The sequence below is a fragment of the Scyliorhinus canicula genome, chromosome 7, assembly GCF_902713615.1.
Source record: "Scyliorhinus canicula chromosome 7, sScyCan1.1, whole genome shotgun sequence".
Lineage (NCBI taxonomy): Eukaryota > Metazoa > Chordata > Chondrichthyes > Carcharhiniformes > Scyliorhinidae > Scyliorhinus > Scyliorhinus canicula.
Window position 1 is genome coordinate 66,239,526 of NC_052152.1, and position 144,179 is coordinate 66,383,704.

Below are 144,179 nucleotides of genomic sequence, written 5' to 3' on the forward strand. Positions count from 1 at the left end.
GGTGGACATCGCCAAAGCCGCAATGCGCGCGGTGGACGAGTCCATCCCTTTCCAGGTGGAGAGCGACGTGTTAGAGGTCGCCCTCGCCGCTACCCTCAATCAGGCAGGCAGGCCAGTAGCATTTTTTTCACGCACCCTCACCGCCTCTGATATCTGACACTCCTCGGTCGAAAAAGAAGCCCAAGCCATCGTGGAAGCCATGCTGCACTGGAGGCACTACCTCACTGGTAGGAGGTTTACCCTCGTCATCGACCAAAGATCGGTAGCCTTCATGTTCGATAATATGCAGCGGGGCAAAATCAAGAACGATAAGATCTTGAGGTGGAGGATCAAACTCTCCACCTATAATTACGATATCGTATATCACCCTGGGAAGCTCAACGAGCCCCCACATGCCCTGTCCCGCGGCACATGCGCCAGCGCACAAGAGCACCAACTCCGGGCTATCCACGCTGATCTCTGCCACCCAGGGGTCACCCGGCTTCTCTACTACATAAAGGCCCACAACCTGCCCTACTCCACTGAGGAGGTCAGAGCCATGACCAGGGACTGCCAGATTTGCGCAGAGTGCAAGCCGCACTTATATCACCCACCTGGTAAAGGCATCCCGGCCCTTTGAATGCCTTAGTACCGATTTCAAAGGGCCCCTCCCCTCCACCAACCACAACACATATTTCCTCAACATCATGATGGATTCTTCCGCTTCCCCTTTGCAATCCCCTGCCCCTGACATGACCGCCGCAACCGTCATTAAAGCCCTACATAGTGTATTCACCCTGTTTGGTTTCCCCACGTATGTTCACAGTTATCGGGGCTTGTCATTCATGAGCGACGATCTACATCAGTACCTCCTCAGTAAGGGCATTGCCTCGAGCAGGACTACCAGTTATAACCCCCGGGGAAACGGGCAGGTGGAGAGGGAGAACGCGACGGTCTGGAAGGCTGTCCCCCTGGCCCTGTGGTCTAGGAATCTCCCAGTTTCCCACTGGCAGGAAGTGGTCCCCGACGCACTCCACTCCATTAGGTCCCTCCTTTGCATGGCCACAAACGAGACCCCTCAAGACTGCCTGTTTGTTTTCCCCAGGAAATCCATCTCCAGGGCCTCGCTTCCGTCCTGGCTGAAGACACCGGGGCCCGTCCTACTCCGCACACCTGTCAGGAGCCATAAGTCTGAGCCCCTGGTTAAGAAGGTCCAGCTCCTACAAACCACCCCCCAGTACGCATACATAGAACACCCCGACGGCCGACAGGATACGGTTTTTCTCCTGGGCCTAGCACCAGCAGGCTCCACTACCACCGCCACCCCAACTTACCCCACCCAACCTACACTGACCAGAGCCCCCACCCCTACATGGCCCCCGCACCCCCTCCCGCCCCCCATTCCCTCTTCACCAACCCACAGGAACGAAGCTCCGTAAGACACGATCCCGGAGTCCACGTCTGTACCCGCACCGGCAACGTTATTACTCATGCCCGCATGGATGAGTTCAACACCCGGGCCAGCTGCGATACCAGAGCTCCGGCGATCACAGCGCATGATACGGGTGCCGGACAGGCTGAACTTGTGAACCCTTCACCCCCGCCAGACTTCATTTTTTTAACAGGGGGTGAATGTGGTGAATGTATTGCATTAACCATTCACCATGTATGTAACTGTATCACGCTGTTGCCCATGAGGGCTCCACCTATGGACCATTGTAAGGTATTACCTGTGATGTATCATGTTGGTGCCTTTGTGGACTCCGCCCCTGGCTCCTCCCCTTGAGGCGAGGTATAAAGAGCAGTAGCCCTGTAGGCGGCTCTCAGTAGCAGAGTAGTCACAGACAGGCACTGTTCTAGTCGATTAAAGCCACAGTTTACTTCTACTCCTTGTTTTGTGTGAATTGATGGTGGCATCACCGGGGTGATTATTCGTTTTCCAGGGGGCTAGCAGAGTCCTGGTATGCGTCCCACAGCTCTGGCTGCCGGTGGGGCTCTGCTAGCCAGACCTCCCAGATCGCAATGGCCCCCCTGATCGCAGGCCTGGCCACCGCTGAGCCCCCCCATCACTGCAGTCAGATACCCCCTGCCCCCCCCCCACCAGGACCACCACCATAGCCGCTGGTCCCAGTTCCTGCTGAGTGGTACCACATGTAAACCGCGCCTGTGGGAGGTCGGCCGGTTGACCGTGGAGAATCGCCGTGGGGGCCTGTTCCAAGGGCTCCCGACTGGCGCCACGTCGAACATGCGCGCGAGACTGGCTGGTCCATGAAGAATCGCGGAAGTGCCGTTGCGCCGTATTTCTGGCATGAACGGTTATTCTCTGCCCCCGGGCCAGGTGCAATTTCAACGCAGAGGGTCGGAGTATCCCGCCCTTGGACTTTCACGACAGCAAAACTGGCGCTGCACCTGGACCGATTCAGTGACTGTTAAGGGGCTAGCACCTGCGCCACATTCCAATGAGAAACGTTGTGCAGGAGGCTGACAAGCTGCAGCTGTAAGCACACACGCAACATCCAAGCAAACAAGATGGCAACGAGGAGAGCAGACCTGAGATTCACGGACGCCGAGCTTGAGTCCCTCCTGGACGCAAAGGAGGAGAGGTGGATGACCATGTTGCCCAGCCCATGAAGGAGGCTGCCAGCCGTTGCCATTCACTGTGCTTTGCACAAGTGGAAGAGGCGGTCAGTGCCGTCAGCAACATCATCCGGGCCCGTCTGCAGTGCAGGAAGAAACTGCACAACCTCCTCAGGACGGCTAGAGTGAGTAGGCAGCACTGTACCCCTGGCACCAATCCCCATCCCACGCACCTGTAATATCACCGCCTCCGAATCCCCCACATTGCACCACATGCCGGCATCCTTACCGGCTGCCATAGCCACTGAAGTCAACAGCTACCCACCTCCTGGGCTGCATGCGTTGGACTATAAACGCTGTGTTTTCTGTTTCCCCCTTCCCCCCAGGAGAAGGCCACCATAGCCCTTGGGAACAGGAGAAAATTGGGGGTGGGCCTGGTGGAACTGCGGCCCCTCACCGCGGCTGAGAAAGGTGCCCAGGACGTGGTTGGCAGCCCAGAGGAAAGGAAAGTTGCTAGGGTGGAAATCGGACGGGGGGTGAGGAAGTGAGACACGGCTGAATTGCAGTTCCCCATGCCATGTGTGTCAATGCCCCTCTCCCCCAGCAACACCCCTCCACCCTCACACTCACCCCCACACCACCCTCACCCCCACCACCCCCATTCCCCACCAGCCAGCGGTCTAATCATGCGTCTTGTCTCGCGTCTTGCAGGACCTGCTGGTGATGAGGCGGGTCCATCTCATGTCCCCAGCCAATGCCACAGCCTGAGCCTCCCCGTGTTCCGAACAGTGACAAGGACTGCAATCCAGGTGGCAGCCCTTGACGCAAGACACAAGACACGCTGGAACTCGAGTCCGGGGATGACACAGATTGCCGGTCGCAGCTGTCTCCAACACCCTCCACCATCTCTGAGCCACTTAACTCTTTAATGAAGAGGCTCATGGGACACCCTCTGGTGTGAACCACACCGCTGCTCAAGTTTTTCAGGTAAAGGTAGGAACACATGTGGTGAACAGACAGTCCCATCGATTGTGGAGATGCAGTCGCAGAGTCAGGAACAACATAAGGGGTTTACGGCGAGCATCCAACACCTGCAGGTGCAATTGGAGGAGTCCATGAGTGCCACTCAAACCAAAATGGCATGAGTGGCATCTACGGTGGAACCAGTGGGGGCGAGGGTTTTGGCTGTGGATCAGAATGTCTATGGCCTGGGGTATTCTGTGCAGGTGCTGGCCGAGGCTCAGGACAGGGCTGACCCCAGGTCACGCCATCGGGACTTCGGCCCATCCGGGCCGGAGAATACGGGGGCCTGTGTGAAGCGCCTTGATTGCCCTCTCGGCGGATTCTCCGACGTGCGAGGCGCAGATCCCGATGAAGCCGTTCCCGCCAGTTGGGAGAATGGCGGGACGGTGTCGGACCGGCGTCGCGCGGAAAAATGGCGTAAACATCGATTCTCCGATACGGCACGGCATGGGAGAATCGCACCCTTGATTCTTGCACAGCGGCGTTAGCACCGTCATCCCTTCCATCCTAAAATGCCTCTTCAACTGATTCCATATCTAGACCGTGGACTGCACCACTGGGCTCCCTGAATACCTATGGCAATGCTGCTGTCACCATAGCCCTCAAACTAGACCCTTTACAAGATTCCTCCTCCCTCCTAACCCACTCTACCACTTCTCCTTCCCATCATCGCCGCACCTTGTCCACATTCGCTGCCCAATAATAATGAAGCAAGTCTGGCAATGCCACCCCCCCCCCCCCCCCCCCCCCCCCCTCCCGCTGATCGAGGCCATTCTTTAAGTCATTTCCAGCTCTGACAAGCTCAACTTGCCAGTGCAGGAAGACTGCTGACGGGCCTGGGCGCCATTTTTAAAGGCAGCCTCAATCTTTTGAAGTCCCTCAGCGCAGCCTCAGGACAATCCTCCTTCATCCAAAGTACCTTTTCCAAGGTCTTCAAGCCCCCCCACCACACCCCACCATTGTTGGGTAAGGCCATTCCAGGCCTGGCCACTGGAATGGGTGACCTGGCACCTGGGCACAACGGCACTGCCAGTCGGCATCCTGGTACTGCCACCTGAGCACCTTGGCAGTGTCGAGATGGCACTTCCAGAGTGCCGGCATGGCAGTGCCAAGTTGCCAAGGTGCCAGCGGGAGTGCCAAGGTACAACCCTGCCCTGTCCCTGACCACCCAGGGGCCTCAATCCCTCACAAGAGACACCGTGCCTACCCCCCCCCCCCCCCCCAACAGGTGCCGTTATGACTTTGTGAACTAGTATCAAACAGCACCCAGGTTAGGTGTCCCTGGCAAGACCAGTAAATCCAGGGCTCCAGGTGAATTGGGAAAACGTATATTTAAAATAGAATCTTGGCTTTTTAAATTATGTTTGCCTGGAATTTGCCCAGCGAGAGCCAGATACAGATCGTGACGTCTTTGGAGATTCCATCAAATCTCGTTGCAAATCCCGATGGAGTGCTGAGGCAAAACGGGCGCAACGAGGCCACTGAATCACGCCCTAAGTGTTGATATGCGGCGCCTCTGACTGAATGTGTGAGATCTGTGAAGAGAGTAGCCATTTGAGTACACAATGACATTCTGAGGGTTTGATAGTGGAGAGAGCTGAGAGAGCTAGCAGAGAGGATGAGATCATTCATCCACTTCCTGCACTGGATGGCGCTCCGCGGGGGTGACAGCCATGCTGACCTCCTGGACAGCGGCCTCCCAGGCTGGAGAGGAGAGGTTGGTGTACCGCCGCTGGGGTAGAAGACATGCTGTTGGGCCCACATAAGGGGCAGCAGGGTAGCATGGTGGTTAGCATAAATGCTTCACAGCTCCAGGGTCCCAGGTTCGATTCCCGGCTGGGTCACTGTCTGTGTGGAGTCTGCACGTCCTCCCCCTGTGTGCGTGGGTTTCCTCCGGGTGCTCCGGTTTCCTCCCACAGTCCAAAGATGTGCGGGTTAGGTGGATTGGCCATGCTAAATTGCCCGTAGTGTCCTAATAAAAGTAAGGTTAAGGGGGGGGTTGTTGGGTTACGGGTATAGGGTGGATACGTGGGTTTGAGTAGGGTGATCATGGCTCGGCACAACATTGAGGGCCGAAGGGCCTGTTCTGTGCTGTACTGTTCTATGTTCTATGTTCTATAACTGAATAAGTGCTGAAAGTTAGTGTTGCCTTCTTCTTGAGGCTGCTAACCATTTTCCTCTGGTTAGCTGACATCCTGCACGGTCTGGTGAAGACAGGTGGGCTGGAGAGAGTGATATGAATGTGCTGGACTGGTGTTTAAATATAGCACTGGGGCCTTCATACTCACCAGCTGAGGGAAGGAAGACGAATCATCCAACGGCCTGCCAGGAGAGTCGGACGGGAACTCCCCAGTGCCGAATTAATGAGGTTCCAAGCACTAAATCTGGTGCGGGATCCCGCCATTCTGGTTAGCGGGACAGGCACCGCCAGCGCCGCCCGCTGCTGCACTTCGTCTCAAAATGGGAGTTTCACCCAATGGGCAGAATTCTCTGTTATTTTTTCAAAGTGTCGGTTTCAGTGAGAAAACCAGAGAGAATCCCACGGGCACTCTCAGAGAGAAAAGTGAACAAATCTTCAGCCACATCGAAAAAAATGTTTTGCTCGAATTTATCTCTCATGGTGGCCTGCCCCTGATTCAACTCACCTGGATTTACTTCATCTCAGCATTCAGTGAGGGAGCTCCTTTTAAGTGCCTGCCCAGCACTTGTTGCAAGTTCAGTTGACCATGACGGATTGTGACCATTGTGATCAATATTGAAGGCGTGTTTATTCTGTTGCCCTCTTTGTAAGTTGGACATTCAGCATGCACGAGAGGAAATGTGAATTCAAAAACAGTAATTTTCTGTTTTAAGAGAAAGATTAAAGTTTCTGGATCCTGGCTATATTAAAATGGAGTATATTAAACAAAGTCCCATAAAGGGTCAACTGCAATGGTCTGTAACCATTGAGGAAGTGACTAAACTCATGTGATCTGAGATTCCAGGGGAAAGCAACATGCAAAGAAGGTGGTGCAGGGGAATGTTCTCATAACTGTAAATATGTTACAATAAAGTTAGTGTTTGCAGCTGATAGTCTTAAGGAGTGTCTACCCAGCCCAACACCACAATAAAGATGGTGATGGCAAAAGATGTAAAAAGATGGTAATAGAAAAATTTCTACCTCTACAGGAGAGGTTTGAAAAAGTTGTAGGCCTTGATTCGGCTGAAGCGTGACCAAACTTATACAAGAGATTTGCTTGATTTTGTACCACACCAGGTGTCAAAGGGAAGCCAGACTGTGAGCAGGTCAGTACACTTCTGTACGCAATGGGCAACTGTGTGGACAACATTTTAGTTACTCTGATGATCATAGAATCATCGAATTTACAGTGCAGAAGGAGGTCATTCGGGCAATTGAGTCTGCACCGGCCCTTGGGAAAAGCACCCGACTTAGGCCCATGCCTCCACCCCAATTTCCGCAATCCAGTAACTCCACCTAACTTATTTTTGGACACCATGTGTTACAACCCAAAACCTTCATAAAGTAGTCTACAGGCAAGCACAAGCAATTCCAAAGTTATTAACCCCTGTGAACATAACAAAAGAGATTTTTTGAAGAAAGTTAGTCATTCATAGAACATAGAACATACAGTGCAGAAGGAGGTCATTTGGCCCATCGAGTCTGCACCGACCCACTTAAGCTCTCACTTCCACCCTATCCCTCTAACCCAATAACTCCTCCTAACCTTTTTGGACACTAATCGTAAATTAGCATGGCCAATCGACCTAAACCGCATGTCTTTGGACTGTGGGAGGAAATCGAAGCACCCGGAGGAAGCCCACGCAGTCACGGGGAGAAAGTGCAAACTCCACACGGTCACCCGAGGTCGGAATTGAACCCGGATCCCTGGAGCTTTGAGGCAGCAGTGCTAACCACTGTGACACTGTGCCACCCAATGAGAGTAAAGTCACACATGCATGAGACACGCAGAGTTCCACAAACATACCCAGAGACAAGGGGAAAGTGTCAACATGTTTATTTATGATTGTATTGATTTTGTATTGATTAGGAGAAGTCTGAGTATGGTAAGCAGAACAACTGACTAATTTACGACAGAATAGTTGTTGGACTAATGGGAAATATATGTGTTATATAGACAGATTTTTAATCAGTAAGGGTATTAGGTTACGGGCATCAGGCAGAAAAGTGGAGTTGAGGATTATATAAGATCAGCCATGGCCGAGCAGATTTGCTGGGCCAAATGGCCTTTTCCCGAAGCAGACTCGCTGGGCCGAATGGCCTTTTTCTGTTGCTATGTCTTATGATGATATTAGGGGGATGGCTGTCAGGAAGACAGCAGCATGTTTCTCTCAGGGAGCCCTCACCAAACTTCTAAATTAATCCAGAAGAGACGTGACATCCTCGCCCCCAAACAGCCAGCCGGCAGGGTGAGCAACCCTGCCTGGGAGACTTTAGCCCTGATAGTGAGCCTATGGGGATGGGGCTACAGGTCCAAAATAAGATGAAGATGAAAGACCTTCATCGTGCAGCCAGGGTTAGTCTGCCTCCTCATTTTACACCCCATAAACCACCCATCACACCTCCACTGTGATCTCACTCTCAGCCACCTCACCGGGTCTCAACACTCGTCTTGCTGCCCTCCTCCCCTCCCCATAATCCCCCCAGTAGCTCCTCTCCTCCACACATCCCCAATCCCACTCACCACGCATGCCAGACTTCACTACCACCCGACCTGGCAGGACTCCCACCTATACTCTCTCCATCCGTCTCATTGCAGGGCAAACTCAAGCACAACTGATGTGAGTGGGAACAGCCATACAGTGTGATGCCTGAGCTGAAGACCATCATCCTGTTTGAGGAGAGGAGCCCTGAAGCTGGTCAGGAAAGATCAGGACGTACCTGTGCAGAGGGCAAAGTGAGGGCAAGAGATGCTTATGAGAACCCTGAACACATCCAGCCATGGAACAAGCCTCACGTGAGTTAACTTTCTTCTATCAGTCTGCCTTATCATGCACTAATTCCATCTCACTCCCATTGTAGGTCAATTAGTCAGCCAGCACGGACCATCCTCGTGCCCTGTGGAGACCACAGACCAGAGAAACTTTGAGGGAGACCTTTCAGAAGACAAGACCAGCATCGAGGAGGCATCACAGTTGTCACCCGCACCCCCTACCAGTACAGATATTCACACCTCGGTGGGAATAAGTAGTAGGCAGACCTCTGGGCCACTCACTGGTGAGCACCTCACAGCTGAAGATCCACAGCAGCTGGAGGTAGGGGAGCCCCAGGGACCCATCACTTGGAGGGATTGCAGTGTCCAGGGCTCTGCTGAACCCCTGGCTGATGACATGCCCCTGGGTCCGGTCATCCTAGAGTTGCTGGACCGACAAAGATAGAACTATGAATATCAGGAAGGGATGTCAGCATCCCTCCTCGGACTGCAAGGTCGACCGAAGGAGTCCCATCGCGTTCTGTCCTAGGAGATGGTGCCATCACTCCAATGTAATGAGGCCAACACTGCGAGGGTGGCATCCACAGTGGAGACCTTGTGCAGGATGGTTCAGGTCATGACCTCCATGGCTGAGGGTGTTAGCTGCATGGTTCAGGGTGTGACAAAAATTTGTTTTTAATTTGCTCAACTATTTAGTGAGTCTTTTGATAAACACGTGACCAGAAATGAGGTCAGTGTAAATCTGCCGAGAGAGTCGGAAGAAAGAAAAGGTGGGAGGAGTGTGGGAAGATGCAGCAATGATTCTGCTTTGAGCGTTTGCCACTGACTACCATTAGAGTGTCTCTTCTTTCAACCTGTTTGCTGCATCCACTCATTTATGTTTAATTCTCTGTTATTGGAGGCAGGAGTGCATGTTTTCAGGTTTTTGATTTAGTTGCTGATCGGTCAGGTGTATTTAAATCCAACGGCACCATAGAGGTAGGTTGAATACATCTGAGTTTTTGTTTGTTGTTTTGCACCCTGCTTCTGTTTTGTTTGTTTGATCTCTGGTTCCTATCTTATCTTTTCTTAAAAAGATCTTTCTTAATGTGAAAAACTGTTACCGAGTGACTAACTTTCTTCAAAAATTCTCATTTGTTATGTCCACAGGTGTTAATAACTTTGGAATTGCTTGTGCCTGCCTGTAGACAACTTTATGAAGGTTTTGGGTTGTAACACATGTAACACAGCACTAGTGGGAATCCACGGTTATCAGTGCCGGAGGAGAGCGAGGCTTCTGCCCTTACACCAGTTGCCCTCGATCCCACGGAGGAGTCTATGGGCCTCTGGTACCCACAGGGAAGAGGATCATCAGGTGAACTTCCCAAGGCCTTCCACCAAGGAGACCCTGGGATGTCCAGCCCGTCTGATTTTCCCCACCCCCCTCTCTGTGACCGACACACTTTCAGCCCCGCACACGGAAAGGGGTAGCATGGCAACTGCCATGTTGTCTGAAGGCAGGCCTGTACCTCAAGGTCCCGGCCCTCCAGGGGGCACTCGCCAACGTCATTTCAGACAACAGGGCATAGAAGTCAACAGGTCACCTCATCCCTGGTTGTAGATCCTGGGAATGTACCAATACATAGCGGGACAGTGAGGAAGACAGTCACAAAGACGGCACGGATAAACTTAGGCACATGGAGATTAATCATCAGTGTTAGCACCATTAATTTTAATAAATATTACATTGATTGCCCATAAAGTGCCACCCCACTCTTATTTCATCGTGGCATGCTCTGCCAACCCCTGCACAACATTGCTTATTCTCCATTAACTCTGAAAGGATGACAGCTCAATGATCCACCCTATGCCCACAGTGATGGTGCAGTCATGGTGCTGTGATCCTGGTAATGCGATGAACAAGATGACTTCCCGTTGGCAGGGCACAAATAAAACGGTCTCACACCCCACCTGGCTGCTCTGGCCTCGGTCCGCCCCAAAGCGAGAAGCATACAGGGGTCCCTAGCCCTGCGCACCATTCTGGCCATTGCCCAAGTCGTTCCTCTGCTTACTCCAGGGGTTTTCCCTCGCCTTCCTCCTCAACTTCCTCCTCATCTGAGGAGGTATGGAGGTCCTCCATCTCCTTTTCATCCAACTCTATGTCCCTTTGCAGTGCTAGGTTATACAGAGTGCATCACACAACGATGAGGAAGGGGGATTAAACAGTTTAGATCTATACTCTTGAGAGTTTCGAAGAATGAGGAGAGCTCAAATTGAGGTATACAAGATGATAAAGGGTATGGATAAAGTAGAGGTGGAGCGGATGCTTCCTCTTATGGGGCATCCTCGAATGAGAGGTCATAGTCTTAAGAAAATAGGGAGCAAATTTGAAACAGAGTTGAGGAGAAACTACTTCTCCCAAAGGGTTGTGAATCTGTGGAATTCGCTACCGCAGAGGGCAGTGGATGCTGGGACAGTGAATAAATTTAAGGAGGTGTTAGACAGATTTTTAATTGGTAATGAGTTGAAGGGTTATGGAGAATGCGCAGGACAGTAGAGTTAACGCCAGGATGTGATCAGCCACGATCGAATGGGGGAGCAGACTCAATGGGCCAAATGGCCTAATTCTGCTCCTGTATCTTATGAATGTATGTGTGACAGCCACAGGGGGCTGTACGGGAGGGCTTCCCCCGATCGGTCCAAGCACCAGAACCAATTGCTTGCTCAACCAGTGCACATGTAGATGTATGAGCCTTGTTTATGTTTGGGACCTTTGCACTGGCGTCATCAGCTACCTCCTGAGTGGATTCCCTTAATCCCTGAGGTGCCATCCCTCCAGGCGTTGGTCTCCCCTGAGTATGGCTGGAATCCTCTGAGAATGTGGCTGTTGTGGACAGTCTCTGGGGAATGGGCACACGCCTGCTTTATGAATATGACATTGCCGCACATGATATGCACATTAAGGGAGCGAAATCCCTTGTGGTTCATAAGTGTTGCCCCATGCTGCCATGGGGAAGGCAGAGGCTCGTGTGTGCAGTCTATGAAACCTATGAACGGAGCAGACTCAATGGGCCGAATTACCGACTTCTGCTCCGACGTCTTATGGTCTTACGGTCCACACTTAGGGCAGGCCAGCCATGCTGGTGAAGCCCTTGGCCTTGGCGTCCTGGCTTGCCTGGTCCAGGTCAAAGTTGATGTACTAGAGAAGTACAAGTAGCGCATCTGTCACCTCCCATATATACTTATGTGCAGCAGACTAGGAGATGCCACACAGGTCACTGGTGCAGCCCTGAAATGAGCTACTGGTATATATGTTCAGCAGGGCGGTAACTTCCAGGGCCACAGGCAATGGGTGACCTCCCAGCCTATGTGACACCAACAGTAGGTCAGGGCAGCATGATGGCACAATGGTTAGCACTGCTGCCTCACAGTGCCAGGCACACGGGTAACTGTGTGAAGTTTGCAACTCTCCCCGTGTCTGCTTGGGTTTCCTCTGGATTCTCCAGTTTCCTCCCACAGTCCAAAGACTGGTGGATTGACCATGTTAAATTGCCCCTTAGTGTCCGAAGATGTGCAGGTTAGATGGGGTTACATGTATAGGGCGGGGTGTGGGCCTAGGTAGGGTGCTCTTTCGGAGAGTCGGTGCAGATGCTATAGGCCAAGTGGCCTCCTTATGCACTGTAGGGATTGTATGACCTGCATCACCTGGCACAGGTGGTCCATGGTCCCTTGGGACAGATGCATCTATGGCACTGGATCTCTGACATCTGGAGGTATGATACTCTCCTCCTGTAGCCTCATGGCTGATCGTGTCTCCTCCAATCCACCTCCATGTGTGACCCTGCACCCAGTAAATCAGTGGGGCCTGCCACTCCCTCCTCTGTAGGGCGCTGGTCTTGTACATGTGCAGCTACACATCAATGCTGTTTGTCCACTGCAATCAATGGCAGTTCCAGCTTGGCTGGCCCCATGATTGTCTCAATCCTTAAATTGAAAGGAAACAAACTAAAATGTGAGCATCAAGTAGTCCTGACAAGGCCCTGACCCATAGCCTTCTCAAGACACGGGACATCTACCTGTCCACATTCCCCTATGTGAGTACTTTCCAATGTGCTTCACTCCCTCCTGTCTCACACAATGGCCATGTCCCCACATAGGCTTCACCCAATCCACCTGATAGATGAGCATCTATCTTGGATAGCAGCAATGGCCTGTTTAACTGCAGCACCCCCCCCCCCCCCACCCCGCTCCCTGCCCAAGGGTGAGTGGTGAGGACTCAGAGCATATGAGTGCATTGAGTTATCCTGCATGCTGACTTCCCTGTGTTTTGAAGCCCTGCCACCAAACTTGTCGTGTAAGGATTGACTGATGAGCACAGTCACTTTTGCCCTCACCTTGGGGGCTAAATCTATGTCACCTCTCTCTATGGAGAGGTGAGCGTAAGCCATGGAGTTCAATGCATTGGTGCTCAGCTCACAAAGAGTTACCTAGTGGGCATCAATGCATTACAATACTGACTAAATAAGCAGAATTGAGTCATCAAGGAAGGGTCAGGGATGTGATTAGGGAAGTGGTTCCCCTCTGTAGCAGGCGATTCATCTCAAGATTCCAATTTGCACTCAGTTTCATTGGTACATTCCATCTTCATTTCCCAAGTTCTCATTGGTTTCGGGTCAAACAAGCCTCCCAACTTGAGCAGCCAGCCACCCATGATTACCTCACTGAGAGCCTGGACTCCCTGACCAATGGCATTGCACATCCCACAGCTCATGCCTTGAAGCTGCACTTTGCAGCCTGAGGGTGGGGGATCAATGTGACTGCAATCTCCTGTTCCCCTCATGGAGCTAATCACTGCCCTATATCAGAATACCCCACACTGTCCTTTGCAGCCTGGCGTTTCACTGGAATCCATCCTGGGAACTCACAGTCACCTCCTGTGCTGACTCATTGACTTTATCCACTCCTGCCCACTTGCAGCAGCCACTCCAGAAAGGCAATTCCTCAGACCCCTTGGAGGCCTAGTAGTCCACAAAAATGAAGGCCCGCTAAGGCCAAAAGGATATCCCTTTCAGAGTTGAGGTTGCTATGTTCACTATTTTCTACAGCTGTTGTAAATCATGCCAGTGTGACATCTTGCCGGTGGGTAATGAATATACAGAGAGGGTGGAAGTCACAGAATCACAGAATAATACAGTGCAGAAGCGGTCTTTCAGTCCATTGAGTCTGCACCGACACATAAAAATACCTGACCTGCCTACCTAATCCCATTTGCCAGTACTTGACCCATTGCCTCAATTATTGTCAAATCTAATCCCTGGAACTTTAAATTCATTTTTTCCAAAAGTGTCCTCGTCCTTATTTCAATAATCTGCACCACTGAAACCCCACTCTTAATTCCCCCAGTGAAGACCCAGGGCGGGATTCTCTGATCATGAGGCTAAGTTTTGATGCCGCCATAAACATCGTTGCGTTTCACGACGGCGTCAACATGCTCCCAGGAGCAGCGAGTATGACCCCTACAGGGGCCAGCACAGCACTGGAGCAACCCATGCCACCTCAGCTGCCAATGCGGGTCTGTGCATGTGCGCTGCGACCAGTGACAATGTGCGCATGTGCGGTGGCTCCCTTCTCCGTGCCGGCCCCGACGCAACATGGCATAGGGCTACAGGGGCTGTGCGGAGCAAAAGAGGCCCCCAGCCCGAGAGGCCGGCCCGCCGATCGGTAGGCCCCGATCGTGGGCCAGGCCACAGCGAGCCCCCCCACCCGCTGGGGTCAAACCTCCCCTTTCCCCCCCCCAACCAGGCCGCCCCCAGTTGGATGCACGCTGAGGTCCCGCCGGGTAAGACCACACGTGGATGGGGCCGGCGGGACTCTGATTTTTTTTTGCGGCCCCTCGCCCCATCCCGGACGGAGAATCGCAGGGGGGGGGGCTGCGTAGAGCCCACTCTGCTCTCTGGAGAATCAGCGGACAGGCATTGGGGGCGGCATCGTGCGATTCACGCCCCGCCCGGCAATTTTCCGGCCCGGTGTGGGCTGAGAGAATCCCACCCCCAATATTGTTAACTGAAAGCTTGGTGTTTACTTAATTAGTGTTACTCATGTGTAACAGTTCTTTTGATTTACTAATACCAAAGCTAGAAATTAAAAGCTGCACCTCAATTGTTGCCAATTTTTGACAGGGTGAAAATGGGTGACTAACGGAAACTTGTTTCCACTGGTTATATTAAGTAGCAATTATCCCCACATCATTATTTAGTTAATTTTGTCAACTTTCTGCACAATTTATTGTATTCATTCATCTCCATTACCGATTTTATTTGCTTTATATGGTGCTGTTTCTCCCATTCTGTTTTAATTGTTTTAAATTTATAACTCATCCATCTTCATTCAATTCATTTTTCTCAGTGCCTTGTTTACATTTCTGAATAACTCATCTTTCTCTTCTTGGCACCTATTCCCTCCCTCTCTCTTCCAACCTTATTCCCTTTCTTCTGACATCTCCTTTTCTTCATCATCTTCTTCCTTCAGTCTTTTTTTCCTTCTAATCAAAACAGCCTGGCCCCAAACTCTCATCGTCCTCCCCATACCTACCCCATCCATGCTCCCCACCTTTCATATCCCCTTCTTCATTTTCTCCTTTCAGTTCTCCCTTATCCAGGTATTTAGGCCGCTGATGGAAACAAGTCTGCTGTATCCTTTAGCCTTAATCCTGCTCTGACAGCCTCTGCCATTCTTCCATCCTCTAGATCCTCCTACATTTCCTAACCCTGCTCTGTCTTTCTCTTTCTTCAGGCCATGCGCCTCTACCATGCTCCAAAACTGTAGTGATGATTTTCCCTTTGATTCCTGGGCTCTGCACAAAGTATTAAGACATTAATTTGTATGTATTCAAGAATCACATCAATAACACAGAAATATTTTGGTAAGAAGGTGTCAAGAGATATAGGGAGAGGACAGGAAAGTAGAGTTCAGACAAAAGATCGGCGCCAAGGGCTTGAGAGTCATTTGGCCTACTCTTGTTTCAATTTTTTATGTTCTTTGGTTAAAGGAGTGAAGGGCCAACCTATTAGAGATGATCTGAGGTACTGATTCTGGAAAACATTCAAGCCCAAAAATGTAACAATCACCATCTACATATTGGCCATCATAGTGTTAATATGTCTCCCTGGCTGCATATGGACTGACATGATAGGCTTGCAAAGAAGCTGTGTGAAGTGCTATTGGACTCCTGTAGGTCAGTTTGCCAGTAAATGATATACATTTTTTTCAGTAAATTGACATATCTCAACATGTTACCAGAAACTCTCATCACAAGCAACAGACTTAATATCATTAAGGCAATGAAGGATGGAGGCTGTAACCAGATTATTTTTTTTTTGTAGACACTCAATCTGATAGTATTTAACTGTATTAGTAGGCATTGCATCCCTTGCCATAAGCACCTGCTACTACTTTTCGTGTAATGTAAAAGTCACAGCTTAGAACTGCTAACAGCAATGTATATCTGACTCCGGATTAAAACGCATGTGAAATTGCCTTCCACATTTCTCGGAAAATATCTTCACGAAAAATTGACATTTTCCATCGAGTTTGAAAAGTAATTGTCAAGCGATTGTTATCCAGATAAATGTCGATAATGCTTCCATAATAAGCCAAGTTTTCCTCACGATATGTTTCTTCCATTTATACAAAGGCACAAATAGTCCTTCCAGGACCACTTTCACTCCATCTACAATGTCTTCCAGCTCTGAATCAGAAATTGATCCTCCATTTTTCTGAGTCATGACAATTCTTGGGGGCGATTGTCCGGGTGGGTTGCACCCGATGCAAATCCCCCTATGTCGGGGGAATTCCGGGAGATGCCCAAAACTGGACTCGCCAAGCAGTTTCAGATGCTCCCAGCCCGCTCCAGCTGACATGATGGGTGTGAATAAAATTGGCATATTTAAATTTAAATTAAATATGCATGATCTGTTTTAAGCCGGATTCTCCAGGCTCCTGCAATTCCATAGTGGGATGTCTAGGTGGGGACCGCTGGTAACAGTGACTGGAGGGGCCCTGATGTTGGTGATTGGGGAGAAGTGGGGGGTGGGGGGTGGGGCTGCTGGTGTGTTAGCCTAAGATTGGGGCACCTGCTGGCGTCTTCAGGTCCCTATATGCTTCATTCACGGCACAGTTCACCCCAACCTCCAACGGATTTTCTATGTCTGGGTACAGTGTGAGCTGGATGCTCCGAATGACCCAACAGGAATCACACCTCGTTTCCCATCGGAGACCACAGTTGGAAATTTTTGGGGAGAATTGCGCTCCTTGTCTTCTGTCCATTTGTTCCAATATCATCAATTAAACTTTAGCCATAACATCCCTGCTTCTAGAAATCTCTTGTAGTATAGACCTACCATGCATCATCTGTGTGGACCTTCAAATGTGTACTGAAACTTATTTCATCAACTTCATCTACGCCATCTATGCTTATTTTGTCCTCTCACAAAATACTTTGGAATGTTTGGTTACATGAAAATGCTTGTCATGTTTCAATTTTTTTTCCTAATTGAAATGAAATGAAATGAAAATTGCTTATTGTCACGAGTAGGCTTCAATGAAGTTACTCTGAAAAGCCCCTAGTCGCCACATTCTGGCGCCTGTCCGGGGAGGCTGGTACGGGAATTGACTTAGAAGGGACTTTTACGTTAATTTATAATAGGTCAGATTTTGCAATCGGAATAACATTGAAGGCAACATTGCTCACCCATTATTTACATAGAAGTCAGGTAAAAATATGTGCATTTAAATGTGTGTTGAATCCACACTAAGTAGAATGCATGGACGATCCAGGCTTATTTCAATACAATCCTAATGCATCTCCACTCCCCAAAGGGTCTCCTTCCCCGATCTGCACCTAGGCCAGGGTTTTTATACAGCTGGGGCTCCCTTTGTAGAGGGAAAGTCCACCCCCTTAAAGAGGAAGTCCTGCCCCCTTTAAAGGGGAAGTTCATATTCCAGGGAGGTCATGGGAAATCGTATTGCCCTGATTGTTGCAACCCATTGAGGTGACAATAATGTGGAACTGAAGAAGTTGCTGTCTAAAGTGCCCTGCTCTTCCAAACGTTTCCTGAAAACGCTATCTCACTAAGAGGCATGAACAGTATGGAGTTTCTGTACGTATCTGATACATACGCTAAACCAATGAGAAAAAATTAAGGCGTGTCAATTTTGGTGTATCATTTTAATGGCATGATACGTGACACTGAGAATTAACTTTTACAAGTGCAGACGATAATTCCATCAATTTGTAATTATTGCTGGAGATTTAAAGAAGGTAAAATGCTTACTTTTTTTTGAACTGTTCTTTCTGTGTCTTAATACAATCTTTTAATATTTCTCTTTTGCTTTCTGACGTGGTTTGCCATTTAATTGAATGACCCAGATCTTCCAGCCAGCAGCAGAGAGGATGTGCCACTGCTGACTGTGATTGAAACTACCCATTAACCATTTAATCTGGCGCCCATGTACCTTTAGGTTCTGGCTCCAGTTTGAATCCAGTGACAGAGTTGGGGGAGGGGGCAAGTGTCAAGTGTAAATTCCAGCAAAGTCATAGCCCCTTTTCCATCATGAACTGAAAACATGTCTCTCAAAGGTCTGTTTTCGGTTCATTGATTTGCACTGTACTTAGATAGACCCAAAAAAACCTCCGAAACCGCACAGCTTGATTCCCAAAATGTTCACCACTTTCACAACCCGTGCAAAGTTCACCTCATCACCAGTCAACAACGCTTATCCTTCACTTGCCCCAAAACTGTTCACCCCCTCCTTCACCCCATTATGAACCCCGTAGAGATCGATAACATTGAAAAAGAAATTCAAACTTCCCTGCAACAACTAAAAAGTAGATACAACAAGATTTCACATTTCTTTTTTCCAATTCAGGGGCAATTTAGCGTGGCCACCTACCCTGCACATCTTTGGGTTGTGAGGGTGAGACCTACACAGACATGGGGAGAATGTGCAAACTCCACATAGACAGTGACCCGGGGCTGGGATCGAACCCGGGTTCTCGGTGCCGTGAGGCAGTGGTGCTAACCACTGCGCCACCGTGCCGCCCAAAGATTTCACATTTTTGATTTTTACCGTAACAAAAGACTAAAAGCACTAATTGATGAAACATTGTCTTTGAAGGTAACCTATGCTTCAAGCCATAAAACATAACATTCCCTTTTTTCTTTTGGTACAATTGAAAACATGCTTCACAGATATATTATGCACTGTCCTTTAAGGGGACATTTCATTCTCCTTGAATCAGTCCAAGGTGATTCTTACCTCCTAATGGTTTAATTCTAACCATTTTCTTTCTCAGTCTGGGAAATATTATTCTCAGAACCATTTTTCATGATGAAGTTTCAGGTGCAGAAACTGCATATTTCATTATTTTAATGATCTCTTATCACAAGAGGAAGTTATATATGTAAAATGTAAATTTTGCTGACTCCAAAGGTTTTGTATCTTGTTTGAAGGAAATCAACTGCATAAATGTGAAGTAATGGAAACTGTCTGCAGAGAAGTTGGCGAGCAGGATATGCTGTTTATGCGGAAATGAATGACTTCAAGGATACCAGTATGAAAGCTGCTATCATTGCGACTTTCTTCATAACTGCCTGTTGGTTTGGTACAGTATCTCTTTACCTTTTGCAAACTGCCGCCTTTGAAATACCAGTATACTGATTATTTGCACCTTTCAAAGCTAACTAACTTACAACCCATTTTCAGAGTCTTGATTTCAAAGACCTTCTGATATGACAGAAAAACTATTATCAAACCCTTGTTTTTTGTAAACTGCTACTTAAGATGCTGAATTCAGACTCATATAATCCTGCATTCACACATTTCATCCCTTTTTAACTTTTATGCTTAAAAAAGTCCTATTTTCTATGCTTTAGTGCATCATTTTTTAAAATCATACTTACCCACTTAATGGGTTGCGGATTAAATTTGATTAGTTTTGTAAGTGACGTTCCATATTAGGGCACCATGGTAGCACAGTGATTAGCACTATTGCTTCACAGCACCAGGGACCTGGGTTCGATTCCCGGCTTGAGTCACTGTCTGTGCGGAGTCTTCATGTTCTCCCCGTGTCTGAATGTGTTTCCTTCGGGTGCTCCCGTTTCCCTCCACAAGTCCCGAAAGACATGCTGTTAGGTGAATTGGACATTCTGAATTCTCCCTCTGTATACCCGAACAGGCGATGGAGTGTGGCAACTGGGGGATTTTCACAGTAGCTTCATTGCAGTGTTAATGTAAGCCTACTTGTAACACTATTAAAGATTATTATTACTTAACCATTGAGTTCTTGTGGGATGCGTACCTGCTTTTCTTAAATGGAATATATCTTTATAAATAAAACAAGGTTGATACTTCCTATTTATTGTTCCTGGCTAATTATCTGAAGAGAAAACATTACAAATGTAAACAGTGGGGGAATAGCAAGGGAGCACGGCTAGGTGAGTTACTCTTGCAGAGAGCTGGCACAACAAAACTGGCCCTATGGCCTCTTCTGTGCTGTAACCATTTTATGGTTCTGTGATTCTATGAATAGTGGAGTTCTAAAACTTTCCTATTAATTTTGTGTTTCGAGTTTTTGAATTGAATCTGTGATAAAAAAGAACAACATACACTTATTATTGCAGATTAGACTCCTACTAAAATGATAATGGTGGAGATGAATAAAGTTGTGTAGGTAGATGTTTAATTCATCGTTAACATGCAACCTGTGTAATCTGGCGTTCTGACAAAAACAGGAAATATTCTAAAATTGAAAATGATTTAATTTGAACCAGAGTGTTATATTTCTCTGAAACATGAATCTGACTTGTTTTTCTTGAAATAATTCCACAGAGCTGCGTGTGTGTGTGTGTGATATTTTGGCCTTCAATAACTTTGGGATACACGGAAAAGGGATTATTGATGTACTAAATTAGACCTTGTCTTCATTTTCAAAAAAATAAGCAAAATCTTGGCAAAAGGACACAATTTGTAGTGTAGATTGGTTAATTTAGCATCTTGCAATTGATATGGAAATTATTGTGAGAGAAAAAAAGATGTCATCGCACTCCAGTGTGGTGCAACATTTCAAACCTCATGTTAATACTGCACCTGGGACCATTTTCTGCTTCCAAAGGCAAAGAGGAAGTATAGCACAAGCCTGCTGCAGGTTACACCATTTTCAAAGCTTATCACCAATTCCACCTCACACAAAAAGCCTCCAACTATTCGCAGGATGTTTTACTCGGTATGTACCATGTTTCTTTTCAGGCCAACAGACATTTTGACAACTTTTCAAGTTGCTTCCAATGACGCATCACAAAAGAAGAAATTTATCAAAGAGCCAACAAAAATCTTAATATAGACATAAAATAAATCAGTATTTCATTGGATACGTTATTTATACAACAAATAGACCCAGCATAATATTATCCCAAATATGTACATTATTTGGTTGAGCCTATTTGCTGGATTAAAAAGTGTACCCAACAGAGTGCTGATATGTCTTCTGTAGTGTGAATACATTCCATTTTAAATCAACATTATTGAAACAATCTATGATGTCCAATATATCCACTTTTTATATTTAGTTATATTGGTACTATTGTCGCACTTTATCAATTGAGTTTGAACATTTCACTTCCATTATCTAAAGTGATAGCTTCATATCTTAGAAATGAGAGCGTCCATTTAAACTGCCAGACTGCTGATGAAGGCAAATGTGATATATTTATATATACGTATTTGAATGATGCATACATTTCTTTGAAACTGTCTGCTCACTTATTTCTATTAAAGCAACTTTTCCCCTGCTATTTATAATTTGTTATGTGGTGAAAAGTCCCAAAACAATGTAAGAAATCTCCGAAAGCCAGTTTCTTTGCACAAACGGTTCACAATTTGTATTGAATTGTCACTACCTGTGCTCTGAGCAGTGATTAGAATAGGTTACTAATTTTTATGTACCCATTAAATAAATCTCATTTGTGATATTATGGTATTTGTGAATAAGAACAATAATAAATGAAATGTGTATTTTAAAAAAACCCGAGCTGGAATTCTCCTGCCGTTGCGATTCACTTTTCCCGCCGCCATCACACTTGGAGGTTTCCTGGCAGCGTGGGGTGGCTTCATTGGCAAGCAATGGGAATAATGAATCCTGCCGCCAGAGAACAGCCCGGTGCCGTGAAAAGCGTGGCTGGGAATCGGAGAATCCAACCCCTTAACTTTGGCTCTTGACAATTATTTTGTCCCAGTCTAAGGTTAAAACTAATTTGCCTCTGATGCAAATTATTTGAATATTTACCAAGTATTGCTACTTTTTCATGTGCAGCCTCTTCTTTGCCTTTGCAGAACATGAAGTACATGCTGTCCATCTAACCACCGTCCTGGGCAACAAGATTAATTTAAACTGCTCGACTAATCAGTCCTTGAAAGAAATTATACTGATCAAATGGAGTCGATCAATAACGGCAGGGTACCAAGACATTGCATCCTACAATGCTGATTATGGCTTGTTTAAATTCTTCAAAGACGACAGACTAACAATTTCATCTTGTAATGGAACTTGTCTTCAGATACACCCTGTAAACCTGACTGATGAAGGAAATTATACATGTGAAATTACAGCTTTCCAGGGAATTTTTCGAAACCGCTTTTCTTTGTTCGTCATAGGTAAGATTAACATCAAGCTCACCGCAGAACTCGTGATTTTATCACTAAAAATTACTGGAGCATTGTGTGTCAATTTAAATATATATTAAAAGTACTCGTTCATAAGAAGAATATTATGAAATAATTTAAGGCATTCATGTGATTTAAGATTGAGACTAAAGGCTCTTTAATACACAAAAACAGAAGAATTAGGCGCAAGATTAGGCCATTCCGCCCCACCAGCTTGCTCTGACTTTTGATAAGGGCATGGCTGCTATCTTGTCTTAACTCTACTCTCTCCCCCTGATAACTTTTGATTCCCTTGTTAGTCAAGGATTATCTAACTCAGCCTTAGAAATATTCTATGACCCTGCCTCCACTGCTCTCTGGGGCAAAGAATTCCACAGACTGACAACCATCTGAGAGAGAGAAAGAATCTCCTCATCACTGTCTTAAATGGAAGAGTCCTTAATTTAACCTGTGTCTCCTAGTTCCCACAGGCTGAAACATCCTTTCAGCATCTGTCAAGTCCCCTCATGATCTTATATGTTTCAATAAGATAAACTCTCATTCATCTAAACTCCAATGAGCACAGACCTAAACTGCCCAACTTCTCCTTAAAAGATAATCCCTTCTTCCCAGGAATCAGTCAAGTGGGTCTTCTCTGAACTGCTTCTAATGGGATAATATCCTTTCTTAAGTAAGGAGACCAAAATTGTACAAGGTCCGCCAGATGAGAGTCTGAATTTTCATCTTTGAGGAGGGTAGCAGGAGTTGGTAAAATTCACGACTTGGCCTGCCCCTGACAGGAGAAAGTGTCCACAAACGCAGGCTCTTCAGTGCTGGAGTGCCGGGTGCAGGCTGAAGGCAGGTCAGCCGACCTGGGTGACATTCAGAAGCAGCCACTGGCAATGCTGGGTGTGGAAGCAAGCTGTTTAAAAGGTCCACCTCAGCGCAATGGGACAAACACCCGCCACCCCTCACCCTTCACACTGTTAACAACCCCACATATTCCCCACCCTCAATCCATGCCAGCTCATGCCCCCACCCAACCCTCTGGCCCCTCATACCCCCAATGCTAAGGTCTACCCTTTCACATGGTCCACACACTCCGAATGGTAAGCTATGCCCTTTCACCCAGCCCATAGTCCCTCACACTCCGAATATCAAGCTGTGACCCTTCACACAATCCCCATGTCCCCTCATTAAGTATACTTGGCTGAAAGCCCAGACAACTATTAATCGTGCTGAAACAGCTGTTCCCCAGAGAACACATTACTTGATTGACAGCTTAGGGTCTCTGATATCTCTGGTCAATTTTATAATGTTGAAATGCACATGATTAAGTGGCTTCAAGGGCTGACAATTTTTGTTGTTGACATTTTAAAGTTGTATTGCCTTACAGTGAAATGCCTTTTTTTTTAAGTAGAAAGATTTAAATTAATTACTTTTTTTTTTACAAAGCGGACTGTCAATATGGGGTTAATTGATTCTATACAATGCACTGGGCATGGAAGTGCCAGAGATTGGGAATTATTTTTTTATTCATTCATGGGATGTGGGTATCACTGGATAGGCCAACATTTATTACCCACCCCTAATTGCCCTTGAGAAGGTGGTGGTGAGATGTCTTCTTGAACAATTGTCGTCCATGTGTTGTTTGGGAGATAGTTTCAGGATGTTGTGATAGTGACAGTGAAGTAACAGTGATTTATTTCCAAGTCAGAATGGTGAGTGGCTTGGATGGGAACTTCCACGTGATTTTGTTCCCATGTGTCTGCTCTTGTCCTTCTAGATAATAGCACAGTAAAAAGTCTTACAACACCAGGTTAAAGTCCAATATGTTTGTTTCAAACACTAGCTTTCGGAGCATTGCCTGAGGAAGGAGCAGTGCTCTGAAAGCTAGTGTTTGAAACAAACATGTTGGACTTTAACCTGGTGTTGTAAGACTTCTTTCTGTGCTCACCCCAGTCCAACGCTGGCCATCTCCACATCCTAGATAATAGTGGTCGAGAGTTTGGAAGGTGCTGTCTAAGATGTGATGATAAGTTCCTGCAGTGCGTCTTGTAGATTGTACACACTGCTGCCGCTGTGCAACCTGTGCTAGGGAGAGTGAATGTTTGTGGAAGGGGTAGCAATTATGTGGGCTGCTTTTTCCTGGATGGTGTCGAATTTCTTGAGTGTTGTTGGAGCTGCACTCATCCAGGTGGAGTATTCCATTACACTCCTGACTTGTGCCTTGTATATGGTGGATAGGCTTTGGGGCATCAGGATGTCAGTTACCCACAGCCGTATTCCTATCTTCTGACCTCCTTTTGTGGCTATAGCATTTATATGGCTGGTCCAGTTCAGTTTCTGGTCAATGGTAAGCACCAGGATGTTGATAATGGGTGATTTGACAATGATAATGCCTTTGAATGTCATGGGACGATGGTTAAATTGGGGGTGTGAGAGGCCTTAAGGAGAGGCTTGGTGGAGTGGGTGGTCTATGATTTGGCACAGGGTGCATGAGAAGGACCATTTGAACTCACTTTTTAAAAGGTCTCTCATGCAGTCGAAGGTTCATGACTCCTCTGAGAGATAATGAACCACATCTCTTTAAAAACCTGGCTCAACTCCATGAAAACTCCCTTGGTATAGGGCATGCCGCTCTTTGCAATGGAGCCAGCAAGTCAGGAGTGTCAGGTGTGGGCTTTTGACAGGAATCAGCCAGCACTCTTTAAAGACGCTCCTGAAAATCACACAACTCACAAATCCAGGAATTGGGACCTGCCACCACTTTTAAAGGGCTCCCGAGTCACCCGGACTCAGTAACCATCTCATCAAGGCCTTATACAACTGTAGCAAAACACCGCTCCTTTTATACTCGCCTCCCCTTGTAATAAATGACAACATTTCATTTGCCTTTCTGATCACTTGCTGTTCCTGCATACTAACGTTTGTGATTCAAGACGTTCTTCTGTAGTTTACAAGTGCTGTAGTGTCTCTCCATTTAAACAATATACTGCTTTTACATTATTATTACCAAAATCAACAAATTCACATTTTCCCAAATAGTACTACATCTACAAAATGTTTGCCCACTCAGTTAACATATCTAAATCCCTCTGTAGACTCTTCAGGTTTGATTTTCATCTTCAAGGTGGGTAATATCCTAGCTCAGTGTGCCTGCCTCGGGGGAAAGTACCTGCAAAGGTGAGATTACTTTTCCTGGGAGGGTGCTAATTGGGATTGGGCTCTCTGCCCCAGAACGTATTAGGATGCAGCTACTGATATTACCAAATATTGAGGCAGGCTGTTTGACAGACTTTGTCCCATTTACAATAAAAGCAATTAAAAAGCCCTCTAGCTCTCATCCCTTACAGACTCCCAAAACCCCATACATGCCAAACTCTGCCAACTCATTCCTCCCACCAACCCCAAGGCTCCTCATATCCTCCATTCCAAATTGTGACACTCCAGACCCATTCACCCAGTATACATTCTGTATAGAGCCACTGCTCCCTATCATAGTTGATGCCATAGTCCCTACTAACAACTTGTCAACCCAAGGCGATCCATTTCTCCCTACTCTATGCTTCCTGTTAGCTAACCAAACCTCTATACGTGTCAACATGTTACCCCCTACACAATGAGCACTTATTTTATGAAGTAACCTTTCATATGGCACTTTATCAAATGCCTTTTCCAACTCCAGGTGCACCACATCCACAGGTTCCCCTTCATCTGTGTTACTTGTTACATTCACAAAGAACTCTAATAACTTAGTCAAACACCGTTTCCCTTTCACAAAACTATGTTGACTCTGCCTGAGTGCATTAAAATTTTCAAAACACCCCGCTATAACCTCCTTAATAATAGATTCCCTAAAACAGATGTTAGGCTAAATTACCTGTAGTTTTCTTCTTTCTATTTCCCTCCTTTCTTGAATAGAGGGGTTACATTCACAATTTTCCAATTTACCCTTTCCAAAACCTCTGAAAGTTTGGAAAATTACAACCAATGCATCTACAATCGCAGCAACCATTTATTTTGAGACCCGAGGATGCAGGCCATCAGTCCTGGGGACCGGCGTTTGGTTTGAATAGTTTTCTCAGGAGATTTTCCCTGGTGATTGTACTTTTTTAGGGTTCCTCCTCTTTCATGTCTTGATTTCTGAGTGTTTCTTGAATGTTAGTTGTGTCTTCTTCAAAGTTTTCATTATTTACTTATTTCTCATGAATTACCAAGATTTACTCTCCATAGGACCAGTACTCAATTTAGTTATTATGTTCCTTTTCAAATACTCACAGAAATTTTAACTGTTTTTATATTTCTAGATATCTACTGCCTGTTTTTATATTTCTAGATATCTTTTGATTATTTCTATCTGTTTATTATTTTTTAATCATTCTTTTTCTATCAATTTGATACTATCCTTTCTTATTTAGCAACAGATGGTACGTCCTTCCCCTAGAGTCTTTCCTTCTCACTGAAATGTATCTTTGTTGAATACTGTGAAATATATCCTTAATTGGTTGCCACTGCACTTCTGCTATCCTGCACTATAACCTAGTTTACCTGTTCAATTGAGCCAGCTCTGTCTTTATACCTTTTTAGTTGCCTTTATTTAAGTTTAAAACACTAGTCCTAGACCCACACTTCCCACCTTACACTGAATGCAAAATTCAATCATGTTACAATCACTGCTACCGAGAGGCTCTTTCACTATGAGTTCATTAATTAATCCTGTCTCATTGCACAATATTATATCTATAATAGCTGCTCTCTAGTTGGCCATAGAACATGCTGCTGTAAGAAATTAATCCTAATACACTCTATGAACATATCGCCTAGACTACTTTAGTACATGCTACTGTAAGAAATTGGCCTTAATACACTCTATGAACATATCTTCTAGACCACTTTTGCCAATTTGATTTGTCCAATATATATATACATCACCCATGATTATTTCAGTACATTTCTTACAAACTCCATTATTTCTTTCTTTATACTCTGCCGTATGATGTAGCTATTTTTAGAGGGCCTATGAACTATTCACACAAGTGACTTCTTACCATGGGTGAATTTCTCCGTTTGGGAGACTAAGTCATGACGTCAGAACTAAATTGCATTTGGTTCATATTGCCGTTTGGGGCTTCATTTCCAGGGCAATTCAGGGCATGTTAATGGGCCAGACTGCCCATGTGAATCTAGAGCAATTCTCATTACCACTGGCGTCGGATTCGCTGGGGCAAGAATTGGTGCTGGAGAGCTTGACAAGCTGGAGTTACTTATAAGCACTCCACTCCCCACACACTTTTTTTTCCAGCCAAGTAGATGGCCCAGAGAAGAGCTGCCTACCTTCTCAATTTCCAGATGCAGAGCTGGACCGAATGTTGGATGTGGTGGAGGAGAGATGGGACACTTCCTTTCGCAGGGTGGGTAGGAGGCTCCAACCCGCTATCCTGAACCAGGCTTGGGCGGAGGTGGTGAGTGCTGCGAACCACACCAAGTGGGCTGGCACGCAGTGCTGCAAGATGATGAACGATCTCCCTCGGGCAGCTTAAGGTGAGTCACCACCTCTGTTCCCCTGGCATCACCCCTGTCCCTCACTCCTCCCAACGCCCCTGGACGCAATTAAAACTGATCTTCCAGCATCTCCATTATATCCTATCCTGCACCAAACCTAAACAACTATGTTGTCCTCTTTGATCAGGTGCCATGCACACACATGCCACCAGCTATGGAACCCCCCCCCCGTGTGTACACGCCTCCATGTGTCTCACCATGTCCTTTATATGTCTCCAAGGAAAATACGGCCATTAACTGAAGGGAGCCGGAGAAGACTGGAGAGGGGGGTCCTGAACCTTTGGGCTCTCACCATCGCCGAGCAGAAGATGAAGGATTTAGCCGGCGAGGTACAGGAAGGGGCAGTCTCTATGGCAGAGGTTGCCATTCAACAACCAAATGAGCCGCTAGTGCAAAATGATATCACTCTAGCAAGTGAGTCACCCCTCTCCCACAGACCACTTCTTCCCAAGATCCTACCATGTCTTTTGTCTTACTAGATCACCATCAGACCAGGATGGCCTAACTAGGGTGACTCTCCCCCAGCCACAACCCCAGCACACCCTGGAGGGCCACTCCAGGAATGAAACCAAATGCTGGGCACTGCATTCACCTGCACCCTCCACCACCGCAGAGACTATCACCTCGGTGGGCATTTTAGTGAAGAGGCTCCTGGGTCAGTTTCTAGTGCGCACATCATACATGCGGCAGTATATTGGTGGATTTGGACACTCCTGAGGGAGCGGGCAATTGGTAGGCTGTCCGATCTCAGGAACCAGCTGTCATCCAGACGGGTATCGTTCACTGATGGTGATACAGATGCAGATCCAGGATCTACAGGAAGGGGTGTTAGCAACTTTCCAGCACATGTAGGTGCAGCTGGATGAGTCCAAATATTCTTCAGGCGCAGGATACGGTGCCGACAATGCATGTATCCTGGCCAACACTGAACGGGTGGCGTCCATGTTGGAAAACTTGGGTCAAAAAATCACAGCTGTGGGTCAAGATGCCCAAGGCCTGGGGCAATTTGTGCAGTCGATGGCTGTCGCTCAGGATAGGGGAGCTCAGTCGCAGGCAGACGTGTACTGGACCCACATGAGCATTGCTGCAGCACTCCAGAGCTTGGCCCATTCACAAAGGGTCATCGCATTGATAGAATTGCGCTGACTGTCCTGGGCAAGTCATAGAGGGACATGACCCAGTCTCTGCTGTGCTCCATGGCTGAGGGCATGGAGACCCTGGCTGATATGAGAGGGCTGGCAGCACCAGGTGATGGTGGCGCCTTCGGAGCTGACTCCGGCCTCATCTCAGCCATGAAGTAGCCAAGGAGCTATTGAGTATCCTGAGGGAATGATGGGGCTCATGCCAGTGCCTCCCACAAGGGTGGTGCTGGAACATCTCAGCACGTCTGAATTCCCCCTACCTGACATTGGCATATCTCATGGGCAACAGGCAGAGCAGGGTGACAACTCGTCACCTGTGACACTGGAAAGTCAGCATGGCCCATCCAGGTCCGTACCCTCCAGAGGACAGCCTCCAAATGCACCTCAAATCAGAGGGCGTGATAGCAGTAGGCTGCCACCACATCTGATGTGCTGTCTGGAGTCACACCAAGAAGGAGCAGTAGGCCATGTAAAATAAAGAAGGGTGCAGATATATTCAGGGTGTGGAAGCTCTTCCTATTGATGAAGGGCATCCCCTGATGTGCTTGTGCTCGCAGGGGGACATGTGTCCCATTGATCGCCCCCTGGACCTGGGGCATGCCAGTGATGAAGGCTCCTGTTACATGGGCATACTGGTGGGCTTAGTCTAGATTGAGGTTGATATAGTCTGCTACCTGAGCATATAGGGGATCTGTCACAGCGTGGATGCGCCTGTGTACGGATGTCTGGAATATCCCAAACAGGTCCCTGCTCGGCCCCCAGAAAGACCCAAAGGCATGAAAGTGCAGGGCGACTGTTATCTTGACAGCCACCGGGAGCAGGTATTCTCCTCCAATCTCTTGCGGTGCCAGCTTTGATAATCTTTTATTGTCACAAGTAGGCTTACATTAACAATGCAATGAAGTTACTGTGAAAATCCCCTTGTCGCCACACTCTGGCGCCTTTCACGTACACGGGGGGAGAATTTAGTATGTCCAAATTACCTAACACCACATCTTTCAGGACTTGTGGGAAGACACCGGAGCAGCTGGAGGACACACACGCAGACAGAGGGAGAACACGCTGTCTCTGCACAGAGACCAAGCCGGGAATGGAACCTGGGACCCTGTCAATGTGAAGCAATGGTGCTACCCACTGTGCTACCGTGCAGCTGCGCCATCATCTGGCACAGATGGTGAACTGTCTCTCCAGTTAGCCTGAGTCTTTTTCAGTACACACGGTCCAGCAGGTCCTGAAAGGATAGGCGACAATGGTATAAACGTGCTCTGATGTGGCGCCTCCTTCGCACCTCCTCCTCCGCCTGTTGGATGGCCAGCTCTCCAGCCTCACCGGCTGTCTCGAGTTCATCTAGGGCAGGCTCTTCTTGTGCAAGGTCCTCCCCAAGCAGGCCCTGTGCCTCCAGCCTCCATATGTTCGCAATGGCAGCTGTGGCCAGGTAGATAGCAAGCATTAATGGCTATATGCTGACATTCACCTCTGCAGTTGGGGAATAGAGAAGCCATGTTAGCAAGGTAAGTATTCTCTTGCACAAGAAGTCCAACAGGCAACATGGTGGCTGCGCAACCTGTGCCAGCGATAAGCTCTGCAGCCTCTGTCCTACCTGGAGCAGAGGTAGGGTGATCCTTCTGAGGGTCAGTGCAGACTCGATGGGCTGAATAGCCTCCTTCCGCACTGTAGGAATTCAATGATTATGCACAAAAACATATATCAATAGTACAGCTCCCACTTTCTCAGTACTGGCCTAATTCTGCCCACACCAATCCTTATTTAATTTTATAGATATATTAATTTTACATTACTATTAAACTCACAGTAAACATTACTTTATGTTACTTTTTGGTGCATATGCAAAACAATGATTTATGGTGTGCCAGTGCTAGAAGCACACAACAGTTCCATTAATGTGATGGCAGATGCCTGAAGTGCATTGACATTTCAGCAGGCAGTAATTTAATTCTTTCCATCATGTGATGAGGAGGTAGGAATAGCACCTGCATAGTTGTGCATCTTTATAAAACTGACACTTTTAAGAAGCCATGTCCCAAAAGAACTGCTTTATGTGTGGTGTTGTAACATAGGACCATTCTATAGTCCCGATAGATCCCTGCAGGACCAATGGGGGAGTGGGACTAATTGAGTTATTCTTGCAGATAGCTGGCACAAAGACAATGGGCTGACTGGCCTATTTCTGTCCTGTCGCCATTCTATGATTCTATAATTGAATACAGATAGGATCTTGGTGCTGAGGAACATTGCTGTTGCTACCTTTTTCCTTGACAAGATCTTTTCTGCACAATTTTGGTCTTGGTGGACAAAAGTAGAGGAAGTATGTCAGACAAGTGAGATGGTGCCTAAGATGCTTAATTCAGTTACATTTTTACACATGGATGTACAAGGTTCAGATTTCTTATATGGTTCTGTCTGAAAAACCCAGCTACTGTTGACTAAGATTCTTTATTTTAATATTCTTTATGCTCTCAAGTTGGCTTACATTAACACTGCATTGAAGTTATTGTGAAAAGCCCCTATTTGCCATCTTCCGGCGCCATTTCGGGTACACGGAGGGAGAATTCAGACTGTCCAAATTACCAAACAGCCCAGCCGGGATTCTCCGACCCCACGCTGGGTTCGGAGAATCGCCGGGGGGGGGGGGCACGCAAAAATCGTGTGACGCTGTTCTGACACGGGCCCGCCGATTCTCCGCCGCTGATTCTTGGGCGCCCGCGGGATTGCCGCCGTACCGTTCGGGGGCCGTTGAAAGCGCCCCCTGGCGATTCTCTGAGCCTCAACGGGCCGAGTGTCCTCCCAGTTCGACCGAGTCCAGCCGCGTAGATTACATATGGTCCTACCCGGTGGGATCTCGGAGTTCTGCCTCCGGGGTCCGTCCTGGCGAGGGGGGGAGGGGGGGGGGGGGGAGATCGGACCCCAGGAGGGGGCCTTACGGTGGCCTGGCCCGCGATCGGGGCCTATGGTCCTCCATGCCGGGTCACTGTAAGGCTGCGCCGTATTGTCCAGGGGCTGGCACGGAGACGGGAACCCATGCGCATGCACGGAATCACGCCGGCCGTGGCACACATGTGCGAACTCACGCCGGCTGTGGCGCACATCCGCAAACTCACGCTGGCCATGGGTCGCCGGCTTTCGGGCGGCGCAGCTGCGGACACCACTCCGGCACCATACAAGCCCCCGAGGAAGGGGTGAATACCTGGAAGTGGAGGCCCGTTGACGCCGGAGTGGCTCGCGTAGCTTTTCACGCCAGCGTCAGAACTGGGCCGCGGGATTGGAGAATCCCGGCCCACATCTTTTGAGACTTGTGGGAGGAAACTGAAGCTCTCGATGGAAACACATGCAGACACGGGGAGAACATGCAGACTTCGCACAGACAGTGACCCTAGCCGGGAATAGAACCTGGGACCCTGGCGCTGTGAAGCAACAGTGCTAACCACTGTTCTATCGTGCCGCTCTTTCGCACTGCTCACTCTTTTTCCTTTTTAAATAATTTTTATTCAAATTTTCACAAAATATCAATAACAGAAAATACTAAGAACAGAAAGAACAAACCCCCCCCCCCCCCCCAATGTATACAAAAAAGAAGAAATAAATTAACGCCCGTCATTAGCAAAGAACAAATATATGCACTGCGCACTCTTGCAGGCAGACCAATTCCAGTGCAGGCATAGATCCATCAATGATCATTCCAATTACTGCTACTTTGAATTTTTACACAGCAAGCTGCTTCCACTCAATCTCTGAATCCTCAATGTATTATTGTCGAACGTGTACCTTGTGATGAATTTGGAATTTTAGATATATTGTATTGTAACATTTGATGAAGTAGGGGTGAACAGCCTGGGTTAGCGTTTCTGAATTTTTCTTTGAAATACAAAAAAAGCTTTTGGGAGCTAGATGTAAAAAGTTTTCTCTAATGAACCATTGTTTGAATAAGCCTAGGGAGTTAATTAGTTTTCAGGTTGGTGAGATGGTGTCATTGCTGGGTGGAGCTAAGGCATCAAGCTTTTTTGAGAATGTATTTTCAGTTCAGTTTGTTGTCGATGAAGCTGGGACCGCAAGTCAGGTTTTTCTCTCTGCAGTTATTAAAAAGGGATTAACAGTCTTTAAAGCACTGCAGACTTGTCTTGAGGACAAGGAAACAATCCAGCTGCACTAGCTTTTGAAGACATACAACCAGAGTTCCTGCATGGATCTGATGGGAGTTAGATCATTTTCTGTAAAGCTCTTTCTCAAAGAACAACTCTGTAAAGCGAGTATTCTTCTGTGACTTTGGTATTTAGGGTAGTTTGAGAGCTGAGATGGTTTTTTTTCTTGTTTGTGAATAAAGATAACAATTAAGGGAATCGTATTGTTTGGTGGGTAATTGTAAACGATTTTCAGGTGTGGTGTTGAAGATTTTCATACTGTGTTAGTAATAACATTTGTTTTAATGTACCATGAGCGGAATTCTCCGACTTCCTGCCGGATTGGAGAACTGGTGCACGCCGAGCGAATCACACATGTCGCCCCGACGCCAGGATGCAATTCTCCACAGAGCGGAGAATTGGCGCCATCGGCTCCGGTGTGGTCGGCGCGGTGCCAGTCGGGGTATGCGGCGATTCTCCAGCCCAAATGGGCCGTCACAAAAAATCCGAGTCCCGCCTGCGCCGTTCTAACATCTTCTGAGCCGGCGGGATGTCGGCGTTGAAGGGTCCGGGGGTGGCCTGTGCGGGGGGGGGGGGGGGGGGGGTCCGATCCGGGGGGGGTCCTCCATCATGGCCTGGCCCGTGAACGGGGCCCACCGATCGGCGGGCCAGCCTCTCTGGCTGAGGGCCTCCTTTCCTCCGCGCCGGCTCCTGTAGCCCTGCGCCATTTGGCACGGGGCTGGCGCGGGAAAGAAGGCTACTGCGCATGCACAAGTTGGCGCCGGCCCAACTGCGCATTCGTGGACCCTGCGGCACCGGGTTCATGCTGGGATCGGCAGCTGGAACGGCGTGGGCTGCTCCGGCGCCGTGCTAGACCCCTGTGGGTCAGATAGGTAATGTGGTCCCGGAACATGCGCCGACGCCCGAATAAAACACTCCCTTTTTTACGCCGGCATCGACACAGCCACCCGATGGGAGAATCCCACCCCATATCACACTCATGGGGCATTTCCCCACATGTCTGACAAAATTAAAATAAAATACTGGGGTTTTGGTCCAGTATCTTAGCCACTGTTGGGGTCTGGTCTGGGATCGTAACAACATACTGGATGGGTTATACCTCTACAGGGCTGGAAAAAAAATCTTCACTGGACAGTTTGCCAGGGCTATTGGAGAGGGTGTAAAGTAACACAGCAGTGAGATGGGAACCAGGATGTGACATCAGGAAGGAGAACCAACGTACACAAAAGGATTGGGAGAGACAGATAGCTCGAGAGTAAGAAATAGTAAAATTTTAAGTGTGTCCAGATAAAGAAGAATACAGAATGTCAAATTCATGTTTACAGTGCATACATGCAAATGTTCAAGGCATGTAGGCACAAATAATCATATGGGAGTATGATGCTGTGGCGATAACAGAGACCTATCTCAAAAAGGGTCAGCACTGGGTACTACATGTTCATGGATACAAGGGGTGGGATTCTCCCGTACCCAGTGGGGTGGGGGGTCCCGGCGGGACAGAGTGGCGTGAACCACTCCGCCGTCGGCCTGCCCCAAAGGTGCGGAATCCTCCACACCTTCAGGGGCTAGGCTGGCGCCGGAGTGCTTTGCGCCTGCTGGCTGGCATGGAAGGCTTTTAGCGCCACACCAGCAGGGGCTGAAGGGACACTGCCAGCCGGTGCAAGTCCACGCATGCGCAGGAGCGTCAGTGGCTGCTGACGTCATCCCCACGCATGCGCGGGGGGGGGGGGGGTGGGCTTCACCTACGCATAGGCCATCGCGGAGGCTGACACGGCCGCCGCGTAGGAAAAGAGTGCCCCCGTGGCACAGGCCCGCTCGTGGATCGATGGGCCCCGATCGCGGGCCAGGCCACCGTGGGGGCACCACACCCCCCGGGGCCAGATCGCCCCGCTGGCCCCCCCCAGGACCCCGCAGCCCGCCCGCGCCACCAGGTCCCGCCGGTAAGGGACCTAATAGAATCTATGCCGGCGGACTGGCAAAAATCCAGCGGGTCTTCGGCCCATCATGGGTCGGAGAATCGCCGAGGGGGCCACTCGGGTGCTGGAGAATTCGGCGTACAGCGGGGGCGGGATTCACGCCGCCCCCCCCCGGCGATTCTCCGACCCGGTGGGGGGTCAGAGAATCCCATCCAAGGTTTTCAGGAAAGATATGAAAGGCAGGAAAGAAGGAAGGGTTGTTGCAACGATTAAGGAAAGCTTTACAGTGTTGGAGAAAGAGGCGTCCTGCAGCAGTGAACGTATGAATCTATCTATTAGATCTAAGAGGTACTATTACAGCACTAATTGAATTATATAGGCCAGCAATTAATGGAAAAGATATGGCATGAAATTCTTCACCTTGAGCCGTTGGTAGCGGAGTTCCCAGTAAGGTGGAGCATCCAGCATTGGGGAGAAAAACGGGATTGGTGCTGGGCCTTTCCGATGCTCCGGTCCCCGCTCATGGCGGAATAGATGTTTGCACCTGCGTGCCAGCATCTTAATGTCCTTAATGTCTCAATTGAGCTTAATGACTCATTTGCGCCCACTTAGCCGGCCAAGTACCGTATTCCCTGGACCTGCGTGACTCTCCAGTCATCTCGGCTAGGAATCACATAGGCAAGAATTACTACAGGTATGGGCAAATGTGGCCCTGATATGCTGGACATCGCGGTGGGCGAAGCGGGTAACTCCTTAAGGGAGTTGTCCCCAAAGTCAATCCAAGAGTCAGGCCCCCCCCCCCATGTGATGTTCTTTGCTTTCTGAATGAGGATGGCTAAGAAGTGCAGTGTCTCACAAAGAACATCAAACTAAGTTTTGGACAAAGTTAATTTATTTACGCAACTAAATTGATTCAACTTGCCTGCTCAGATATTAAAGATTACAGATTCACTAAAACTATGATTCTAATTACAGAGTTCCTAATGACACGACTATTCTCTATCTCGCCTAACAAACTTCTCACCGAATCAAAAGTATCACGTGATCCACGTGTATGCGATTGATCGCCATCTAGTGGTTGGATGCAGTTACAGTAAATTATTAACCCTTCATTATTGTTACAATATACCTATTGTCACATCCCGCTTTCTTTGTAGTTGTTTGGATATGAATTCAAACATATATACAGTACATGATTCTTGTTAAGGCTAGTAGTTAACAATTTTTTCAGTCTTTTCACAAATTTAGTCTGTTATTTTACTGAGATGTGTAGATCTTCTCAGTGCAATATTTTCTTGCAGTTGTGTTTGTTCCAATTCCACTGGTTACGTTCGCTGCTGGAACAATATTTTCCTGACATACTGTTGGAGTTGCTTTGAGTAGCTCTGTATCAATTGTGATGTTTGTAAATGTGGATTGAGTCGCTTTCACATTAGGAAGTGCACTGTGGTTTCTCCTTAAGATCGAACCCTCTTCCTTAACTATTACATAGGAAAGTGTAGCTGTCTGGCGCATTACATGCTCAACAATCCATTTGAAAGTTGCATTCTGACAGTATCACCTTGTTCTACCGGTGATAGATTTTTTGCTGTTCTATCATAGTATTGTTGTTTCCGATTGTTCTGTTTGATTTTTTGGATTACATCTTCGTTCTCAGAATTTGTTGTAGTAAGACACGGTAACGTGGTATGTATCTTTCGATTCATCAGCAACTGTGCTGGTGAGTATCCTGTCGCAAGTGGTGTCACACTGTAGCTTAACAAAGCGAAGTTTGGGTTGCATTTGGAATCCCAAGCTTTCTTAAGTGACTTCTTGGCAATACGCACTCCCTTCTCATCCTTTCCATTGAACTGTGGATGAAGTAGGCTGGAGGTTACATGCTGGAAGTCATACTGTTTGTAAAACTCAGTCCATTTCCTGCTATCAAAATATGGTCCATTGTCACTCATGATGGTGAATGGGATGCCAAATTGGCATTTGGCTCTGTTCAGTTTGAGACTAAACTTTTCAATTCACTTCATAACTTGCAGAAGTCATGCATTATGTTCCTCTTCATTTGATGATGAAACGATGATGTCATCCACGTACACTTGTACACCTGTGATACCTTTGGCCATCTGTTCCATAGCCCGATGAAAAGTTTCGGAAGCTGAAATAATCCCAAAAGGCATTCTGTTGAAGCAGTGTCCCCCGTATGGTGTGTTAAACATGCAGAGTTTTTTACAAGTAATTTCCTCCCTTTTAGGAATTGGGTAGTGTTCCTGCTTAATATTCTGATTCAGATCCTTGGGATTGATACAGATTCTCAGGTGACCGTTGGCTTTTTTCATACAAACCGTAGAATTGACCCAGTCAGTTGTTTCTTCCACTTTGGTGATTATTCCCAACTGCTGGATATGCTCAAGTTCCACTTTTAAACGTTCCCTACAAGTAGCTGGTACCCTCTTAGGTGGATGAATTAGTGATGGAAAGGGATAAGTATACCCCGCAGGGCAAGAGTTATAGCTGGGGGAAGGGCAATTATGATGCCATTAGACATGACTTAGGATGTGTAGGTTGGAGAAGTAGGCTGCAAGGGTTGGGCACACTGGATATGTGGAGCTTGTTCAAGGAACAGCTATTGCATGTTCTTGATAAGTACGTACCAGTCAGGCAGGGAGGAAAGGGTCGAGGGAGGGAACCGTGGTTTACCAAAAAAGTGGAATCTCTTGTTAAGAGGAAGAAAGAGGCCTATGTGAAGATGAGGCGTGAAGTTTCAGTTGGGGCACTTGATAGTTACAAGGAAGCGAGGAAGGATCTAAAGAGAGAGCTAAGACGAGCAAGGAGGGGACATGAGAAGTCTTTGGCAGGTAGGATCAAGGAAAACCCAAAAGCTTTCTATAGGTATGTCAGGAATAAAAGAATGCCTAGGGTAAGAGTAGGGCCAGTCAAGGACAGTGGTGGGAAGTTGTGTGTGGAGGCTGAGGAGATAAGCGAGATACTAAATGAATACTTTTCGTCAGTATTCACTCAGGAAAAAGATAATGTTGTGGAGGAGAATGCTGAGACCCAGGCTATTAGAATAGATGGCATTGAGGTGCGTAGGGAAGAAGTGTTGGCAATTCTGGACAAGGTGAAAATAGATAAGTCCCCGGGGCCTGATAGGATTTATCCTAGGATTCTCTGGGAAGCCAGGGAAGAGATTGCTGAGCCTTTGGCTTTGATTTTTGTGTCATCATTGGCTACAGGAATAGTGCCAGAGGACTGGAGGATAGCAAATGTGGTCCCTTTGTTCAAGAAGGGGAGTAGAGATAACCCCGGTAACTATAGGCCGGTGAGCCTCACGTCTGTTGTGGGTAAAGTCTTGGAGAGGATTATAAGAGATACGATTTATAATCATCTAGATAGGAATAATATGATTAGGGATAGTCAGCATGGTTTTGTGAAGGGTAGGTCATGCCTCACAAACCTTATCGAGTTCTTTGAGAAGGTCACTGAACAGGTAGACGAGGGTAGAGCAGTTGATGTGGTGTATATGGATTTCAGTAAAGCGTTTGATAAGGTTCCCCACGGTCGTCTATTGCAGAAAATACGGAGGCTGGGGATTGAGGGTGATTTAGAGATGTGGATCAGAAATTGGCTAGTTGAAAGAAGACAGAGGGTGGTGGTTGATGGCAAATGTTCAGAATGGAGTTCAGTTACGAGTGGCGTACCACAAGGATCTGTTCTGGGGCCGTTGCTGTTTGTTATTTTTATAAATGACCTAGAGGAGGGCACAGAAGGTTGGGTGAGTAAATTTGCAGACGACACTAAAGTCGGTGGAGTTGTAGACAGTGTGGAAGGATGTTCCAGGTTACAGAGGGACATTGATAAGCTGCAGAGCTGGGCTGAGAGGTGGCAAATGGAGTTTAATGTAGAGAAGTGTGAGGTAATTCACTTTGGAAAGAATAACAGGAATGCGGAATATTTGGCTAATGGTAAAATTCTTAGCAGTGTGGATGAGCAGAGGGATCTCGGTGTCCATGTACATAGATCCCTGAAAGTTGCCACCCAGGTTGATAGGGTTGTGAAGAAGGCCTATGGTGTGTTGGCCTTTATTGGTAGAGGGATTGAGTTCCGGAGCCATGAGGTCATGTTGCAGCTGTACAAAACTCTGGTACGGCCGCATTTCGAGTATTGCGTACAGTTCTGGTCGCCTCATTATAGGAAGGACGTGGAAGCTTTGGAACGGGTGCAGAGGAGATTTACCAGGATGTTGCCTGGTATGGAGGGAAAATCTTATGAGGAAAGGCTGATGGACTTGAGGTTGTTTTCGTTAGAGAGAAGAAGGTTAAGAGGTGACTTAATAGAGGCATACAAGATGATCAGAGGGTTAGATAGGGTGGACAGTGAGAGCCTTCTCCCGCGGATGGAGATGGCTAGCACGAGGGGACATAGCCTTAAATTGAGGGGTAATAGATATAGGACAGACGTCAGAGGTAGGTTTTTTACGCAAAGAGTGGTGAGGCCGTGGAATGCCCTACCTGCAACAGTAGTGAACTTGCCAACATTGAGGGCATTTAAAAGTTTATTAGATAAGCATATGGATGATAATGGCATAGTGTAGGTTAGATGGCCTTTAGTTTTTGACTTCCCATGTCGGTGCAACATCGTGGGCCGAAGGGCCTGTACTGCGCTGTATCGTTCTATGTTCTATGTTCTATGTTCTAATTACTGGTTTGGCATTCACTTTTAACTGAATTTTGTATTCAAAGGGTAGCATTCCCATTCCAATGAAAGGGGTGAGGAAATTTCTGAATAATCGCCCCAACCTGGTCATTGCAATTGGATGAAATCCTGTCCGAGTTATAAATGCATTTCACGAGCTGCAAAATCTCACATGCCTGAACACCAAGTAATGTTGATTTCATTAGTTCAACAGTCCCGAATTTAACCGGAATCTTTTTCTCTTTAACCTCAACAGTTAAGTAGCAGGTACCCATTGTGGTTAGCAAGTTGCCATTATAATCTCACAGTTGACAATTATTCTCGTCAATCACTGGTTTTACCTTTAATCTGGCTATGCCTGTCTGATTAATGAGATTAGCTCTTGCTCCGGTATCCAATTTCATCGTTATTTTGGTTCCATGTATTATTAAAGGAATCATCCAATCATCAGTATTTTGAATGATAGTAATCTGTTTTAAAGTTTCCAAATTGATAGTATTTTGATGTGCGTTTTCTAGGCTTTCCGCTGTTTTTAAATAAAGAAGGAATCCTCTAAGTCAAATACATCTTCCTCTGAGTCAGGTTTGATCGCTTGTTTAACATTTTCTTTAATGCTTATTTCTTGCACAGCTCTTCCTCTGTTTACTGCACTTAGCATTTAAACTGCTGCAAATTTGTTCTCGATCTACATCGAGATGCATAGGGCATGATTCTCTGCACCCGTGGAAAATCGCGAAGTTGGCCGTGAAAACGGTCGGGTTTTGCGACGGCCCGACACGACCCATTTCCCGAGGTATTCACGTCCGGGAAATGGGCTAGGAACGGGGCCGCGTCAATCACATGCACGATGACGCCGGAACGCCGCGACGCTACGAACACGCCCACGTGACGCCGCCCGACGCCGTAAAAAGGCGCGGGCGAGCACAGAAACTGTAGGCCAAGATGTCGGAGCTGAGGAGAGCAGCCCCGCGATTTGTGGAGGCTGACATAGAGATGCTGCTCGATTCCATCGAGCAGAGGAGGGGCATCATCTGCCCGCGTGGAGGGCATCGCCACCCTACCAGCACGGTGCACCAGGCCTGGCGTGAGGTTGCTGCTGCCGTCAGTGCTGTGGGGCAGACCCCTCGCTCTGCTGACCAGTGTCGGAAGAAGATGCACAACCTCACCAGGGCTGCCAGGGTAAGTGCCAAGAGGGTGCCCCGGGTCACAGCCATCACTCCCCCCCCCCCCCTTTACTTAATCAGCCACCTCCCCCCCTGGCACGGGGGGTGGAGGGGGATTGGAGCAGAGTGAGTTGAGGGTGGTTCACAAAGTTGTCACAGACCCAGCGCTCTGGCCCCCTTGCAGAGATGCAATCGTCTTATTACAACTTGACCCCCAAACTGTGCCAGTATCTGAACGGACTGCTGATACCTGCCGTATTCTAATGATCTACCTTTGCCCCCTCCCCCAACAGGACAAGACGGCTCACAACACCCGTGAGCGGAACAAGACGGGAGGGGGTTCGCCCATCCTGCGGCCCCTCACCACTTTTGAGCAGAGGGCTCTGGACCTTGTTGGCGGATCTGCCACCCGGGAGATTGCGCAATGCGAGGTTGGCGGAGCTGCAACAAGTGAGACAACCCTGCATGACAAACACATCCTCTGTCCCATCCTCTGTCCCTTCACACACCCTGCCCACTGGGACACCTCCCCCATCCTCTGTCCCTTCACACACCCTGCCCACTGGGACACCTCCCCCATCCTCTGTCCCTTCACACACCTTCACATTATTTTCCCTAGGACGTGATGCCAAAAGACCAGGGCCGTCTGGCTCCAGACAGACACAGGCATCTGCCCCCACCTCACCCGGGGCCGCACGACAGAGGGTGCCCGATCAGCGGGGAGTCCCATCCTCCCCAACAGAATCTGTGGAGCAGGACGCCCAGAGGGCGGCGACACCCCTAGATGAAGAAATGGCCTGCGAACGCCCTGCGGCCTCTCAGCGGGCCGATGACATTGAGGAGGCGTCAACCCAAGAAGACCTCGAGATAGCGGCACAGATTTCTCCCGCACCATCCACCATCCCAGAGACACTCACCCCGGCTGGCCTATTTAGTGATGAGGATCCTGGGTCACAGTCTGGGTCGCACATCACAGCTGAGCAGGTACAGCAGGTGGAGGTCGGAGCAGCCGAGGGCCCGGACTGGCGGAGGCCAGGCCAGGCCCAGCATGCAGCTGGCTCCCAGACATTTTCAGAGTTCCTGGACTTTCTCAACCCACCCGCATAGCCGATGCATCAAGAAACCCAGGGACTCAATGACGGGATGAGGGCTGTCTTCCAGACTCTGCAGACGCTGTTAGAGGAGTCGAACCGCGTCCACGAGCAGGGAGTGGTGCCGCTGATGGCAGAAACCCAGGCCGACACCACACGGGTGGCATCCGCGGTGGAGGCAATGGGTGAAACGGTTTCGGCCATGGGTCAGGTTAAGCAAGACGTTGGGCTTAATGTGCACGCGTCATCCTCGGCCCTGGTCAGGGTTGCCCTCTCACAGGCAGCAATGTGCCAGAGCCAAAATGACATTGCCGGCGCGCTGCGGGACTTGGCCGAGTCTCAGCAGGTCATGGCCCAGTCGCAGCAGTCAGTCGCGGAGAGCATCAACCGCCTGACACACATGCTGGATGGCATCGTGCACTCACAGGTTGAGGTCGCACTGTCCATGGCTGGAATGTCTAACTCCCTGGACTCCGTCTCTGCAAACCTTCGGATACTGGTGGATACCGTTGCAGGCCTCCAGGACTGGCAGCGCTAGGTGTCGGTGGTACGACGGGGCACCTCCCCGCTCGCGCCTCTGTCCCAAAGTGAGGCCCGGGGGCCACGGGGAGGAGGTTTCGGGGCCCGTCCCATTAACTCCATCACAGGACGTCCTGGAATTCTCGGTTTCCCGCCGTCCCATCCCTGGTTCATCGGGTGGGCAGCAGGCAGAGCAGGGTGGCACAACGTCACCCGAGACGCCCGCAGAACAGCCTGGCCCATCAAGGCTGGGTCGCCCCAGGAAACGCTTGCCGAAGGAGAATCTAGTCGAAGGGGGCGATTCGCAGCAGTCCTCCTCCATTCCTGCTGTATCATCTGGGGAATCACTTAGACGTAGTGGTAGGGCCCGTAAGGCAACAAAGATAGACACTGAGTAAGTTGGCACGGGTGAAGGGCACAGTTTAGCTGTAGGGGCTAGGACACCTGTAAATGTTTGTTCACATTAAACGCACTGTTCCACCTTACTTGTAATACCGTGTGATTGTTCCACAGCCACAGGAATCGTGATGGTGACCGTGTGTCGCTGGGGTTGATGAGCGGTGAAACTTCGGTGCCGGGTGTGCAGTCCCTCTCCCCCCCCCCCCCCCCCCCCCCCCACCCCCCTCCGACAGCTAGCCAACGCGGGCACGTGATAGAGTGTCCGTGACGATCTCAGCGGCCACCAAGGTAGATGGTTCAGCTGTTGCCATGGGTCAGACTCTCTCTAACGTTTCTGAGCTCACAGCTCTTCACAGAGCGGGCTGTCATCATTCCACATGGCACTGATCACACCCGCTGACACAGCCATTGATGTTGTACCATACCGTCTGGACCCAGTGGTAAGGGTGATGTCTAAGTGGAGCAGTGTACACTGAGAGGGGGTGGGGTGTGGGGGGGCTGTGGTGGTGGCAGTTGTGAGTTGACCCTCTGCACGACTAGCGATGCAGGTGGTGGTTTGGTGTTCAGCGGGGACGTCACATGCGACGCGTGAACCGTGCTGCCACCAAGGCGTCGCGTGCCCGCCGTCCTCGCCGGGTCCGTCGTGCCGCCTCCTGGACATCACCAGCGCCTGGGTCGTGTCTGCATGCTGTGCACGCCACTCCGCCAGCCTCCTCCTCCTCCCTCTCCTCCTCCTGTGTGCTGGCACCACTGCCACTGGCTTCTCCCTCCGCCTCCTGCAGCAGATCATCTCCCCTCTGCATCGCGATGTTGTGCAGCGCACAGCAGACCACAACAATGCGAGCGACCCTGTCGGGTTGGTACTGCAGGGCCCCTCCGGAGCGGGTCCAGGCACCTGAATTTCATCTTCAGGAAGCCAACGCAGTGCTCCACCACACCCCTGGTTGCTGCATGGTCATCGTTGTATCGGGTTTCCGCATTGGTCTGAGGCCTCCGTATAGGCGTCATCAGCCAAGACCTCAGCGGATAGCCCCTGTCGCCTAGCAACCAGCCCCTCAGCCGGGGGGGGGACATCCCTCAAACATCGCAGGGATGTACGACTGCACCAGTATGTAGGAGTCATGCACACTCCCTGGGAACCTTGCACAGATGTTCATGATCCTCATGTGGGGGTCGCATACCACCTGGATATTCATGGAGTATGTCCCCCTCCTGTTTGTGAACACCTCCCTGTCCCCTGCAGGTGGGCGCATGGGGACGTGAACACAATCGATTGCCCCCTGCACCACCGGTATCCCGGCCACCCTGGTAAATCCACGGGCTCGTGAGTCTTGACTTGCTCGGTCCTCGGGAAAGGTGATGTAGCGGTCCGCGATGGCATAGAGGGCGTCGGTCACATCCCGGATGCACCTGTGGACCGATGACTGGGAGATCCCGGAGAGGACCCCGCTCAGAGACTGGAAGCAGCCGGTCGCATAGAGGTTAAGAGCGACCGTCACCTTAATGGCAACCGGGATCGCGTGTCCTCCTCCCCTTCCACGTGGGGCCAGGTGCGCCACGAGGTGACAGATATGTATCACTGTCCGCCTACGCAGCCGGAGTCTCCCCCTGCTGGTGATGTCCATCATTGTTAGGAAAGAGATCCGGGCACGGTACACCTTCGGCCTTGGTCGTCGCCTCTGGCGCCGTGGCTGCACCCTCACTCTCTCCTCCTCCCCCTCCTCCTCCTCCGCCCCCCCATGCTGCTCGACGACTGGCAACTCCTCGGCCCTTCCCTCTGCTGCTGCAGCTGGCCCTGCATCCACTGCGAGTTGTGGCTGTGGATGCTGCTGCATCTCCACATGCAGTAGAGCGGCCCCAACTACTGCGCAGAACATAACCGTTCTGTTCACCGACATTGTGCTAACCTACAGAAGGGTGGTGGGGGGCAGAGAAACGGTAAATGTTAGACGGAGGTGAGTCGACACCTCGGCAGCCGCCTGCCACGGGATACCTGTGTGTCCCGGTGGCCTGGTCGCGCTGCTGACACGCGGGCAGCCTAACCCCTGATCACTTTCTGCATCCAACGGGCAGTTAACTACGTCCTCTTCACCGGTGCGTCAGTGGCCTGTGGCCGTAAGCCACAGGGCAACCAGCGGCCGTGTCCTCGTGACCGGCACGCCATGGCATGGTGGCAGACATTTTGTAACAGGGGTTGGACGGGTCACTCGCTCACTCTCTACCTTACCCCCCCCCCACTCCCACCTCCCCCTCAGTCTCCCCCACGCCCCCCTCCATCTCCCCCACTCCCGCCTCCATCTCCCCCACTCCCCCCCTCCGTCTCCCCCACTCCCCGTCCGTCTCCCCCACTACCCCCTCCATCTCCCCCACTCACCCCTCCATCTCCCCCACTCACCCCTTCATCTCCCCCACTCCCCCCTTCATCTCCCCCACTACCCCCTTCATTTCCCCCACTCCCCCTCTCTGTCTCCCCCACTCCCCCCTCCATCTCCCCCACTCCCCCCATTCATCTCCCCCACTCCCCCCTTCATCTCCCCCACTCCCCCCCTCCGTCTCCCCACTCCCCCCCCCTTCATCTCCCCCACTTCCCCCTCCGTCTCCCCCACTCCCCCTCCATCTCCCCCACTCCCCCCTCCATCTCCCCCACTCCCCCCCTTCAGATCCCCCACTCCCCCCTTCATCTTCCCCCTCCGTCTCCCCCACTCCCCCCTCTGTCTCCCCCACTCCCCCCTCCATCTCCCCCACTCCCCCTTCATCTCCCCCACTTCCCCCTCCATCTCCCACACTCCCCCCTCCATCCCCCACTCCCCCCTCCATCTCCCCCACTCCCCCCTCCATCTCCTCCACTCCCCCCCTCCGTCCCCCACTCCCCCCTTCATCTCCCCCACTCCCCCCTCCATCTCCCCCACTCCCCCCCTCCGTCCCCCACTCCCCCCTCCATCTCCCCCACTCCCCCCCTCCATCTCCCCCACTCCCCCCTCCGTCTCCCCCACTCCCCCCTCCGTCTCCCCCACTCCCCCCTTCATCTCCCCCACTCCCCCCTCCGCCTCCCCCACTCCCCCCTCCATCTCCCCCACTCCCCCCTCCATCTCCCCCACTCCCCCTTCAGATCCCCCACTCCCCCTTCATCTCCCCCACTCCCCCCCTCCGTCTCCCCCACTCCCCCCTCCATCTCCCCCACTCCCCCCTTCATCTCCCCCACTCCCCCCTCCGTCTCCCCCACTCTCCCCTTCTTCTCCCCCACTCCCCCCCTCCGTCTCCCCCACTCCCCCCTCCGTCTCCCCCACTCCCACCCTCAGTCTCCCCCACTCCCCCCCGGTCTGGGCCCCCCTCCCGTTCTCGGGGATGCCTTCCCCGTTGTGGCCAGACTCCAGCAGTGCGCTGAGTGGTGCGCTGAGCGGTGCGCTCACCTACTCGAAGCTTTCGTCAGTCAGCACGACTGGTTGACGAACTTGAAAAGCAGGTGTGTTGGCCGGCGTGAAAACAGTGTGTGATGACGTCGGGACTTCGGCCAATCCGGGCCGGAGAATTGCGGGGGGCCAATAAGTAGCGATTCTGGTCGTGTCGGGGGCGCGTTCGAGGCGTTTGCCGGGAATGCTGACGTGTAGTTTGTGCGGGGTTCGGAGAATAGCGAGAGGGCGTCGGACCAGCGTCGCCGTGAAAATTTGCGCCGCCCGCTATTCTCCGAACCGTCGTGAGTGCGGAGAATCGCGCCCATAGTGTTTTAGCTTGTGACATTTCACATAGATTTTTCCATATGTAGGGCATTTTTTGATCTGATGTGCGTTGCCACATCGTTTACACGTCATGACGCTTGTGATGTCATGCGTAAGATGGTTGCGTTTTGGAGCATGTTTCTTCTTTAGGTGCGCCACTGCATTAATGGCATCACCCACATTGTTGGTTTTTGCGCCAAGTTCTCTGACCGACATTTCTGAGAATTGATTTTTGGCAAGTTCGCTTACGCTACCCATACTGATTGTGCCTTCGAACATCAAATCAGACTGAGCAATAACCTTTCCCGCAGTTTGTCACTTTTTACTCCGCAGACTATCTGACCTTGCAAAAGTGAGTTTAGGAGAATCAAAAAATTACATGTTTGCACTTTTAGTCTCTGATCCGTTGTGAAGCAGTGAAGCGTTTCACCTGCTCTTTGTACTCTTTGTCTGAACACATACCGTTCAAAAGTTTCATTTTGTTGCAACTGGCAGTGCTTGTCAAACTTTTCAATAACTGACTTACTTTTTTTATCTGCCTCATCCCCAAACTGAAACGAGTTAAAGATTTTGAGGGCTTGTGAGTCTAGTCAACACTAGAAACAGTGTTATTTTGCGGGGCAGCACGGTGGCTCAGTGGGTTAGCCCTGCAGCCTTACGGCGCCGAGGTCCCAGGTTCGATCCCTGCTCTGGGTCACTGTCCGTGTGGAGTTTGCACATTCTCCCCATGTTTGTGTGGGTTTCGCCCCCATAACCCAAAGATGTGCAGGGTAGGTGGATTGGCCACGCTGAATTGCCCCTTAATTGGAAAACATGAATTGGGTACACTAAAATTTTTTTAAAACATTGTTATTTTGCACTGGTCGCTGGCCGCTTCTTGGTCTAGGGTAGAGATATACAATTCAAACTGCTGCTTGAAATTGCGCCAGTTAACGTCCACTTTCGCCAAAGTATGAAATTGCTGTGGAGTTTGCAGACCTTTCATCTCGTTTCGACTGAGATTTGCTTCAACGTCATTGTTGAAGGCAGACTCTAGTTAGAAATTTTTTGCAAGTTTTGTTTCACAGAAAATTTTTGAAAATTCTCTTCTCTTGCTGAACCTTTCTACTTATCTTAGCATGCACACGTGGTACCTTCTCATTTCCACTGCTGGTATCATGTGATGCCGGTTGGAGAATCGGCAGGGGCGGCATGAATCCCACCCCTGCCGGCTGTCGAATTCTCCGGCGCCGGAGATTTGGCGGGGCCGGGAATCGCGCCGTGCCGGTCAGCGGGCTCCCCCCAGCGATTCTCCGGCCCACGATGGGCCGAAGCGCCGCCCGTTCTATGCCAGTGTTAATTGGAGTAGTCCCTTACCGGCGGGACTTGGAGGCATGGGCAGGCTCCGGGGTCCTCTGGGGGGGGGGGGGGGTGTTACGGGGCAATCTGGCCCCAGGGGTATCCCCATGGTGGCCTGGCCCGCGATCAGAGACCTCAACAATCCATGGGCGGGCCTGTGCCATGGGGGCACTCTATTCCTACAGGCCGGCCGTGTAAGCCTCCGCGATGGCTGGTGCGTAGGTGAACCCCCCCACGCATGCACGGACCTGCGCCAGCCGGCGGAGTCCCTTCGGCCCCGACTGGCGCGGCGCCAAAGGCCTTCCACGCCGGCCGGCGGGGTGCAAACCACTCTGGTGCCTGCCTAGCCCCTGAAGGTGCGGAGTGGTACCCGCTACTCCACTGCGCCGTTTCTGCCTGCCCCGCCGATTCCCGGAGAATCCCACCCATAGCGTCTCACAAAGAACATCAAGCTAAGTTTTGAACAAAGCTAATTTATTTACATGACAACGAAATAAATTCGAAGCAACGACTATTCTCTATCTCGCTTCACAACCTTCTCCCCGAATCAAGAGTATCACGTGATCCACGTGCATGCGCTTGATCAGCATCTAGATGTTGGGTGCAGTTACACTAAATTGTTAACCCTTCATTATCCTTACAATATGCATATTGTCACACCCCCCCAAAATGCAAGACCTGCCCACCCCACCCCACCAGACACCCCACCGCCCCCTTGAGACTCCCTAAATAAAGTGATCCCCAGAGACCCCTAAATATGGAGGCCCCCTCAGAAACACCCCAAATAAAGACACCCCCACTTAAAAGAAACTCCAGTCAGTAAACCCAACAGAAAAGAGGTGCCTGTCTGGAAGCTAGAGAGCAGTCCAGGTAGAGTCAATGAAAAAATTATTGTTGTAACACTCACTTGGGCAACACATCTGCTGGTATAGACACAGGGAGCATCATGTGTCAATTCCTCAAAAGAGAAGACCAGTCAGCTGTGTTTAAACCCCCTCAGATCCTTGAACTGCAAGCCATTCATTTGTTTCCCTTCATAGGCTCTGATTGACAGCTTACACACACACACACAGCTGTCATCTTTACTCCATTCAAGTTCTTTCATGGGCGAGTAGCTCTAAAGTGCAATGAACTGCAATGTTTGTAAACAGCAACCACATCAAAAAGAGCTGAATGCAGTCAATTTCCAGCTGACCACATCAAAATCACTCAAGCGTGAAGGGAGGTGATCGGACAGTACTTAATTCTGTTTGACCTGCCAATCAAAGATGACATTTCATGCACTCCACATGATATCAAGAAATGGCTGAAGGCACTGGGTACTGCAAAGGCTATGGACCCTGAAAACATTCCAGCAATTGGATTGAAGACTTGTACTGCACAATTAGCCATGCCCCCAGCTAAGCTGTCACAGTACAGCTATAACACTGGCAACTATGCAGCAATGTGGAACATTGCCCAGGTATGCCCTCTTGACCTGTCCACAAAAATCAGGACAAATCCAACCCAGCTAATTATCAACCTATCAGTCTACTCTCTAGTATCAGAAAAGTGATGGAAATGTCATTGATAATGCTAGCAAGTGACACATTACTCAACAATAACCTGCTCAAAGAAGTTCAGTTTGGGTTTCCCCAGGATCACTTGGCCCTTGACCTCATTTCAGTTTTGGTCTGAACATGGACAAAGGAGATAACTCAAGAAGTGAGGTCAGAGTGATTGTCCTTGACATCAGCATTTGACCGAGTGTGGCATCAAGGATCCCAAGAAAAACTGGAGTCAATGGGAATCATGGGTAAAACTCTCCACTGGTACTTATACCTAGCACAAAGTAAGATGGTTGTGGTTATTGGAGGTCAATTATCTCAGTCCTGTGACATCACTTCAGAAGGTGTCCAGGGAGTGTCATAGGCCAAACCATCTTCAGTTGCTTCATCAATGACATTCGGTCCATACTATGGTCAGAAATGGGAATGTTTCCTGATGATTACACAATATTTAGCTTGATTTGTGACTCCTCAGATACTTAAGCATTCTGTGTTCATATGCAGCAAGATCTGGGCAACATTTAGGTTTGGACTGATAAGAGGCAAGTAATATTCACGCCAGACTATTCTGCACCCAGTCTGAAACAAATATCTACCCTATTGAATCAATCCTGAGCATATTGTAGAAACCTGGCAAGTCTATCCTTGGAAAATTGATATCACAAAGTATTAAGCCTTCTTGTTCCTGCATTTTCTCTCATTTATCTACTTATCATCAGAATGACAAGGAGTGGGATAGCTTGATCTTGATTTTGGACAATGCTCGGCACAACATCGAGGGCCGAAGGGCCTGTTCTGTGCTGTACTGTTCTATGTTCTATCACTACTTCTATTTCCTTCCCATACTAGTCTATTATATACTCCCAGGAGTAACAGTATATTTCAGTTTTTTAACTCTAAACTGATCTGCCAATCTTTGGAGCTGACATTTCCAACATTGTATCAAACAGTATGCTCCTTCTGCTGTTCATAACCCACACTCAACCAGCGTTTTCTTGCAAAACTCAAAACACAGTATAAACATTCGATGTATTTCTGTAATGGGATAACATTTGCTGAATAATCCTCTGTGCTGAGAAATACGCTGACACTATTGTCCATCAGGCTCACAATCTGGTGCATTTGCATGTACTGGAAGCTACATATATCAATACAAAGAACCCTGCTCTTTGCAGATTGGATGAAGATGTACACACATTGTGCCTTTTTCAGCTAAATAAAATAAGTGACAGCCATTCATTGGTTCATTCCTCAGGGCAATGCTTTGATCAATCAGAGTCAAGCAGCCTTGGTATCAATTTTTTTTAAAAATGACTGGAAGTTAACTGCCAGTCACCATAAACTGGTGCATTCTTCATGGCAATGTCTCTACCAATCATAGCCTACTTGTTTATAAATCAGCACTCTGTTCTCAGATGGTATAAATTTGTTGTTTCTTCTGGCATTGATATTCTTGCAAATTGTCCTGATGTGTTCAAGACGAAAAACTTTTACCGCAAGAAATCTCTTTTTTAATCAGTTATCAAGTTCTAGTAATTAAATTGAATATTTGATTAACACTGCTTTACATTTACTGCTCCTTCCTTGTCTCCTACTGTGTGTCTCATGAATATTTTTCTAACCAGCAATGCTCACATTACAGTCCTACCCGAGCCATGGTTGTGTTGATGTTTTAGATCATTTCCCCGTTAGAAATGTATGCCTCTCGCCCAAAACCTTTATTGACAGCACTGAGTGCATTGGCTTACATACAATAGTCTCTATTTGTAATCTCATTTTGTTCCCTGAATCCTTCTGGATTTGTTTAGTTCTTTCATCTTTCCGACAGTCAATGCCAATTTTGCTCTCCTTTCTCCTTCTGCACATCTGCTTCCATTAAGTGACCAACAAATGTATTTGAAATAATGAAAAGACATGGGACGATATTTCAGATTTACTATCAGGGTGTTCAACATTAACTTGGGTAGATTGCAGAAAGGCTGATCTTCCATGAAGACTAATTTCCCTCTTACAGAGCCTGATGCTTGTCCTTTAATGTCAATGCAAAACAATTCAGTTTGTTGCATTACTGCTGTGTAATCTTGCCCGTTGGAATTTCCCTCCTTTCCTTTGCCAAATGATTATGGCCAGGTGATAAAAGTGAAAATTTACTCCATTAATGTCATGAAAATAGCTAAATAAAGTGACTGCAATGTATGGGAACTATGTACAAATAAAAAGCAAATGTTGGCAATGAATGTAAAATGCAGATAGAGTCTGCAAGCTTGCCAGCATCTGATAAGTAAAGTCTTGGCCCACATCCTGAACAGAATTGTGATGTAAGCATTTCAGGTATAGACCGCTCTTTAGAGTGCAATGTCAGTAGGTTTGTTTCTCATGTTGCACAGCATGATTCTGACCTGGAGGCTTTCATCTCCAAGTACTTTCCCTCCAGAATATAGAACTGGAAAAAAATATAAAAAGAGATAAAGTATTCTCTGTGGAACGCCAGAGATTTTGCAAAGTTATTCCATGTCCAAAAAGATTTTAAAAATATTCCACAATGATTTGCCTGATCCCTGAAGTTTATCATGGAGTAAATCAATCTAATATTGCAACCTCCTACACATGGTGTGAAGGAGCAAAATAAACTCCAGAAATTAACCAGAAATGCCTCAGCAGTCTTAGCATTTGAAATAGGGGTCACAGTTTATTTGCTCCCTGCATCATCTTTTCAGACTGCTCGCGTATTAACTGTCATTTTCTCTGGCCCCTATTTGTCTGGAAAGACAAACCATTGGATAATGTCTTCAGATAACATACAGGAGGCATTTGCAAAATTGGCTATACAGGCTTTAATTAGCCGCATGCCTTGCAAATGACTTTGTATGCTCGTCTGATTGTACTTCTATGTGAGCAATGATATTTCTCTCCTCGTGGTATCTTTGTTATTATAATGAGATTGAAAGTTCAATACACCTAAAAAAAAAATCCACTGGAAAGAATAGATGTTAAAGTTGATCATAATTCTTTCAACAGTATAATTTTTAAAAGATGGCGATAAGACGAAACCACTTTGAGAAATATAGAAACAAATTGCTGGTTATTAATTCTACAGCCAGTAAAATGTAGAAAAAGCTGTGCTGCCATCTTCAATATTGCTTCATTAGAATCCCAATTAACACCTAAAATGGACTGCATCCTTCTGGCACTTTTCAGAATTGTCAGGGGAAAATAAATGTCATTTCATATCTAAATTTAACAGCTATGCAATTTGCAGATAAGAATGTCTCCATTTTATAGATAACACAAGTTGATTACTAATAAACCAAGAGGTACGTAACCTTTACAAAGAAATTGTAGGAGAGTGCATACATCAAAGGACATTGAGTTTAGGGATTATATTTCAGAAAACTGTCCTTAATCAATCTAACTGACCTATCTGCACCTTTATTATTTGTGTCTTGAAGGAAGGCACTGATATAAAACCAGCTGCGATTTTAATTCTGTGGATCAAAAAACCAAGATTGAAGAAGTCGCAATTTAAAAAGGGGGCAATTCTCTGGCTGCGTTGCACCTAGCGCACATCCCGGTATTCCAGGAGAATAGTAGAATAGCAGGAGAGCCCCTATATGGCGGGGAGGGAGGATGGGTGGGCCTGTACTGTCACTGAGATCAGGCCACCCTTTACAAACGGTTCCCCGATCTCTGTGAAGACAGACTTGCAGACGTGTTTAGGTCCCACCACTCTTAGTGCTAGTGGAAACCATTTCCCCTTCGAAAACAATGACTAGGTGTGGGAAGATCACGTTGGGAATTTCACCAGTACAGCCGATGCAATTCGCGCCAATTTTCTTGCCCAAACTGATGCTATATTTTGGGAGAATTCCGCCCAATATTTGTAAGCAAACCCTATAATAAAGTAAATGTCGCCTACAAATCAAATCACAAGAACAAAGTTGGCCATTCATTCCCTCAAAGTTCTTCTACCACTCCGTTAGATCATGGCTGATCTGTATACTGACTCCATTTATCCACCTTGGCTCCAGCAATGAAGATAATGAATGGAGAACATAGAACATAGAACATACAGTGCAGAAGGAGGCCATTTGGCCCACCGAGTCTGCAACTGACCCACTTAAGCCCTCACTTTCAACCTCTCCCCGTAACCCAATAACCCCTCCTAACCTTTTTGGTCACTAAGGGCAATTTTATCATGGCCAATTAGGGCAGCACGGTAGCATTGTGGTTAAGCACCATTGCTTCACAGCTCCAGGGTCCCAGGTTCGATTCCCGGCTTGGGTCACTGTCTGTGCGGAGTCTGCACATTCTCCCCGTGTGTGCATGGGTTTCCTCCGGGTGCTCCGGTTTCCTCCCACAGTCCAAAGATGTGCAGGTTAGGTGGATTGGCCATGCTAAATTGCCCTTAGTGTCCAAAATTGCCCTTAGTGTTGGGTGGGGTTACTGGGTTATGGGGATAGGGTGGAGATGTTGACCTTGGGTAGGGTGCAGACTTGATGGGCCGAATAGCCTTCTTCTGCACTGTAAATTCTATGATTCTATGATTCAATCCACCTAACCTGCATGTCTTTGGACTGTGGTAGGAATCCCATGCAGACACGGGAAGAACGTGCAGACTCCGCACAGACAGTGACCCAGCAGGGAATCGAACCTGGGACCCTGGCACTGTGAAGCCACAGTGCTATCCACTTGTGCTACCATGCTGCCCGCATGAGAATGAGGACAATTGCTGACACTGAGGTTAAAATCCATGGGTTGGATTCTCCAATTTGGAGATTGTGTCCTGACCGAACACTGTCGCAAAACAACCACCGATCTGCCACCTGGTGTGGGGCTAGAAGGCATGCAGCGCAGAGCACCCGACATGTGCATAGCGGCGGCCGGCGGCGGTCGCGCCATGCAACATGGCGCCAGTCATGCACGGATTCGGCATGCCAAATACTGCCCCCCCTTTGGCCAGGCTTGCCATCCCTGGACCACCCCCCACCAGTGCTTCCAGCCTATGCCACCCCCCGCCCGCGGATCGGCTCTCCCCCGACTGTGGCAGTGCTGGACCCAGTCCGCAGCCGCCACACCGAATTCCCAAAAGAAATAGCATGGGCGACCCAAGCCAATGGGAACTCGGCACATCGAGGTTTGAGCATCGGGGGAGGACCTTCGGTAACGTCCTGAGGCCATCCATACGGCATGCGGAGTACACCGTTTGGAGGGAAGGGCGCATCGCAAAAGCTGCTTCTCCCCCGATTTTACCGGCAACGAGGACTCTCCGGCTGATCGCCGAACGCGATTTTGGCTTCGGAGACCGAAGAATCCCGCCCCTTATATATGCTAGATATATAAAAGCTGATGAAACTGCACTACATTCCAAGATGAATCTTCTGAGTTCTCACAAACAAATGAGAATGAGAAAACCAAAAATGCAAAATTTCAAAACTATACCAATTTTGTAGTTCAAGCTTGTCATTTGGAAGGACTTAAAAATGGAATCTTCCAAATCAATCCAAAAAATCCACAATGGAAAGTCAGGGGTGAAACTTTACCGAGCACCACTTCTGCTCACTGCGTTCTGTAGATAATGTTGTCAGTTGGATCTGTGGTCATAATATTACAGAGTGTTTAATGCAGAGAGAACTATCATTCGCTGAACTTGTGTTATCGGATGTGGTGAATTAATCTGTGGGACCCCTCTTGCTTTTTGATATCCAGTTCGGCAAACAGCCTAGTGGCATGATGGCACAGTGGTTAGCACTGCTGCCTCCGAGCACCAGGGACTTGGGTTTAATTCCAGTCTTGTTGACTGTCTGTGTTGAGTTTGCACCTTCTCTCCGTGGGTTTCCTCCGGATGCTCTGGTTGCCTTCCACTGTGCACGTTAGGTGGATTGGCCATGCTAAGTTGCCCCTTAGTGTCCAAATGGTTAGGTGGGGAACCGAAGTAGCTTCAGGGGATAGCTCCACTTGCACCCCATCCCATGGAGTAGCCCGGGAGCTATCGGGCACTCCGAGGGAGGAGGAGGTGATGGGGCCCGTGCCTGTCACTCCCATAGGGAATGTGCCGGAACACCACAGCACCTCGGACATGCCCCCCCTCCTGTCGCAGGCCCATCTGGTGGGCAGTGGGCAGAACAGGGTGGCACCACGCCACCTGGGACACCCAAAGTGCAGACGGGCCCATCCAGGCCCGATCGCCCCAGAATTGGCCACCAACAGGGACCCAGGTCACAGGGTGGGAATCACAGCAGTCCACCTCCACCCCTGATGTACCATTTGGGGATCCACCAAGGTGTATCGTTAGGGCCTGTAAGGCCAGAAGGTTAGACACCAGTTAAGTTGGTACAGGTGCAGGGGAGAGTTTAGTGGTATGGGCTAGGGCACAAATCTGTACAGATGTTGTCACATTAAATACCTGTTCACACTGTCACAACTTGCCTCAGACTGATGTAAGGAGTGAGCTGGTCCGGGCTGGGCTCAGAGGGGATGCGAGGCAGGGGGAATGGGGAGAAGTTATGGGTGTCCTTGGCTCCTCACCCATCTCCACACGTCCCCACCAACGCCACCCCAGGGATCCAATGGAACCATGTGATAGAATGGCTAGCTCACATGCAGGGATCACCCAGGTGGACGGTGGAAAGTGCTACCGTGGGCAGGAGTCAGATGTTGTCATGCAAATCGGAGCACCAGAGCTCATTGCAGAGCGGGTTATCATCATCCTTCATTCCATGGACCATATCCCGTGTTACTGCCAACCCAAGGTATGTATCACAGAGTGTGTTGCAGATGAAGGGGTGACCGAGGGAGGGATTTAGAGATGAGGGGGTGGGTTTGGTAACCGTGCCCCTGGCCAGTGTACCTCCCTAGTCAGTGAACCTGGAGGCAATTAGAGCAGCTCTTGCGCGTTAGCCTCCCGCGCCTGCCTGGGCCTCATGTCCTGCCTCATTGGACGAAGCCTAGTATTCATCCTCCTCCTCCAACATGTCGCTCCATTGCTGTGAGATGGAGTGGAGGGCGCAGCAGGCCGTCATGATGTGGGCAACCCTCTCAGTAAGAAGTCTTACAACATCAGGTTAAAGTCCAACAGGTTTGTTCCAAACACTAGTTTTCGGAGCACTGCTCCTTCCTCAGGTGAATGAAGGCTGCCTTACCCGGAGCTAGTGTTTGAAACAAACCTGTTGGACTTGAACCTGGTATTGTAAGACTTCTTACTGTGCTCACCCCAGTCCAATGCTGGCATCTCCACACCATGGCAACCCTCTCAGTGTTATACTGGAGGGCCCCTCCAGAGCGGTCCCGGCACCTCAACCCCATCTTCCGGAGGCCGAATCACTACACGATCATGCTCCTAGACGCTGCATGGGCGGTATTGTTGAGGCTTTCCGCGTCGGTCTGTGGCCTTCAGAAAGCTGTCATCAGCCACGACTGCAGTAGATAACTCCATGCCCCCGCCCAAGAGTCAATACCCCAGCTGGGGGAGGGGTGTCTCTAACATGTCAGGAATTGTTGAGTGTGCCAGGATGAAGGCGTCGTGCACACTGCCTGGGTATCGGGCACAGATGTACATAATGCGCATCTCATGGTCACATATCAGCTGCACGGTCATCGAGAGGAACCCCTTTTGGTTTGTGTAGAGCAGCCTGTCATCTGCTGGTGCTCGTAGGGGGACATGTATCCCGTTGATCACCCCCTGGACCTGGGGCATGTCGGCGATGGAGGAGAACCCCACTACTCGGGCATCCTAGTGGGCTCCGTCCACATTGAAGTGGATGTATTGTGTCAAATGCGCATATAGGGCCGCCGTGCACCAAGCTCAGTGAAATCCCGGACAGGTTCCCACTTGGTGCCTGGAAGGAACCCATGGCGTAAAGGTTTAGGACGACCATCACCTTAACGCCCACCAGGAGCGGGTATCCTCCATGCCCCCGCAGTGCCAGGTGTGCCATTATCTGGTAGATATGTCGCACTTTCTCCCTGCTCAGCCGGAGTCTTCAATGGTATGCCCGGTCCGGCAGGTCCTCAAATGACAGGAGCTGCTTGTGTTCATGATGCCTCACGCGATGCTTCCTTTGTGCCTCCTCCTCGGCCTATTGGGTGGCTTTCCCTCCATTCTGGACAACTGCACCCATTCCTCAAGGCACGCTCCACTGCTGCATGCTCCACATCATCCTCCTGGTGCAGCTTCAGCTTGTACAGCCGCAGGACTTCCCCCAGGGCTGTGGCGACTAGAAGGAAGGCCACCATTGCTGGTTGAATTCCAATATCCATTGTCTGCAGGGGTTGATAGGCGAACATGTCAGCACAGTGCGTACCCCCCGTGCCCAGCCAGCACCTCCAGGCTACATGGTGCCCCGCCTCCACCAACCCACTACTTCTGACCCCGCCATTGCCGGCACTGTGGGGACTTCTGGCCCAGGCCCCTGTCCTGATGCCAGGGATAATGTTGGCTGGCACTGCCTTTGCCTGGGGTAGACTCCACGACCCCTACACTGCGCCCCTGTAAGGGCTACAGTGGCCGTTTCCTTTGAGTGGACCGCCTGACACCCAGCTGGCTGGTGAGGGCTGAGTGGGCTGGGTGTGGCAGAGCGTGGGGTGCAAGGGTGGGGGCACCCATAAAGCTGGTGTCACTCTGCAGAACCAGGGGCCAAGATGGGCGGTCAGTGGGGTGCGCAACAAGATGGCTGCATTGCGGCCATGGCCATGCCGGACTGTGTCTGGACACCGCCCCAGTCCCATGGGGGTTGTCACCCGGCCACATGACCCATCTCCCTGTCACCCCCCCTCCCCGCTTGCATGGCAGGCCACCCCCTCCCCCCCTCCACCCCAGCCAGCCTGGCCAGTGTCCAGCCCGGCAGCCCACGGTTCTACCTCCTCTCTCTCCCTTATCAGCCTCGATGCTGGTTTCCTGATTTTTAAAAGCACAAGTGTACCATGCCATCGGGAACTCGGCCCATCAGAGGTGGAGAATCATGAAGGCCTCGGAGAATACCCAGTCAGGCCTGCTAATGATATACTGTATGTGCATTGTGGACCGCATTGATTCCGCTGTCAAGGTGATGAAGAATTGCGATTTGTTGCCACATCAGCGTCCGCTGCGATTTCCGCGTCGAAACTGATTCTCCGCCCAAGCGCGTTCCCGATTTCAGCGTCAGCCAACGGAGGATCCCGCCGCTTGTATATTCAAGATCAGATTTACTGTAGTTTAAATGTATGTAGCCATATGAGCACTGAATTTGACATACCATCCTAATGGACAAAGTCATAAATTAGATAAGAAATATTTGTTGGACGTTGAAAATCTGGAGGCAGTTGCGCCAGCACTTTAGGCTGGGGTGGGGGTCAAGGGAAATGCCATTTCGGGGGAATCATAGATTTGAGCCAGGGAAGTGGGATGGGAGTTTTCGGAGATGGGAGGAGAAGGGCACTAAAGGATTTGTTTCTGGGGTGGGGAGGGGGGGGGGGGGGGGGGGATGGTGGAGAGGGGGGTGGTGTCGGCGATTTATGGGGCGATTCTGGGAGGAGAGAAGACACCGCAGGGGTGGATTAAGACAAAATGGGAGGAAAAGTTGGGAGAGGGCATGGAGGAGGGGTTGTGGTGTGAGGTGCCCGGAGGGTGAATGCTTCAACACCTTGTGCAAAGTTGAAGCTGAAACAGCTGAAGGTGGTGTATAGGGTGCACCTCACAAAGGCAAGGATGAGCTGACTCTTTGAGGGGGTAGAGGATGTTTGTGAACATTGTGGGGGGAGCCACTAATCACATTCATATGTTTTGGTTCTGTCCAAAGCTGGAGGGGTATTGGCGGGAGGTCTTCATGGTAATCTTGAACCAGGTCCCCTGGAAGCCATATTCAGGGTATCAGATTGGCCGGGGTTGCAAGTGGAGGCAGATGTTTTAGCCTTTGCCTCGTTACTTGCCTGAAGGCAGCTCCTGCTGGGGTGGAGGTCAGTTTCTCCACCCTATGCCCTGGCATGGCGGCGGGATCTGTTGGAGTTTTTAACACATGAGAAAGTGAAATTTAAGTTGAGGGGAAGGATGGAAGGATTCTACAATTCATGGGCTTTGTTTATTATGTACTTTCAAGAATTGAATGACATGGAACATTAGAACATTAGGGGGTGGGGGGGGGGGGGGTTGGACTGTGTATGTTGTTGGTGACTATGTATGGGATGATGGTTAATTCCTGATTCTTTTTCTTTGGTGTTTGTATTTAAAATGTTGAGGATTGTTTGGGGTTGGTGGGAGGAAGGAATTGTTAGCCAGGGGATTGACATTGTATTTGTTGCCTTTCATTGTTTGGTGGTGGGTGTAAATTTGGATGCAAATGTGAAAAAGGAGAATACAAATATTTTTTTTTAAATAAGTAAATTTAAAAGAAAGAAATATTTGTTGGAAGTATTAACGTTAACAATTTTCTGTATTCCTGTTGGTTGGTTTCTAACAGGATATTTCTTAAGTAGGGTATCCAAATTTCATCAGACAATTTGAAAGACCCCCCCCCCACCCCCTAATGTTCGATGACAGTGCAAGTGAGTTTGGGAGTCACCCATCAGGATTAGATGTATGCCAACATGAGAGATTTGTTTGCCAATACGATCAAGTTATATGTCGTTATGAGGGCACAGTCTGCCAGTATCTGCAGGCTGCATGCCAACACAAGTTTGTTCTGTTTCACTACAAGCAAATAATTTGCCACCATGAGTGAGTCACTGCTAGTGCAAATGAGAGTCTGTCAACACATCTGAGTGTCTGCTACTATTGTGAGCTGAATTAACAAAACAAAATTGAAGTAGGATCATTGGATAAATGATGGTGTTTCAGTTGACACATAGCCCAATTTCCACTCAAATCAAGTCTAATAATTCTTAAAAGATCATTCTTCAGTATTTGTTATTCAAATTCATACATCTACAGAGCAAATTAAAAATGACAGACTGCTACATTGTGAATGAGGCCAAAAAAATAATTAATGTCTTTGTTCCAATTCAACCGCGAGAGAAGTACTTTCATCGGACCTCAGTAGAGGTACTTTTACAGAGGTATTGATAGCAGATCTTAATAGAGATACAGATGTCAGACCATTATAGAGGTACTGATATAGGGCTTTTACAGAGGTACTGATAGCTGACCTTAATAGAGATACTAATAGCAGACCTTAATAGAGATACTAAAATCGGACCTTAATAGGGATACGGATACCAGATCATTATAGAGCTTCTGATATCAGACTTTTATAGCGATACTGATATCAAACCTTAATAGAGACACTGATACCAGACCACCACAGAGGTACTGATATTGGACTGTTATAGACGTACTGATATCAGAATTTTATAGAGATACTGATATCGGACCTTAATAGAGATACTGATGCCAGACCATTATAGAGGTACTGATATTGGACTTTTATAGAGGTACTGATATCAGACCTTAATAGAGGTACTGATATTGGACTTTCATAGAGGTAATGATATCAGACCTTTATACAGATACTGATATCGGACCTTAATAGAGATACTGACATCAGACCATTATGCAGGTACTGACGGGCTTTTATATGAATAATAATAATCACTTATTGTCACAAGTAAGCTTCAATTAAGTTACTGGTCACCTTTTACTTTACATACAGATGCACACATTGAACATACAATGCAGAAGGAGGCCATTTGGTCTGCACCAACCCACATTAAGCCCTCACTTCCACCCTAACCGAATAACCCCTCCTAACCTTTTTGGATACTAAGGGCAATTTAGCATGGCCAATCCACCTAACCTGCACATCTTTGGACTGTTGCTGTCTTTGGAAGTTACTGTGAAAAGCCCCTAGTCACCACATTCCAGCGCCTGTTCGGGGAGGCTGGAACGGGAATTGAACCTGCGCTGCTGGTCTTGTTCTGCATTACATGCCAGCTGTTTAGCCCACTGTGCTAAACCAACCCCTACTGGTATCGGACAAATAGAGATACTGACATCACAGTGTCTTATAAAGGCACTGATATCGGACTTCTATGGAGATATTGATATTGTACTTTTATAGAGATACTGATATCGGACCTAAATAGAGATACTGATATCAGACCATTATAGAAATATTGAAATCAGACTTTTATAGAGATACTGATAGGACCTTAATAGAGATATTAATATCAGACCATTTTAGAGATGCTGATATTGGACCTGTTAACTTAAATCAATTTATTAAAAACTATTATCAGAGTGGAAGCAAGTCATTCTTGATTCCAAAGAATTGCCTGAGAAGGCCACCTAAGAAAAAGAAGGTTTTGCGCGCGATTCTTAACTGTTCCATTTCAGTTATCTATTCCAATGAAGCTCACCTTTGCAAAGGTGGTGATATTTTGGTCAGCTGTTGCACTTTCCTTCATTTCAGACACTTGTACATTTAATTGGCATTCTTATTTCTGCTTGATATACCTGTTCAGTATTACTTCTATAACTTCTTTTTTTCCTGTCCTCAATATACTTTGTGCTTCTGTAGTACCAGATAAACATTACTTCAAGAGAAGATTAATGTTATATTTCTTATTTGCCACATACAGAAAAAGTATAGAGGTATCCATACTCTGGATTTTTTAAAACACAATGAGAGGTTTATTAAGAGGTGTTGCTCATACAATCAAAGATGGTGATCCGCCCAAAGCCCACACAAACACTCTGCTGATGTCGCTACACATAATTTGGCACTACATTAGCAGGAATGTATTCTCTGATACATAACAATGAGAGAAAACAAATATAATATTTTTCTGCCCAACAAAGAGAAAGTACTTTTAGTGAAACCAAGAGCAATCTCAGAGAGTTCACCGATAGATGTGTCAAGGTAAGTTGCTTTGAAAATATTTTCTGGGAAATCTCAAATTAGCAAAGCTTAGAAGCCTTGATGTGTCAATTCTCTTTTATAACCTCGCTTATTTTTCAGTTTTGCTGCTAAGAAAGAGTATCATACAGGCCAATATAAGCTTTCCGACTATTTTTCAGAAATCGGTTCAATTCCTGATTCTATTTTGAATGGAAGTTTTAAAAATAAAGTTGAGAACAGATCAGATCTTTGTTATGACTAAGCAAGTAAAATAAAGTATGCAACCTCCTATTAGTTCTGCTGCCGATTAGCCAATCTGACCTGGTTGCCATGGGAACTTTGGTCCAGGTCAGGTCCTATTGAAAGCCAAGTGGCAGTTTTTGCACCTAAACATGAAGTCAAAACAGCTGGCCTTGCTATTGTTGACTTAGCCTGGATAGAAAGAAAGGGAGGGAGTCACACAGAGAGAAACAAGGAAATGGCAGCTGTTGTGAAACAGAGGGGAAAAGGCTTCTCTGCTACTTGGCTGAATGTGAGTGGGAACACATTCTCTGGTCAAAGCGACACCTATCCATGGCAACTAAAGGAGACTGGAAGACTTGTCCTGGCTTGGTCATCAGAAGGAATCACCGGTAGTGAGCTTTGCTGCTGAAAATTAGTTCAGACGTTCTCAAAAGACCGAAAAAAATAACTGTCAATGGTCATTGCATATTATGACTTGGTGAATTGGGAAGAATATGGCCTGTTGGAAGCTGGAAATAACTTCAGACTGGTTCCTTTAAAGACTGCAATGCTGCTTAATATATGGCATTACGTAGAAAACTGACATGAGGTTACTGGTTACATTCGGAAACTAAATAGGAATATATGATCCGTAGTTTAGAGCATTAGTTGTCTACTAATAATAAAATAATAATTGCTTATTGTCACAAGTAGGCTTCAATGAAATTACTGTGAAAAGCCCCTAGTTGCCACATTCCGGTGCCTGTTCGGGGAGGCCGGTACGGGAATTGAACCCATGCTACTGGCTTTGTTCTGCATTACAAGCCAGCTGTTTTAGAACACTGGGCTAAACCAGCCCCTAAGTAATGTTTAGTCAATGTTGATTTCAGTTTACTACAGTAAAAGTGTTGGTCATTGGAAATTTAAATTTCTATTTTAAAGGTTATCTGTCTCTACAGGGATCATAACGCAGTTTACAAGGCATTGTTCCGACAGACCAAGTTAGGGAAGTAAACTGAAGCTCAAGCGTGTTCTACTCAGGAATAAATGCTCAATATTATATTTTATATTTATATATAACATTCCTTGGCTCACCACATTGTACATATAATTTCTAAACAAATTGATCTCTTTTATTTACAGTTCCACCAATTATTTCATTGAATTTCAAATCCTTACCAAATGGGCTGAAAAGGGTTCAGTGTATTGCAGCAAAGAGTAAACCAGCTGCAATTATTACCTGGAAAGAGAATACTTTTGGAAACTCCACGCAGATTTTGGTTGATAATGTTGATGGTACCGTGACTGTGGAAAGTCACTACCATGCACCCATCAACTTCACCGGACAGAAGCAAACCTGCATCATAAATCACCCGGCATTTAATGCAACTCAGAACCTTACTGTTTCCCTTGGTATGTTTGTATTCTAAACATTTTAATCTGGACATTCTGCTATTAAGAAAATATAATGGTTGACTTTGAAAGTATATTCCTGCTACATGTACAACAGACTTTCCATGGATAATATAATGAGCAGAATATAAATTGAAAGGCTATAAAGAATTTTGTAGCTATTTGGGTAAATTAATCCTCTACTTTAGGGTTTCACTCTTGCAAATGTTTAATGATATTACAGTAAACAATTAATTGTTTAAATATATTGGCAATTAATGTTCATGGCGTATTCCCGCTCATACACTATATTTGCAGCAAGCAGCCATATTTTAGGGAGGCAACACATGCGCATACAGTTTGTGTCACTTAGCTTCCTGAGGAACTGTTTGTGTCTGGAGACCGCACTACATGAAACAAACCATTAGCTGCATTACATTCGGAAGAAGACCACAAGCTACTTTGAATATCCCACAGACTGTTATTGTTAACAGATGAAGGCCACCATTGTCCTGTATAATTACTGGATCCTTCCAGTCAGTAATGGTGGGGGAAGATGCCATGGAGTCGTGAGGGCCTGCATTTGCCAGGTGACAAATACAATTCTTGTAGTGCACCAGAGTTCATGACCTGTAGCATGTCCTGTGCAGAATAGAGGCAGGATCATTCACTTTACAGGATTGTGGGCTTCCCTAGGGGAAAATGATGGAATTATGCTGTTCCAAAACTTCCAACTTTAACCTATTAACATACATAAACAGAAAGGAGTTCTGTTTACTGATTGGTAAGACCATCTGTGGTGCCCAGTGAGTGATACTTTGTCTATCGACACATGACAGGATGCATTTATCCTACACCAGTCACCCATCACACCACTATTCAGGGTGAAGAGGTAAATTGTAAAATATTTTATCTGGATGATACACTTCAGCAATTTTCATGTAATACATTTATCGAAGACATTTCATTCAGAATTAGTGGGTGGTTGCATTTCTTCCATATACTGCCAGGAAGTGAGATTTTCTCTGGTGTAGTGGCATCAAAAATCCATTCATATGAATGTCCTCTGTTCAATACTCCTAGTTTCATTGAGACATGATTAAATGTGCATTCCACTGCATACCGCCAATGTCAGTCATGGCCCTGTGGCAGAATTGTTCTCACGGAGTCAAAACTATGAATTCAGGTCCCATCCTAGAGACTTGAGCACAAAACCTAGGCTGACACTCTCACTGTAGTGCTGAGGGAATGTTGTGCTGCCACAGCAAGTCCAGTTCCTACTGCCCTCGTAGGGTGGATGCAAAATCCCATGGCACTGTTTTAACTTGGCCGTTCCTACATTACAAGAATAATTACACTAGGAAATTATACCATTAACTGCAAAGTATTTTGGAGCTGTAAAGAAGCACAATATAAATGCAAGTTTTTCTTTATTTTCGAGAACTGGTGAAATTATTTTTCTGAATAAAATATTCCAACCTTTATACCAGGACAATATTTTTTTTTTACATGTTTTTCTTTTTTCCAAATTTCCAGGTCCCTTCTTCATAATTTTTAGAAGGCAGCTTCAGGCTTGCACTTAACTATATTCGTTGTAGTAATTTTATATTTTATGCATTCACAGCCTTGGCCACAGAAGAAAATGTCAAGATGATGACACCGCAAATAAAATTCAGTAAGTCAAATTACCAAGAACTTATCCTTACATAATAGCACACAGGTTTTCTTTGTTTCCAAAAGATTTCCATGAGTTTTGTATTTGCTCCTAACTGTTGCCATCCAAAATGAGTTCCTATTCAATATGGTTTAAATTAAAAAAATTATGGAACTAAGTCTGAAGTGGGAATAAGGAGGGCGTTAGCCAACCTGCACAGAATGATTGAGTTTACCTGAGAGCTTTGATTTTATTAACAATGCTCTTGTCAGGAATTAAGCTAAACTAATGCTACGGTTATTGATTGGTCTTTAATCATATTAACCAGACAGATTAGTTCTTGTTGTTGTCCACAGGGTTTAATGTTCAAATGGGTGTTTTATATAAATCCTGACAGGAGGCAAGTAATTTTTCCCACTTTATTTTGTTCAGGAATGATATTAGGCATAACTTAAAACAAACCTTAACAACTGTTTGTAATTCTCTTCTTTTGGCTATATAAAAGACACATTTCTAAAACCATTTTGTTTGCTCCAATGGCAAACCTAAATATTTAGACATGGGGCACAGCTCAGACACATCTAAAAGACCGGCATTTCATGCTAATTTTAAAACTTTCTGTCCATTAAAATGAATGGGGTTCTGGGAAAAATGGTAGCTGAAAAAAAAAACAGTTTAATTGTCAGTTATATGTTATTATTTGAGCTTTGGCAATGTATTCATGCAAATGATCAGAAATAGCCCTGTTTATATTTCATTACATTTAAAATAAAATGGTATTGTCTGTTCATTAAGGGATGATGATAAATACATAATAAAATGTGATGGGTTGGATTTTGACAGAGTCAGGGAAACTCGGAGAAGCTTTAGAAATGGTGGCCAGGATACAATTCTGAGATTTCTGACCCCATTCTTGTGGTTTCCAATCTTTAACTGTTCTTTTAAGGGTGTTGGCTGGTTCGGGTCTGAGCTTTCAGTCAAGAATATATAATGAGGCCAAATATCCTTTAGAGTACTGAAAAACCTGTGCCGCAGGGAAAACAATGCTTGACTGAAAGCTCTGGCACTCTGATCTATGCTGTCAATTGCAGAATGTTAATTTAAGCAAGGTAAGGAGGTTTCAAGGCCTTTTGTCATTTTTTGTGTTGATATTTAGAGGATCTGGATGACTGACACTTAATTGCTCTGTCATAATAAGGACTTATTTAAGAAAGTGCAAAGTTATCAATAAATTATTCACATTGTTGTCTTCGTCGGATTCATTGACTCTATACTGTGTATAGTGAGTGGATGGACAAGGAATTGCCATGCGTTGGTGCGAGAGTCATGAACAGACACAGGGTTGGGTGGGGAGAATATCTCGGAATGGGGGGGCATGTGGGGTCATGAGGGTTTGGTCAAGGATATACTTTGACAAAGGGAGCATGAGGGGAAATTGAGGCTGGGTGGAGGGAATTGTTGGCAAGGAGGATATAGGGATCATTGGGAATGGGTATCATAAGGTGCCATAGATGGCGCATGGGTAGTGTGCAGAGAGTGAGGGGGTGAGGGCTGAACGCCTTTTCCCTTTCTATTGTAACTGGGATTAAGTCCCACAGCACATAGGTGGAGCCTTTAAAAACATCCAACAGCCCAGTGGCTGCTTTCGAGCATTTTCCCAGGTTAGTTGGTCCAACTGAAGACCACACTCCACCTTCCGAGCTGAGCATTTTCCCAACTTCTGATACCCAGCTTGAGGATGAAAGTCCAGTTCGATTAATGAATATTAACTGGTAACCAATCCTGGTACTGTAGTGGAAAAGGGGTGGGGGCAGCTTGTAGAAGGGGAATAAAAAGGGAGGTCTGTGTTCGGATGATGGGCAGGAGCAATGCAAAGGAAGGTGATAGTGGAACAAAAGATGAGGCCAGAGGAGGTGTAAGTTGGAATTGCACAATAATTAATGGCTGCTGTGTGAAGGATATGGGTTAAAAATTATAAATTGTTGAACTCAATGTTGAGCCCAGAAGGCTGCAAAGTACTGAACGGCGATATGAAGTGTTGTTCTTTGAAGTTATGGTGCTTTCAATGCAGGAGGCTGGGAACAGAGGGGAGTGGGATGGAGAATTAAAACAGCAGGTGACCAGAAGCTTATGGACTGAGTGGAGGCTTTCCACGAGGAATTCACCCAATCTGTGTTTGGACCCCCTAGTGCAGAAGAGAACATAACGTGCGCAGTGAATACAACATATTAATTTGAGAGAAGTACAAGTAAATTATGTACCACTTGGGAGGAGTGTTTTAGGCCCTGGACAATGGGATGGGAAGAAGTATAAGAGCACAGGAACGTGCTGTGGGAAAGGAGGCGGATGCTGCTGGCGGTGCTTAATGAGTGGTCCAGGTTGTGAGCTACTGAATATTTCCAGCGACTTCTATTTTATTTCAGATTTTCAACATCTGCAGAATTTTGCTTCTGTGATTAGCTTGGGCAAGTCATTGGTATCTTTTCTTTCTTTGGCAGTTTTAATAATATGTGCTTCAGCCTTGGCTGTTGGTGTGGCAGCTATACTGGTGATCTGCATTATCAAGAAAAAAATGAAAAAAATAGCAAACTCAGGTAAGTGCAAAATACTGTGTCTTATAACACAAAGGGCAGCACAGTGGGTTGCACTACTGTCTCACAACGGCAAGGTGGCGGGTTCAATTCTGGCCTTGGATAACTGTGTCTGCATGGCTTTACCCCGGATACTCCGGTTTCCTCCCGCAGTCCAAAGGTGTAGGTTAGGTAGATTGGCCATGCTAAATTGCTCCGTAATATCCAAAGATGTGTAGGTTAGGTGGGGTTATGGGAATAGGTGGGTGGGCTTGGGTCGGTGCAGACTCAATGGGCCGAATGGCATCCTGCTGCACTGTAGAGATTCTATGGATTCTACAATGTGCGATTAAGTCTAGCCTCTTCCTTCAAATGCAGGCAACAAGCAAACTCATTATCATGGCTGCAATGTGCAGTCAATAGTTGAGTGGCTACATGCCTTAGACATGGGTGATAGCAGTCGAGCTGGCTGAGTGATAATTAACAACAAGGTGTGTGCGTGGGTTTCCTCCGGGTGCTCCGGTTTCCTCCCACAGTCCAAAGATGTGCGGGTTAGGTGGATTGGCTATGCTAAATTGCCCTTTGTGTCCTAAAAAATAAGGTTAATGGGGGGGGGGGGGGTGTTGGGTTACTGGTATAGGGTGGATACGTTGACTTGAGTAGGGTGATCATTGCTCGGCACAACATCGAGGGCCGAAGGGCCTGTTCTGTGCTGTATTGTTCTATGTTTCTATGACACTGGCAGAGCGGCAATGGTGGGATTACAAATGCTGCCATTCTGAGAGAGAACAGCAGGTTTGTACTCCACAGAACCATTGCCACATGCCCAGGGGGGTCTTTCCTGCTCTTGAGCACATGTTCAACTGTGTAAGATATTAGAAGGCATTAACTGAAGCGTTGAGGTCAAAAGTGTCATTGTTGATGTGAAATCAGCATTATGTTGGCTGTTATCATGATCTGTCTACTTTGGATACTCCAAGGCACGTTCCTAATACCTCACTAACCACATACCCAAAATATCAGCTGGCATGACCTGCACAATGATGTCTGCATGCAGCACAGACACCACTTCAGTACCAAATGGCCCCCTGGGGTGCTTCGCAATTGAATTTTGTGGCATAAGCTTTCTAACTCAGCAATGAGTATATTCATCACATTGTTAACTAGAATCAAGCTGTGATATTTTTAACATTGCAAATGGCAAATGTATAATCAAATGAAGCAATCTAGCAGGATCTGAGCCCTCCTGCCTATGTGCAGTCAATTTCAGGTGCATAGATAAGTAACCACTTTAAAACACTGCATTTCTCTGTAAATTATGGGGACAACAAAAAGGCAGCTGCTAACTGTAAAAAATAAAATCACAACCTATATGAATCATTTTTTTCGAAGGAAACGTTGGCAGCTATCATTGTGACTAAAAAGATATTTGGAAGTAAGCAAATCTAAATAACTGAACAAAATAGCTTTTTTAAAGTACAATTTGAGTTGAAACACTGGTCCTGAAACATGGGCGAATGCACATCAATAACAAAACAAGAAGAGCAAGGACGAGTACAGCAAAATCTCATAACAGCAGCATTAAAATTAAGCTACTTCAACGTTAAATGTGAAGATTCCTTTAAAATACCCCACCTACTTCCAATAACCAACAAATACACTGTTTTGACACAGTTTTGGACAAGCTCCTATTATTGGGTTCCCAATGCACCTCGAGGTCCAATGACAGAAGCTTGTGTGGAAATTGTGTGGAAACAGTTTATTTTCCTGCTAATTAGCTGCTGCATGAAAGGCCACAGAGGCACTGGATTCCCTCCACCCTGTAAGTTAAAGCCAATTGTAGGCTGCCATCATTTTACAATCACAGTAGTGACTTTTAATGTTAAGAAATCGGAACACCCAGTAATTATAAATTATGCCATAATTTTTCACATTAAAAAAAAAATTATATTGAAAAAAATTAAATAAATCGAATACCGCTAATTGAACACTAGTTTGTCAAGACTTATCAGTATTATAATTCACATTTGACTTCCTGCCGCACACCACCACCAAGCATTTCCTTATACATTATGAAACCTTGAAGGGGGCAGCACGGTGGCGCAGTGGATAGCATTGCTGTCTCACGACGCCGAGGTCCCAGATTCGATCCCGGCTCTGGGTCAATATCCGTGAGGAATTTGCACATTCTCCCGGTGTTTACGTGGGTTTCACCTCCACAAACCAAAGATGTACTGGGTAGGTGGATTGGCCATGCTAAATTGCGCCTCAATTGGAAAACATGAATTGGGTACTCTATATTTATTTAAAAGAAAAAAAAATGAAATCTTGAAGGTTCAGTCACCTTTCCTGTGACCAAACCAAAAAGATGGCATAGCCCTCCAGAATCTCCTTTGATTTTTCCTCAGTGTTCCAGTAACTCTTCTGAGGCACATGGTTTTATGGGGATCCTTCAATTAGCATTTGTATGATGACTGTAGGACTTTCAGATGTATATTATGTTCTCTGAATTTGGTGTTGTAAGGGTTAAAAGCCCGGGTTAGTTTTTGCATGACGACTGCAGTAATGTTTTTAAAAATCCTATTGTACAAGACCAGCAGACACTTTGGCCATAGAGGTGTAATTAAAGGATTGTAAAAAATGAATCATCATCCATTCCAACAATGTATATTGTTTACCTGAAGTAGGGCTAATGACATTTTGTTTATATAAAGAAGGTCCCCTGGGGCCTTGATAATTCGAGACATGGAGCGAGATTTTCCGCCGGCAGGATTCTCCATTCTGCCGGCAGTGCACCAAGCCTGCAGGTTTCCCGGAGGTGTGTGGTGATCACAATGGGAAATCTTGGCAAGTGATGGGAACGGAGAATACCACCGTTGCCAAGAGCATGCCACCAAGGAACACACGGCTAGCGGACCGGAGAATCCCACTCGTTGGTCGGGATTCCCCGCAAACCGGCGGGGTAGGCCACTCTGTCGGGCCGCCCTGAAGGTGCAAAATCCTCCACACCTTCAGGGGCCAGGCCGGCACCGGAGTGTTTGGCGCTTCCGCCAGCCGGCGCAAGTTGGCGCATGCGCGGGAGCACCGGCCATGGCGGAGGTTGACAGCAGCCGGTGTGAAGAGGGAAAGAGTGCCCCCCACGGCACAGGCCCGCCTGCGGATCAGTGGGCCCCGATCGTGGGCCAGATCCCCCCGCGCCAGATCCCCCCCCCCCCCCCCCCCAAGGACTCTGCAGGCCGCCTGAGGAGCCTGCGGGACCCGCCAAAAATGGGTGGCCACTTGGCCCATCGCGGGCCTGGAGAATACGGCAGTCGCGGGGGCATGATTTACGCTGCCTCCTGGCGATTCTCCGACCCGGCAGGGGATCGGAGTATCCCGCTCATTGTGTGTAGCTTTCGTAAGATGCAACTGCAACTAATGGCAAACTACAAGCATACTGGTTAAACCAAAAGTGAAAAATGATAATCAAGCAAATAAAACATCAGTGCTGAGGGATAGGTTAGTGGAAATAACCCAATTAAGTGTTCTATATACTAACGCATGGAGTGTAAGGAATAAACTAATTGAATTGCAGACGTAAATGCAAATTGAAGATTATGATATAGTAGCTATTCCAGATACATGACTGCAGGATTGTTGGGACTGGGAACTAAATATACTTGGTTATAAAGTTTACAGGAGGGACAGGGAAGAGAGCAGAGGGGGAGGAGTCGCCTTACTGATAAGAAATACTATCACCTCAATGCTGACAGAGGATACAATCAGGGGAAAGCATCCAGTGGAGACCACATGGATGGAACTGAGGAACAAAAAAGGGTCTCAAACTGTAATGGATGTTGTGCATCGACCCCCTAGTAGCAGTTCTGACGTGTTAGATTGCATAAATGCAGAAATTAAGCAAGTGTGTAGCAAAGCAGAGTAGTATTAATGGGGAATTTCAACTTACACATAAATTGGAAGAGGCAGACAAGCACCTGCCAGAAAGGTTGTGATGTTCTGGAATGTATCTGAGATAGTTTCCTGAAGCAATATGTTCCAGATGCAACAAAGGTACAGGCAATATTAGATTTAATTATGAGTAATGAGCCAAATTTAATTTATAGCCTAAATGTGCACGAACATTTATCAAATAGTGATCACAACATGATCGTGGGCGGGATTCACCCCTACCCGGCGGGGCGGGGAGTCCCGGTGGGATGGAGTGGCGTGAACCACTCCGGTGTCCGGCCGCCCCAAAGATGCGGAATCCTCCGCACCTTCGGGGACTAGGCCCGCCCCAGAGTGGTTGGCGCCCCGCTGGCTGACGGGAAAGGGGCTTGGCGCCACACCAACCAGCACCGAAGGGTCCCCGCCGGCCGGCACGAGTCGGCGCACGCACGGGAGCGCCAGCGTGTGCTGCCATCATCCCTGCGCATGCGCAGAGGGATTCGCTTCCACACCGGGAATGGTGGAGGACCACAGCCTCCTGTGCGGAAGGATAGAGTGCCCCCACAGCACAGGCTCACCCGCGGATCGGTGGGCCCCGATCGCAGGCCAGGCCACTGTGGGGGCACATCCTGGGGCCAGATCCCCTCGCGCCCCCCCCAAGAACCTCGGAGCCCACCCGCGCCACCAGGTCCCGCCGGTAAGGGACCTACTCCAATTTACGCCGGCGGGACCGGCAGCAGACGGGTGGGACTTTGCCCCATCGCGGGCCGGTTTTTGGGGGGTGGGAGAATTATGAGGATGGCGATGGCGGGATTAACACCGACCCCCGGCGATTCTCCCATCTGGTGGGGGGTCGGAGAATCCCGCCCAAACTATTTCCACTGGTTGGAGATTCTAAAACTACAGTCATTATAGTCTAAAAATTAGGGCTAGACCATTCAGGGGAGGTGGAACTCTTTCCCATGAACAGCGGTTGAAGTTAGATCAGTTGTTAATTTTAACTCAGAGAAAGATAGATTTTTGTTGAGCAATGGTATGGGCAGTAGGGTAGCACAGTGGTTAGCACTATGGCTTCACAGCTCCACGGTCCCAGGTTTGATTCCCGGCTTGGGTTACTGTCTGTGCAGAGTACTCCGGTTTTATCCCATAAGTCCTGAAAGATGTGCTATTAGGTAATTTGGACATTCCAAATTCTCCCTCTGTGTACCCGAACAGACACCGGAATGTGGTGACTAGGGGCTTTTAACAATAACTTTATTGCAGTGTTAATGTCAGTCTACTTGTGACAATAAAGAATATTTTTATTATATTAAGGGAAATGGGCCCAAGACAGGTAGAGGGAGTTAGTTCACAGATCAGTCATGATCTCATTAAATGGCGGGACAGGCTTGAGGGGCTGAATGGCCTATTCCTGTTCCTATGTTCCTACGTCTAAGGATGGATTAACAGCTCCACAAGATCAGGGTGCGATATTTAACGGGTGCCTGATTTCAAAGTCAAAGTTTTATAGGCAAAATGTTTTTTAACTAAACTGGTTTGAAAAACACTGTTAGTCTGTCCTTAGACGTAGGAACATAGGAACATAGGAACAGGTAAGGGACCTATTCCAATTTGCGCTAGCGCGACTGGCAAAAAACGGGCGGGACTTCGGCCCATTGCGGGTCGGAGAATTCGGGCAGCCCCAGGGCCCATTGAGTTGCGCCGGTACCCGCCATTCTCCAAGACGGAAGGCGCGATTCACGCCGGGCCGGTTTTTGGGGGGCCAGAGAATTTGGAGGACGGCGGGGGTGGGATTCACGCCGATCCCCAGCAATTCTCCGACCCGGCGGGGAGTCGGAGAATCCCGCCCAATGTGACAGAAATGTAAACTAATTATCTTACCTTCAAAACAACCTCATTGATTCTGTATTAATAATTTATATCTCTAGTGGATATAAGTGTCCCTTCTACAGACTCCTTGGCTCCACCTAGAGGTCCAGAGATGGGTCAAACATTTTTCAGTGTTTTCACACTTTTAACTCTGACCATGAATGGTAAACATAAATTAATTTTTCAACATAATTAACACAAATTTATTTGATTTGCATTCACTTCACTCTTGTTTATTAGATTCAAAATGAAGTGTTTTCATTTAACTTACATTTGACTCTTTAATCTCCAACCTAAAATTCACATTCGTACAATCATAATCATTCCACTAAGATACATGAGTAATGGAATCAGATATCAAGAACAATATCTATTGGGAACACACCCAGAATACAACATTTTTGCCTATAAGAAATGGGGGTGGGGACAATGACAAAGGTTGTTCTGACCTGTGGGTTGGGGTGGTCCTGTCTTGGGGTGTAGTACCTTCCGAGTATGGTGAGACATGTGTTGGTGTCGCCTAGGGGTTGTGGGGACACCCCTGGGGGGACAGGGTGGTGGGAAGCCCTGTTCGGGGGTGGGGGAGCAGTCAGGAGTGTTTGACAGTTCCATGGATCTGTGCATAGTTACCCAGAAGTTAGCTGAAGTTTTAATTTCTTTTGACTTTTTCTGGGTAACTATTGATTTAACCAATCAGAGCGATCCAAAATTTACGATTTAAATCATATTTTCCGGATGGTTCCCAGTGCAGGGCAGAGGAAGTTTTCACTTCTGGTGATTGCTGTGCAAATCTTACCTGGGAACCTCCCAGAGGGGTTTCTCAGCCCATCCTTGGGTTGCCCAGCCCAATTTGACACCCCTAGATGTTGCGGATTTTCTCATCTTTTCTTTCTTCAAGTCAGTTACAATGCTATAACACAGATCTGTAACTTCCTGCTGTTTTACACCTATGATCATTCCACATGTGTAAACTTATTTGGCCCAAGCTGATCATGTCCTCTGCTGATGCCCAGATTTAAATTTTCCAGGAATTATGTTTTCTATTTCCTTCGTCCATGAACTTTGAATCCAAAAATAACATTCCGATCACTGAAGCAACTCAGCACGGATTGATGTATTTGATAATGGTCTAATCTGCGCAAGCCATGTCATTGTCACTTATCTGCAAAGAGCACTATTTTTGAATCTTTAAGCGTCAATGTGTAGATTTGTAATTAGACATGAGCATAAAATTTCTGACATTCTGTGGAACTTGTCAGAAATCGCAGACACTGTGGAAGTAAGCACCAAAAGTCGTATGAAGAATCCATTTTTAATTAAAGGCTCAATTTCATAAAAAAGCAGATTCCTTTCCCAGAATATGCTGACAATAGCATCCTCAAAAATGTCCACAACTCCACTCAGATATTTAAGGCTACTGTAGCTGGTACAGCCAGAGTCCTGAGGGTGCATACCTGTTATTTGAGTTGCTGAAGCATCCTTCTCGATAAGCTTATCTATATTACTGTCTTAAGGCCACCATAACGTTGGATGAGTAAGGCCAATCACTTTCACCCACTGATAACATAGAAGTTAATTAGTTTGGAATGCTGAGCTGATGTACATTAATGTAAACCAGAATTAAATGTCATAAAAAGCACAGCATAATGTAATAGACTGTCAGCTCAAGAATAAAATGCCAGCTAGTGTGACAGGAAGTTAGGGAAGACTCAAGAGTTATTGGTTCAGCACCTGACCTCAAATATGTTAACATAAGGCACGAACTGTAAATGCTGGAAACACTGAGCAGATCCGATAACATCTCTAAAGAGAGAAACACATGCGCGATTCAACCGAAACATTTCTCAGTGTCATTTTGGACATATTTGGTCGGGTGTTTCTCACAGCCTTTTTGGGTGACATCCACACTGGTATTCACCCTAACTTCGAGCGAAGTCTAGTGCCTGCACTGCGCCCGACTCCGGACATGATGCAGCCGGTAAATCTCATGGGCGGGATTCTCCCCTAACCGGCGGGGCGGGCCGTACCCGCGCCGAGGAGTGGCGTGAACCACTCCGGCATCGAGCTGCCCGGAAGGTGCAGAATCCTCCGCACCTTCAGGGGCTAGGCGGCGCCGGTGGGATTGGCGCTGCGCCAGCCAGCACCGAAGGGCTTGGCGCCGCACAACTGGCGTCGAAGGGCCTCTGCAGGTTGGCGCAAGTTGGCGAATGCGCTGGAGTGCCAGCATGTGCTGGCATCACCCCAGCGCATGTGCAGGTGGGGTTCTTCTCCGCGCCAGTGATGGTAGACCGTTACACCGGGTGGCGCGGAGGGAAAGAGTGCCTCCACAGCACAGGTCGGCCTGCAGATCGGTAGGCCCAATCACAGGCCAGGCCACCGTGGGGCCAGATCCGCCCCGGCCCCCCGATTACTCCGTAGGCCACCCGCAGAGCCAGGTCCCACCGGTACGGACCTGGTGTATTTCACAGAGAATCCGGCAGCCAGCGTCGGGGCGCCAGGGCGGGATTCACGCTGCCTCCCGCCGATTCTCCGGCCCGGTGGGGGGTCGGAGAATCCCGTCCCATGAGAGGTCTCTCACAAGATTTACCCAGATCAGTGCTCCTCACGAAACCTAACGGGATCTCGCGAAACATCGCGATTTGGACCCTGCCCACAAGTGCGGGACCTGAATATGCATATTTAAGTGTGCTGAATGGCCGGATCTAATCAGCACCTGGTCTTGAATCCTCTTGATGAGGAGACCCAAGCTGGGTGCAGTTTAGCACTGGTCTCCACAAATGGGCACCAGGTGGAATGGTACATGGGGAGTCTCCCAGGCGATCGGAGGCCCCTGGGTGGTCAACCTCTGATCAGGGTGGCACACTGACACTGCTGATGCCACCCAGATACCTTTGCACTGCCAGCTGAGTATTTTGGCAGCGCCAAGGTGGTATTTTGCCCATTCTGGGGATTGGCACCAGGGGTGATCTGCCATTATGAGATGGGGTGTGGGTGTCTTTAGGGCCTCCCAACAGCGAAGCTGGGCCTTTGGCGGAATCTGGGGGTCATGCTGAGGGAGCAAGAGATCTGGGCGGCATTTAAAAATGGCTCCCCCATCTCTTTCTGCACTGGCGGGCTGAGCAAATTCTGGGGAGCCTTCCCCACCAAGACCCGAACAAATAACAAGAGTCCTGTTCGAGGGCAGGGTCGTTTGCGGCGAACACCCGCCCTGCTAAACTCGCCCATAACAAGACTCTGCTTTGCATTACAGCCCACCTTTGGTCATTTTCTTGGGCCTTAGGGAATTTCTCCCCAGTCAAGGACACACTTAAAGATTTTTCAGCAATTGAGAGCTGAACTCCTTGGCCCATTTAAATATACTGATCTGGATCTTGCCCAGTGTCTCAAGCATCGCAAATCTCCAACGGTCTCGTCAGGCCACCAAGTTTAATGCGACAAAGCCGTTAATTCACACCCAGAGTTAACATTTCAGGTTGATGACCTTTCATCAGAAATGCAATGTGAGAACTCTTGCAGCTCTCATATCATCTTGTCTGTTATCATTTCCTCTAATAAATTGAAAAAGCAAACGTCTCGGGTCTGAAGGTTGCTTCGCACCAGCCTGTGATGTTTTTGTTTTATCTGACAACTGATACACTTTCTGGTTCCAAATTCGAGAAAGTCTCTTACAACCAGCTTCTCTTTTTGGTGACAACCTCTAATGGTCCCTTTAAGGACCCCAGGTTAGGTTACATAATGTGAAATTTTGTTGAATGCTACAAGCCCAGCAATAGCTACCTACAAGGAAACCCAAACCTGGGAAGAGGTCCTCAAACAGACATTAGACATCTGGGTCGAGATTCTCCAATAATGGGGCAATGTCCCATTCCTGAAGAAAGTCCGTTGCGATTCACTTACCTGGAGGGGCTATCAGGGCCGGCTGCTGATACGAGGCCCTGCACTTTCAGTTGGGGGTCCGTGCATGCGCACGGCGGCGGCCTGCGTCGGCCGCTCCGTGCAACATGGTGGATCCACACCGCGGTCCGGCACCAAGAAGATAGCCCCCCCCCCCCCCCCCCCCCCCCCCCCCCCCCCCCCAGAGATAGCGTATGCCCGCAGATCGGTGGCCCCTGACCGGTAGGTAGCCTGGCTGTCCTGGAGGCCTCCCCACCCCCCCCGGTGAAGGATCCCCCCCCGCCCCCAACAGGGCGGCCGCTGACTGAGTCCGCAGCCGCCACACCGAGTTCCCGGGGGTGGGACCATGAGAGAACCACGCCTTTGGCAACTCGGCCAGCTGCACTCGGTGAATCGCCGCGGGGGCCTCTTTCAATGGTCCCCGACCAGCACCACGACAACCGCACGCCCCCGATTGGTGGCGATTCTCCGGGGACTGGGGACCGGAGAATCGTGGGAGCGGCGTCGGACCCGAGATCGGGTTTGACGGCAATTCTCTGCCACCGCGCCGATCGCGATTTTGTTGCGGAAGATCGGAGAATCCTGCCCCTGATTTGCATATGCAAGTGCAAGCCCTGAACATCTCTCTCTTGTCTTTTATCAGGGGGCTGTCCCTCGAGCTCTCATTCCGTCTCATAAAGTCAACAGCTCAAAGCTTATTCAGCGATGAAATGTAATGATGTTTGCAATAGCAACATGTCATCAATATGTTGCATTTCCAGTGGTGGTTGAATTAATTTGTTTTGGGTGTTACATCTTGTGATCATATCTGGTTAATATTGATACAAAGGCGATATAAGCTGATTTTTTTTCCTTTCCTTAACAGAAAGAAGAAAACAGGCCCAAGGTTCTGAAGATCCAATTTATCAGAATATGCACAGGAAGATTGGAGAGGGTGGTGTAGTGGTTCTGTTACTGAACGAGTGATCCAGACACCCAGGCTAATGCTCTGGGGGCAGGGGTTCAAATCCACCACATCAGCTGGTGGAATTTAATTTCAGTTAATAAAACCTGGAACATAAAGCTAGGCTCTGTAATAGTGACCATGAAACTATCATTGATTGTTGTAAAAACTAAAGAACTTTAAGGAAGGAAATCTGCTACTCTTAGTCATGTGACTTGGGATCCAAGTAATGTGGTTAACTTAACTTTTCTCTGAAATGGTCCAGCAAGGAGAACAAATGCTGGGCTTGCCAGTTCTGTTCACATCCTATGTGTTTTCCTGTTTATTTTCTTTGTTCTCATGTATTTTGTTTTATTATTTTGGTACGTGGACCCATATTCGGATGTACCTTTAAGCCGAAGAGTACTTGTCAGGACAGTGTGTTCCTAGCTTTGTATTTTGGAGAGGAGAAACCTGACTTGTCGGTGCTGGGTGAAACTTAGGAACCATTTTGGATCGACCAACTGGCAGCGGTGGTTTGGCCAGAGACAGTGTTCTGCCTGGCAACAGTCAGCAATTGGTTCCTGCTGGGTGTTTTTTCAGACAGAACCTGCCAGAAACGTCTTGCGACTCGAAGGAAGAGGATCTGTGTTTTCTCCCTTCCCTGCTGCTGGTTGCCTGCTGTCTCTGTGCATCTGCAATGAAGATCCTTACAAGCTGAAGGAAAAGAAAGCATCCAAATAAAGGCTCAACCTTCAAAAACATAGTAACTGCAAGCATCCATCTGAATCAATTTTAGTGCATATCATTTACCTCAAAGCCACCCTTTTCCCTCTGTGTTGTTTGTCTGTGTGTGTGTATGAAGAGAGCGGATGGTTGGAAAGGGCAGGGTGGGGTTGGAAATCAGAAGTAGACAGCCAGCTGTCATTTTTGCCCATTTAATTATAATTACTGTTAATAATAAAAGGTAACTTGCGTTTAAATTTTACAAACCCGCTGACTGTAGACAATTTAAAAAAATAAATAAATTTAGAGTACCCAGTTCATTTTTTTCATAAAGGGGCAATTTCGCATGGCCAATCTACCTTGAGTGGCTGCAAAAACAAGGTGGGAGTAAAGCCGCTTTGTACTGTTTGTTTGCTGGGCCCCTCCTGGGCTGAGGGCCTGGCCCTGCCCAGTTCTCCTAACAGTCAGGCCTTCCTCAATCCATCTGGTGAGCTTGTTCCAGGATGGGGACATTGAGTGGTTGCTGGGCCCCTCCCGGGATGAAGATCCCATACACCAGCAGGGAGGAGATCGGTTCCATTGGGTGGTCATTCCAGGGTGGAGCACAGACTGTATTTTGCTGAGCCCTACTTGGACAGAAGACTTCTTTCAACCAGCGTCACTTACATCAGTGTGGTGACCCAGGATGGGAGCACGATCCTCCCACCCTCCAGCTTCACCCGGAGTCTTAGGAGTCTCTCACCTTGGGCATCATTCCATCTACGGTGCCCTACCCTCCTGTGTTGCTGACCTCCTCCAACAGTGCTCCTTGTTCTCTCTTCTCTTCCCTTCCCTGCTTTGCTCGCCTGTATACCTTCCAAGGGGGAGAGTGCATCATTCCACCTCGCCCTTCACCTGACAAACCCCTTCCCACTATCTATTTCATCAATTAAATTCCAATGCGACAAAGCCCACATTGGGGTGGGCGTGGCACTTGTCTTGATGGCCACTCCACCTACGTCGGTGGCAGGGCCAGTCAGAGCCGCCTATGCAGGGGTGGTAGCCTCCTCGGCCTCCACTGCTCCTGCAGCCCCGCCACCTTTCCGGTTACTGACCCGAAAGCTAGGTATAAAGTGTTTGGCTCACCCCACCGTCACCATAGAGGCTGCGTTCGTGCAATGGCCGGTGTCGTCGGCCCCACGGCCATTGTGGCCGCCTCTCGAATGTATGGAAAAGTCCTGTTTTTCCTTAGGGCCGAGAGGACGGTTCACCTCGTCCTTGAAAAGGGGCTTGCGGTGGGCAATGGACCCTCTTGAGGCCCCTGCCAAACGGGTTATATTGTCCCATGTCCTGCCTTACCTCCCTACCGAGCTCCTCCTCCCCCACCTCCAACTACTGGGGGAGGTTCGTTCTGAGGTAGCGCTGCTCCCTTTCGGCCTGAAGGACGTCCCCCCTCGAGGCACATCTACTCCTTCCAGCGCCAGGCTTTCATCCGCTTGGCCCAGGAGGATGTATTAGAAGGCGGTTTCGAGGTCTCCCATCTTCTGGTCTGCAGATGGCGTGCGGTGCCATGCCTGCAAGAAGGTGGGGCACATGCAGAAGAACTGCCCCGCTTCCAAAGCCACCACTGACACCAAGGTGGCTGTGAATGGCACCGGCAGCCCCTCCCCCTCCATTAGCATTACCACCCCGAGCTTACAAGGGGATACCGTGCTGGCGCAGACTGGCCGGTCGGCTGCCGGAGTGGAGTAAGGAGGGCATCCGCCAGGCCGCGAGGCCTGAAACAAAGTAAGGTGGGGATCGGCTGCAAATACTCCCTGCGTCCCAGAACTCAGGCCTGGGGGCCACCACGGACACTCAGGCTCATCCAGGGCCCATTGACGCCTCAACGTCGGGTACTGGGCCCGTCGTCCTTTTGCCGCTGGTCAGCAAGGGGGTGGGGGGTTGGTGATGCGCGTGCTTCCAGGCCGGCGCAGAAGACAGCAACATCTCAAACCCGGGGACAAAGTGTTGAGGGAAGGGGGGGGGCGTTGCGAGAATGGAGATTTCTTTGGCGCAGGGCACTCCCTGCAAGCGGTGCCATCTCCCCCTGGAACGGAGCGGGTGGCGCCCCACCCCTGCCCCTCGACATTACACCGCTCAGGCCTTTTACCTGGAGCAGGACGAGCCTTCTCTATTTGGGAGTCCATCTTTGCCTGCCTGAGGTCACCGCCCGCTTGAGATGCTGGACAGGACTGTCTTACAGGGGTCGAGTTCTCATCATAAATAAGCTGCTAACCTCCATGTTGTGGTACCGGCTGGTCACTTTGACCCCTCCCCCTGACTTTGTAAAGACAATCCAGAGAATGCTTGTCGAGTTTTCTGGGACAAGAGACTGCACTGGGTCGCTGCTGAGGTTCTGAGTTTCCCGCTTAGGGAGGGCGGCCAGGCGCTGGTGTGACTTTGCACCCAGGTGGCGACCTTCTGCCTTCAGACTCTGCAACACTACCTTTACGTTGAGCCCCCTCCATGACGGTGTGCCCTGGCGACGCATTTCTTTCACCAGGTGCACGGCCTGAATTATGACGTGCAGCTCCTGTTCATAGATCTGCAGGGTCTTTGTTACCCTCTGCAGGCGCTGCCCATCTTTTACCAGGATCTGCTCAAGGTCTGGCACCGCAGCTTCCCCCCCCCCGCCCCCAAGTCAGAAGTGGTGGCAGTCGTCAGGGAGCAGCTGCTCAGGAATCCGCACCGCCACCAATACCATTTTGAGTGGCTGCCGGGGTGACCAGGATCGGAGATGTGCTGGGTGGCGGGGGAGTGGGCTGGGTGACACCACAATGCGTTAGCACAACGTACAATGGTGGGCGTCCGGCTCGCAGCCAATGCCATCTGAGACCTCAAAACGGTCGGGCTCGGACCCAATGACTTGGACTCGTAGTTTGGAGGACGCACAGGTGTGTGGTGGTATCCCGTCTGGGCGAACCCCTGCCCGGACAGAATTCCACATTAGTCCCAGGCCCCGAAACTCCCCCGGGGGCTGGTGCCCCACAATCCTAGCCGCCTCGCGGAAATACCCTGCGTGCCTTTTCGAACTGTGCGGAGGGGTTTCTTGTACGGGCTGCTGCTGCACTCCCTTCACCTCCTTACTCTTGCTCGTCATCCGGACACATCATGGCATGCCTTGTTGTCATCCGGCGGCGGAGGTCCCCACTGGAGGTTCTTCTGTGGAGGAGTCCTCCCCCTCAATCTTGGGGACCTGGGGTGGAGGGCGTTGAATGCAGCACTGCCGTACAATCACTGATTGCACCGGTTCACACACTTCCAAGAAGCATGCGGTGTCCACGGGCACCATCGAGATCTTCCGTGCCCGTTGGGCACCGCCGGGGTTGGGGTGCTTTATTGACACCTTTAACTGCACTGTTATTTGATGTTTTTTAAGTTTCCGTTGTTCTTTGTTATGTTCGGGCAGTGCCCCTAACAGGAGCGGCCCTTTTTTGCTTTGTCCCTCTGTTTCCCTTTCTTTCGTTTTTGGTGGACCACAAAAAAGTGGCCAATCCACCTACGCTGCACATCTTTTTGAGTTTTGGGGGCGAAACTCATGCAGACACGGGGAGAATGTGCAAACTCCACACAAACAGTGACCCAGGACCGAGATCGAACCTGGGACCTCAGCACTGTGAGGCAACAATGCTAAGACAGTGGACAATTTAACAAAACCAAAGCCATGGGTATTAGTATAAAATCTAATTTCACCTGTGTTGTGACTCCAGGTGAAGTGGGGCTGGAATTGACCAAGCACTGGAGCAGAGTGTCATAACATAGTTGGGGGCATCATCCAGGGATCTTTGGAATGGTAGACAGTGACAATTTGAGGTACAGAATGTATTAAAGAGGAACCATATTTGTAATAGCATAACATGATGACTTTGGATGCTGCTAAGCCTTTCTTTAGGTGGAGTACTTGACTTTGGTTTAGTTGGAGGGGCTTTGAAAAGACAAGTTAATTGAATTGGCAAGTGAATTAAAAGTTGGAGTTTTGGTTAAAGCTAGGAAGGCAGACATACATGATAAATTAGTTGAATGACTGGGTCTGTTAGAAACACAGGAGAACCCATGAGCAAGTTGTCCAGATAATGTAGCATCAGATGTACTTTTTGGTAGGGAAAATGATCTGGAGAGAATTTGGTTGCAGTTTGAACATGAGAGGGAATTTTTAATAATGGATATGTGAGAAAAAGAGGAAGAAAGAGCTTTGCAAAAGGTAATTGGAATCAGGAAATTTGATGTGGAAATTGAAAGATTAATAAGGGAAGAAAGGGAAGGGAAAGGAGAAGAGAGAATATCAACTTAAAAAGGTTTGAGATAAAGACAGAAGCTGAGGAAATTCAAAAAGGAGGAGTAACCCTTCCTAGTCCAAATCCAAGTGGGGATATGTTTAAATATGAACAGGCCCGACCAAAATTTGAGGAAAGGGATGTCGAGGCATTCTTAATGGCATTTGAAAAAATAGCAACTCAAATGGAGTGGCTAAAGAAAAGTGGACATTATCCATGCACAGTAAATTGATGGGGCAGGCACAGGAAGCCTATACTTCCTTGTCAGAAGGGATGTCGAAGGATTATGATGAGGTAAAAAAGGCTATTCTAGGTGAAAACAAATTAGTTCTGGAGGCATACAGGCAAACGTTTTAGAATTTAAGGAAACAACTGGGACAGACTTGTGTTCAATTTGACAGGGTTAAGCAAAAAAAATTTAATAGACGGATTTGAGCACTGGGAGTTGAAACAACCTATGAGGCTCTGAGAGAAATCAACTCTTGGAAGACTTTAAGAATTCACTACCTTCTGTGATAAGAACCCATGTTGAAGACCAAAGGATTATGACCACTTGACAAGCAGCAAAAATAGCTGATGATTATGAGCTGATCCCTTTGCTCTGTCACTCTTATCATTTTGAAAAGAATAGGAAGTGGGAGACAGAAAGGAAGGCAGGTAGCCAACATAAGGAAGGGATTGATGGGAATGTCCTGAGATCTCTTTCTCACACTGGAAGGACAAAATTAAGCGTGGAGATGAGGCTCAAAGGGCTAAGTGTTACCATTGCAATAAAGTTGGACACGTTTTTTTCAGCATGTTGGAAATTACGCGGAAATCCCATGAGACTGGTTGCGGTTCATAAAGAGGATTCCACAAAGGGAACAAAAAGGGAGAATACTACAGAGCAGACTGTAGCTCTAACTAGGACTAGGACTAGACCTGAAGTAAATACTGCTGTGAGAGCAGATGTGATGAATGAGGTAGATGAAAGATATGCAGGTTTTTGTCGAAGGGGAAGATCACCCCATTTTCAGCAAATTATGTAGTCAAATCATAATTATTTTGAGGGACGCAGGTGCTACGCAAACTCTCTTATTGGAGAGGGAATTGGTTTTCCCTATGGAGAGTTCAATGAAAGCTAAGGTGTTAATGAATGGGAGAAGTGGAGATTTTATCCCAGTTCCATTATGTAAAGTGCAATTGGAATATGATTTATTATCAAATCCAGTAGCTGTCACAGCAGTTAAAAAGTTATCAGTAGACGGAGTAGACTTACTTTTGGGGAATGGTTTGACAGGAGTGAAAGTTGTAGCTTCACCCATGATTATGGAGTCCGAGAGTAGATAAGAAGACAGGGCAGTTACTGGAACAGTTTCCAGATATTTTTCCATGATGTATGGTGACCAGGTCAATGACTAAACAAAGTCCACCACCACCAGAGATTGAAGTCACACCACTATCAGATGGTGGAATAGTCGAAGCTATCCTTGTGGATGAGGATAATTCTGAGGAAGTATTTGGTAGAAGTTAAGTAATTGAGGCCCAGGAGGCAGACCTATAGTTACTTAGAATAGTACAGTTGATCCTTACAGACATTGAGGCTGAAGGGATTCCAGAGTAACGGAGTTCTGATAAGGAAGTGGAGCCATCCTCATAAACCTATGGAAGAGGAGTGGGTGCTTGTTCATCAGATAGTAGTACCGCCCAGCTATCACAGGGAAATACCGCGAGTAGCACATGTGCTACCAATGGCAGGACATGTGGGAATTCGGAAAACTCAGGAATCAGTCAACAGACATTTTTCCTGGCCAGGGTTGCATAAGGATATAGATCAATTTGGTAGAACATGTCATACCTGTCAGGTAATAGGCAAACCGCAACATGGGATTAGTCTACAAAAGTAAGTCTGCATGCCAGTGTTTGAAGAACCATTTAGTCTGGTATTGATCGATTACCCATTGATTCTTCAAAATAATCGACTGTGTTTAGTCTATTTGAATCAGTTTATGACCGTGAAGCATGGGGTCCATTAAAGTTTTTTAAAATTCAGAGTCCCAATTCACTTTTCCCAATTAAGCGGCAATTTAGTGTGGCCAATCCACCTAGCCTGCACATCTTTGGGTTGTGGGGGCGAAACCCATGCAAACACGGGGAGAATGTGAAAACTCCACACAGACAGTGACCCAGAGCCGGGATCGAACCTGGGATCTCGGCGCCGTGAGGCAACAGGGCTAACCACTGCGCCACCGTGCTGCCCGGGTCCATTAAAGTTGATAAAAGAGAAGTTTATAAAATAAAAGGACAAATCCGCAATGTTGGATTACATGCCCACATTTCTGTAAAGACTCACAGGAACTCGCCAGGTATCCCAAAAGCATTCAAAGGTTTCGAGCGTAAGAATGAAAATGTGGGCAGACAAACATGCCAGGTCCAGAACATTCTAAGCTGGAGATGAGGTATCGGTATTGTTGCCTTTGCAGGGTGAATCTCTAACAGTGAAATTCAGAGGCCCCTGTAAGGTAGTTAGGAGGATGAGTAAGGTGACTTACCAAATTGATATTCCAAACTGTAGGAAGAAGGACCGATTTGCCACATAGATTTGTTGAAGAAATATCATTATAGGAAAGAACATGGGAAGGTACCAGTGTGACAGGTTGTAGAAGTAGTGGAATAGGACAGAGATAGTAAGAGTGAGGTTGGGGAATAGGTTGACAGTTCACAGAGTGACCCTCCTGTGGTATGACTAACAAATACTGTAATACTAGAACAATTAGATACTGAGTTTGCATACTTGGAAGAAAAGCAACAAAAATATCTCCTAAGACATAAGAAGATTTGAAGGAACACATCAGGGTGCACTACATTCACTAAACATGCTGTAGACGCAGGTGACTCCAAGCCAATAAAACAGCATCCACATCGACTGAAGCCACGGAAATGAATTCAGCTAGAAGCGGAAATCCAATACTTGTTGGAGAACCATTTAATTGAGCCGAGTAAGAATAGTTGATCGCGTTAGTACGTAAGCTGGATGGGCTAACCCTGGACTGTATAGACTACTAAAAATTCAATGCCATCACCAAAACAGATTCATAGGTTGGAGGTCTGTATCGATAGGATAGGAAGTCCTCATTCCTTTTGAAAATCAATCTATTAGTAGGGTATTGGCAGGTTCCTTTAACGCCAGGGCTTTGTGACTCCAAGGGGATTGTATCAGTTTAAAGTCATGCCGTTCAGATATCAAAATGCGCCAGTTACATTTCAGTGACTCGTGTACCAAGTAGTAGCTGGGGTGCCTAGCTGCGTGGTCTACTTGGACAATGTGGTAGTTTGCAGTGACATATGGAAGGAGCATGTAGAACAATAGGAGGAGTTATTTAAGCAACTGCAGTTGGCCGATTTAGTCATGTGTTTCGCCAAAAGCGAGTTTACCAAAACCACGGACAGGTATTAATAAAAAATCAAATTTCATCTGCGTTGCGACTTTGGGGCAAGTGGGACTGGAATTAAGCATGCACTAGTCCAGGTTGTCAAGACACATGAAACAATAAATAAAAATTAAATTCTACATAAATCGGATAATAAAAGTAAATCAAACAGGTAAGCAGTGACAGAAACCATTTAAATAACAGAAAAGCTAAGTGTACTAAGTTGTAAACTCTATGGCCGGGATTCTCCGACCCTGCGGCGGGTCGGAGAATCCCCCGGGGGGAGGCGCGAATCTCGCCCCGCCGCTCTGACGCTGTCACCCCGATACTCCGACCCGCGAAAAAGCCTGCCGATGGGAATTGCGGCACACGCCTTGCAGAATCGTGAGAATCGGCGCGACGTGCTGGTCACTGGGCGTGCTGCAAATCTCCAGCCCGGATGAGCCGAAGTCCCACCGACGTGACTGCAGGTCACGCCGGCATAAATCAAAGTACCTTTTCAACGGCGTCAACCAGTCGTGCTGGCTGACGCCGACGAACGAGGAGGTAGGGGTCGGCGTGGGGTGGCCACATAAGAAGAGACGGCATGGCTGGGAGGGGGGGGGGGGGCTTGCGGTTGTAGCAGATGCAGAAAGTAAGGAGGAATAGGATAATGGGAAATTTGGCCAGTTGGATAACGAATTGGCTAATTGATAGAAGTCAGACAGTGGTGATGGATGGCAAATATTCAGCCTGGAGCCCAGTTATCAGTGGCGTACCGCAGGGATCAGTTCTGGGTCCTCTGCTGTTTGTGATTTTCATTAATGACTTGGATGAGGGAGTTGAAGAGTGGGTCAGTAAATTTGCAGATGATACGAAGATTGGTGGAGTTGTGGATAGTGAGGAGGGCTGTTGTCGGCTGCAAAGAGACACAGATAAGATGCAGAGCTGGGCTGAGAAGTGGCGGATGGAGTTTAACCCTGACAAGTATGAGGTTGTCCATTTTGGAAGGACAAATATGAATGCGGAATACAGGGTTAACGGTAGGGTTCTTGGCAATGTGGAGGAGCAGAGAGATTTTACATAGATTTACATAGAATTTACAGTGCAGAAGGAGGCCATTCAGCCCATCGAGTCTGTACCGTCTCTTGGAAAGAGCACCCTACCCAAGGTCAACACCTCCACCCTATCCCCATAACCCAGTAACCCCACCCAACACTAAGGGCAATTTTGGACACTAAGGGCAATTTATCATGGCCAATCCACCTAACCTGCACATCTTTGGACTGTGGGAGGAAACCGGAGCACCCGGAGGAAACCCACGCACACACGGGGAGGATGTGCAGACTCCACACAGACAGTGACCCAAGCCAGAATCGAACCTGGGACCCTGGAGCTGTGAAGCGATTGTACTAACCACAATGCTACCGTGCTGCCCTTGATCTTGGGGGTCTATGTTCATAGATCTTTGAAAGTTGCCATTCAAGTGGATAGAGTTGTGAAGAAGGCCTATGGTGTGTTAGTGTTAATTAGCAGAGGGATTGAATTTAAGAGCCATGAGGTGATGATGCAGCTGGACAAAACCTTGGGAAGGCCACATTTGGAGTACTGTGTGCAGTTCTGGTCACCTCATTTTAGGAAGGATGTGGAAGCTTTGGAAAAGGTGCAAAGGAGATTTACCAGGATGTTGCCTGGAATGGAGAGTAGCTCTTACAGGAAAGGTTGAGGGTGCTAGGCCTTTTCTCAGTAGAACGGAGAAGGATGAGAGGCTACTTGATAGGGGTTTATAAGATGATCAGGGGAATAGATAGAGTAGACAGTCAGAGACTTTTTCCCCGGGTGGAACAAACCATTACAAGGGGACATAAATTTAAGGTAAATGGTGGAAGATATAAGGGAGATGTCAGAGGTAGGTTCTTTACCCAGAGAGTAGTGGGGGCATGGAATGCACTGCCTGTGGAAGTAGTTGAGTCGGAAACGTTAGGGACCTTCAAGAGGCTATGGGATAGGTACATGGAGTGTGGTAGAATAATGGAGTGTAGGTTAATTTGTTCTTAAGGGCAGCATGGTAGTATTGTGGATAGCACAATTGCTTCACAGCTCCAGGGTCCCAGGTTTGATTTCGGCTTGGTTCACTGTCTGTGTGGAGTCTGCACATCCTCCCCGAGTGTGCGTGGGTTTCCTCCGGGTGCTCCGGTTTCCACCCACAGTCCAAAGATGTGCAGGTTGGGTGGATTGGCCATGATAAATAGCCATTAGTGTCCAAAATTCTATAAATATGATTAACCTAGGACAAAAGTTCGGCACAACATCGTGGGCCGAAGGGCCTGTTCTGTGCTGTATTTCTCTATGTTCTATGCCTGTGTCCGGTACCCGGGCAGTATGCATGACTCATTCATATTGTCCCAATCATTCATCCCCGCCATGTTAGAGGGACCCCCCCCCCCCCCCCCCCCCCCCACCAGCTGCAGGGCTGGTTGCTGGGTGTCAAGGGTTACCCGTTGTGGTCATGCTGATGGCGCTTATACGAGGGCCACAGACGGACGCAGAGAACCACTACAACGATGCCCATGCAGCGACCAGGGGCGTGGTCGAGAGGTGCTCTGGGTTGCTGAAGATGGGCTTCAGGTGCCTGGACTGCTGTGGAGGGGCCCTCCAGTACCCGTCGGATAGAGTCAGCCGCATCATTGTGGTCTGCTGCGTCCTGCTAAATATAGCCCAGCAGAGGGGCGATGTGCTGGGGGAGGGGGAGGGGGAGGAACATGACAAACGGCACGCCTCCCCAGGTCATAGATTATCATAGAATTTACAGCGCAGAAGGAGGCCATTCAGCCCATCGAGTTTGTACCAGCTCTTGGGAGGATCACCTTACCCTAGGACAACACCTCCACCCGATCCCCATAACCCAGTAACCCCTCCCAACACTAAATGCGTAGATTAGGTCGAAATTGTATCGCTGGAGTTTCATCATCATGCGCTGGATCATCAGGGACATTTCACACAACTTCTTCTGTACAATTGCGACAAGTGGCCTGTGGTCAGTCAGCACAAGAAACATCAGAAGACTATAGTCATAATCATGGAACTTGGCTAAACTATTGATTAACCCAAGGCATTCTTTTTCTATTTGCTCATACCTGCGCTCCATCTCTGACATTACTCTGGATGCCTATGCCACAGGCAGCTGGCTGTCTTCAGCATTCTGCTGCAGTAACACTGCTCCCAAGGTCATCCTTAGGTGCATCCGTTGAAATTTTGTTTTTTTTCACAGTGTCAAAAAAAGTTAGCACTGGTGCTGTAGTCAAAGAGACTTACAATGCTTGCCATGCCATTCCTGCTAATGTCTGCGGGACCATTGGAACACTGCATCCTTTTTGATCGTGTCTCAGATGTGAGACATTTTAGATGCCAAGTTGGGAATTAATTTTCCGACAAAGTAAATCATCCCTAACATCCGTAGGATGCCTTTTTTTTATCTGTGGGACGTGGCATTGTCAAAATTGCCTTTATATTTTCTTGATCCATGTGCACACCTTGTGCAGAGAGCCTATCCCACAGGAAGGTGATGCTGTCAACCCCAATTTAACGCTGTACTTTGTTAAGCTTTAGGCCATTCTTCTTTATACTTTTTAAGACCCTGAGAAACCTTCTGTCATGCTCGACCCGTGTGCACCCAAAAATTATTATGTCATCCACATGGACTCGGATGCCTGGTAACCCTTCAACTATGTTCTCCATGGCACGATGGAAAATTTCTGATGCAGAAATTATGTCAAATAGTATCCGAAGGAAACAATAGTGCCCAAAAGGATGTGTTAAATGTACACAGCTTTGTGTTCAATTTGTCCAGTTTAAGCTGCAAAAAAACCTTGTGACGCGTTTCATTTGCTGACACATGTCGCTCCAGTATCGCATGTTATTTCCACCCTCACCGGAATCAGGTAGTGCTCTCTCTTTATCTCTTTGGTGTCCATGCATATTCGGATGTCATTATTCGTCTTCTTGACGCACACCATAGAGTTAACCCAGTTTGTAGGTTCTCTACGCATTTGATAACTCCTAGAGCTGTCATTCAGTCTAACTCAGCCTTCAACTTTTCCTTCAAAGGAGCTGGTACTAGTTTCAGCGTGTGTATGACTGGCTTTGCTTTCTCCTTCAATTGGGTGCGGTACGTGAACGGCAGAATGCTAAAGACTTGAAATATCTACGGAAAGTCCTTTATGATGTTTCTATGGATACATTTTTGTGTAGTATCATGCTTTCTGCATTGTGAACCCTCTTAACAAGCCCAAGCACCTCACATGCTTCCACGCATATGGGAGATTTGCACTCTGTTTCCACTATGGAAAATATAATGATACAAGTTCTGTCTTTGACAGTTACTGCGAGCTCACATGCTACTAGCTTGTGATCCGATGACCATTATAGTTCTTTGGTAATACTGATCAATGAACTATTTTCGGTTTAGTTTTCAGCCCTTTTGAAGCTGACAAAGTGATAAGGTTGGCCCTCGCTCCCATGTCGAGCTTGCATCTGATTAATTTGCTGTTAGACATCAAAGGAATTGTCCATCTATCTTCTATGGTATTCGCATCAGCATCACTATTGCTGGAAATTGTGAGGAAGGATTTGACATTTCGCCTGTTCAGACTACTCATGCCCTCAAGTCGAAATCATATCAACAATAGCCAGGTCTTCGATGCATATCTCATTAATTAAGTTAACTGGTCCTGTTTGGTCCACCGTTGGACATGAAAAACATTGCCTAGCAACATGATTTGTTCTTCCACACTTGGAACACACGTTCCCAAGGCAGGACATTATCGTGGCAAATGCCGATTGCCGTATCTTTGGCATAAAATGGCGGATCTAGTTGGCTGCTTAAAATGGCTGCCCGCACTGAGACTACATTTCTTATTTGACTGCATCACGATGCTTATGGCACTGGCACCTTTTGCTACATTGGTGCCAAAATGTTTCAGATTGAGCGCGCTAATCTGCTGTGCAGCTAGCTCACTTGGATGACAAATATTGATAGCGTTTTACAGTTGCAGCTCATCTTCCCTCAATAGCTTCTCAAGCACTTTGTCATATGAAATTCTGTAAACAATCTGATCGCAGATCATCGACGGCTTTAAGGTATTAAAATTGCACAACTGCGCCTTCAACCGCAAGTCGGTTAGGAAACTATCGAAAGATTTGCCTGCCTTCTGAGTACCCGTGCGAAAGATATATCGCTCAAACATTTCATTTTTCTTCGGGGAGCAATGTTGATCAAAGTATTTTGTTACTTCATCGAAACTCTTGTTGCCCGCCTCGCTGTCTAACGTGAATATATTAAAAATTTCAATGGCTGGACAACGTGCTACAGTAAGCAGCAACGCAATATACCACTCGCAAGCTGTGCCTGTTGGCCAAGGGCTGCAACATCGAGTTTGAATTGCTGGTTAAAAACACGCCGATTCTCATCGATATTACCAGTGACTTGAAGCTGGTGAGGTGCCTTCAGACCTTCCATCTCGAACTTCACAGTCTTTCCTTGTTCCAGTTGTCAATAGTTTACCAGGTAGGTGGAAGAATTTTCTTTTTTCTTTCTTCAGTCTGTTTCATCCCGTCTTCTCCATAGTTATCTTCAATTATTCAACACACATGATACCATGTTATGTTCTGTGTTGCGGCCGTGGTAAAGATGCACACAGAATGTCTACTCCTTTACTAGTAAGATAGTTTATTGACAAAATGAATATGTGGAAACATAACTAATGAACTATAATACAAACATTAACGATAAGTGAATTCTCCTGGAGCTACTTCTGACGCCACTGTCCTCTGATATGACTTACTACCAACTCCTGGATCTCTGGAGTCACATGGTGGATCTATATCGCCACCTGCTGGTCATAGGTCATATAGATAACTATATACATTACTGTGCACATGCATATCGCCACAGTCAGTTTATTTCTCTTAATTCGAACTTGTTTTCCTGCATCATTTCTCTTCCCAGGAGGCTTTCCAGACAGCGGAATTGGATTAATTTCACCAGGAAAATTCTTGTTAACTAACAAGTAAAAAAAAAAATCACTGGGTTGATTTGTTAGGTCAGTTTGTTGGAAAGCAGAATGGGCGGGATTCTCCGATGGCTGAGAGCGAAATTGGGAAACGCAATTGGGCGGAGAATAGGTTCCAACGGCCGAATCGTGGCCGACATCAAATCGCAATTCTACGTCACCTCGACAGCAACGTCAATGCATTCCGGAATGCACGTACAGTAAACACTGTTTGCATATCATTAGCAGACCTGACCCGGTATTCTCCGGGACCTACACGATTCTCCGCCTCCAATGGGCCGAGTTCCCAATGGCGCGGTTCACTTGCGTTTTTTAAAATCATCAAACCGGCGTCATGGCTGCAGACGGAGAGAGAGGATGTATGGAAAGTGTCCAACATTGCCATAATTTACTGACAGTTGTGTTGCTGATTAGGGGGCCTCTACCAGGGCCAGGGGGAGTAGCAGGGGGTGGCCAGGAGGTGGCGGGCACGGAACACCATTTCCACAGCCGGAAAGGGAGCTGTGTATGCCACTCTGAACCTAGGGCCACAGGCCGTTTAGGTGGCCCCAGGCCACCACCCCCCACTAGGTGCTCTCTGGCCTCAGCCAACCCATCAGCTGCATAGACACGCTCCAGCACAGCGAATGCCATTGTGTTGGCTGGGATGAGTGTGTGTGGGGATTATAATGTGTATATGTGGCTGCAGCTTGTCAGCCTCACGAGTGTCAATCATGGACCCCGCGAATCCCGCACGGTTTTTCGTTGGAATCAATTGTGTTCCAGGTGGCGCCAGTGCTAGCCCCTCCACAGATCAAAAAAGCGAAAGCAAAGTACCCTGGCAGCTGAAAATCTGAAATAGTAACAGAGCATGGTGAAATACTCGGCAGGTCAAGGAGCATCTGTGGAGAGAGAAACAGTGTTAACATTTTAGGTTATGAATGACATCATCATCTTTGTATCCCACCACTGAAATAATTTTACTCAGAGACTCCTGATTTACTGTCAAATTTTTATTTTATTCATTTTTTGTTAGGGTACATGCATCTCCATAAGCTTCCCATCAACGCAAGGCCAAAATTACTTTACATTACTGCTGAATGAGAAGTGTAACTTAGGTGCTAAAACACAAACTGATTCACAGACAAAGCAGATTGAGACTACTGCCTCCAAACACTCTTAATCAGCTTCCTTCCACTGTCATCTTAAGCTCTGATGCCCAATTCAATTTGCAATTATACTGCGACTGCAATGTTGGTGCAAAGCCATTGTACATTAAGCAATTTTGTTTTTGCTTCACACTGACATTACAGCTGGACTGTGAATTCATCCTTAAATGTTTATTCACCATCACATTTACAATGTGTTTGTATTCACAATCTTGCATGGGTCACTTGAAGATGATTATGTTTCTTGCAAGGCTGTTACCTTTGCTAAGCAAATGAATATTTAAAACTGAATGTATTTTGCTCAAGTATATTTCAACATAATGGAAATTAACAGTTACGGTACTGGCTAACATGATGGGTGGAGTAAAGATGCACAATTGTAAACACTGTGCAAATGGCGAGTTGAATTTTTCTTCTTTTTTAAAAATTTTATGCCGGTGATGCTTGGAATGGGAAATGAATTCTTCCACACACCAGATGCTGGTGGTATTGACCCCACCCTAATTTCTGGAATGATCTGTTGAGCTGCTCGCAGAAAAATACTTTTCACTGTACCTCGGTGCACATGACAATAATCCAATCCAATCCAATCCATTTAATTATACTGAGCCAGGTTTCTCCTGCTTTAGTGCTGTCTCTGTAGTAGTGAGAAAAACAGGAAAGGATTGTGTTGCTGTACAAATTCAAGTTCTGCAGCAGTTTAAAGGCTGAGGTATTAAAGATATTCGGCTCATTTGGAAAGAAGAACAAATTCCAGAGTGAACTACAGACACTTTCATAAAAGTTCAGAGGGTGGAGCAGAGAGCTTTTTGGTTCACCAAGAGGCAGACCATCCCAAGGAACAGTCACACTCAAGTGTTCGGCAGTAGCTTTGGCTGGTAGTTCCACCACCACAATTGAAGTGCAAAGCAATATACATTTACTTCATAAGAATCAGTGGTATATAAGGCCGGGATTCTCTGTTCGCCGCCACTAAGATCATGAATTACGATTGGGGGGGAGAATCCCGCGGTGGGAAAAATATCAGGAATCACAGCAGGTGGCAAACTAGTCTCGAGTTTCCATGCCCACCCTGCCGTCCATAGCGGGTTTCCCGACGGCCCAACTGGCTTCCTGCACCAACTCAGCAGGACCATGCAAGTAGCTCATTGGAGCTTTTTGCACATCATTGGCGGGCAGGACAGTAACCAATCCAGTTCAAAGCACTTAGCCTCCTAGCCATACTGCCTTCAATACTTAAAAAGGCAATGAAATTGACTATGTGAAAACGACTTCAAAGGTTTCCACCACTTTAAAGGCAAAACTTTTACCTTCATCTGACAGACCTTTAAAATTGGCACTCTGACAAGCTTTTTAAAGGCCCTCCGACTTCAGAGGTGTGGGACCGATCAGAGAGACTAGGCCTCGACCCTTTCTTGTTGCAGCACAGACCCCGGCATGCCATTCTGTGGAATGGAAATCCTGATTTGCAAAGAAGAAAATTCCAAGTGCCATGGAATGGCACGTTGGGGGTGCTCCTCAAGCCATTGGAGATCAATCCTAATTCTCTGCTGGCGGAAGCACATAGGCTCCCGAACAGAGAGTCCTGGCCATAGGATCTAACCTGAAACTGATCAGAAGACTTGGATACCATGTTACCTATTTCCCCAGCATTCTTTCAAACACGCTACAGTCCATGCCACAAATCCCGACAACCGACCATGGCATTGATGGCAACAATTTGGCCGACGAGTCAAAGGACAGTGGATTCAAATCCCACTCCAAGGCTTCACTGCAGAAGACAAAGCTCACACCGCATTTGTTATTGTCATTGGTCTCTTGACGTTTCATGACTTGCGGGTGTCAGTAATACATCAGAGCAGCACTGAGGGAGTGCTGTCTTCGTGGAGGCACTGATTTATAGATGACATATCAAACCGAGGCCCTATCTGCCCATTCAGATGTAAAAGTTCCCAACACTATATCAAAGAAAAGCAGTGGAGTTATCCCTTGTCGATCATCACTCAATCATTGTCACAATAACAGAGTATCTTGTCATTAGAAGATCTTGCTGTGTTCAAGTTGGTTGCTGTGTTGCTCCAGGACAGCAGTGATTACACTTCAAAAGCACTTCATTGGCAGTGAAGCATTTGTGGAATCCTGTGGTCACGAAAGGTGCTATTTAAATGCAAGTCTTTTTTTCAACTTTCTAATTCCTACAGCTTTTCAACACATAGCCACAGATATTGACCTTACCCTACAAGCCCACAGCTAAGTGTGATGGCAACGTGTTCACCTTTGCCTGCTGATATCACAGCACATACAGTCACAAACGTGATTTTAACAGTGTAGAATATCTGTGACAAGTTTTTATTATGAGATGGTATTGACAAAGATTAATTGGGCTTTTTGCACAGATATTGATGAAAAGGTTACGTTGTGCTTCAGGAACTGATTGATGATCTTCAAGTGAAGCTGTCCCCAATGAGGCTGCTTTCAATCTGACAGGCAGCCAAATTATGTTTTACCAAAGGGCTTAATCCTCAGTTGCATCCAGATAGAGGGGATGGGGCTGCTTGGGCCAGGGGGGAATAGGCTGATGGCAAGGGAAGGTAGAGTGGAGAGGGTGTGAGTGGTGGTTATGGGGTGGGGCAGAGGTGGGCATCGAGTTTTCAGGATAGTCAGCACTGCGAATATTTTGCAGCTGTTGTTAAACTGCAAGAACTGTCAAAACAAGAAAAAGATGAGAAGAAACGGGACTGAGTACATTATTGTACGGCAGCCTGGATTCTCTGTCCAGTGACTGCAGAAGCGAATCGCAATCGGGCGGAGAATCGGGTCTGACAAAAATCAAGATTTGCACCCAGATCTGAATCCACTGCCAAGCTCTGGCCCCATCCCGGTGGCAAAAACAAAGTTTGCGTCCTGCGCCAGTGGAGGCATGCAAAAGCAGCATTTGCATGCATTTAAATCTACTTGGCAGGCTGGACACGGTATGCTCTGCCCATCCACGATGCTCTACCCCCTTCAGGCAGAGGTCACACAGATACGATTTACTACAAGTATTTACAAAAGGGGACGAGGTGCATGGCTGCTGAGGGGGAGAGAGAAGGAAAGCAAACTTTTAAGCAGTGTTCAAAATTGTAACACTTGCTGTGGGATGACTGCCTGGGCCAGGGGGGAACAGCGGGTAGCAACTTGGTGACATGTAGATTCGGGGTGTCTGCCTTGGGATCGAGATGGCCTGGCTCAGGCCGTCATTGCTGCAGAATGTGTTTTAAATGCACCTATTTGGTGCAAGTTGCAGACCCCTGGCTGCTCACACTGCTGACTGTTCACTGTGTCCTGTAAATGTTCACATAACCTCTGGTCATTTTGGAGCCCACCCAGGCCACCCCTCTGGAAACCCTCAGACACCAGCTGACTCTGCTGACTCAACTGATGAGTATGGCCAAGCTCAATCAGTGGCTCACCAGGTGCTGCCACTCCTCAGTTCACTCATCAGAAGCACAGCCCCACTGCAGGGGAAGCAGGGTAATAGCAGAGCTCACCCTAAACAAAGGACACATGCACCGGAGCCTTTGGCACCCTCTCTGGCAAACTGCCCCTCTCAGGGCAGAGGCCTCACCAGCGACACTATAAACTAGCCAAACTCTCAGGGCTACCAGCTACCTCCAAGCCCTGCCTACCCTCCCCATTCCTGCTCTCATCCATCCTTCCCCCGTACAGGTTGTCACGACTTTTGTGTCACACCCAGGACCCACATCACACTACACCTAAGCTCCCAGAAGATACACACTTCCCTCGCTTACCCCCATCTGTAGGACCTGCCCACACACAAGCCTCTAATCATGGAGGTGATTGGTGGCACCAAGTAACCCTCTCCACTGCACAACCGGGTGCCACTCTGCTGGCGGATAATGCACAGCCCACCCAGTGAGGACATCCACAGTAGACCCCACTGGGGAAATAGGACAGGTACCACAAAACCTATCGCTGTCATGGGTTTCGTCAGCCACTGGTACCCTTGTTGATGGGAAGAATGGTGAGGATAGAGGCTCCCCACATCACAGGCCTGGTGCCACTCACTGATGGGGACAGGGTTGCAATGAGGAAGGCAACATTTGGCGTGGAGTAGCAAAGAGGTGGGGATGGAGTTTGGGGGGAGATGTGGAGGGTGGAGCTGAAGTGCAACTCAGGGTCACCATGTAGCCTGTTAGATTTGGATGAGCAAGGGAATACTCATTTTGCTGACATGTCTTCTCTTTTCCCGATTTGCAGAGAATAAATTTTGGAGTACAGCCAGGAAATCTCACCATCTACCTGGTAGCAGCTGCCGGTGCAGTCCTCCTGTTGAGGGAGGACTCTGCATAAGACAAGCCTTCCCCGGAAGAGTGGGGGTCATCTGGCGAGGTTCAACTGCCGTCCGTCCAAGAGGCCAAAGAGGAGGTGCAAAGGAGGCGCCACATCAGGCCACGTGTATACTGTCGGCGCCTGTCCTTCAAGGAGCTGCCGGGCTAGGTGTTCCGCCTCCAACTCTGGCTCAGCAGGGAGCCCATGCACCATCTATGCTAAATAGTGCCATGGTGTTATGGAGGGGGACACCCACTCCCGATGGCCGTTAAGGTGATGGTTTCCCTGAACATTTATGCCTCACGGCCTTTCCAGGGGCTGAGCAGGGACCTGTCCGGAATCTCTCAGACATCCATACATAGGTGCATCCGCACTATGATGGTTGCCCTATGCACCCAGGCAGTAGACTATATAAACTTCAATCCGGATCAGGCACACCAGGATACACAGGCAGCAGGATTTGCCGCTCTGATGATCGACTGCACGCATGTTGCCCATGTGCAGGGGATACCCTTCATCAATCGGAAGGGCTTCCACTCCCTGAATGTGCAGTTGGTGTGTGACCACCAGCTGCACATCACGCAGGTCCATGCCCGAAATCCAGGCAACGCGGCCGATTCTAACATCCTGGTGCATTTGTCAGTTTCGGCCCCTTTTTTAAAAAAAAACTTTTAATTGAAGGCATTTTCAATATAAACATAACTAAGAAACAAAGAAGCCAACCGCGGCACCATAAAACAAACCCCGCCCTCCCCGCACACCGCCGAACAAACTCCCCACTCACCCCGCTGCCAGCCTGGCACCCGACCCGCTTTTCCAGTTTTTCACTCCACCCCAACCAGCTATCTTCTTGGTTGGAACGAGAGTTGTGTGGGGAATGGAGTGCTTATAAGCAGCTCCAGCTTGTCAAGCTCTCCAGCAGCAATTCCAGTCCCTGTGAATCAGACGCCCGCGGGAATGAGAATTGCTCCACATTCACATGGGCAACGTGCTGGCCCAATAGCAGATGCTGAATTACTCCCTGAATAGCGGCCCCAACGGGTACATATACTGTACACAACTCAATCCCAGCAGCTCCTCAAGGTAAAGCAGCTCAACCTAGCGATTGCCATCGAGACCTGCATTCTGCATGAACACGCTACTAACCGATACTCACACATTCAAGTGGCAAGGTCTCCATGAGGCAGAACGGGTGCAAGCAATCAAGCAACTCCAGGGCCTCCGCCTTGATGAGGGCGGCCATTTCGTGTGCTTTTCACAGCTTCCCGCGCATGCACGCACTGAACGAGGGGACGGCGACGCCGAAGATTGCACTGCGCAGACCCGCAGCACGTACGACCGCACCGCGCATGCGCGGTGGCGCAACGAGCGTTCTGACGTCACAACGTGCGGCAACTGTGGCTCTGCCCACTTAAAGCGGCAATGTCCTGCAAAATCCCGACGCTGCCTACAATGTGGCAAACTCGGCCACAATGCTGCTTTATGCAGGTCTGCTCAGCCTGCCACCTCTCGTCGCTCCAACCAGCTACGCAGGGATGTCCGCGCCATCCAACCCACGGTCACCGAATCCGATTCTGACCTGCTGCCTGACCTTGACAACGAGGACCCTAAAGCACCTTTTCGAGTCGGTATCATTACCAAACACAGGGTGCCCCCGAAGCCAAAAGTCTAGCCTCTGCCGATATACAGCATTGATCCGGACGATGAGTGGTGTGCCACCCTCACGGTGAACCAGAATTCGTCGCCCACCTCAGAGACTAAATTTACGAACTTTTTGAATTCATGGACTCTCTGAATTGTTTCGTTGCTTTGTTTAATCGACTCACTGGTTTGTATATAATGTTGCTCTAGTTTCTCTTTTGTTGCATACTCTCCATCTGCACTAGACACCTTCCATGTAAATAGCTTAGTTTTATGTACATAGTCTTGTAAATATGCTTCCAGATACCACACGTAGTTAGGAACATTCTCACCACACATTATTTATTACCATAAGCACACATTTTTTTATAAAAGAGGGATGTCATAATATACACATCAGTATATAATAGTGCAGACACACACTGACTGACACACTGCAAGACCAATCTACACACATAACACAGCAGCCAATCACCAGTTAGAGCACGCTCACTATAAAGCCAGAGGGCACTAGTTTTCCCGCTCATTCGGGATGCAGCCTCTGAGAAGGACAGAGCTCGCAGCTTGTAGCACAGATCTTCACCATGTGCTAGCAGTTTAGACTGGTCAGGATAGGCATAGGTCTTCAGTTTAATCTGAGATGGTGTCGACCCACAGTGCAAGTATGTTCAACAGTTCCTAGCTCAATAAAATAGTGTTGTACTATTTCAAGTGTTTGTAGCCTGTATGTGTTACTGCTGAGGTAAACGCAGTCTCCACAGATCCAGAGTACCCAACACATCAGAAGTGTCAGGCATACAACCCAATGTCATTGCACACCCACATAATATTTTGATCGGTGGGGGGGGGGAACAAGCAAGAGTCAGTAGTGCCCGTAAACGAACAAGCAGCCCATTAAGGGGCTAATTGAATGCAATTTTACATAGTCCATCTGCTTTTCCATTTGGTGGATGGGCCGAATGTCCAGTGTTATGATCCTAGTTGATGTTGCAACTAGTCGGGAAGATCCCAGAATGGAAGCCTCGCTCAAAATACCAAAACTTTTGCTTTTTTCTTAAAACGTGTTTTGCAGAAAAAAGGTGCAGGGTGAGAGAAAAGTTTGACTCCACTGGTGGATGGATCCACGGACCAGAAGTGGGTCGAGAAGAAGGGTGGGAGGGTGGTTGGTGGAGGTTTGGGAGGACGAAGGTGAAGGGTGCACTCTCGGATTGATTTATTTGTGGTGGGTAAGACATTATTGGCGGGGTGGTTGGCTCGGGGTATTTGGAAATCGTGGTTTCAGACCACGCGCCGCATTGGGTGGACTTGCAAGTGGATCAGGGGGGAATTGTGATGGGAAATCAACATTTGAACTTAAGGGACACCAAGTAGAAGTTCGCAACATATACGGGGAAACCACAAGCTATCGCGGGTACAACAATGATCCCAGTTGCCTACGGGGAGTGCATCAGGTTGTTCTTAATAATAGTACTGGACCCAGACCCAAGTTTGCTGGACTGCAATTGGCTACAGAGGCTCCATTTGGACTGGCAGTGTTATGTCAGGATGGCACTGGAGGATTGTATAAAGTCCTAGGGAAATACCTGGAGGTTTTCCAGGAGGCCCTGGGTAAGATCAAAGGTGCCATGACCAAGATACAGAAACCAGACAAAACCGTCCTCCTGTACGGGGGATTACAAGGTAACAGTGAACAAGGTTTCTCGTTTGGACAGATACCCTATGCTGCGAACATAGGACCTCTATGCAAATTTGGCTGGAGGATACTCTTTTCCTCGATATGAGTCACGTACACCTCCAATTGGAACTAGATGTGGGTTCCAGAAATTCATGACCTTTAATATCCACAGTGGCCTCTATAAATATATAAGTTTGTCATTCGGAGTGTAATCAACTTGCTGCATTTTCCAGAGAGCCATATTGAACATCCTCCAAGGACTACCATGAATGGCAGCCTACTTGGACGATAGCCTGGTCACCAGAGCCACTGAAAAGAAGCACCCGAGCAACTCGGTTTTCCAAGGCAGGTGTCTACTTTAAGAGAGGAAAATGCGTTTTCTACGCCAAAGTAATCACGTACTTAGGGCATTGTGTCAACCAAGACTGCCTGCACCCAGCAGAGGAGAAGGTGTGGGCAATTAACCACACCCCTATGCCAGAGAACGCAACCTAATTGCGGCCGCTCTTTGGACTTGTGTATTATTGTGGGGAATTTATCCCAAACCTGGTGACCATCATCGCACCACTGCACATGCAACTGAAGAAACATCAAGAATGGGTGTAGAGAGTACCGCAAGAAGATACCTTCACCAGGGTGAAGCGGCAGTTGACATAATCAATGTTGTTGACCCATAACAACCCTTCAAGGCCCCATTTGGCCACTTGTGATGCCTCTCCGCATGGAATTGGGGCAGTGTTATCTCGTTGTATGGACGACAAACAGGAGAGACTGATGCTTATGCATTGCAGACTTTGACTGCTGTAGAGTGTAACTATGTCCAGATTTAGAAAGAAAGGCTGGCCGTTGTCTTTGTGGTGAAGAAATTTCACCGGTACATATATGGTTGTCAGTTCACCTCATAATGGACGACAAGCATTTGCTTGGATTTCTTAAAGAGGACAAGACAATTCCACCAATAGCACTTGCCCGGATACAGCAATGGGCTATTGTTAGCGGCATGTGAGTACATGTTTGAGCATTGCTCGGGTACACAGATTGCAAATGCGGAAGCTCTGAGCCGGCTCCCGTTGAAGACGCTGTAATGATCTCTGTATGTAGTAATACATGATCAAGTAATGTTAAGCAAGTTCAGGCAAATGATCACTAGATGGCCACACTACCAAGACCTATAAAAAGGTTCCCCCGCTCTTTCCTAGAGGAGAGTGTGTTAGGAGCATGGAGAGTACAGAAGGGAATAGCTAGAGAGAGGAAGTTAACAGATCTTAGTATATAGCATTATCTTATTTAATTGTTTAATCTATAGTTATTTGTTTGTTTACTAGTTCAGTATTGAAGTAAAAAGAACTCACTAGTTTATTTCATATTGCTCATTAAATTATTTTGTCATCTCCTGGAAGATTACGTCTATATTTCAACAACTTGGCTAGACAAAAAGAGTAATATATATATTACAAAATAGTAATATAACAGACACGCACCCGCATCTGCACCAATGACTGACAAGGTATCGACCTTAAATTTTATGAATACCTTGCCAGTCACCGCCACACGAATATGCAATCCGACACAGAAGAACCCCGTCTTGGCAAAGTTACGCCATATCGTCTTCAAAGGGGCCAGCAAAGGAAACCGCCTAAGGATCTGCAGGCTTTTGAGACCAAGCAGCAAAAGCTCAGCATGGAGGATAGCATCCTCCTGTGGGGAGTTTGTGTTGTGATCCCAAGCCAGGGCAGACAGTCCATACTCCAAGATCTACACAATGGATACTATGCAGTACGGTAGCATTGTGAGGCAGTACGGTAGCATTGTGGGGCAGTACAGTAGCATTGTGGATAGCATAATTGCTTCACAGCTCCAGGGTCCCAGGTTCGATTCCGGCTTGGGTCACTGTCTGTGCGGAGTCTGCACATCCTCCCCGTGTGTGCGTGGGTTTCCTCCGGGTGCTCCGGTTTCCTCCCACAATCCAAAGATGTGCAGGTTAGGTGAATTGGCCATGCTAAATTGCCCTTAGTGTCCAAAATTGCCCTTAGTGTTGGGTGGGGTTACTGGGTTATGGGGATAGGGTGGACGTGTTGACCTTGTGTAGGGTGCTCTTTCCAAGAGCCGGTGCAGACTCGATGGGCCGAATGGCCTCCTTCTGCACTGTAAATTCTATGATGGGGGCGTCAAAGATGAAAATGCTAGCAAGGAGCTACGTATGGTGGCTAGGCCTGGATGGCGAGATTGGGCGACAGGACCAGCATAGCACCATGTCTCAGGAACATCAGAAGGTCCCGCCAGCTGCACCACTCCACCCATGGGAATGGCCGGGCCATCCTTGGGTGCGCCTAGATGCAAATTTTACCAGACCATTTTGAGGCTAAATGTTCTTGCTGATAGTGGACATGCATTCCAATTGGCTAGACCTCCATCGAATGCCATCCACCACTTTAAAGGGCACCATCTCCTTCTGTACCCTTGGCATCCCAGAGCTATTAGCCACTTGGAGGTATTAGCCTTGGAAATCGGTACCCCATTCACTCGTGAGGAATTTGCACGCTTCATGAAGACAAATGAGGTAAAGCAGATCCGGGCTGCCCCATGCCACCCTTCCTCAAATGGTCTGGCTGAAAGAGCAGTGGAAATGAGGCTGTCACACCTCTTATTCAGCTACCGGGCCACAACACACATTACGAACAGTTCACCGGCTGAACTGTTAATGGGCCGGAGGTTTAGAATCCGCCTTTGACTAATGGTCCCTGATACTAGCAGAAAAGTAGAATGAAGACAAGACTTTTTAGTGGCAGCAGCGAAGCAGACAGACACAGGACAGAGGTTTGCGATCGTGGAACACAGTATGCGTCCGAAACTTCACAGATGGTGCTCAGTGGATTCCAGGGACCGTGTTGAAACAGATTGGACCAGTATTGTGCTCTGTAAAAGCACAGGAAAGGATGGTGCAGAAGCACCTAGACCACCTTCAGAGCAGGGGGCCGGCGTCAGGATAAACCGGAGGAACCATCTTCCAGCCCCTCCAGCCTGGCACAAGGGGGCCTGGCGACATCACCCCTGGGGGCCCCGACACTAAGATGGGTAAAGTGGAGGATTCAGGACCTGACATGGTGACTCAGACACCAGACGTTCTCAGACAATGGCCTCGCCAGGGATCAGTCACCGATGGTGACCCCCCAGACGATGATGCGAAATCAACGATCCCGCTACACAAAATGCCCCCGACCCAGCCCCACAACAGCCGGAGGTACAACCGCATGAAAGAGATGAAAACCTCCTGCATTCCCTACAACAGAGGGACTTACGAATTTTAGATGGGATGGGATGTTATAACCCCCACGAGACCCACGGAGACACCCCAATTGACCTCCTTGTGGGAGATGAGCGAGCTACTCAGCTGAGTAACGGAGTCCCAGTAGCAGGCTCGTAATTCCCCAAGATAAAAGACAGCCCTGGAAGATCCTGGTTGGAACTTTTAGTTGTGGGTAGGAAATAAACTACTTTTGACTCACGTTTTCGGGACTCCTCATTGATTATAATACCTTCCTTTATTTTGCTTTCTGTACCAGATTCTTCAACCTGATTGGGCAAGGAGAACTTAGAACATAGAACATAGAACAGCACAGCACAGAACAGGCCCTTCGGCCCTCGATGTTGTGCCGAGCAATGATCACCCTACTCAAACCCACGTATCCACCCTATACCCGTAACCCAACAACCCCCCCTTAACTTTACTTTTTAGGACACTACGGGCAATTTAGCATGGCCAATCCACCTAACCCGCACATCTTTGGACTGTGGGAGGAAACCGGAGCACCCGGAGGAAACCCACGCACACACGGGGAGGACGTGCAGACTCCACACAGACAGTGACCCAGCCGGGAATCGAACCTGGGACCCTGGAGCTGTGAAGCATTTATGCTAACCACCATGCTACCGTGCTGCCCACAACTTGCTTGCCCCAAACATACAGGACCCAGATTCCCTGTTGAGGACACTCACTGTTTAGGTCTCCCATTTCGAGTAATTTGCCCCATTGAAGGTCTTAGAAGTTAAATGGCAAGCAAAAGTCTAATTAATGGCAGATTCTGTTCATTCACTTGCGATTGTAAATTCAGACCTATTGCCGGTCACAAATTATGAAAACGCATGTTAAATTTAAGTCTCCAGACATTTTCCATCAAAGCATATATCATACATGTAGAAAAAAATACAGATTTCACTGACACACCAGTATGAAGAACCTAGAATGTTCTGCTCCAGTTACCACTATGTCCCTCTTGGATAGTAACTAAGATAAACTATTCATGAGAAATTCACTGCTGTACTCAGTTTCTGTGTGAAAATGAACCTGAATATGCCAACATCCAAGCACTTCATAGTAATGACTTTATTACATAAAGGGAAAGTAAACCTCAGAAAAGGATGACACACATAGGATTAATTAGGGTATACAAAGTATTTTCGTATTTTATAAAGGAAAAGCTCGAAAGAGTTACTCGGGTTTTCTAGTTATCGTTCAGGCCACTCATATCTTTAGTTGTTTAATATTGAACTTTTCCAGAATAGTCCTCCTTCTTGGCATCATGAAGTGCTCCATAAGGAGAGATATATGAAATTGCTGTAGACCAGGGGCAGGATTCTGCGATCCCCGTCGGGTCGGAGAATCGCCAGGGGGCGGCGTGAAACCCGCCCTGCCGCTCCGATGCTGGCTGCCGAATTCTCCGGCGGCGGTTTATTGGTGGGGGCGGGAATTGCCCCGCGCCGGTCGGGTGCCCCCCGGCGATTCTCCAGTCCACCGATTGGCCGAGTGTAGCCCATTTCCGGCGTGAATTACACAAGGTTTGTACCAGCGGGACCTGACTCTGAGGGCGACCTGTGGAGTTCTCAGGGGGGCGCGGGGAGATCCGGCCCTGGGGGAGAGGCACGATGGCCTGGCCCGTGATCGGCGCCTACCAATCTGGGCCTGTGCGTGGGGGCACTCTTTCCCTCCGCGCCGGCCTGTGTAAAGCTCTGCCATGGCCAGCGCGGAGAAGAAACCCCCTGCGCATGCGCAGGAATCACGGCAGCGGTTCTGGGAACACGCTTGCGCTCCTGCGCATGTGCCAACTCATGCCAGGCTGGCAGAGGCCCTTTGGCGCTGGCTGGCGTGGCGCCAATCACTCCAGTGCCGGCCTAGCTCCCGAAGGTGCGGAGGATTCTGCACCTTCCAGGCAGCCTGATGCTAGAGTGCTTCACGACACTCTTTGGCATCGGTATGGCCCACTCGCCGGATACCAGAGAATCCTGCCCCTGATTTGGTTAAGTCCATCTACTTTCACCATAAAATTGTGCGATACTTTGAATAAAAAATACTCCCTCCTAGATTTCCCTTATCTTTTTAAATTAAGGGGCAATTTAGCGAGGCCAATCCACCCACCCTGTAGATCTTTGGGTTGTGGGGGTGAAATTCACGCAGACACGGAGAGAATGTGCAAACCCCACACAGACTGTGACCGGGGGCCAGGATAGAAGAAGAAGAAGAAGAAGAAATTGCTTATTGTCACAAGTAGGCTTCAAATGAAGTTACTGTGAAAAGCCCCTAGTCGCCACATTCCAGCGCCTGTTTGTGGAGGCTGGTCCGGGAATTGAACCGTACTGTTGGCCTGCCTTGGTCTGCTTTAAAAGCCAGCGATTTAGCCCTGTGCTAAACCAGATTGAACCCGGGTCTGCAGAACCATGAGACAGCAGTGCTACTAACTGTGCCATCGTGATGCCCAATTTCCCTTCTCCTTTAATTGTACTTTAAATCAGCGTCTTGGATGAGAACAAATTTATCTCACAACAGCAGGGTATTAACTACATGAAAAATAAAGGCATTTTATTAAGGTTATGAAGTAACAAGAAACGCGATAGAAGTCATATAATATTGAGTCAGTGAAATTTGAACAATATTGGCTAAATTCTTTGTGAATTCATCAGGATGATTTTATATGTGTGAAATGCAGATCTTGAGGCTTACTGTGCTACTGGTACAATCTGTTGACGTCCATGATAGTCATACCGTTCTTGCCACTGATTAATCTGCCAACAGCACCCCACATAGGAGAGCAGAGGATATACAGATCATGTAAACCCAATTGATATTTGCCTCCTGTTGATTGATGAGGGATTGGCAAAGCCTGTTGCCAAAGCAACAAATCATCCACCCGATGCGAGAATGAGATCATACTGTGATAAGCTTTGACAAATATATGAACATCTGAGATTTGGGTATCTGTGTCTGGCACTTGTAAAATCTTTGAATGAATGATGGTACAATTGGTAGGGTTTTTTTAAAATGTTAATCATATATTCCTTCCTTTTTTGTAAGTAATTAGAACCTGACTTTCTCCTTTTGTTGCTCTGTAAGCAACAGCTAGAAGCTGTGTAACAGCAGCCCGGGATGACGGTGCTGATTATTTATTTTTCTACCTTCCTGTTGTTGGTTATAATCTTCTCCAGAGAATTAACAGGAACCTACAAAATGGAGAATCATGGCCATATTGGTAGCTGCACCCAGGGTTGACCCTTCAGCCCCACAATGATGTATGCACATTGTTATATTTTAAATAATGACTTATCTAAAAAAAAAATTACTCTTGAATCCACCAGGATGATAAAATGACCAATAGTCTTCTTGTTGAAAGATGAACTATTTAATAAGTAATAAAATAATAAACTGTGAGTTCTGTGCTGTTCTATGTTCTTTTACTCAATATTAAACTAACAATAAATAATTAAAGTACAATACAGAAAACTATATAACTGTAGACTATTATAACAAACTAGTTCTAAATTCTCTCACTCTAACTATTTTGCGTCTTGCTTGTTCACTGTTCTGAATCACATCATCATCTGCATCATCTGACTTAGAAACGGTGGGAAATTAGTTCTTATAGTATCTGACTGTGAGCCATCTAGTGTTAAAATGACGATACTACATTTACATACATTGATCATGTATATTAATATCTGAATATCACTACACACATCATCGCACCTACCTAGCAAACCAGGTTAGCAGTCATATCCCAGTCCTCTACCAGTATTTCCTACTGACTGGACTCCAAGATGTGTGCGAGAGCAATCATGGTGACTCTCCACCAGTTTTCATAGAACATACAGTGCGGAAGGAGGCCATTCGGCCCATCGAGTCTGCACTGATCCACTTATGCCCTCACTTCCACCCTATCCCTGTACCCCAATAACCCCTCCTAACCTTATTTTGGACAGTAAGGGAAATTTAGCATTGCCAATCCACCTAATGTGCACGTCTTTGGACTGTGGAAGGAAACCAGAGCACCCGGAGGAAACCCATGCAGACACGGAGAGAACATGCAGACTTAATTCAGAATCGCTTAACTCTATTACTTGCTGCTTATACTGTTTGGCACACAAGTAGGGATGTCTTGTAGATTCTCCAGGTTGACACCTCATTTTCAGGTATGCTTGGTGTTGCTCCTGGCATGCTCTCCTGCACTCTTCATGGTGTATGTGGTGAAGGGCAGAATTTTGTGTTTTGGGGCAGAATCCTGACATCAAGGTCAAATCGGGATCTGAACCCTGCACCTTGCAGAGAAGAATCACCAGGCAATGATTTTCCCTGAATTAGCTAATTAGTCACCAGGGTGCAGGCTCAATGTCAAATTACAGGTGGTGGACAGGCTCTCAAAACTGGAGGGCGAATAGGAAGACCTCCAGCTTGGAAGGAGTAGCAGGCTGTAGTTCAAGTAGGAGAGAGAGTGCGCTATCATTTTGAGGGGCGCCTCTCTCATTTTAAACTGTGAATTTTTAATTTATTTTCAGCAGCCTGTCCACAATTGTGCAGCCAGACAGATGAGAATGGCTTCAAACCACGCCTGGAGTGATATTGTAGCCACCGAAGTTGGCCATTCCCTGAATACAAAATGGAGGAACGCAAAGCATATAGGATAAAATGGACAATGTTTGCAGCACCAGCAGGCTGCACCAAGCAGTTGTGGATTCTGTCTGCTAAGAAAGCAGACAGCACCGAAACAAACATTCCGCATACTAATGAGGCAATCTCCGGGATAGTTTGCATGTTAATGGACGATTCCAGAGACAATGGACACAAATGGGGAAGTAACTGCAACATTGTAAAGGATACCAGACACCCAGGCACCAGCAGGGTTCGAAAACAAAGAGCCTGAAATCCCGCCCAGTAGCTAAGGAACAGCCTCAGTATTGGGGGGATTCAAACATATCAATTGGGAAGAGACCCAATCGATTCCGAGCAGGTAAGGGAGTCCGCCCAAAGGGGCGCGGATCCCTGGGACCTATAAAAGACAGGTCCCACACATGGTTCAGTCTTCTTGTCCAGCCCTCCTCTCTCCTTGACCAGCACCCCTCCGTGGACCAGCACCTCGACCAGCTTTTGCCAAGAAGACCCTGAAGGAGAGAGAGAGAGAGGTTCGGACAGCAGCCGCCAGCAAGTAAGGGTCTTACAATGATCGCTACCAGAGATAGACACTCCTGACCCCTTTTAACTTATACCAACCTGAAGTCTGCAGGCCAGAGCAGAGCAAGAGGCCTTGATCCCTGACCTGGCAGTTCCTTCGAGATACGTATTAGTTTATTTAGCGGTAGGAATAGCTTAATCCTTTTAGCGTGTGCATGGGTAGTTATTATAATTGTATTATAATAAACTCAGTTGTTTGAACTTACTAATTGGTGTATGATTTTATTGCTTTGAACTTCACCTTGAACTTGTGGTGGTATCTTAACGATACCTGGCGACTCCAGAGCTAAGTAAAGAAACAGAGATAAATTGAGTGTTAAGCACACTCACCCAGAACGAGCAACATTTAGTGGCGACTCTGGTGGGATTCGATTAGAAGTGGCCCCCCCACTCCGAGAGAACCCAGAAATTTGAATCTGAAATCCAATTGGGAAAGGAAAAACCACAAGGCGTGTTCAAGGAGTTCAAATCAATAGTCATAATTCGGAAGTGTGTTTTTGCATGCGTAACTAACAGGGTTGTAAGGTTAAACCGAGAGATTTTTGTTGCGACAATCTATCGGGAGTTTTATAAACCGGAACATAGCAAAAGCCGTACCCGTATTTTAAGCATTGCCTTATTATCCCCGTTCCAAATTAAAGAGAGCATAGAGAAAGAGGAAACAGCCATGCAGGCAATGGAACGCCTCATGAACCCAGAGCAGTTCGTGGTCGCAGCGACCAGCAGTAGCAGAGTAGGCCAGTATCCCGTATGGGAGCTGGAACTCAGGAAATACCTCAAAGGGAAAGGATGGCCCCTTTGGAGTGAATTTTGTGTGAATGAGGAGACAGGTCCCGGGAGTATAGGACATACTTAGTGGGAGAACCTTTCTAAAATTCACAAAAATAATATGGGAAAAGCACGCAAGCCGATGGCAATTGTGTCCTGCTTGGCACAATTGCGAGGCACAGAGGAGGTCGTTCGGACGCTCCGCAAAGAATTAGAGGAAAGGAATAGGATGAGTAAAGTGGATATCAGGGACATCGAAAAGGAAAACCTAGAGTTAAGAAGGAAGCTGGCAGAGAAGGATAGAGAGGTGGATGATGCGAAGAGGGAACATCTGTCTTGTCTAGCCCATCTGAGCAGTTCCCAAACCTAGTATGAGAAAGCCTATCAGGATGTGCAGCGAGCAGTTCTGATAAGGGAAGATTCAGAGAAGCAGGTAGAGGCACTGCAAAGGCAATGCTCTGACCTAAAGGCAGCTTTAAGAGCACTCCATGCTGCCATCACTGAGCAAAGGCAAAGCACAGTGGATCACGCGAAGTGTAGGAAGCAGATTGCGCAGCTGCAATCTCTGCTTTCCGTACAGAATGGGTTCCAAGAGACATTTGGAACCCAGTTAGATGAAGAGAATGCTCCAGATTGGCAGGAATTAAGCGAAACCGCGCAGCGCTATGTTCAGGGAACATGTGCGCCAGCACCGCAACAGAAAAGGAAAGCGCCCCAACCCCCCACAGATCAGATAGCACCCGCACCTATGAACCCAGTCACCACCCAAAGAAAGGCAACCACAGAAGGCGCACCCGACGTCACATACAGCAGCCCCTTAACTGTAACACAACTCAGGGACGCGTGTGAGAAAATCACCCCGTTCCTCCCCACTGCAGACCCCCACCAATTTTTTGTGGAAGTGAAACAGCAGGCGACCATGTACTGCCTGGATGAGTGAGAGCAAGTAAAGCTCACAGTGTTGAGTTTAGACTCATCAGTAGTTGCAGCCCTCCCCGACCCACAGAACGTTGGAGGAGGCACACTAGAGGAGATGCATACAGCTATTTTAGATGCGATAGGGTACAACAGAAGGCCTAAATAAGTGGAGGCAGAAAAGGACAGAGCATCCCACAGCATTCACAGGAAGGTTGTGGATTCATTTCACTGCCGTTTTTGGCGATTTAGACCGAGCTCATTTAACCCGCGATAATATGGTTAAATGGACCCGCACCATAATCTCCCACGCCACAGATGCAGGACAGAATGTCTGCAGCAGTTATGACCCCTCAGAAGAGGCCCATAATGAAAAATGGGTTTTGAAAAGATTGTCCCGCACTTGGGAACAATCTGTCCAAGGCAAAGTAAAGGTAAAGACCCCAGAAGAAGCTCAGGCTGCACAGGCAGTAAGAGCGCACCAAAACCCCGCATGGATAAACGAAGGAAAGAACAGCCCCCCACAGAAGTCGCAGAAATGTTACAACTGCGGACAGTTAGGGCATTTTGCTAGGGAATGCAATGGCCCACAGAGATCTCAGAGAGGCCAGCAAGACAGGCACTCTGACCAGGAACAAAGCAAAGCCGATCCACAGTATAGAGACGCAGTCAGGACAGACCAATGTGGACGGAACGGACTGACGGTGTTCGGGCTCCCCCACTTGGGTCTGTGACACCCTCTGGGACCGATCCGGAAGGCCGGTGGTCACAGCAAAGATTAGAGGGAAGCCCATAGAATTACTTTGGGACACAGGAGGGTCCCGCACTACCATTAATTCCTCCACTACAGCACAGGCAGACACGTGGCCCACCACATCCACAATTACACTCAGCGGATTTACAGGTCACTCACAGCAGGGACACATTACAGCCCCTGTATCAATTCAGCTAGGGAACATCTCCACCAGACACCCCATGGTATTAGTTAATCTGCCCCGCACAGCAGAACACATACTGGGCATTGACTTTATGAATGCCCACAGCCTGTCGTTCGATCCAGTAAATCAGTGTGTCTGGAGAATGGCAAAATCAGACAGAGCACCCGCAACTCTCACAGTAGGAGAGTATGCAAACAGGATTAGCGCAGTAGGCGGCTATTGTTTTGACCCGACCACGCTTAGCACGGACAAACAGGTTAGGGCAGTTTTGAACCGACACAGGACAGCATTTGCCAGTCACCGGCACGACTGCGGCAGATTGACTGGACAAGTTCAAGTTACTGGACCTGACCCGAGACCACAGAGACAGTACCGATTTCCCCTAGAAGCAGAGGGAGAAATTGGAAAGGTTATAGAGAGCTTATTGGAGCAGGGTGTACTTAGGACAGTAGCCTCAACTAATAATGCACCTATTTGGCCAGTGAGGAAGCCCGACGGATCATGGCGTCTGACCATTGATTATCGGGAACTCAACAAAGTAACCCCAGCAGTAGCCCCCACGGTAGCAACAAGTCCCGAGACCATGCTCAAGCAGGGACTCCACTCCAAATATTTCACGGTATTGGACATTAGCAACGGCTTCTGGTCAATCCCATTGGCAAAAGCGTGCCAGTACAAATTTGCCTTCACATTTAAAGGACAGCAGTATACGTGGACATGCCTCCCACAAGGAGTCCACAATTCACCCTCCATTTTCTACCGACAGCTGGCAAATGGATTAGCAAAATTTTCCCGACCCGAATGTCTGGTACAGTATTTGGATGACCTATTACTGCAGACAGACACCAAGGCAGAGCACATCACGCTTCTGTCTGAGCTCCTGGAAATTTTACAAGAGATTGGATGTAAAGTTAACCCTAGAAAGGCCCAGATATTGGAGAATCAAGTGATGTATTTGGGGACAGTCATCACGCACGGCAAACGCGAGATCGAGTTCAAAAGAATTGAATCGATTGTCAAATTGCCCCTTCCCCAGAATGTTTCAGCCCTCCGGTCATTTTTAGGACTGGTTGAGTACTGTCGGAACCATATCGATGGTTTTGCGACAAAGGCAGCCCCACTTTCAGGCTTCCTTAAGAAAGGAGCCCCTTGCTCTTCCACAGCATACAGAGGCTGTGGAAGAGTTAAAGAAAGCCCTCAGCGCAGCACCCGCGCTACAAGTTCCAGACCAACTCTCCCCCTACGCAATAAAGGTAGCTAGCACCGATCTGACCCTCTCGGCCGTGCTCCTTCAGGAACGGCACGAGCAGCTACGACCAGTGGCTTATGCATCCAGACTTTTAGACCCCGTAGAACAAGGATTTTCCGCCTGCGAGAGGCACTACTAGCAGTTTTTTGGGCAGTTCAGTACTTCTCGTACATTACCGGACTCAATCCCATCACCATTTCGACCGAACACACCCCCACACAGTTACTTTTAGACGGTCGACTGAAGGACGGTTCAGTGAGCCAGATAAGAGTAGCTAGGTGGACACTACTGTTACAAGGACGGGACATAACAGTTAAACGGGCCAAAACACACACACTTTTAGCGGACAACCTACAGTATCCAGGACAACCCCATGATTGCGAGATAGTAGCACCCCTACACAACACAGGACCATTCATTGCCAAAACACCCCCCAGGAAGATAGGGAATTCAAGCCAGAGCCCCCAGCACACAGACACGTGTGCCCCACTAAAGATATATCTGGACGGTTCATCCACAGTTTTAGATGGCGAACGCATCACTGGATGCGGGATTTATGTTGAAGATGCGTAGGGTCGCGCACTAGAAGAGATCGCATTAAAATTACCAGGTCACTTAGGCACGCAGGCAGCAGAGCTCGCGGTCATTGCTTATATAGTGGACCACCCAGATTCGTTCCCCAGCCCAGCAGACATATATTCAGACAGTTTATATGTATGTAACAGCCCAACAGATTTTCTACCCCTGTGGAGGACAAGAGGTTTTGTCTCCGCTGACGGAAAGCCCCTTCCATCAGCCCCATTACTCCGACACATCCTAGAAAAGGCAAAAGATAGGATGTTCAGTATAGTTAAAGTTAGAAGTCACCATAGGTCATCCCCCCCTGGAAATGTAAAAGCCGACGCACTGGCAAAAGCAGGTTCCAGGCGAGGTCATCTGTGGACACCCCCAGCTAGTGCACCAGCTAGCGCCCCTGTGAGTGCAGTTCAGGTCTCACAGACAGAGATAGAAGATTTAGTACAGGCACAGAAGCAGGACGAACATCTCCGGGAGATTTTTAAACGAAGCCTTGTGGCCCAGTATGACAGATTCAAACACACTTTGACCACACATGAGGGTGTGATCATAAAAGATAAATTGTATGTGGTTCCGGAACAGGACAGGAATCAAATGATTACCTTATTCCATGATAGTCACGGACACGAAGGGATCGACCCTACCACAACACACCTTAGACAACTCTGTTGGTGGCCCAACTTAAGACAAGATGTAACCCACTATATAGAGAATTGTTTTATTTGTGCGCAGAATAACCTGGAGAGGTATTCAAAGAAAGCACAACTCAGCCACACTCGCCTCGTTAATGGCCCCTGGACAAACCTCCAGATAGATTTTATAGGACCATTGCCCCCTTGCAGGAATGGCTATAAATATGTTCTGGTGGTCATAGATACCTTTACCAAATGGGTAGAGGCATTCCCTTCACGCACCAACACAGCAAAGACAGCTGCAAAGATCCTGACCCACCACATCTTTATGAGATGGGCTCTACCCAGAAGTATAGAATCAGATCAGGGATCTCATTTTACAGGACGGGTCATGAAGAACGCCCTGATCATATTCGGAATAAAACAAAATTTTCACATTGCGTATCACCCCCAGTCAAGCGGGATAGTAGAACACATGAATCGGACCCGAAAATCGACCCTTAGGAAGATGGTGCAGGAGAACAATTCGACTTGGGATTCAGTGCTCCCATTCGCTCTAATGTTCATAAGGAATACGGTTTCATCATCTACAGGTTTCACCCCACACACACTCATGACCGGACGCCCTATGAAAGGAACAGAATTCCTTTTAGGACTCGACATGACCAGCCCAGAAGTGACGGCCCTCACACACGAGAAGGCAGTAAAACAATTAGTTGAGACTGTGAGGTCTGCACAGTTAGCAGCCGCAGTAAAATTGGGAAAAAGACGGTAACAGAGCAGGGCCTGTTTCAACAAAAATGTCCACCCCACAGAAATTCAGGTTGGGCAACAGGTTATGTTATCTGTTTATAACCCTAGCACGTTTTTAGCGCCAAAATTTTCCGGCACGTACTCAATTTCGGACAAAATCAGCCCCTCGGTATATAGGATAAAGTACCCCAACGGTAAAACTGCGTGGTTTCATATTAACCAGCTAAAGGCTTATGGAACACAGTCAAACCACATGCACCATGTCCTGCTAGATGCAGCAGAACACCTCGCCCCGCCCACAAGGGACACATTTCCACCCTCCCCCTCACAGACCAGTTCCTCATCGGACTCGACCTCGACTCCACCCACTGACTCCAGATCACGGCCCGGAACGCCCACAAGCTGCCACAGCAGAGACAGTGACAGTGACTGTGAGACTGAGGACAGCCACAGCACTCCACCCTACAACCCCCACTTCAGCGACTTCGATCCCGACTCCAGTGACCCCATGGAGATCACCTACATTAAAAATCCAGACCCACACCCACCCCCCACCACCCAACACTGACGACCCCGACAACGCTCCTTCAATTTTTGACCAGGGACAGGGACAATTTGGCACAGGGACAATTCTTGGCGACTTGTTCGCAATGATGAGAGTGACCCCCGGTCACACAATGCAAAGATTGCATGCCTGATCCATACAAGGGTATGGGATCTGGGAGAAGAGGATGACTTGATGTCTGACTCCCGACACGGCAACCCCTTTGCGACCCTGATCGCAGAGAATGATGAGAAGTGAGGTGTCTAGATGATGTAAAAAGAGGAACTGCTTGAGAGAAGCGCTGTCCTTTCTGATGGAACCTGCACGTATGTTTGTTTGTTTGTATGTTAAATGTTTGATTTGGAGATTGGCCACTTACTTTTCAGCTGAAAAGCTTGTGACCACCTCACATGCACATTAGTTTGTCCGCAGATATTTCTGAGAACTTGACACATCTGAAATGTCTGGAGCCCAGCTCAACTTTTCGCAAGGAGCATCCTAGCTCCTCCCCCTTTTTTTTTTAGGTGCCCCTCTAATCTGGGAATATAGGCTGCAATTCCACTACGACTACATTCTTGCCCGTTCATTTCAGGTTGCTCAGGCAGTGGAGAAACGGCATTGAGGACCCGCCCTGTCTGAGGACCCCCTTTTGGTCAGCTAAGCTCGGGTACAGCACAACACGCCCTACCCGGGGATCCCTTACAACTCTTACCCGCCGCGGCCCATACGCAACTCATTCGACCCTTTCTTTCTAAAACTTGGTTTCATTTTGTTTAAGGTAGCCCTTCAGCCGCCACTCCATATGCTATTTACATCCAAGAACATTTTGGGATGGTAAATTTCAACACTCTGCGAGACGGCTCGCACTGGTTTAATAGATAAGTATATGTCTGGTCCTAAATCCGCTTTTTTAAAAAATAAATAAAAAATGAGGGAGTCACATGGAGGTGACCATCATAAAGGGAAAAATTGGAACAAGAGGACAGATATACTTAAAGTCAAGATATTAAGCTGAACACTAACAGATAATATGCTTGATCCCCTTAGCTTTCGGACGTTCAGGAAAGGAACTGAAGCAACAACACAGCAAGATCTCAGAAGAGAAGAGAAGAGAGGAGAAGAGAAGATGAAGAGCACTCGAATTGCTATGTTTTTAGCTATTGTGGCATCTGTGTGGTTACGCGTGGACGCGGGCCCCCTTTCCCACAGTACAACGTTTGCTAACTTCTCCCAAACCCAGACCACCCCCAGCCCAGTCAATGGTAACAGTACCCCGACCTGGTGTACCAAATTTCTGACATGGTACTCCTTGTCATATGTAATAGGATCACTCTTGGTGATCGCAGTCCTATGTATCATAGTCCAGACCCTCAGGATGAGTAAATGGAGAAGGAGAGCCCACCGCTCGCGGGCCTCAACAGTATACAGAGTACAATCCCCCATTTTCGGATTCCACCAATCTCCCCAACCCCTTGATGTATAATAAAGGATTTAATTTTGATACGATCTGTAAATAAAGATTATTGCGGATGTATTATAATGTTCTGCGCTCGACTGCCGAGTCAGAAAACGAAATGTAAAGATGCTGTTGTATGAATGAGTAAGGGTTTAGAATGTTATAGAATGTTTTAAATGTGAGATGAGAGTAGTTCATTGAGATAGTTAGAGGTTCCCGATTCGAATTGGTAATGCATGTCCCCTTTGACATAGCACCAATCACAAATTGTTAGTTAAAATTTTTTTGCCATAGTTGAGGAAAGAATAGAAGCCATGGAACTCGCTGAAGTCAGGGGACCCAAAGACACCATACTTAGGTGATCCTTCATGATTTCTCATGAGGATCACAAGGAGGGAGTGTAGCCACCGAAGTTGGCCATTCCCTGAATACAAAATGGAGGAACGCAAAGCATATAGGATAAAATGGACAATGTTTGCAGCACCAGCAGGCTGCACCAAGCAGGTGTGGATTCTGTCTGCTAAGAAAGCAGACAGCACCGAAACAAATATTCCGCATACTAATGAGGCAATCTCCGGGATAGTTTGCATGTTAATGGACGATTCCAGAGACAATGGACACAAATGGGGAAGTAACTGCAACATTGTAAAGGATACCAGACACTCAGGCACCAGCAGGGTTCGAAAACAAAGAGCATGAAAGCCCGCCCAGTAGCTAAGGAACAGCCTCAGTATTGGGGGGATTCAAACATATCAATTGGGAAGAGACCCAATCGATTCCGAGCAGGTAAGGGAGTCCGCCCAAAGGGGCGCGGATCCCTGGGACCTATAAAAGACAGGTCCCACACATGGTTCAGTCGTCTTGTCCAGCCCTCCTCTCTCCTTGACCAGCACTCCTCCGTGGACCAGCACCTCGACCAGCTTTTGCCAAGAAGACCCTGAAGGAGAGAGAGAGAGAGGTTCGGACAGCAGCCACCAGCAAGTAAGTGTCTCACAATGATCGCTACCAGAGATAGACACTACTGACCCCTTTTAACTTATACCAACCTGAAGTCTGCAGACCAGAGCAGAGCAAGAGGCCTTGTTCCCTGACCCGGCAGTTCCTTCGAGATAAATATTACTTTATTTAGCGGTAGGAATAGTTTAATCCTTTTAGCGTGTGCATGGGTAGTTATTATAATTGTATTATAATAAACTCAGTTGTTTTAACTTACTAATTGGTGTATGGTTTTATTGCTTTGAACTTCACCTTGAACTTGTGGCGGTATCTTAACGATACCTGGCGACTCCAGAGCTAAGTAAAGAAACAGAGCCAAATTGAGTGTTAAGCACACTCACCCAGAACGACCAACAATATGCTCCTTGTCAATGTTACATTGTCACCTTGTAGGCAGCTGACCTAATGCCAGAGACTAACCAGAAAATTGCAGAAGGTCCCTGACAATAGGACTTTAGTTGCCATTAATTGACTGCCAGCCGCTTGCTAGTGGGAAATAATGCCGAATCTGATCTCACTGCTGGGAATATGGTCCAGGATGGGATAGAGCCAGCAAAATAGCATGTCAGCCAGCGGTACAAATCTTTTTGCCTGCCTGCATCTGTATTCACTGCCATCGAGGCCTAAAAATCCTGCAAGTTGCAGTGCCAGTGCTTTGTTGCTGCTCTCTCTTCCTCATTTCGGCTGCTGTGATTAAAAGGTGGCAATTCTTGGGTGTCGAAAAGTAGAAAATCAAGGTAGTGAGCGAGGGAAGGTGAAGGTGAAAAATAAGTGGTCCATTGTCACACTATTTGCTTGTTTATCATGCCAGGTAGCAGCAGGCTGGCAAGCTGGGAGAAGAGAAAGACTTCTTGGACACTGCTGCCAGGTTCTTGTGGCCAGATGCTAGAAATCAACTTCCCCTGCCACCATTTCCTTTTGAGGATTATCCTTGAGGGCATCCTGGCCCCCCACGAGCCAAATCCTGGCATTCACCCTCCTGCCCACCTCCAGCACTAATGTGTCCAGTGCTGCATCCATTACCCTGCAACCCTCTCTCTGCCCAGGTGTTCCATTTTCCATATTTTAAACTGCGGCAATATTATTCAAAGCAATTCCCTTCCGAGAGAGACAGCCTGCCTTGAAGAACAGAAGGTTGGCTTCACCATGTATGGTGTTAAACCTCCAGCTGATGCAGAGACAGTTGGTAACATGCAGTAGCAGCACAGTGCACCACTCAGCACCATGCTACATACATCTCACCAAAGTGACACGCTGTTCACCTCAAACGGCATCAGCACAGGCAAGTTGTAAACAGTGAAAAACCAAATAAGTCAATTTTTGGACCCTCCTCAATGTTTTCACAGAGATGATGTTCCTTTAACAAACCAACATAGTAAATAAGATGTGTATAAATTGTGTTCATGCATAAGTACCCTCATAGAATTGCGCTCCAGTTTTGCACATCAAGAAGATTATACCATCAGCCATTTCATGTGTAAGCTATAATTACCACTTAAGTCCCCTCTTTTCAAAGTTCATATGGCTCCTGGTCTGAGTTGGCAGATTACTAATTATCCATACAATCATTGTCCAGTCAAGCATGCATGAACCTTTCGAATGTCAATGCATGTAGATATCAAATAAGGCTTGAGGAAAGAAGAATGGCTTCCTGCAACATCCCTGCTGCCATCTCCTTTGTCTTCCACTTGACTGCAGCTGTGACAGTGTTGCACATCAGGCACCCAGAACAGGTGTTTGGTATATGCTTCAAGATCCAGTGGCTAATTTCAAAGATTAAATTCAGCTATCTGACGGTGTAGTTGCTAATCTCATTATGTATTTCAAAATCACAAAATTATTCGGAGAAACAGATTTCTGCACCAGCTGTTAAAATGCCAGACTTGCTAACTATTGCTGAGTTCCTCCCCATTCGGGGAATCTTGGTAATAAACTTACAGACATGACTGAGTGACTTTCTCACATTCCATCACCCTCCTTATCTGTGGCAATATATCGGTCTTAAAGCCACTAACACACTGCATTGCTTCTAAGATCATACTAATCAGCGAACTGTTTTCACCCAACATGAATTGGATCCATAGCGTGTCCAGGACATTGAGGTACTCAGGTAGTGCAGCTTCTATAGGAACAAGGTAATTTGACAGCAACTTCCTGATTTACATATTTAACTGAACATTTGTGCATTCCAGAGTTTGTTGTTCAATTTACTCTATTATAAAAGAGAGTGCTGATAGTTTTACTGGTATTTCTATTGCAAAATCCAGACAGAGTCTGGAATTTATCAACTTAATCATTTGTGTTTGGAGGGAATAATGCTGAATTTACAAAGGCAATATGACCCTGGTCATGGAAAAGATCATAAGGGCTGTGTGCATTTTAACTAGGTCCAAGTTTTTTATTCTGTTGCCGCTTGTAAGTATCTTGGCTTAGAGTGCTTTATTGATGGTATGCGTGCAATGTAGTGATCAAAATAAAAAAATGATTAATAACGTGCCTGAATCACTCAATCAACTGATTTGACATTATTTAAAATGAGCCTGTGTGTGATTTGTTAGGTAACAAATAAGAATTGGACAAGGAAACAGTCCAACATGTTACAGTAACTTGCTGATAGATGCAGCATTGAAATATATGTAATGCCATTGATTTGTGGTACTTTCCCATTAAATACCCATTAAATACACCAGATAATTTTAGGGCTTGTCCATTCAACTGTAAATCCATTTTAATGGTGTGTTTAGTCCTAATTACTGCCAAACAACCTCTCTGGCACAGCAAATTAACGTTTATAAATGCAAAATCTCATTCTTTCAGATTTCTATTACTGTTGAAGATTTAAAACCAATCCCATCTCCCTTCATTGTCTTTATTTTATCTTCTGAACATGGTTTTTCATTGAATTAAATATTCAAATTTACACTTCCTGGTTTTGACTTTGCATCCCTCTGTAAAGTTTCTTCAATCGGAGTATTGTTGCTTCCCCTATTCATGTAAGTCCAAGATCTTCTGTAGAGGATGCCACACTGTTTCAGATACTCAATGACTATAAGTTGCCATGCAAAATGCCACAATCATCTGTAGGTAAGTCTAAACAGAATGAGATGTGAGCACCATTCAGTTAAATCTGATCACAAACTCTGGGTCAATATGTTCAAGCTATATTTAAACTTATGTGAAAAACACAGCAACTTTGGAATGACCTTCAGCTATTTAAATAAGAAAATGTTTTAAAATCCCCAGTTCCAACAATTTGAGTCCACCCGATCCAGTTCTCTCTGGGAAGAATGGGCGGGCTGGGTCAGAGAATCGCCGGGGGCTGGCGTCAATTGCGCCCCCGCCGTGTCCCGAATTCTCTGCCACCAGAGATTCGGCGGGGGCGGGAATCGCTCCGCGCCGGTCGACGGGCCCCCCCCTCCGGCGATCCCAGCCCACGATGGGCCGAAGTCCCGCCACTGTCAAGTCTCTCCCGCTGGCGTGGATCAAACCACCTACCTTACCGGCGCGAGCGGGCGGCGCGAGCGGGCTCCGGGGTCCTGGGTGGGGGGGGGGTGCGGGGCAATCCCACGGTGGCCTGGCCCATGATCGGGGCCCACCGATCGCGGGTGGGCCTGTGACCCCCTCCCCTGCGCATGCGCAGGGATGACGTCAGCAGCCGCTGACGCTGCGGCGCATGCGCGGATTTATGCCGGCCGACAAAGTCCCTTCGGCCCTGACCAGTACGGTGCCAAAGGCCGTCCACACCAGCCAGCGGAGCGCCAACCACTCCGGCGCGGGCCTAGCCCCTCAAGGTGAGGGCTTGGCCCCTAAAGGTGCGGAAGTCTCTGCATCTTTGGGGCGTCCCGACGTCGGAGTGGTTCACGCCACTCCATCACGCTGGGACCCTCCGCGCCGCCGGGTAGGGGAAAATCCTGGCCATGGTATTGCAACATTCTTAAATAATTAGCCTTTAGCACACATTCTTAATGTTGTATCTTTCAATGATGTTACCCTTAAAAGTGTGGCCTCAGAGGTATCACACCACCAAAGTGAATAAATTCAAAGGACAAAAAGTTGTTATTGGTTTAAATAGGCGTTATGTTCTCAGGCAACAGATCAATGTGATCAAAGCTACATGTAGCAAATAATACAAAATGTGAAATAAACATCCATAGTTACCAAAACAATAGATCTGAGTTTCATGGTGCTGGAGCAGGTACACAATACTCCTGACACAATGTAAGATAGATTATGAAGACTTTGAGAACGGATCTCAACAGCATAATACTGCATTGCAAAATTTTGGGAGGCAGATAACCCAAAGGTTGGCAGCTTGCCCAATGTCAATTAAAGTGGCAATCAAAGTAATAGAAAAGGCAATGCGTGCAATTTTAAGTTGACTGAACTGTTTTACGGTTGGTGCATTTGCTGCATGGGCAGGCGAGACCTCAGACTGAGAACTTTCTCAATCCAAAGCGGGGGTCTTGTTCTTTTATTCATGGGATAGGGATGTGGTTGGCTAGGCCAGTATTTATTGTCTATCCCTAATTGCCCTTGACAATATGGTGGTGAGCTGCCTTCTTGAATCCCTGCTGTCCATGTGGTGTAGGAACAGCCACAGTGCTGTTAGAGAGGGCATTCCACAATCTTGACCTCGTGACAGTGAAGGAATGGTGATAGATTTTCAAATCAGGATGGTGACTGGCTTGGAGAGGAAATTTGAGATGATGGTTGTCCGGTGTGTCTGCTGCTCTTGTCCTTCTAAAAGATAGCAGTTGTGGGGTTGGAAGGTGCAGTCAAAGGAACCTTGGTGAGTTCCTGAAGTGCATCTTGTAGAAGGTACCCACTGGTGTCATGGTTCATCGGAACAGAGTGAATATTTGTGGATGGGCTACCAATCAAGCGGGTTGCTTTGTCCTGGATGGTGTCAAGCTTCATGAGTGTTGTTGGAGCTTCACTCATCCAGGCAAGTGGAGAGTATTCCATCACATTCCTGACTTATGTCTTGTAGAATCTGGACAGGCTTTGGGGAGTCAGGAGGTGACAGGATTCATAGACTCTGACCTTCTCTTGTAACCACAGTATTTATATGGTAACCCCGAGGATGTTGATAGTCGGACATTCAACAAGGTAATGTCATGGAATGGTTAGATTCTCTCTTGCTGGACATAGTCACCGCCTATCACTTGTATGGCGCCAATGTCACTTGCCCTTTGTCACCCATGTCTGAATATTGTCCAGGTCTTGCTGCACTGTGACATGGACCTTTTTAGTATCTGAGGAGTTATGAGTGGTGCTGCACATCATGCAATCATCAGTGAATATGTCCACTTCTGACCTTATGTGCAAGGAAGATCATTGATGAAGCAGCTGCAGATGGTTAGGCCGAGGACACTACTCTGAGGTGCATCTTGTAGTGTTGCCACCTAAGGTGCACCTTGCACTGTTGCCACTGTGCATCGGTGGTCAATAACCTGGAGCTGAGATGATTGTCCTTCAACAACAAACATCTGTATGGACTCTGCACGTTCTCCCCGTGTCTCCTCCGGGTGCCCCGGTTTCCTCTCACAGTCCAAAGATGTGCAGGTTAGGTGGATTGGCCATGCTAAATTGCCCCTTCGTGTCCAAAGGTTTGGGTGGGGTTACAAGGACAGGGCGGGGGAATGGGCTTGATTAAGGTGCTCTTTCAGAGAGTCGTTGCAAACTTGATTGGCTAAATTGCCTCCTTCTGCACTGTCGAGATTCTATGATTCTATTATGTGAAGCATAGAAACATGGAAAATAGGAGCAGGCGGAGGCCATTCGACCCTTTGACCCTGCTCCGCCATTCATTATGATCATAGTTAATGATCCAACTCAAAAGCCTTCCCCCCCTTATCCATTAAGCCCCTTCTTCCTAAGTACTGTATCTAACTGTTCCTTGAAAACATAGTGGGTTGGAATCTCCGTTTTCGGAACTATGTCCCCATGCTGTCATGAAAACTGTGGTCTTCTACGCCAGGAGAACTGGCATCAAAAGGCCACAGATTCACTGTCTTGCATGGGGCTAGCAGGCAGCTGTGGTAGAGCTCGTAGCTCCAGCTGCCAATACAGCCCCCCGCACTTCCAGGGCAGAGGCCACGCATGCACATGGCAGCGACCTCCAGCGCTGCACCGTGCTCCATGGCGGACTCAGTCCGTGGACAATGGTGCCCACTATCGACTGCTCGTCCGACCCGTACCGCCCACACACATAGCCCCCAGTCCTGAATGAGGCCTCACGACTGTGGCAGCCCCGGACTGAGCCCGCAGCCACCTCCCACCTCGCGTGTTTCCCGAACGGCAGGACTACATTAGAAACGTGCCGCTGGGAATTCGGCCGGTCAGGGATGGAGAATAGCGGGGCGGGCCTCAGGCAATGGCCTGAGGCGGTGGATACTCGGCGCGCCCTGTTGGGGTGTGGCGAATAGTGGAACCGGCACCGGTCCCTATTTAATGCAGGAAAACGGATTCTCCGCCAGGTGGCTGAACGCGATTTCGACGTTGGGGTGCAGAGAATCCAGCCCAGTATTTTTGGCCTCAACTACTTTCTGTGATAATGAATTCCACAGGCTCACCATTCTGTGGTAAAGAAATTTGTTCTCATCCCAGCCCTAAATGATCTGCTCTGTATCCTCAGACTGTGACCCGTGGTTCAGGAGTCTGAAACCATCAGGCCTATCCTTCTTGTATCTACCCTGTCTAGCCCCGTTAGAATTTTATAGGTTTCTACGAGACCGCCCCTCATTCTTCTGAACTCCAGCAGTTATAATACTAACCGACTAAACGTCTCTTCATACATCAGTCCTGCTATCCCAGGAATCAGTCTGGTAAACCTCCTCTGTACTCCTGCTATAGCAAGAACAACCTTCCTCAGGTAAAGAGACCAAAACTGAACACAATATTCTAGTTGTGGCCTCACCAAGACCCTGTATAATTGCAGCAAGACATCGCTGCTGCAGTACTCAAATCATTGCGCTATAAATGCCATTTGCCTTCGTTACCACCTGCTGCACCTGTAAATTTACCTTCAGCGGATGATGTGTGAGGACACCCAGGTCTCATTGCACATGCCCTACTCCTATTTATGGCCACTCTGATAATAACCTGCCTCCCTGTTTTTGCTACCAAAGTGGATAACCTTGTATTTATCCAAATTATACTGCATCTGCCATTCATTTTCCCACTCACTCAACTTTTCCAAATCACACTGAAGGATCTCTGCATCCTCCTTACTGCTCATTCTCCCACTCAATATTATGCCATCTGCAAATTTGGAGATGTATTTTGTTCCCTCATCTAAATCATTAATATGTATTGGCCGCGATCTACCAGTCACATTGTGCCCAAACGGGAGCACAACACAGATGATAGGTGCCAGAAGAGGCCTCCCACAGGCTTCCCGACAGCCACTATGCCTCATGAGATCTACCCAGGTCTCACGAGGTGTTGCGATCAGGATCCTTCCCACAATGGCTGGACTAAGCCTCGCCCTCCTAAGTAGGATTAAAACCCATTTTGTTATCCTCACCCAGGATCTATCAGAGCCCCGGCATTTACCTGCCTTACACGGAGACTCCAGCCAGGTGCCGTTCAGTACTGGTCTGAACAAATGTGGACCAGGTAGAACAGGCCCAAGGGAGATTTCCTGGTCCATTGGAGACCCCTTGGACAGGGCAAGGTGGCAAGAGCTGCCATCCTGGCACAGCCAAGGTGCCCGTCTGGTGCTGCAAAGCCGACAGGAGCACTGCCAGATGCCAGGGTGGCACTGAAATGAAATGAAATGAAAATCGCTAATTGTCACAAGTAGGCTTCAAATGAAGTTACTGTGAAAAGAACTTAGTCACCACATTCCGGCACCTGTTCGGGTAGGCTGGCATGGGAATTGAACCGTGCTGCTGGCTCGCCTTGGTCTGCTTTAAAAACCAGCTATTTAGTCCAGTGTGCTTTGCCAGTATGCCCAGGTGACAGGGTGCCAGGGTTAGGGCCTGAAGGGAAACCACGGGCGGGATTCTCCGACCCCGCGCCGGGTCGGAGAATAGCCTGGGGGGGAGGATGTGAATGATGCAATGCCGCTCCGGTGCCGGTCTGCCGATTCTCCGGCGACCGAAGAATCAGCGGCAATGGCATCAGCGCGGCGCGGGTCGGGGGCTACTAAATGCGGCCACCCCTGCCGATTTGCCACGCTCGATGTGCCGAATGCTCACCGAGTTTGGCCGTGTCCCACCGACGCCGTTCGTGTGTGGCCCTACCCGGCGGGACCTCGGCGTTCAAGCTGCGAGGGTTGTCCTGGAGTGGGGGAGGGGGGATCCGACTCCGGGGTGGGGACCTCCACGGTGGGCAGGCCCGCGATCGGGGCCTACCGATCGGCGGGCGAGCTTATCCCAGGTGGAGAGGGCTGGCCTATGTTCCTCCGCGCCGGGCCCCTGTTGCGCTCCGCCATGTTGCCTGGGGGCCCGTGTGGAGAAGGCAACCCACGCATATGCGCGAACTCATGCTGGCTGTGGCGGGCATGTGCGGACCTGCGCCGGCTGTGCTGATGCCCGTATCGGCAGCTGGAGCTGCTTGAGGCACTCCAATACCATGCTGGTCCCCTTTGCAGTGCCGGATCGCTGCTCCTAGGGGACAGATCATACCATCGTAAAATGCTCCGGCGTGTATGACAGCGCAACACGTAGCCCCAGGATCGCAGAATCCCGTCCCATGTCCATGAAAGGAGGGTGGGGGGGCAGGGCAGGTTTGATTGGTGGGGTTGCAGGTTGGGTTAGAAGGGACCTCCGGAAGGTTGGAGGGGTGAAGGGTGGGGTTCCTGGAAGGGGGCTGCCAAAAGGGGACATGGGAAGGCCTGAAAGGAGGGCTCTTAGCAACCTCATAGAGGGGTGTCATCATTTGGGAGGGGAGTGGGGTAATAATCATGTGTGTGGGGGGGGGGGGTGACATTGCCCATGGGTGGGGGGTATGGAGGACACACAAGCTCACTTGGGGCGCCCTTTCAAAATAATGGTCTGATCTCTGAAGATCTCAGAGGAGCCGGTCTGACCAGCGGATTCAGCTCCCCAGTGATGAAAATAAGCGTGGGTTCACTCCTCAGGGTCCAAAAAGTGTCCCAGTGATGAAAATAAGCGTGGGTTCACTCCTCAGGGTCCAAAAAATACAAAAAGTATTGTCAGATAGCAGTGGGGAACCCACTGACAGAGCCAGGGTGAAACCTCCAACAAACGCGCCACAAATGACACATACTTTTCCGTTAGATCACACCCATTGTGAAGTGCTGGGGTTCCGGCACCAATCCCTGCTATGCCCTACCAGTCACTGCCTGCCATTTGGAGAAAGACTTGTTTATTCGTACACTTTGTTTCATGTCTGCCAACCAGCTTTCATTCCATCTCAATACACTTCCCCTAATTTCATGCACAGATTAACTAGAACATATCCTGTTTGGACACGTTTTTAGAATTAGAATTAGAACAGTACAGCACAGAACAGGCCCTTCGGCCCTCAATGTTGTGCCGAGCCATGATCACCCTACTCAAACCCACGTATCCACCCTATACCCGTAACCCAACAACCCCCCCTTAACCTTACTTTTTTTATTAGGACACTACGGGCAATTTAGCATGGCCAATCCACCTAACCCGCACATCTTTGGACTGTGGGAGGAAACCGGAGCACCCGGAGGAAACCCACGCACACACGGGGAGGACGTGCAGACTCCACACAGACAGTGACCCATCCGGGAATCGAACCTGGGACCCTGGAGCTGTGAAGCATTTATGCTAACCACCATGCTACCCTGCTGCCCATAGAGCAATGAGGGTCTCCCTATACCACATGGATTGCAGTGTACTAACCAGCCTTTCTGGGGACAGGCTTCCTGTGGTTCTTGAACCGCTCAAGGATGACCATCCAACCCCACTAAATGCATGTCCACCCATATGCATTCGATCAAAATATAAACTGTCTTCCTTACTCACCCTTGAAGAGCGCAGGTGGTCATTGACCATCTCCTGGCACTGCTCGCAGATCCTATGCACGATCCCATGGCTGCTCACTATTGTCACCACCTCTGTCCAGGAATTCTTGGTTAGCTGTGGAGGCTTCCTCTTGCTATCACCTGGCAGCAGTATCTCCCATCGATCAATCACTATCTTGAGGAAGGATTGCAAACAGTTGTCAGAGAAATGAGAAGTCATGCATGTTCACACATTTGGATGCCACTGGCTTGACCTTTTCCTCTGGATGCCGTGCCTCAAATTATTCAACTACGTGGAGCTGCCTGTGCTGCAGGAGAGTAGAGACTGGCTGCCACTGAAGTCCACTCAATTCCATAATCGTTGCTTCAGCCTCCCCAACATCCATACACTACGATCGGTCCTTTTAAACCACTACCTGCAGCAACCTTTATGGAAGATCCCACTTCACCCACACACCTTGACAGCTCTGGCCCTCTCAGTAATTGTCTTTCCCATTGGGCAGCCGTTAATTGGTTAGCCAGTGTGTGATTGCTGTCAGCAACCAGTGTTGGGCGAGAGCAAACATTTCTGGCCCCATAAATCCAACGGGCATGCTGAGTGTAATAATAATAATAATAATCGCTTATTGTCACAAGTGGGCTTCAATTAAGTTACTGTGAAAAGCCCCTAGTCGACACATTCGGTGCCTGTTCAGGGAAGCAAGTACGGGAATTGAACCCACGCTGCTAGTCTTGAAATATTTAGGACATAAATCTGTTTCCCAAGTTAACATTGTGAACCAGACATATCATAAAATGGATCAATTAGGTTTTTTGAATAATTTGCTCACATCGAGTTCAGGTACCATTTCTCAATTTCTCCGATTTAAATTTCTCACTTATTGTCACTTCAGAGGCTCCCTCATCCTGTTGGTCGTTCTGGGTGAGTGTGCTTAACACTCAACTTGACTCTGTTTCTGTTCTAAGCTCTGGAGTCGTCAGGTGTCGTTAAGCCACCGCCACAAGCTTCAAGGTGAAGTTCAAAGCAATAAAACCGTACACCAATTAGTAAGTCCAAACAACTGAGTTTATTATAATACAATTATAATAACTACCCATGCACACGCTAAAAGGATTAAACTTATTCCTACCGCTAAATAACTAATACTTATCTCGAAGGAACTGCTGGGTCAGGGAACAAGGCCTCTTGCTCTGCTATGGTCTGCAAACTTCAGGTTGGTATCAATTAAAAAGGGGTCAGGAGTGCCTATCTCTGGTAGCGATCGTTGTGAGGCACTTACTTGTTGGTGGCTGCTGTCCGAAGGCTGGATCAGAAGACTGAACCATGTGTGGGACCTTTCTTTTATAGGTCCCAGGGGATCTGCGCCCCTTTGGGCGGACTCCCTTACCTGCTTGGAATTGATTGGGTCTCTTCCCAATCGATATGTTTGAACCGCCCAATCATGGGGCAGTTCCTCGGTCGCTGGGGCGGTTCTTGGCACTTATTGTTTTGGGCTTCTCTGGCGCCGAAGGGTCTGGCTCCATTGAATGTATCGATCTGTGTTTAACTTGTTTCCATTGTATCTGGGGATCGCCCGGTATTGCCTCATTGGTATGTTAACTGGTTTCTTTTCACAGTGCTGTCTGGTTTCTGCAGCAGTCAAAACTGGTTTCTGCAGCCGTCCCAATATACAATCGCTTTGCAAGCTGCTTGCTTTACAACATGTCCATTTTCCCTGCATTCCTTGCAATCTTCCATTTTGTGTTGGGCAGTGGCCACCCCAGGTGGCTACACTCCCTCCTTGTGATCCTCATGAGAAATCATGAAGGATCACCTAAGTACGGTGTCTTTGTGTTCCCTGACCTCAGCGAGTTCCATGGCTTCTATTCTTTCCTCAACTACGGCAAAGATTTTTAACTAACATTTTCTGATTGGCGCTATGTCAAAGGGGATATGCATTACCAATTCGAATCGGGAACCTCTAACTATCGCAATAAACTATTCTCATCTCACATTTAAAACATCCTATAACATTCTAAACCCTTACTCATTCATACAACAGCATCTTTACATTTCGTTTTCTGACTCGGCAGTCGAGCGCAGAACATTATAATACATCCACAATAATCTTTATTTACAGATCGTATCAAATCTAATTAAATCCTTTATTACACATCAAGGGGTTGGGGGGATTGGTGGAATCTGAAAATAGGGGATTGTACTCTGTAAATGGCTGAGGCGCAAGAGCGGGAGGTTCTCCTTCTCCATTTTCTTAACCGAAGGGTCTGCACTATGATGCAGAGAACTGCAATCACCAAAAGTGATTCAATGACGTACAAAAGTGAGTACCAGTTCATGAATTTTGTGCACCAGGTCTGGTCCTTGCTGTTCATTACTGGGCTTTGAGAAGTCGGTGTGTGTGGGAAACATTAACGGCGGGAGTCATAGGGGTACAATGGTTTGCGTCCGCGCACAAAAATACAAAAACAGTAACTAAAAGCATGTAGTTCTTCATCGTGGTCTTCTTCCTTCTCTTCCTTCTGTCCTTTTGTATTGCTGATCTTGCTCTGATCCTTCCTTCGAACGTTCGAAAGCTATGGGATCAAGCACAGTATCTGTCAATAATTTTTTTAATACCTGTAATGTTAGTGTATCTGTCCTCTCATTCCAATTGTCCCTTAAATGAATGGCCAAGTCACACCCTGTGACTCCCCTCATTTTTTTTCAAAAGCGAATTTAGGACCAGACATACACCTAACAACTGTGCCACTGCGAGTCATCTCGCAGGTTTTGCGATTTACCATCTAAATGTTCCTGGATGTAAATAGCATATGGGATGGCGGCCGAAGGGCTACCTTAAACAAAAATGAAACCAAAGTTTAGAAACGAAAAGGTCGAATGAGTTGCGTATGGGCCGCGATGGGTAAGAGTTGTATGGGATCCCCGGGTAAGGCGTGCTGTGCTGTACCCGAGCTTAGCTGACCAAAAGGGGGTCCTCAGACAGGGCGGGTCCTCAATGCTGTTTCTCCACTGCCTGAGCAACCTGAAATGAACGGGCAAGAATGTAGTCGTAGTGGAATTGCAGCCTCTATTCCCAGAATAGAGGGGCACCTAAAAAAAAGGGAGGAGCCAAGATGCTCCTTGTGAAAAGTTGAGCTGGGCTCCAGACATTTCAGATGTGTCAAGTTCTCAGAAATATCTGCGGACAAACTAACGTGCATGTGAGGTGGTAACAAGCTTTTAGGCTGAAAAACAAGTGGCCGATCTCCAAATCAAACATTTAACATACAAACAAACATACATACGTGCAGGTTCCATCAGAAAGGACAGCGCTTCTCTCAAGCAGTTCCTCTTTTTACATCATCTGGACATTTAACTTCTCCTCATGCTCTGCGAACAGGGTCGCAAAGGGGTTTCCGTGTTGGGAGTCAGACATCAAGTCATCCTCTTCTCCCGGATCCCATACCCTTGTATGGATCAGGAATGCAATCTTTGTATTGTGTGACCAGGGATCACTCTCGTCATTGCGGACAAGTCGTCACGAATTGTCCCTGCGCCAAATCGTGGGGTCAAAAATTGAAGGAGCGTTGTCGGGGTCGTCAGTGTTGGGTGGTGGGTGTAGGTGTGGGTCCGGATTTTTAATGTAGGTGATCTCCATAGGGTCACTGGAGTCAGGGTCGTAGTCACTGAAGTTGGGGCTGTAGGGTGGAGTGCTGTGGCTATCCTCAGTTTCACAGTCTCTGTCACTGTCTCTGCTATGGCAGCTTGTGGGCGTTCCGGGGTGTGGTCTGGAGTCAGTGGGTGGAGTCGAGGTCGAGTCCGATGAGGAACTGGTCTGTGAGGGGGAGGGTGGAAATTTGTCTCTTGTGGGCGGGGCGAGGTGTTCTGCTGCATTGAGCAGGACATGGTGCGAGTGGTTTGACTGTGTTCCATAAGCCTTTAGTTGGTTAATATGAAACCACGAAGTCTTATCGTTGGGGTCCGACAGTACCCAACCAGTCCTAAAAACGACCGGAGGGCTGAAACATTCTGGGGAAGGGGCAATTTGACAATCGAATCAATCCTTTTGGACTCGATCTCCCGTTTGCCGTGCGTGATGACTGTACCCAAATGCATCACTTGATTCTCCAATATCTGGGCCTTTCTGGGGTTAACTTTACATCCAATCTCTTGTAAAATTTCCAGGAGCTCGGACAGAAGCGTGATGTGCTCTGCCTTGGGGTCTGTCTGCAGTAACAGGTCGTCCACATACTGTACCAGACATTCGGGTCGGGAAAATTTGGCTAATCCATTTGCCTGCTGTCGGTGGAAAATGGAGGGTGAATTGTGGAATCCTTGTGGGAGGCATGTCCTTTAAATGTGAAGGCAAATTTGTACTGGCACGCTTTTGCCAATGGGATTGACCAGAAGCCATTGCTAATGTACAATACCGTGAAATATTTGGAGTGGAGTCCCTGATTGAGCATGGTCTCGGGACTTGTTGCTACCGTGGGGGCTACTGCTGGGGTTACTGTGTTGAGTTCCCGATAATCAATGGTCAGACGCCATGATCCGTCGGGCTTCCTCACTGGCCAAATAGGTGCATTATTAGTTGAGGCTACTGTCCTAAGTACACCCTGCTCTAATAAGCTCTCTATAACTTTTCCAATTTCTCCCTCTGCTTCTAGGGGAAATCGGTACTGTCTCTGTGGTCTCGGGTCAGGTCCAGTAACTTGAACTTGTCCAGTCATTCTGCCGCAGTCGTGCCGGTGACTGGCAAATGCTGTCCTGTGTCAGTTCAAAACTGCCCTAACCTGTCTGTCCATGCTAAGCATGGTCGGGTCGAAACAATAGTCGCCTACTGCGCTAATCCTATTTGCATAATCTCCTACTGTGAGAGTTGCGGGTGCTCTGTCCGATTTTGCCATTCTCCAGACACACTGATTGACTGGATCGAACGACAGGCTGTGGGCATTCATAAAATCAATACCCAGTATGTGTTCTGCTGTGCGGGGCAGATTAACTAAAACAATGGGGTGTCTGGTGGAGATGTTCCCTAGCTGAATTGATACAGGGGCTGTAATGTATCCCTGCTCTGAGTGACCTGTAAATCCGCTGAGTGTAATTGTGGATGTGGTGGGCCACGTGTCTGCCTGTGCTGTGGTGGTGGAATTAATTGTTGTGCGGGACCCTCCTGTGTCCCAAAGTAATTCTATGGGCTTCCCTCTAATCTTTGCTGTGACCACCGGCCTTCCGGATTGGTCCCAGAGGGTGTCACAGACCCAAGTGGGGGAGCCCGAACACCGTCAGTCCGTTCCGTCCACATTGGTCTGTCCTGACTGCGTCTCTATACTGTGGATCGGCTTTGCTTTGTTCCTGGTCAGAGTGCCTGTCTGCTGGCCTCTCTGAGATCTCTGTGGGGCGTTGCATTCCCTTGAAAAATGCCCTAACTGTCCGCAGTTGTAACATTCATTTTCATTTTTCATTTTCATTTTCATTCCTGCGACTTCTGTGGGGAGCTGTTCTTTCCTTCGTTTACCCATGCGGGGTTTTGGTGCGCTCTTACTGCCTGTATATCTGCTGCAGCCAGAGCTTCTTCTGGGGTCTTTACCTTTACTTTGCCTTGGACAGATTGCTCCCAAGCGCGGGACAATCTTTTCAAAACCTATTTTTCATTATGGGCCTCTTCTGAGGGGACCAGCTTTTCAGTTGAGAATGTTGGTCGTGCTGGTCACATGCGGATGATTTCCTTGCTCCATTGTAGGTTACAGCACTTCAATATTACTTGAGTATGATGGGAGTTTCTACCTCAACAACCCTTTTAGACAGAACTCCCGATCTATATTACCCTTTGGATGAAAACATTTCTCCTCAATCCCCCCCTAATCTTCTTTCAGCTTCTCCCATTTGTGTTGGAAAAATGCTGATTGACTACACCTCCAGTCTTTTCCACTGTGTTTGAGTCTCTTGCCACAGCATCTTTCCATCTGGTCTTATGCTTTCCGCCTTCTTCCTGGCAGTACCATCTCCATCACTCACCTCACCAGATATCCTTTCTCTCTCAGTAACAGATGACCATACCATTTCAAAATCCTCTGGGTTACTTTGATCAATACTTCCGCAATCTTCACTGACTCCTTGGTGTATTGGTTCCTGACCTGCGGCAGAATTCTCCATTCCTGAGACTAAATGCTGACGCTGGGGCAGGATTAATGGAGTGCAAAAGCAACAAAACTGGCGCGGCACCTGGAGCGATTCTGTTGTGTTATGTACTCTGGGATAACACAGGCTGCAACTCGATACAGCTTTGACCAAAAGATACTCCAGACTTTGAAGTAAGTTCAATGTGATTTATTGAACCATTAGCACAGTTCTCTATGAGTTTGACTCTTCTGCTAATCATGCTACAGTAACTCAGTCTAACTAACCAGTCTGCTCTAAGGCACGTGGTGGCTGTGATGCTTCTGATCTGCCCCTGTCCTACTCTCTCAGTGTCGCCTGTGGAAAGAGACAGAGCATGTGTGCCCTGTCCTTATATACGGGTTGTGTAATGCCCCCTTGTGGTAGTGTCACCTGAAAATGAAAAATGAAAATCACTTTATTGTCACAAGTAGACTTCAAATGAAGTTACTGTGAAAAGCTCCTAGTCGCCACATTCCAGCACCTGTTCGGGGAGGCTGGTACGAGACACGTCTGGGTGTTTACACTGTCCATTGGTCTAGTCCTATTCTATGAGTTCATTAGCTATATGTCTCCATGTCATGATGTCTCTGGTGCTCCCTCTAGTATTTACTTAGTTGTAGTGTATTTACATTAACCCCTTGTGTATTTACAGTGATGCAGATCACCACAGATTCAACAACATAAGAACATAAGAACTAGGAGCAGGAGTAGGCCATCTGGCCCCTCGAGCCTGCATCGCCACTCAATGAGATCATGGCTGATCTTTTGTGGACTCAGCTCCACTTTCCAGCCTGAACACCATAACCTTTAATCCCTTTATTCTTCAAAAAACTATCTATCTTTATCTTAAAAACATTTAATGAAGGAGCCTCAACTGCTTCACTAGGCAAGGAATTCCATAGATTCACAACCCTTTGGGTGAAGAAGTTCCTCCTAAACTCAGTCCTAAATCTACTTCCCCTTATTTTGAGGCTATGCCCCCTAGTTCTGCTTTCATCTGCCAGTGGAAACAACCTGCCCTTCACTTCATAATTTTATATGTTTCTATAAATCCCCCCTCATCCTTCTAAATTACAATGAGTACAGTCCCAGTCTACTCAACCGCTCCTCTTAATCCAACCCCTTCAACTCTGGGATTAATCTAGTGAATCTCCTCTGCACACCCTCCAGTGCCAGTAGGTCCTTTCTCAAGTAAGGAGACCAAAACTAAACACAATACTCCAGGTGTGGCCTCACTAACACCTTATACAATTGCAGCATAACCTCCCTAGTCTTAAATTCCATCCCTCTAGCAATGAAGGACAAAATTCCATTTGCCTTCTTAATCACCTGTTGCACCTGGAAACCAACTTTCTGTGACTCATGCACTAGCACACCCAGGTCTCTCTGCACAGCAGCATGCTTTAATATTTTATCATTTAAATAATAATCCCGTTTGCTGTTATTCCTACCAAAATGGATAACCTCACATTTGTCAACATTGTATTTCATCTGCCAGACCCTAGCAAACCGTTAAGGAGCTAGCACCGATACCACGTGGAACACGACCGATTCCAATGAGAAACGGTGCGGGATTCGCTGGGTCCGGGATTGACACTCAGGAAGCTGACAAGCTGCAGCCGCATAGACACACTCCACTCTCCTCACACACCATTCCCGCCAACAAGACGGCAGCGAGGAGAGCAGCAACTCGTTTTATGGACGGCAATCTTGAGGCCCTGCTGGACACTGTTGAGGAGAGGTGGGCAGCCCTGTACCCCAGCCCAGGAAGGAGGCTGCCAGCCGCTGCCGTTTGCTGTGTTTGTGCGCAAGGGCCAGAGGTGGTGAGCGCCATCAGCAGCATCATCCGGACTGGTCAGCAGTGCCAGAAGAAATCTCAAAAACTCCTCAGGGTGGCCGGGGTGAGTAGGCACTGTGCCCCTGGCACCAACCCCATCCTACATAACCTTAATCCTAACCCTCCCACCTAGTGAGTGTCCAAACCCCAACTCTGCGCCACATGCCGGCACCCATATTGGCCACAATGGCCCGGTGCCCTGGCAACTGAAGCAAGCAGCTACCCACCCCCCCTGGACTCCATGTGTTGGACTGCATTTTCTGTGCATTTTCTGTTGTCCCACCGCGCCCCCCAACCCCTCGGAGAGGCCGCCCATAACTGCCAGGAGCAGGTGAAGACTGAAAAGTTCAGAGCAACCGTTGCCTTGACGGCCACCAGGACCGAGTGTCCTCCCCCATTTTCCTGTGGTGCCAGGTGCACCAGTGGCAAATATGTCGCACTGTGTTCCTGCTCAGCCAGAGTCTTCGACAGCATGCCCGATCCAACAGGTCCTTGAATGACAGGCGGTGCCGCTCCATGCGAGGCCTGATGTGGTGTCTCTTTTGCACCTTATCCTCCTCCTCCTCAGCCTGTTTGGGAGCCGGCTCGCCATCCTCAGTGGCTGCCTCCTGTTTCTCTGGGAAATGCTGGGCTGCTGAGCATCTACTCCTCGAGCAACTCCAGCTCGTACAGCCGTAGTGTATCCCCCAGGGCTGCGATAACTAGGAGAAAGGCCACCATTGCTGGTTGAATTTCACTATCCATTGTTTTCAGGAGGTGAAAGGCCAACATGTTAGCATGATGCATGCCTAGCATCGAGGGGGCCTTTTACCCTGGCGGCCGTCCCTGCTGCCAGGTGTATTTTCGACTACCACTGCCCTTGCCAGCGGTGCACTCCACGGCCCCTGTCCGGCCCCCTCTGCAGTGGCCACTGTGGCCGGCTCCCACCACGATTTTGGCGTCAAAAACGATTCTCTGCTCTATCACGTTTCCCGATTTCAGTGTGGAGAATACCGTCCCTGGTCTTATCTCATCACTCTTTGCAACTATCTCAGCATCTTCATCTCATTCTGTTATAACCTGCCTGCTTACCACTGGCTGGGGACTAATGGCAATCCCACAATCCTTTGGGAGTATGAGCTTCCCCAATGAGGGGGACGGAGAAATCATTAGCAGATTCCCTGCATAAATAAAGCTGGCCAGTTTGGAACCAGCTAGAGAGGAGTGGGCAGCAAGGGACTTGCTGCTGCTGTTATATATATATGTTATTGTAAATAAATGTTATTTCTTTCTATCCTTCAACTCATGCTGGATTCTTCATGGCCCTCACAAAACATTCGTATCCAGTTTTCTCTAACATTTCTGCCAATTACTTTAAGCCCTTGCTACTGGTTATTGATCTCTCTGTTTAATGGAAATAGATGATTCCTATCCACCCTATCAAGGCCCCTCACTATTTAAATACCTCAATGAAACATTACCTCAGCCTTCACTATTCTTTTTTTCCTCTTTCTATGAATTTAGAGTACCCAATTCATTTTTCCAATGAAGGGGCAATTTAGCATGGCCAATCTATCTACCCTGCACATCTTTGAGTTGTTGGGGCGAAACTCACGCAGACATGGGGAGAATGTGCAAACTCCATACAGACAGTGATCCAGGGCCGGGATTGAACCTGGGACCTTGGCGCTGTGAGGCAGCAGTGCTAACCATTGTGCCACCGTGCTACCCTTGCCTTCCATAGTCTAAAGAAAACATCCATGCTGTGTTTCAACCAAAACAGTTCCAAATCTGGTTTTGGGCACGTTGAGTGGGGTGTTTCTCGAAGCCTGCAGCGCCGATAAAGACCCCACTATCCAACGGTATTTTGCTGTTTATTTGGCCTCGATGAAGAACTCCCTTTTGGGGCCGCATTTCTATAATTTCCTGCATTGAACTCGCCAGTGCAGGAAGACTACTCATGGATCGTGGTGGATCTTTTGAGCCCCTCAGTGAAACCACTGTGGTCTCCGGATCCCCCCGCCCCCCACTTCACCCAACTTGCCTATCCTGAGAGTAGACATGCCATGTTGCAGGTGAGAGTTCCTGTCTCACGCCCCAACCAGGCCTTGGGGCTCCGACATTCTGCCTGAACACCAGAGGCTTCAACACCAGAGTCGTAGGAGACAACATCCAAACACCCAAGAGCTGGGCCTCAGAACTGGGGACATGCTGGGAACCAGAGGGTGGGTGTGTTCACCGGGGAGGGACCCAGTGCCTGGTCCAGGTAACGTTGCCAGGGAAGTCTGGGGGACAGGCTCTGGTGCCGGGGGCTCCCGCTGTGGCCAGGGGGATGTGTGCATGGCATGTTGAACTATGCCCTGAGGAATGACAAGGGATGTGAGGGGGGAACCCATGGGGGACAAGAGTGTACCGGGCTGGAGGCCATCGCTGATTGACTGTCCCTCACCCATGTCAATTGTCAGGTCACGGATGCCCTGTTTGCCCGGGCAGCGAACTTTATAAACTTTGACATGGACCAGACCCAACAGGATGCCTGGGAAGTAGGATTCTCTGCCATCGCTGGACTAACCCAGTTCCAGGTGTAATGGATGGCACGCATGTCATGTTGCATGCACCGGAGCATCAGGGAGTGCCCTATATCAACAGGAAGGGGTTCCACTCCCTTAACGTCCAACTTGTGTGTGACCACTACAACTTGTGTGCGGTCAGGCAAATTGTTGTCGGGGGGGGTGTGGTTGAGTACGTGTGCGGCGACATGTGGCATCGGTGCCATGGGCCGATGCCAACACACCCGTGCAGCCCAGTGGTCATTTAGTTTCTTGCGGCATTGCGTGATGGTGGTCCTCTGGGTCACGCTGCCCACGCTGACGGCTAATGCCACATCCTCCCATGCGGCACTGGCTGTCCTGTGGCTGGCCCACCAAGCCCCACAGGAGAACAAAGTATCCCGTTGTGACTCCAGCACATCCAGTAGTCAGGCAGGTCAGCATCCCCGAAACCTGAAGCCAGTCTATTTAGTGAGACCCTTCGGGGAGTGGAGATCTTGCTGCAAGGTGAATGAGATTTCCTCTGTGGGACCAGTTTAAGTGCTGCTCCCCTTATCAGGGGGAGGCTGGCGGGCACGGTCTCAGAGTAACAGCCGGTGGGACAGTCATTTCTGGCGTGAAGCCCATGAGGCGTCGTTAAGTGGACCGATTAACAAAGGATACTGGTGATGGCCTCACTGGGTCGGCTGTTGGGAATCTCTAGGCAGTTCCTGCTCACTATCACATTTACAAACTATTCTGTAAGATCGCTCCCCAGCTTTCTGTACTTTTGCCTTATTTTTAAAAAAATAGTTCTTTGGATGTGGGCATCGCAGGCTGGGCCAGACATTTGTTGCCCATCCCTAATTGCCCTTGAACTGAGTGGCTTGCTAGACCATTTCAGTGGGGGGCAGTTAAAAGTCAACCCTATCGCTGAGTGGCTCTGGAATCACATGTAAACCAGACGAGTAAGGACGGCAGATTTCCTTCCCTGAAAAACATTAGTGAAGCAAATGGGCTTTTACGACAATCAGCAATGCTTTCATGGTCATCATTAGACTTAATTCCAGATATTTTTTACTCGATTCAAATTTCACCATTTTCAATCATGGGATTCAAAGCCAGGACACCTGAGCAGTCCCCTAGGTCTTTGGATTACAAGTGCATTGACATTACCAATACGCCATGCTTCCCCTCTTCCTATTCTCTATGTTCTTTGATGTCTATTGGGTTTTGGGCTGTCTGTGAGGGTGGTGGCAGGTGGCGGTGGGGGGGGGGGGGACATTTGATTTGCGAATTCCACACGTTATCTTTCCGGAAACATACTTGTTAAAACCAGTAGAATCCACTAAATCCACATGCATTGACCAAGTGGGCAGAAAATAAAGGTTAGGTTTATTTATGGTACACAAGATGTCCACTCCCCGAAGGGTCTCACTACACGACCTGCATCCAGGTCGCATTTTTTTACTAGTGATCTAATCCCCTGTTATGGGGAAACCCCGCCCACTCATTACCGGCGAAGCTCATATTCAGTGGAGGTCATGGGGAATCTGATAGTCCTGTAAATTCTATGTTCTAAAAAGCCCTGATGCAGTGAAATCCATGAGGGTTATAACACTCCTTTCCCACCTCACCCCCCATTCCGCAAGTTCGGAGATATGTCCATGTCCATAGGCAGGTTCATGGAACCTCCCAGTCATCTTAGTTTGGGAACGGTGGTTGGAGGCCGACCGTGTGGTATCCAGAGGCGTGTACCGAACCGGGGAGCGGCAATTCCGCACGGAATGCCTTGTCGGGGTCGTCAGCCATGGGTGGCGACACAATGGGCTCCAGTCATGGCAATACATCCATGTCAGCCTCAGAATCAGAGTTCAGAGGGACCTTTTCTGGCATCTCAGCATTCTTGATGTCCGAAACTGGCTTCTCTACGGCAGGTGGTTGGAGCCAATGGCGGCAGCTGGGGCAGAGGTGGTAACTCGAGCTGAGGGCAATTTCAGCTGGAACTTCCGGAATCAGATCTGGAACCTCAATGATGCGCCCACAGAGGTGATCTACATGCCGATTAGATTTGCACCCCTGTTCCCTTACTCGATAAAAGACCAGTCCTGTCTGGGCTACATAATGCCCCGGATTGAGTGGCACCTTCCTCAAAGTTGGAGACGTACACCAGGTAGCCTACAGCGAAAGTACACAAAGGTGTACGCCGGCCTGCGTCAGCCATGGATCCATTGTGGCCCTGACAGATTTTCCCATCAACGTCCAGGAGAACCAAACTCAAATGCACACAAATGCGACAGCTCACCAGCAATTCAGCTGGAACGGCCCCCGTCGTGGCGTCCAGTAACAATAAAAGGAATCGTGTCAGACACGTTTCCGATGACTCCAAGTTCTGCTTTCTCATTCCACTTTCCGAAGATCTAGACTATGCGCTTTGCTAGCCCATTCAATATCGGGTAGTGCTGACAGTATGTATGTGTTGTATGCCATTTGCTCGTGAATGCCGCAAACTCCGCATTCGCGAAAGCTGTCCCGTTGTCTGAGACCAGCATCTCTGCGATCCCATGTGTTCTGGAAGATTGATTCAGTCTGTTGATGGTGGCTTGAGCTGTTGTACTTTGCATCTTATGGGCCTCCATCCACATTGAGTGGGTGTCTACGACGATGAACTTGCTCCCTGGAAGTTCCCACAAAATCTATGTGGAGGCGGGACCAATGACGACCCGACCAATCCCATCCTCATCGCCAGTGTAAAATCCGTTAAAGTAGCACACATTGACCAAGCAGGTAGAAAACGATGGTCAGTTTTATTTATGATACACAAGATCTCAACTCCCCAAAGGGTCTCACTGCATGACCTGCACCCAGGTCGGCGTTTTATACTAGTGGTTGAGGGGAAGTTCTGCCCCCTTGTTAACGGGACAACACGGTATCACAGTGGTTAGCACAGTTGCTTCACAGCTTCAGGGTCGCAGGTTCAATTCCCGGCTTGGGTCACTGTCTGTGAGGAGTCTGCACGTTCTCCCCGTGTATGTGTGGGTTTCCTCCCACAGTCCAAAGATGTGCAGATTAGATTGGCCACGCTAAATTGCCTTTAGTATCCAAAAAGATTAGGTGGGGTTACTGGGTTACGGGGATGGGGTAGAGGTGTGGGGTGATCTTTCTAAGGGTCGGTGCAGAATCGATGCGCCGAATGGCGCTGTAAATTCTATGTCTATGTCTTTGTCTTGTCTTCACTGAAGGCCACTGGGAAATCTGATGCAGTGACCTCCACGAGAGTTAAAGCAGAACCTTTTCTATTTCCCCATGAATGCCCCCCACTGCTGTCACTGATTTACCTTTAACTAGCTGCTTTCAGTGCAAGCTTGCCAAATCACATCTCAGCACAGTAAGATTGGCCTTTCCAAAGTTAAAACTTTCACTCCTGGTCTATTTTTGACTTATTTCGTATCTTCATTAAATCTAACTGAATTATTCTAATCACTGCCACCAAAATGTCCTCCCAATGATATCCCTTCCATCTGGTTATACTAGGGAAGCCTCCAGCCCACAGAAGATTGACAGGTGAGTATAACAGAAAAAGGAAACTGAGGCATTGTGTAATTGAATACATAATACACTTACGCTCGAGTTCGCTTGATCTCTTTCACCAGGTATTATTTTACACTTTAATTACACATGTCTTTGGGCGAAAATGCACAAACCATTTGACCACTAAATCTTCAACTATGCGTTATATCGATATTATAATGAATAAATCAATAAAGGCACAGATCAAAATAGATGCGAATGGAACTCCACATTTCAATTTATTTTCCCCACATTCTTTATAACAATTTATTTTGGAAACAGGCAGTGATCTGGCAGAGAATAAGGCTTTAAAACGCTTTTGTGAGTTTTAGAAAAAATTAGCTTGGTGCTATTTTGGACAGCTTAAATCATAAGCATATTTTTCTTGACTATTAGTTTGAAGCTATATGATGACTAATCATCACATGTATTTGTTATTGCAGGCTAAGGGAAGGAGGACCAATTTAAGACATGAAGCCATCACAACTTGAATCACTAATTCGTTCCTCGATGCATCTAGTAATGCTTGCAAGGGACATTTCGATATTTGTTAAATTATCAAATATACATGTTTTATTGTTTTTCAGTATTAAGCTTTGTTGGGTGGCAGTGTAGTGTTTCGTTTGCTACACAGAAGTTTTACATCTCTCTTACTGGAAATAATAAAGGGAATGGCCCCAGAATTCACGCAGCAAGACAAACGGACTCGCAGTTAATCTTGCATCAAAAACAAAAGGCTGGATTCTCAGCTGTCGGGATTCTCCGTTGTGCCGGCAACCCGGGGATTCCTGACGGCGTGGGGTTGTCCACAATGGGAAACCCCATTGACCGGCTGTCGAGAAGGAGAATCCT

The 144,179-nt window shown here is 47.9% G+C and overlaps 1 protein-coding gene across 4 annotated transcripts; it reads left to right on the top strand.

Annotated features, from left to right (window-relative positions):
- Nucleotides 1-8,500: 8,500 nt before the first annotated feature.
- LOC119968614 (nectin-3-like protein) lies at nt 8,501-79,674 on the top strand. Of its 4 annotated transcripts, none has more exons than XM_038801239.1 (7): nt 8,501-8,555; nt 19,022-19,173; nt 21,900-22,220; nt 63,619-63,888; nt 65,492-65,542; nt 67,945-68,115; nt 78,647-79,674. In XM_038801239.1, exons 2-7 carry the CDS (start codon nt 19,101-19,103, stop codon nt 78,745-78,747), a joined length of 987 nt encoding a protein of 328 aa, XP_038657167.1. In that variant the 5' UTR covers nt 8,501-8,555; nt 19,022-19,100; the 3' UTR covers nt 78,748-79,674. The 4 variants fall into 4 exon arrangements, with proteins under 4 accessions (XP_038657167.1, XP_038657165.1, XP_038657168.1 ...); XM_038801237.1 differs by lacking the exon at nt 8,501-8,555 and adding an exon at nt 9,412-9,509; XM_038801240.1 differs by lacking the exon at nt 8,501-8,555 and adding an exon at nt 9,412-9,509 and having other exon boundaries at nt 68,020-68,115.
- The last annotated feature ends 64,505 nt before the right edge of the window (nt 79,675-144,179 follow it).

Bases quoted from the DNA above. Each gene is read 5' to 3' on its own strand.
- LOC119968614 (XM_038801239.1), top strand. From the start codon at position 19,101: ATGAATGACTTCAAGGATACCAGTATGAAAGCTGCTATCATTGCGACT. The intron at 22,221-63,618 runs GTAAGATTAACA...TTTTATTTACAG, and splicing joins CTTTTCTTTGTTCGTCATAG to TTCCACCAATTATTTCATTG. The intron at 65,543-67,944 runs GTAAGTCAAATT...ATTTTATTTCAG, and splicing joins GACACCGCAAATAAAATTCA to ATTTTCAACATCTGCAGAAT.